The sequence below is a fragment of the Ziziphus jujuba genome, chromosome 3, assembly GCF_031755915.1.
Source record: "Ziziphus jujuba cultivar Dongzao chromosome 3, ASM3175591v1".
Taxonomy (NCBI): domain Eukaryota; kingdom Viridiplantae; phylum Streptophyta; class Magnoliopsida; order Rosales; family Rhamnaceae; genus Ziziphus; species Ziziphus jujuba.
In genome coordinates, this window is record NC_083381.1 from 20,192,094 (window position 1) to 20,336,272 (window position 144,179).

The 144,179-nt window shown below is 35.9% G+C and overlaps 8 protein-coding genes and 1 pseudogene across 10 annotated transcripts; all 9 read right to left on the reverse strand.

The window, feature by feature from the left end:
• Positions 1 to 4,177: 4,177 nt before the first annotated feature.
• LOC132803143 (mitochondrial Rho GTPase 2-like) lies at positions 4,178 to 8,904 on the reverse strand. The gene is made up of 4 exons (XM_060815398.1): positions 8,457 to 8,904; positions 8,018 to 8,406; positions 4,633 to 4,755; positions 4,178 to 4,237 (listed from the first exon to the last, which is right to left on the reverse strand). The coding sequence occupies exons 1-4, from the start codon at positions 8,902 to 8,904 to the stop codon at positions 4,178 to 4,180; spliced, it is 1,020 nt and encodes a 339-aa protein (XP_060671381.1).
• An 11,676-nt stretch (positions 8,905 to 20,580) lies between these two features.
• Positions 20,581 to 21,205, reverse strand: LOC107406111 (uncharacterized). Its single transcript, XM_048476884.2, has 2 exons — positions 20,795 to 21,205; positions 20,581 to 20,634 (listed from the first exon to the last, which is right to left on the reverse strand). Exons 1-2 carry the CDS (start codon positions 21,203 to 21,205, stop codon positions 20,581 to 20,583), a joined length of 465 nt encoding a protein of 154 aa, XP_048332841.2.
• Positions 21,206 to 38,999: 17,794 nt separating this feature from the next.
• On the reverse strand, positions 39,000 to 40,311 carry LOC132803051 (uncharacterized). The gene has a single exon (XM_060815218.1). The coding sequence runs from the start codon at positions 39,922 to 39,924 to the stop codon at positions 39,076 to 39,078; it is 849 nt and encodes a 282-aa protein (XP_060671201.1). The 5' UTR covers positions 39,925 to 40,311; the 3' UTR covers positions 39,000 to 39,075.
• Positions 40,312 to 46,747: 6,436 nt separating this feature from the next.
• On the reverse strand, positions 46,748 to 84,391 carry LOC107422718 (uncharacterized; annotated as a pseudogene).
• Positions 48,164 to 49,688, reverse strand: LOC112492340 (uncharacterized). The gene is made up of 2 exons (XM_048477125.2): positions 48,642 to 49,688; positions 48,164 to 48,466 (listed from the first exon to the last, which is right to left on the reverse strand). The coding sequence occupies exons 1-2, from the start codon at positions 49,389 to 49,391 to the stop codon at positions 48,365 to 48,367; spliced, it is 852 nt and encodes a 283-aa protein (XP_048333082.1). The 5' UTR covers positions 49,392 to 49,688; the 3' UTR covers positions 48,164 to 48,364.
• A 4,440-nt stretch (positions 84,392 to 88,831) lies between the features above and the next one.
• On the reverse strand, positions 88,832 to 91,211 carry LOC125423156 (uncharacterized). The gene is made up of 3 exons (XM_048476759.2): positions 90,315 to 91,211; positions 89,727 to 89,837; positions 88,832 to 89,374 (listed from the first exon to the last, which is right to left on the reverse strand). The coding sequence occupies exons 1-3, from the start codon at positions 90,573 to 90,575 to the stop codon at positions 89,075 to 89,077; spliced, it is 672 nt and encodes a 223-aa protein (XP_048332716.2). The 5' UTR covers positions 90,576 to 91,211; the 3' UTR covers positions 88,832 to 89,074.
• A 4,245-nt stretch (positions 91,212 to 95,456) lies between these two features.
• On the reverse strand, positions 95,457 to 97,329 carry LOC107422719 (uncharacterized). 2 transcript variants are annotated; one of them, XM_048476757.2, is made up of 3 exons: positions 96,706 to 97,327; positions 96,071 to 96,151; positions 95,457 to 95,901 (listed from the first exon to the last, which is right to left on the reverse strand). In XM_048476757.2, the coding sequence occupies exons 1-3, from the start codon at positions 97,162 to 97,164 to the stop codon at positions 95,620 to 95,622; spliced, it is 822 nt and encodes a 273-aa protein (XP_048332714.2). In that variant the 5' UTR covers positions 97,165 to 97,327; the 3' UTR covers positions 95,457 to 95,619. The 2 variants fall into 2 exon arrangements, with proteins under 2 accessions (XP_048332714.2, XP_060671522.1); XM_060815539.1 differs by lacking the exon at positions 96,071 to 96,151 and having other exon boundaries at positions 96,706 to 97,329.
• A 26,997-nt stretch (positions 97,330 to 124,326) lies between these two features.
• Positions 124,327 to 126,581, reverse strand: LOC125423155 (uncharacterized). 2 transcript variants are annotated; one of them, XM_048476758.2, is made up of 3 exons: positions 125,739 to 126,572; positions 125,147 to 125,257; positions 124,328 to 124,802 (listed from the first exon to the last, which is right to left on the reverse strand). In XM_048476758.2, the coding sequence occupies exons 1-3, from the start codon at positions 125,892 to 125,894 to the stop codon at positions 124,503 to 124,505; spliced, it is 567 nt and encodes a 188-aa protein (XP_048332715.2). In that variant the 5' UTR covers positions 125,895 to 126,572; the 3' UTR covers positions 124,328 to 124,502. The 2 variants fall into 2 exon arrangements, with proteins under 2 accessions (XP_060671258.1, XP_048332715.2); XM_060815275.1 differs by lacking the exon at positions 125,147 to 125,257 and having other exon boundaries at positions 124,327 to 124,802; positions 125,739 to 126,581.
• A 4,283-nt stretch (positions 126,582 to 130,864) lies between these two features.
• On the reverse strand, positions 130,865 to 132,812 carry LOC107422722 (uncharacterized). The gene is made up of 3 exons (XM_016032220.4): positions 132,191 to 132,812; positions 131,507 to 131,635; positions 130,865 to 131,337 (listed from the first exon to the last, which is right to left on the reverse strand). Exons 1-3 carry the CDS (start codon positions 132,647 to 132,649, stop codon positions 131,056 to 131,058), a joined length of 870 nt encoding a protein of 289 aa, XP_015887706.2. The 5' UTR covers positions 132,650 to 132,812; the 3' UTR covers positions 130,865 to 131,055.
• Positions 132,813 to 144,179: the final 11,367 nt, after the last annotated feature.

Genomic DNA, 144,179 nt, shown 5'->3' on the forward strand with positions numbered 1-144,179 from the left:
CTAAGGGTAGGACTAAACAAAAATTTCCTGCACTGAAAACACACTTTTATAAACATCCCCTTATTCCTCCCACGTTACTACAATATAATTCCACAAATTTGCAGCACTCCAAATGAATAACAGTAAATCAGTGCATAAATAACAACTAAGTGTCCAATACAGTATACAGAGCATTATAAAAATAAATGTGGAATTTATACAATGTCAGATAAGGAAGCAATACAAGATAGAGAAGAAAAAGGGAAGAAATGTTTCTTGGACTTTCGGCAATGAATTGAGACGTCGGGCTCGCCCCGGACGATCAACGTCTCCCAATCCTTGAACCTAGGGGAACGGAATTTAAAAATATGAGATGCTAATCATTTCAGTGAGTGACCTTATCTACTGTACAAATATATTAGTAATGATATAACAATAAAAGAAACTTAATTAATCAATACCAAACGATTAAATAATTAATAAATAATAATTAGTTGAAAATAATATTTCCTCTAAAAACTCCTACCATTCACTCGGTTGGAAAAGGTCCCCTTTTAAAACATTTTCGCAAACCCGTTATTTCTATTTCCCGAAAAACAAGGAATCAATTAGTCAACTAAATATCCAATAAAATATAATAAATCAAGCATCCAAAATTTATAATGAATAAATTGAAATAAAATAACTTATAATAGTTACTAAATAATTAACCCATGTCATAATAATTAATACCGAAATATTAATAAAACTCACATTAAAACAATTCATGAAATAATTGTTTAATTAAAATGAATTAATTTCTTGAAGAATTAAGTAAAGGAAAAATTAAATCAAATTAAAACCCCCATTTAAATAAATAATAAAAACAGTATTAAATATATTCTTAATTTAAATACAATTTCAAAATATTTATTTTGAAATCCAAGTTCTGAAAATCACTTGATGCACCCACTATATACCAGTGGCGCCAACAGTACCCAGCGTCTCGAGGTACAGCCAGATAGGAGGTTAAAGAGAGAAACCGGCATATGGTCACGTGGCGTCCCACCGCACCGCTGCAAACAGGTGTCCCGGCCATGGAGGGGCAGCCTACCCTCATCCGATTGCAACCACAGGACAACCCCATAAATCATCTGAGCGCTACTCACACCCACCTGCGCGCTAATTACATTCATGTGCGCACTAATCACATCCATATACACAGAACACCAGTACGTATATGATGCATCTAAAAATCATAAAATCAATACATCTCAAAATCTAAAAATTTCCATAAACATTATCGGGTTTATTCCATTCACTTAAACCCGAAAATTTTCCACAATTCCTTTATAATCATCGTCATAAATTCATCGCATAAATGCCATCAATTTCAAATCCACCAGCTTTCAATTCCATCAATTTAAATATTCAAATTTTCCAATGGCATAAATATTTTTGAAACATAATTCTTTAAAACAATATTTTTCTCCAATCCTCAAAAATCAATTTAAATCAGTAATATGGAAACCATATAAATTCCATGTATAATTAATTCATATAATTGTGCACAATAATCGAATAATAACCATAGCAATAATTAAAATAAATCAAAACTACAATTTCTTTAAATTTCCAAATTTATTCTTTTGGCACCAAAACATATATTAAAAACATTATAAATTGGCAATACAATTCTAGATAGAGATTCTCAAAATATCAAATACATAAAACATATTTACCAAATATTTAATTATGAAATATTCCAACAATGAAATTTGATAATAATTTACCAAAATCTCAAATTCCTTAAAAGCAAAATATTTTATAATGCACAAATATTTAATTCCATTCAATTTTTTGGCACCAAAATTCCAAATATAAATTTATTAAATATTCAACACATCAAACATAATTTTCAAACAACCAATTTACACAAAATATATATATCTTAACATCCCAAAATAATTTTGAAGGTGGGTCACTCACCTGGAGCACGCAATTAACCTAAGATCCTACATGGGATCAATTCCACGACGCACACGTGCTCCTAGAACAACAATTCACACATAGTCAAATAAATTAATATTTTATTCGGATAAATAATACCCGGTATCTGGGGGGTTAAACACAAACGTTAACCAAAATTGACGAGTAATATACCGAAATGAAGCTTATGGAACGAGGATCGTATTACCGACCTCCATTGATCCCAATTCTGCCGGTGCTGGTCGGAATTTGCCCAGGAAGTACCGGCCGAACTTGAACTTGAGAGATCTCTCAAATGGTGGGGGTTTTGGGTAATCTAATCACGGAAATGGACTCAGAGGGGTCGAAAATGGTGGGATAAAGGTATGGGTCGATCTGGGTTGGTCGGAAAACACAAGAAAAGAGGAGAAAGAAAATTCCCGGCCGTTGGGCTTCTCCTGCCCGATCTGGGCGCGTCCGGCGATTGGTGGCCGTAAAATTTTGCGGCCGAGCTCGCCTCCGTCCCCGGCTTCTCTCTGGCCGGCGCGTGTAGCAAGGTGGTGGCCGAATTAAAAATACGGCAAGAACCCAAGAGGGAGAAAGGAAGGGAAAGGAAGAAGAAGGAGGAAGAAGAAGAAGAAAGAAGAAGGGGCTGTGGCCCTTTTTTCCCACGTGGGGGAAAAGAAAAAAAGAAAAAAAGAAAGAAAAGGGAAGAAAAGAAAAGAAAATAAAATAATTAAATAATATTAAAAATAATATTATTATATAAAATAACAATAATAAAATAATATGGTATTAAACATGGTTGACATGTGGCATCTCATCATGGTGACACATGGTTACATTTATTAAGTCACACGTGGCACATTGTTACATGTTTAAAAATAATACGGTATTTTAAAACTTTGCAGATCCATAACTTTTTAACCTGATGTCCAAATTAGGCATGCCGCTAGTCTGTGGACTCGTATCGACGAGCACTTTACAACATGTATGAGTCAAAGTTCATTTCCCCATAAATAAAAAGTCAACTCCGGCACCCTTGGACAGTTTGGATCCCAAATCTTGTTTTGCTCATATATTTCAAACCGTAGCTCCGTTTTCAACGTGCTACTAGTCTATGAACTCATGCCAATGTGTACTTCATAAAGGTACCTTAGTCAACCTAGAATTCCATCCAAGTCAAAAAGTCAACTTTTGACCCCTTCGGTCAATGGTCAAAGTCAACGATCAACGGTCAACTTCGGTTAAGTTGGAAAATTTCCGTTGTACTTTAGGACGGGGTGTTACACGCATACATAAAACACTATATATATATATATATTTAGGATAATAAAAAACAAATTTCTCTCACCCTTTCTTCCCGCTCTTTCTACTGGTCCAATATAAACAAACTTGACTTTTCTTCCCCAAAAAATAATAATAATAATAATAATAATAATAATAATAATAACAAAAGGAAAAATAAAATAAGTTAATAAAATAAAATTGGAAGCATCCTGGAAGTTTCAGTGCTGGAAATAAGCGCAGCATCAATCATTTCAACTATTTGAACAACTTCTTTGAAATGTTGATTTCTACATATAAGTGAGTTCGAAGTGTTAGGCACGCTCTCTCATTTCTCACTATTTGATTTTGTGCAGAGAACCTTCTCTGCCTCTTGAGTACTCGCTTCAATATTGCTAGATCTCTTGGCCTCCTCCTTCTTATTAATTACCTCTTCCACATTGCTAGGTGTCTTCGCCTGCTTCTTCTGATTAATTTACCTCTTCCAAACAAATAAATAAATAAAAAAATAAAAATGAAAATAAAGGAAAAAAAAACTTTTATACATCTGTACGGTAAGATCCAAAATGCAAAGAAATTATTCATTACACATGATGTAATGAATTTGGTTCAATTTTTATTGGTAAATTTTGGTTTGTATGTTCAAAGGAGTATCTCAAATGTCCTTATATCTATACACAAGCCATATGCCATATATATATATATATATATATTGATTTAGTTCTTGAAAATGTTAAGGAAAATACACACATGGAACAAGCAAAACAAGTTAAAAAATTGACTGAAAAACTTGCAACTGTAAAATTTGATCAGAGAGTTTCGCATGATCATTGAACTTGCTCAATGTACATGGAAAAATGACTACAAGATCCCATCTTGTTTCAACATTTTCACACCCAAAAGAATGGCCAGCCAGGGTTGTGGTAAATCAAAGAACGCAAAATCTTCCGTTCTAGAATATTCATTAGGAAATCCTTAATCCCAAGCTGCTTAATCCTATCTTCTCAAAGTCCTCCCTATCCAACTAAAATGTCAAGTAAACATTTCAATATATCTTATAAATACCAATTATCGTGCTTGATTAGTGCATAAATACATATATATGGCTTACCTTTTCTGGTAAACAGCTTACAAAATTAAGAATCTTTCTCATTCACTACAAGTATAGCTTCCACAAAACCTCAGCTTTCTCCTTCTTTAACAAAGATTTTTATGAGGAAACCGAAAGTCCAGTCAACATATAATACAAAGTAACTAAACTATACCAAGAAGACTTTTAACAGTCAGAACAGAACTAATATATAGTCGAGAATTTGAAGTTTGTATATTTTTGAATATCAAAACGAAGATAAAAATAATTTTCATGAAAGAAGCTAACAATCTAAAAGCTATAGACTCCATATAATATCAGCAATATACAGAATTTGGATCGCCTGGCTCAGAACCAGAGTCCACAGTCCAGGTGTTGGGGCTAACAGATAGAAGAATCCACCATTGTTGTTGCAAAATATCTAGATTCCAAAATGGGTTTTCCAATCCAGTCTGAATGTTTGAAAACCCCAAAATGATTCTGGAGAAGTGAACGTTCACAGCTTTTATGGTGTCATGTTTCTCATAATTAATCAATAACCAAATCTCCATTAAGGATGAAGCGTGTAAAAGATATTATCTTTGGAGGATATCAGCACACCTGTCAGGACCCGTCCAGAATTCCTCCCTGGAACCCTAGACAAGCCCTGATCCTAGAGAAATACCACCGAACCTTCCAACGGAAAATCCGGCAGCACCTCCCCTAAGGGTAGGACTAACCAAAAATTTCCTGCCCTGAAAGCACACTTCTATATTCATCCCTTTATTCCTCCCACATTACTACAATTTGTATCCACAAATTTACAGCACTTCAAAATAACAGTAAATCAGTGCATAGATAATAAGTATATGTTTAATACAGTATATAGAGCATTATACAAATGAATGTGGAATTAATAAAATGACAGATAAGGAAGCAATACAAGATGGAGAGGAAAAAGGGAAGAAATACTTCTTGGACTTTCGGCAACGAACTGAGACGTCGGGCTCGCACCGGATGATCAACGTCTCCCAACCTGGACCTAGGGGAACGGAATTTAAAAAAAAACTTGAGATGCTAATCATCTCAGTGAGTGACCCTAACTACTAAACACCTTTAATATTAATAATATAACAATTAAAGGGATTTAAGTAATCAATACCGAACAATTAAATAAATAAATAAATAAACATTTGAAGGTAATACTTTCTCTCAAAACCCTCACTATTCACTCTGTTGGAAATGTTCCCCTTTTAAAACATTTTCGCAAAATCCGCTATTCGTACTTCTCGAAAACCAAGGGATCAATTAATTTAATAAACAACAAATAAATAAATAAATACCCCAAATATAAATAAAATGTAATAAATTATAATAAATAATTTTTGTACTTTTTGGGGTTTGAAATTTCTATCCGAAAAATTTGTAATTGACGCACCATACCATATAGCAGTGATGCCCTCCGATACCCAGCGTCCCGAGCACTGACTGGCGGGGAGATTAAAGAGAGAAACTTGCAAACGACACTTCGGCGTCCCGACAGTACCACTGCTGAAACCGTCATCCCGGCCAAGGAAGGGGGGCGGCTGATGCGCAATATATAAGACTTGCCTGCCCTCGGTCCAATGGCAACTCACGGGAGACATAATACTTGCGCGATAAACCACATATACATACACCATGCACCAATACTGTATGAATGCATCTAAAATAAATATTAAATCAACTGTACCGTTTTCCAAAATTACCATGGGAAATATACAAACTTTCACATTTACCATCCCACATATTTTCATTTAACAATCCGGTACGAAAACATCGATAACCAATAAAACAATAATTTTTCTCGTAATACGAGGTTCAACAAATAAAATACCGTGGGCATAATTATAAAAATTAAACCACCACTTTAAACAATATTTTCATAAAATATTTAAACCGATTATGCCCAAAATATAATATCTAAAACCACGCACAATTTATTACTGATAATACCTTGCTCATGCATAATAATTAAAATTAAATCACAATAAAATAATAATTAAATTGTACCACATGAGCATAATTCAAATATCAGTTAAACACCGATTAAACATAATTAATTGCCCCAAAATATTTTTAAAGGTGGGTCACTCACCTGGAGCACGCAATTAATCCAAGATCCACCACAGGATCAATTCCATGACTCACCCGTGCTCCTAGAACACAATTCACACACAGTCAAATAAATTAATATTTTATTCGGGTAAATAATACCCGGTACTTGGGGGGTTAAACACAAACGTTAACCAAAATTGTCGAATAATATACCAAATTGAAGCCTGTGGAACGAGGATCGCATTACTGGTCTCCATTGACCCCAATTCCGCCGGCGGTGGTCGGAATTTGGTCGGAAAGCTTTGGCCGAAATTAAACTTGAGGGATCTCTCAAACGGTGGGGATTTTGGGCAATCAAACCCCGGAAATGGACTCAGAGGGGTCAAAAACGGTGGAATAGAGGAATGGGTCGAGCTGGGTTGGCCGGAAAAGGCGAGAATCGCCGGAAAAACTTAACCTACTGCCGCCGACTTCACCGGCCCGATTTGGGATCGTCCGGCGGCGACTGGCCGGGAAAATTGGAGGTTGGGTTCCCGAGGGACTGGGCTTCACCGGTGGCCGGCACGTGTGGTCGTCCGGCCACTGAAATCCAGCCAAACGGTCGGTCAAAGAGAGAGGGGGAGAGAGAGAGAGAGAGAATTCCTTGCTGGTTTTTTGACGGGCTCGGGGAAGAAGGAGAAGGGAAGGAAAGGAAAAGAAAAGGAGAAAGGTGTTTTCCCACGTGGGGAAAAGAAAGAAAAAAAGAGAAAAAAAGAAAATAAAAAGAAAATAAAAAGAAATAAAGAAATAAATTAAAAATTAATTAAATAATATTAAAAATAATATTATTATATAAAACAACAATAAAATAATATGATATTAAACATGGTTGACATGTGGCATCTCACCATGGTGACACATGGTCACATTTATTAAGTCACACGTGGCACATCGTTACGTGTTTAAAAATAATATTAAAATAATACAATATATGGAAAACTCTACAGGTCCATAACTTCCAATCCACATGTCCAAATCGGACGTGCCGCTAGTCTACGGACTCGTATCGACTAGTACTTTACAACCATGTATGAGTCAAAGCTCAACTTTGCATGAATAAAAAGTCAACTCCAGCACCCCTTGGACAGTTTGGACCTCAATTTGTTTTGCTCATAACTTTCAAACCATAGCTCTATTTTCAACGTGCTACTAGTCTATGAACTCGTGCCAACGTGTACTTCGTAACGGTGCCTCAGTCAACCTAGAATTCCAACCGGAACAAAAAGTCAACTTTTGACCCCTTTGGTCAACGGTCAAAGTCAACAGTCAACCTCCGTCAAAGTTGGAAAATTTCCGTTGTACTTTGGGACGGGGTGTTACAACACCTTTTGGAGATTTTGAATGCATATTGTTATTTTTGAGGATATAATGTGAAATTGGTAATCCAGAGTATAATAATACAATGTATGCATCTAAAGTAAACCAATTTGGATCTCCTAATATCAATATATTATAAAAAACCATTTTTTTCCCTTTCTAATTGATAAATATTCAGGTTAACATATATATATATATATACATGAAAATCTAACAAAACAATATATATAAAATGGACAAAAACATTATTATACAGATTCCGTCTAGTCTAGACAAACAAACTAAGGCCTCTATGATCTCTTGCAAACCCACTCTTGAATCCTCTCTCAAATCCACCCTAAGACTACAGAATGCAGACTTCCGAGCTGTGTTAAGGTATCCCCCAGCTTTTACAATCTCATGGAATACTTCATTCAAATCACCTAGTTCTGTACTAATAGGTAGCAGAGTAGCCTGACTAATTTGTTGCACAACAAATGAAACCGAACAGTTTTTATCTGCAACATATCTGAAAGGTACCTCAACTCCACTATCCTTACAATGTTGAGCAACTTTCTTCCGCAAATTAGTTGCTCCATTCTTCAATGACATATCAGAACCATCATAAACAAAAATTGCTACATCACTGGCAGCCAAATTGTCCTTCTTAGTATTTGGAAGAAGTTTGTCAACTGTATCTTCAGAGAACTTTCTTAACACAAGAAACTTTTAGTTCCTTGACATTGGTTAACAACATTAGCTGCACAACAGCGGTCATCAGAGGTTGGAGCATAAGTATTGTCATGATTCTTTGAACTTTTAAGAAAAGAATCAAGTAATATAGACTTTCCAGACTTCTTTTGGCCAAAAACACAACATTGGAAAACATTTCGTCCTGGTTGTTGTTGCAACTGGCAATTTTTACTACTACTCTTTCTAGTTACACAGATAGCAGGTGTGGGTTCTCCACCACGACCAATGTATAAAAGATTCTTTACGCTAAAAGTAGGGTTTAGAAGTGCCATTAGAGACCATGTGGATAAAATTCCATCGACTGATAGCCCATTTTTCTCAGCGGCATGCTTACAGAGAGACTCAGTAAAAGGACATTGTGGAGCCGTATCAAATAGTTCAATCCATTCATTCTGTGTAAGACTTCCATTGTTATCAAGATCAAACCAATTAAACATCCATCTGAGAAACTTGATGGCTTCGTTTTACAGCTTTGCACGAGTCTCATCATCAGGAGCTAGTCCCACTGTTGAAGATGACATGAGAAAGTTTGAAAGTTGTAAATCATCATTTTATCCAAATTGCCAAAGGACAGTCCACAAAGTATCATAATCATTCTCTTTGCAGCGATTGAAATAAAATATTCGAATCCCTTGAAAGTAACCCCATCTTGAATGCCATGATTTAAGCGTCTTCTGAACATTCTCATGTAACACCGCGCCCCAAATTGCATCGGGATCCATGCACGTTGACCGAGGTTGATCGTTGACCGTTGACCGAGCGGGTCAAAAGTTGACTTTTTGTCCCAGTTGGAATTTCTAGTTGACCAGGGTACCATGGCGAAGTGCATGATGCCCCGAGTTCGTAGACTAGTAGCAAGTCGAAAACGGAGCTACGGTTTGAAAGTTATGGGCAAAACAAGTTGAGGTGCAAACAGTCCAAAAGGTGCCGGGAGTTGACTTTTTTTTTGTGGTGTAATTTTGTGTTGACTCTTGTATAGTTGTAAAGTACTCATCGATATGAGTTCATAGACTAGCGGCATGCTTAAATCGGACATTTGGTTAACAAGTTATGGACGTTTGAAATTCACCGGATACCGTAATATTTTATTATATCTGGCTTAAGTGCATAGTGACGACATGTGTCATCACCTGAATGGTCTATGTGGAATGAACAGTGTCACATGGTGGCTTTTATTTGACAAAAATCTAGGGGAAGAGAGAGAAAGAGAGAGAGAGAGAAAGAGAGGGACCGACCGACCGCCGAAATTTTTAAATTTTCCGGCCGATTCACCTTACACGTGCTGGCCAGACGGAATCCTCTCCCCATTTCCGGTAAAACCCCAAAATTTCATGGCCGTTGGCTGTCGGATGCGCCCGGATCGAGGCGGCGAAGATAGGAGGTGATTTTTCCCTCCACCGCCGATTGACCCCTTTCCGGCCATTTTCAGGCCACATGCGCCAGCCACCCCTCACCACCTCCTCAAGTCCGGCCTACCCACCAAATTTCACGGCCACCGGACCTCCGACGGGCCGGGATCGGAGCTTTTTCCGGCGAGGGGCCGAAATTCTTCAAACCCCGATTTCTCCGCCGTCCGGCCTCCGTTTGCCTCACTGCCGGTCTCGTTGGATTCCTCTCCCCTCGATCTACAAATCTACAAAAAATCTCAACCAACGGCCACCGTACGCGCCACCGCCGGCGACGGTTGCCGGTGACCGCGGCGGCTCGCCGGAAGTTACTGTTCCGGCGAGTACCCAGTCGAAACGCCGGTCCTTGTCCACTGTGTTCGACCTCCTGAACTCGAATCCGGCATCCTTTTCCGCCAATTCGTGACGGTTTGGGAGAATTTAGGCGTCGAAACCTGAAAGCTTTCCGGCAAGATTCCGGCCACCTCGGGTCCGATCACTGGAAAGTAAGACCGAATCCGTGATCCTCATCACTTGAGCTTCGATTCGGTATATAACTCATAACTTTTAGTTGTCGTTGTGTTCGCTCCCCCATTTGGGAATTACCCGAATAAAATATTAATATATTTGGTTGGTATACTGTGGATGTTTTAGGTGCGCGCACGAGTAGTGGAGTTGATCCTGCGGAGGATCTTAGCTGATTTACGCGCTTAAGGTGAGTGACCCACCTTTAAAAAATATTTTTGGCAATTAATTATGTTTAATTGGTATTTAAATTATGCTCATGTGGTACAATTTAATTATGGTTTTATTGTGATTTAATTTATTTATTATGCATGAGTAAAGTATATTTCGGTAATAATCGTACGAAGTTTTAAGTATTGTTCTCGGGCATAATTGGGTTAATTATTTTATGAAAATATTTGTTTAAATTGTATAAATTATGCCCGCGGTATTTTAACTGTTGAGCCTCGTGTTACGAGAAAATTATGATTTATTTGTTATCGATATTTCCGTACCGTTTGTTAAATAAAAATATGTGGGATGGTAATTGAGAAATTTTGGTATATTTCCCACGGTGATTTTGGAAAACGGTATAGTTGGTTTAATAATTATTTTAGACGCATTCATACAGTATTGGTGTTCTGGTATATGTATATGTGGTTCAGCACGCAAGTATTATTATTTCACCCGTGAGTTGCCATTGGACGCTGGGCAGGCAAGTTTGTTATTGGCCACAGCCGCCCCCCTCCTTGGCTGGGATGATGGTTCAGCAGCGGTACTGTCGGGACGCCGAAGTGCCGTTTGCAAGTTTCTCTCTTTAATCTCCCCGCCAGTCGGTGCTCAGGACGCTGGGTATCGGAGGGCATCACTGGTATATGGTGTGATGCGTCAAGTGTAATTTTCAAATAAAGTTTCAAACCCCAAAGGTGTTCAAAAATTATTTATTATAATTTATTGCATTTTAATTATATATTGGGGTATTTATTTATTTACCGTTTCTCAAATGGTTTGATCCCTTGGTTTTCGGGAAGTATGAATATTGGGTTTTGTGAAATTGTTTTAAAAAGGGAACATTTCCAACGGAGTGATTAGTGAGAGTTTTGAGGGAAAAATTATCATTTCCAACTGTTATTATTTAATTATTAATGGTTGGTATTAATTCAATTCCCTTATTGTATTATTATTATTATTATTATCATCATTTAAAAGTGTTCAGTAGTTAGGGTCACTCATTGAGATGATTAGCATCTCACGTTTTTAAGTTCCGTTCCCTTAGGTGCAAGAGGTGGTAGACGTTCTTCCGGAGCGAACCAAATTTTCCGCTGCTATCGTGTTTCGAGAAGTACCTTTGTAGTCATTCATTTCAGTGTATTATTTCTTTCATCTTTGTTGTATTTCTGTTGACTAGCACTTCATAAAGCTCTGTATACTATTTGGACACTTATGTTTTATTTATGCATTGAGCTGCTGTTATTGTTGTGAAGTGCTGTAATTTGTGGAGCAACTTGTAGTTTTGCGGGAGGAATAAGGGGGTGATTATAGAAGTGTGTTTTCAGTGCAGGTAATTTTTGGTAAGTCCTACCCTTAGGGGAGGTGCTGCCGGATTTCCGTTGGAAGGTTCGGTGGTATTTCCCTGGGATCAGGGCTTGTCTAGGGTTTTGAGGAGGAATTCTGGACGGGTCCTGACATCTCAACAGTTGTGTAACCAAAATATTACACCTGAAATTTTTTGAAATCTTTGAATTTGAAGATACCATCTTTATCATAGTCATAAAGTAGGTATATCCATACCATCTTTATCATAGTCATAAAGTAGATATATCCGCTTCAGGGCACCCCTAAGTGTTGGATTGAAAGAATAATCCATCCCATCATATAATGGAATCCTTGGTTCGAGCACAAGTTTTTGTGCATAATTAAAACCTTATGAATCTTATTGAGTGAGAAAGCAGAACATTCAAAGAATTTCACAACGTTCTTAATTTGCTTAAGAAGCCAACACTATGAATATTTAAGTTTGTATCCTCATCTTTTAGATCCATTTTACAGGCAGCTAAGTACAGGAATCCAGATTTTACACAAATTTTATGCAGTGAAACACAATAACATCAACCTGCTTCAACTTTTCAATTTTCTCTTTATCATCAAAGCTGCTGGATGACTTATCAACTGCTATGACAGACGGAGGATAAGAGTCAGGGTGAAAATTTCTCTGGCATGGCTGTAGTTTTCCACCATATCATGCACGTCATCAGCCTCATCATAGGCTTCCATATCATAATCATCCTCTGGTAATTCATCGTCGGAGGCGATTCAGGCTCCTCATGGGCATGGACAACATCTAATTCAGGCTTTTCTACTGCGACATCAGGCTCATCATTGGCATTGACATGATCAGCATCACCATCATGCAGGAGTAGACATAATCAGCATCACCATATCACATGGGAGTACATACCCATGAATATAGGAAATTAAAGTGGATTTTCCAGTACCAAGATCTCCAGCCACCACAACCCAGACCTCACTTTGGCGTAATATTTCTCTGGCTCAATATTTTCATTCTTTCTATGCCTTCCTCTACAGATTTTGGAAGGCATCGAAACCAAAATTGAAATTTACCTCTCTGTTTTGAATCACTGTCTTACCCATATCCACATTCAAACTATTCAGAATATAAATCATTGTTTTGAATCACTGTCTCTGTGAATCCATAAGCTTTTGTTTTCTGCCTCGGCAGCTTTCTTTAATTTTCTTGTTTCTTAGTTTTAGAAGGCAAATTCTAGATTGTTCAGTTACTTGTACCGCAAGCAATTTGTTACTACTAAAACACAAGGTCTATTCGGCTTTGTCTGTCCGGACTCTGGCCACTTCAAGCCCAGTAGTCAAACGTAGAGCATGGGGACCATAGCCTAACAACCATGTTCACTACTTGGATTAAAAAATAAAGAAAAAAATAATAGAGGACAAGAAAACGATTACAAACAAGTAAATACAAAAATAAAATGGTGATTATATGTGTAGTGACTCTCAGAACCTTGGATTTCCAACCCCATTTCAACACTTGAGAATTTGTTTTGGCTTGCTTACCATCCATGGTGGATGGATGGGAATACATGAAAAGGCCAACCGTAGCAGATAGAGCTTGAACCTCCAATCACCAACACAACCAATCAATTTAATGCCCCACTAATTACAAGCCTTTGTTACAAGGCTTAGTGATTGAAGTGTCTAAGATAAACTTATACAAACATTAAGTTTTATTATTATTATTATTATTAATCGATGTGGTAATATTACTTTTAGTGAAGAGATTTGAACTTTTATATATTCTAAAAACAAAGGAAAAAAAATGTTGTAAGAATACCAACTTTTACTTCGAACTTCTTTCTTCCTACTCCTCAAGCATCATTCTTCTCCGGTTATAATTTGATATTTTTTTGGTAATTTTATTTTGCTTGTTATGATTTTCAAGAAAACAAATTATTTTGCAATGATTTTGCTTTATTCTTCATATTTGGCTCATGTTCTTTTTGGTCTAGTTTTACCATCTTTGCCAAATCATGTTCCTCCTCTGCTTCCTTATCATGCTCTGTTTATTTGGTGCTTTGCCTATAGCTTCTTCATATAAATGCATTCATGTTCTTCGATACTTTCTTGGATGTTAAGTACCTTTAACAGGAATTATAGCAACTTCAATGGAAATTAAGATATACAAATGAAAATATAGATATAAATTTTTACCGAATTCTTATTTATTTATTTTTTTGGCGAATTAATAAATTCTTATTATACAATGCAAATAAATACAAAAATTATATAGGAAGAAAAGTACTCTTGAATGAGAGGCTATGGATGGCATTTTTAATATACGGGTAATATATATATATATATATATATATGTGACAGCCCAGACCACCCAGCCCTCATGGGTTTAAAATGCATTTGAATGGTTAGGGGGAATCATCTTCCAACCGCTACCTGCCAGTCCCACTGGCCCGGGCCTTCCAAGCCCAACCGAGATATTGTCCGCTTTGGAAGCTAGGTGGTGAGCCCAATCCTACCCTTCACGGTTTTACTTTCCCTCATGGGAATGCATCTACAAGGGAAAGGTATCCACATGGTTATAAGCCATGCTTCGTTCCCCTTTCCAACCGATGTAGGATCTTACAATCCTCCACCCTTGGGGTCCAACGTCCTCGCTGGCACACCGATTCGGGTCCAGCTCTGATACCATCTATGACAATCCTGACCATCCGCATGTAAATATTGTCCGCTTTGGGCCCGGGAAATCCTCTTACAACCCAGCCCTCATGGGGTTTAAAACGCGTCTCAGTGGTTAGGGGAAATCCTTTTCCAACCCATACTTGCCAATCCCATTGGCCTGGCCCTCCCAGGTTCAATCGAGATATTGTCTGCTTTGGAAGTTAGGTGGTGAGCCGAATCCTACCCCTCACAGTTTTACTTTCCCTCATGGGAACGCGTCTACAAGGGAAATGTATCTACACGCTTATAAATTCGTTCTCCGTTCCAACCAATGTGGGATCTCACATATATATATATATATATTTAAAAGAAAAAAAAAGGTTTTATAATTGTTTTTTTTTTAAAGAAAAGAAAAAAAAATAGAGTTTTTATCCTAGTAGGTTTGATATTTCAATTTTATTAGGAAATTGAAAAATGAAAAGAAAAGAAAAGAAAATGGTATTTACTCTATTTTTGGTTTTATTAAAAGGAAGAAAAAAAATATGTTTTACTTTTATGTTGTTTTCAACTTTGCATCTCTAGGGTATCGGGTAAGTCTTCCTCCTCTATTTCTTCTCTACTTCTAGCCCTAAATGCTATTAGGATTAATATTAAGGGCTTCTGATCTTAATTTAGGATTTTGATATCCATTTAAGATTGTTAGGAATTCAGTATCCTTGAAGATTTCGATTTATGATCCAAGTTTCGAGGCATAGAAAGGAAGATCACAAATCTTTGAAGTTTCTCAAGGTTGGTTTTCTGATATTTTTTCTTTTATATGATATTATTTGAGATGTTTTGGGATTATAGAAGTATTGATTAAGGTTGAATTGAAGAGTTGTTGTTGAAACCCTAATCTGAAATTTATTTGGGATCTGTATAGAGTGACTGTTTGAATTTATTTAAAATATTTAAAGGTTTATTTTGGCACTACAATTTTTATGGATGATAATAGACACGTTTATGAATCAGTAGAAATTTATTTGGGGCGATATGGATCTGTTTTCAATTTATTATGAAATTTTGAATTTATGCATTCTGTCTGGTTTTTCTGTACGATTTCAGTATGCTTCGTAAGTAAAAATTTCAAAACATATCCAAACAAAATTATTTTTATCTGAAAATGTTTATAATTTATTCTCTATATGTATAATATTAGTATAAAAAAATTTAGCTTCAAATTATTTATATGTTGTCCGTGGTTATTTTATGAGTTATCTACATCCATCTGTCTGAATTTATTTTCTGGTCCATTTATTAAAGAATAAAATTCGATTTAAAATAGTTTTTGATCTCTAATTGACCTAATAATTTTTATGTAGCAGTATTACTATATATAGTTAAACAATGTAAAATATTACTGCTTTTTGAATTTTATTTTATTTTTAATGAATTTTTATGTGGACCAGACTCCCTGTAAAATGCTGATTTTTAGTTTCTGTCAATTAGTTACTAAATTTAATTTGACCATGTTTTCGACTTTTGTTTGGCTTTTAAAATTTTACATAAGTATATGCAAGTGTCTAGTTTTAATCTGCAAAATTTCAAATGCATACAAAATTTCATGAAAGAGAAACAAATTGAAGATTAATTGAAGGTTTCTGAAAATCTAATAGTTTCAATATTTCTTTGTTAACTTTTCAATGAGTTTTGAATAGTTTTTTATTATTATTTTATGAAATGGTTTTAAACACAGTTACTTATGCATGTGTACAGTACCCCCATAACTTTTCAGACTTAGATAATATCGTTTGAATAAGGAATTAATTTCTTATTGAGAGACTGTTTATGGATTAATAAGTTTTTATTCGGCTTCTGGTGATTTGATCTAGTTCTAAACTTATGATTTTAAGATTTGGGGCTTAGGCTATGATGATCTTATGGTATCAACTCTTATTCATTTAGCTTGAATTTAAGAGCTTGATTATGGGATTTATACGTAAGATATTTATGGTATATGATGGTTCTATTTTATACTGATGAGAGACTATTGGTATTATTCATAGGTTGTTAATCTTTTGTGGACTTTGCTAATCAAGGTAAGTTACTGTACCTTTTAAAAACTGAAACCATAGCAAATATGTACTTATGTTATTGATTTATTTATGTTTTATGAAATATATATGTATTGTACAAAGATATTATTTGATTATTGATATATGTGTTTTTGCTCTGGTTGTTGGTATTTAGTAGGCATTTATGGATATGTTATGATATGTTTTCAGGTGTTGAGATGAATCATGTAAGGATATTTTCTAGTGATTTATGGTTCTTTACCTTTGGATTTAGACGTATTGTTTCACATGGGAGGATCTACTGATGATTACAGTAGGGGTATGGCTCATACCTTCGGGTGTGAATGTTTATTTTTAAAATTTATGTTTCCCCACTTGTTACATACCTCACACACGAGTTGATTTGGATTTTGGATTATCAACGGTAATATTATGTTATGGAAAGTCCTACTAAGTACTTAACAATTAGAGTTTATATGAAAATCATGTTTATATTGTTAAAGATTGTTTTCGGATATTTATTTGTTATGATTTTAAGTATTTTCTTATTTTATATTTATGAAAAACCTAGTAGCTTGCTGAGTTTTATACTCATTATTTATTGTTATGGTTTTAGATACACCATATTTTCAAGATAGCTAGATTTGGCATAGGATAATAGTGTTTAGTTGTTTTATTTTTATGTCAGTTGGCTTGAAAGACCTTTTAGGTGTTGGGTTATTTTTGTTCATTTTCTTTAGACATATTTTTTAGATATTATTTATTAATGATGTTTGGAGACTTTTTATGTTCTGCATTATAAATTTTATTAAGTGTTATAAATATGACTGTTATCACATTTCGAGTATATAGACTTGGAGTGTGACAGCATTGGTGTGTAGGTCCAAGGAGGGTGAAAACGAAATCGTTTTTCATTTCAGGATATGTGATGGTGCGCATGGTAATCCTCTGGCCCGATCAGGCCATATGTATGTATTGGATTTCAATAAAACTGTACCAGCATTTTTTTTATTATTGTTACTTTTTTGGAAAAAAAGGAATGTATAAATATATGTGTTTTTTCTTATTTAAAAAAAAATTAACAGTAATGCTACATACAGAAAGTTTACCAAATGATTTATTATATAATATGGAAAAGATGATACGACATTACCTTTATTAGCAAACAAATATATATAATTTATACATGAATGAATAAACCTTTTAAAAAAATATACAACTAAATATCTAAATTAATAAAATAACACCACATCATGTAATACATAATTTGATAAATTTTTTAGTGCATCTAATATTATTAAAAAACATACATGTAATTTTTTTTGGACAAGAGCTTTAGAAAAAAGAACTAAATAAAATCATAGCCTTAAATTTTAGCTTAGTCTCAATTCAAAATTTTTGGATAATGAAAAGTTCAAATGCATATTGAAGCTCACTTCCTATAACTTTGCACCAATGCCGTTAAAATTTTTTATGGAGTTTTGATGTGGTTGGGTTTATTTCTCATTATACCTCATTTTTCACATATTTGAGATTTGTTATTTTTCTAATCTTGGTTTTTTTTTTTCCTTAAAGGGCATGAAGATATTTTTGTCAAATAAAGCTCACAAAAAAAAAAAAAGAAGTAGTAAATGCTCATATATACTTGGTCGAAATTTTCCTTCAGACAAAGTTTGAAATATTTAAAAGAAAAAAAAAAAAACAGAAGCTAGAAATATAATTTCGTACTTAATTGGTTAACAAAAGAGGTTTACCACCATTTGGAAACAATCAGTGCAAAGATCGATTTGGAGTCTTGGTGGTCGAAGCAAAGCATTTGGAATTAATATTGGCAAAATAAAAGCATATAATTAGTCCAAATTGCCTCACTTTTCCTTCCATAAATAGGGATTACTTGAAGAAGAGGACACGGCCAAAAAGCCGAAGAAACCCACGTGAAGTTGGGCAGGTAGCATCTTTTGGCAGTGAGAAAGTGAGAGGAAAATGTCAGGACCCGTCCAAAATTCCTCACCGGAACCCTAGACAAGGCCTGATCCCAAGGAAACCCTATCAGATCTTCCAATGGAAAATCCGGCAGAACCTCTCCTAAGGGTTGGACTTACCATAAATTTCCTGCACTGAAAATACACTTCTATATATACTACCTTATTTCTCCCATCTTACTACAATTTGTTTCCGCAAATTTACAGCACTCCAAAATACTAACAGGGAATTAATGCAGTATTTAATAAAATGTGTCCAATACAGTATACAGAGAATTATACAAATAAATATGCAATTAATACAATGTCAGATAAAGAAGCAATACAAGATGAAGAGGAAAAAGGGAGGAAATGCTTCTTAGACTTTCGGCAATGAACTGAGACGTCGGGCTCGCCCTTGACAATCAACTCTCCCAATCCTTGTACCTAGGGGAACGGAATTTAAAAATATGAGATGCTAATCATCTCAGTGAGTAACCCTATCTACTGTACAATTATAAAGCAACGATAATTATAGTACATTTGGTTAATTAAGAATAAATAAGTAAGTAAATAATAATTAATTGAAAATAATATTTTCCCTCAAAACCCTCACCATTCACTCCGTTGGAAAGGTTCCCTTTTAAAACATTTTCACAAAACCCAATCTTTTATGCCCCAAAAATCAAAGAAATAATTAATTTAATAAATAATTAAATAATCCAAATACGAATAAAATGTAATGAAATATAATAAAATAAATTTAGAATACTTGCATGAAAGAAATATAACATAAAGGAAAAATTCGATATGTAATTCATAAAATTTGATTTAATAAATCAAAATAAACAGTATCAAAAATATAATTTAAATAATTACAAACAATCATGTAAAATAAGTGGTAGAAAAATATTATAATATTCATTTTGAAATATTCAACCAATCTATATAATATTTTATGGCAAGATGCATTTTAAAAACATTAATTTAAAATAAGTGATATAAAATATGAATAAATACATTTTAGAAAATACTAATTGGAAATAGGTGATAAAACAAATTAAATACATTTAATTTAAATGCGGCTTTAAAACTTTAGAATTTGAAATTTATATCAAAAAAATAATACTTGACGCACTACAATATATACCAGTGATGTCCTACGATATCTAGCGTCCCGAGCACCGTCCGGTGAGAGGTTAAAGAGAAAAACTTGCATACGATCGCTTCGGCGTCCCGACAGCACCGCTGCTTAAACCGTCATCCCGGCCATGGAGGGGGGCGGCTTATATGCACCATATAGAACTTGCCTGCCCTCAGTCCAATGGTATCTCACGGAAGACATTATAACTTGCACGCTCATCCACATATATAGTACAGAATATCAGTACTATATGAGTGCGTCTAAAACAAATAACCAAGTTTATTATTAAAATACCAAATTTTTCCACAATTCACAGTGGGAATTATACCATTTTTTAAATTCACCATCCCACATTTTTCTTTAATAACACCAGCATAAATCCATCAATAATATATAATTTTTCTCATATCATAAAATCAACTAGGTAATATTTCAAGTGCATAAATATATATTTTGAGAGCATCATAACTTAAATCAATATTTTTCTTGAAATCTTTAAAATCAAATCATAACAAAAATAATATTAAAATCACATGAATTTCATATATAATTTAATTCCACAAATCCTCAATACCATAAAATAATTTCCACAATGCATAAATTTATATAAATGCATTTTTTATTAATCTAAATAAATTCACAAATAAATTCCGTAATAAATCAAATAACAAGAGCACCGTATAGAGTACATGAACTCATTTAACGTTCTACAACATATTGCAGGACATTTACAGCTAATTTACACATCCTGCAATGTGTTGCGGGATGTTAAATACGCACAAAATGGTGTTTTTTTATATTAAAACTATATATATATATATATATATATTGGTGATTCTGCTTTTTAGCCTTTTTAAGTTCAACTCACATTTTCAAAAGCAAAAGGAGGATCTGCAGGTGGAGTCATTACATCCTGCATATAGTAACATACGAACAATTTTAGTTAATATTATATTTAAGTTTGGTGGGCTCAGTTGGTAAGCCCGTCGCGCTACATTTGTAAAGTTCTGGTGTTGAGACACCAAAGGGGAAATGGGAGAATTGTTGTAAATGATAAAAGATTTCTAAGGTACCTCAATATCCCATTTCAAGCTAGACTTCATTGTTTCATTCTCAGCTGTATAATGGGTGACCGAGTACAACCGACGCCATCTACTGCCCCTGAGGAAGCTACTATTGCGCCTCTTGAGCCTATAGTATTCCCCATCGTTGATCGGCTCCCACTCGACCGTAGAGTCATCAGGTGAAGGCGGGGTCTGTAGAACTTTCTGACCAGTACTGGAGGCGGTAAGATACTTGTTGTAGCATCTCTTAAGGCGGATGAAGTAGTCGTCGGAGTCGGTTACAACCTCGACGGTCCATTCAGCTCTCTTGGATGATCCATCACCGTCCTGCCCGACGGACTTTTTATCGTCTTTGGCAACTAGATATTTTTTATACTGGCTGCGGAGTCGAAGCGCCTTGCCATTGAGGAAGAATTCCATTCCGGCAGATATCTGCTTTTGTTTTTTTCTCACAAATTAGCAAATTGACAAGAACTAGGTACTTCTGTTTTTCTATGGAACTATGACTTATTAGCCTTGGAGAGTTTCGGTTGGTGTATTTATAATGCTGAACAATAATAATAATAAATAAATAAACAACTAAATAACAACTTGTCGTTAAAAGTGATAGCTAGTTGACACTTGATAGTAATACGTAAGCATAGAGTATTGGAAATTTCCCATTCCAACATCCCATTCCAAGCCAGACTCTTTTGTGTTTTTTATTTTTATTTTTTTATTTTTATTTATTTTGCTTATTATTATTATAATTATGACTTGGTTAGAGTTTTTCTTTGAAAATTCTAGGAGTCCAAGTCTCTGTATAAAAAGAAGTCAACAAGATTTTAATGCTTAGTTCACATTGACTACTGAGAAGAAAGAAAAATGCAAGAAAGGAAGAGAAAGAGCAAGAAAGTAGATAAAAATGTATGAGAGAAATACTAGAAAGTTTCCCAGAATTTTCTGTTTGATAATTCTGCAGAAGCTTCGCAATGTGAAGGTATAACCTGAGCTAAGCTAGCATTACTCCACAATACACACGTGCTTATAATTCAAATGCTGGGAAGTTACATTGCCTCAAGTCGTGGTCGGCAGAGGCATTGGACAAAAGAAATAACGTTGAAAAAGCTGGCCCCTAGGAAATAGGAGGTGACGCCTAAGAATATTGGAAGGAGAAAATCTGTGTGCGACGGTCTCACAAGCTGACGTTGTGCGACCATCCAATCACATATTGCCCACCTGTCCACTATTTATAAAAAGTTAATTTTTCCTCCTCCCCTTTCTTTTTAAATCTTTCTTTTTCCTCCTCTTCTCCTTTTTATCTTAGTTTGTTAATCTCTCTCTTCTCTCTTTTTCTTGTCTCTTTGATTTTTCATTTGTTTTGTCAAAAGTCTATTCCTATGGACAAAAGCTATTTCTATTTTTCTTCTTTTGTTCTTTGTCTTTAGTTTTCTTCCTTTCCCCATCATCATCCTCTAACAAGTTGATGTCGAATTAGACTCATGAGTATGAAGATAGAGTCGACGTGGAATTAGACTCATGAGTATGAATATGTTACAAGGGTGAAACAAATATGTTGGAATATTATCAGATAACCAAGCCTTCCTAATTCCCTCACATGAGTTGAATAGGGCTTAGATTGGAACAGGACATTGGTATAAAATAAAAAATAAAATAGGATGTGGTTAGAGTACCATAAGGGTAAGAATAGGATAAGGAATAGAAGAGGATGAGATTGAAATAACCTAATGCTTAAAATTAGGAAGTTTCTCCCATTCCACCTTATTAATGTCTAAAATTACTCTTTTTTTTTTTGGGTTTTTTTTTTATGAGATATTATATTAAGCTTTGAAAACTCATGATTTGTTGGATTCATAATCTCTTCAATTTCTCATCTTGCGAATCTTAATTTCTCAATAAACTTCAACCTAAGCCTACTGATGTGTATGGGTCCAACCTTCGAGGTTGAACTTTGCATGGCGAACTTTTTGTTTTCTTTTTTTTTTTTTTTTTTAAATTCTTCAAATGGTTAAAGATAGGCTTGAGGTTAGATTTGCAGAATTGTGTGCAGGCTTGATTCGATGACATCTGGGTCAAAACCCAAACCCCTAAAAGGTATATTCCCACTATCCAACACGGTCTTTACCGCTGTAACTTGCAACTTTGTTTTGCTCTTTTTCCAGTTTTGGGGGAAAAAAGGTCCAATTTCACTCAATGTTCCTTGCATTAATTGAAGATAGAAAATCAATAATTCGGCCGACTTTGTTGAATGAGACATAAACCTCCTGTGGTAATGACGCTGTCCATATTGTATATACCATGTCATCATCATAGATTGATTTTTTTTTTTTTTTTTTGGGCAAAGAATCAATTAATGATAGTCTTAAGAAAACGTATGGACTTGGTCTACCAACCATATGCATTTAGATATATATTACAAAAATATATATTTATTGTAATAAGAGCTTATTTTTTTGTTTCCTTGACAATCATAGATTCCTTAAATACTCTTATATATGTTTGCTGAAGCAAATAGTCTTATATTTTTAATCAAAGAGAAACTGAACATATGATCTCCATGATTTTTCAACATCATATCACTGTCATTCATCAATTAATATATAAAAGAATTATATGATTATTCTGGTTTTAAAGTACTACATTATTTGGTTTTGTCCTCAAATTAGTTATGTTTATCGTGATTTTCTTTTCTTATTTCTTTTTCTTGCTCTTATCAATTTGAATACATATGGAGAGGAGAGAGGTATGCATTTATCATACATGGATGGTAATTTGTTCATAAATCTTATTCATTAATGATATTCCTGTAACTCATGGTTATTATATAATATATATATATATATATAGTTTTGATGTAGTAGGCTACCTAATTCATTTTATAATATATGATATTGTTATAACACAATACTATATTGGATCAACAAAATAAATTTTTTTATTTTTTAAACAAAAAATCTCTTGTTTGTTAGTATTTGATAATTGATAAGTGACTTTTAGCTCACTTATTTAATCTTCTAATGCTTAATTATTTACGGAAAACTCAAGCATTTATGGTTATTTTGATATATTTTTGTGTACTTGTGTAGGTGAACTCTAAAGTAAAATTAAGAGTAATTTTCATAGTTCTTGAAGCTTTGGAGGTCATTTTGGATAGGAAGAAGGCTCACCATACTTCAACCAAGTCAAACATACCATTCATTATTGAAGATTTTCAAAATGTTGACTTTCCATGCATTGATTTTTAATTTTGATTTGATTGACTTTGGTCAAATTAGAGTTTTAATAAGAGCATGTGCAAGAGATGTGCCTTTAGTGTAAAGATTTGCATGTGTAAATTATGTGACTCATTTAAATTAGGCATGTGAAAGCCATGTGCCTATTTAGGACCCTTTGATCTTGATCTAAAGGTTGGATTTAAGGCTAGGTTTTAGAGATGATGTAATAGCCCAGTCCACCCGCATGAGATATTGTCCGCTTTGGGCTTATCTCATTGGGTTTTAAAAGGCCTCTCAAGGAAAAGGTATCCACACCTTCTTATAAGGCATGCTTTGTTCCCCTTTCCAGCCGATGTGGATCTCACAATCCACCTCCCTTGGGGCCCAGCGTCCTCGCTGGCACAGCGATCCAGGTTTGGCTCTAATACCAACTGTAACAATCCAGTCCACTCGCATGAGATATTGTCCGCTTTGGGCCCAGCCTGCATGATTTTAAAATGCCTCTCAAGGGAAATGTATCTATACCCTCTTATAAGACATCCTTCGTTCCCCTTTCCAACTGATGTGGGATCTCATAGATGATTTAAAGGGTTTTATTTTAGGAGGCTTAGTCAGGGTGGAAGGAGGAGGAGGAGCCACCATTGTAGATAGCTAGGAGAAGAGCTAGAAAGCAACACACTCAATTTAGAGAGAGAAAGAGCAAAATCTAGAGAGAGAAATCTTAGGCTTGGAAGAAGATTGAAGATTGAAGAGATTCCTCCTCCTTTAAGTTTTCTCTATCTTTTATCATTCTTTAACTGGTATTTGGATATATATATATATATATATATATATATATATATAGATATATTGTGTTTGACATGGGTTTAATGATAAATATACATTTTATTTTGGATTTGGTTGATATTTTGTATATGGATTGCTAGATTTATTATCTAGGATGTTGATGGAACTTTTATTTGGATCGTAATTGAATGATGGGTTGATTACTATTATGCAATTCTATTTTTTTCTTGTGTATTCCTTAGATTTAATGTTTTAATATACCTAATTAGATTAGAAATCAATTGGGTATTGGGTAGATCCATAATATTTTCCTTGGGAAAGGGTTATTTAATCGATTTGTCACTAGGATTACACAACCCATATTTTAATTAAAGTTGGAAAGCTTAATTAGGAAGGGGGTGACCAAGAAAATGGGAATTAATGCATGGCTTTTTAGGTTAATTTTAGGAAGGGATTTTTGAATTTCCACTAATTATCTATAGATTCTAATTTTCCTAGGGATAGGGAATTTGATGTAATTAGAAACCCTTTGTTTAGAATTGAGGATAGAAATCCAACAGTAATCACCTAAGTTAAGTTCATTTAGAGGAGGAATAAGAGAGAAATCAACATCCTAGAGCTTTAGATAACAATATTTACCATTTCCATTATTAGTATGTAGTGCTATTCTCTTGATTTCTTATACCATTACTTTAGTTTAATTTTAATATTAGTTTTAATTTACAGTTACAATAGTTTTTATTCAAATTGGATGCCTAAATAAAAAGAATTAATCAATAATTTTGGTACTTAGCAAAGTGTCGAACATCAATTCTCGATGGAATGATACTCACTCATCACTTTATTACTTGTGCGACCCGTATATTTACGGAAATAGTGCATCAGCAATTTAATTGATTCCCATTAAAAATGTTCATTTTCTCTTTTAAGGTATTTAGCATTATATTTACGAGAAGGTAAATAAGATCTTTAATATGAGGATTAATGTCAAATTTTTTTTTTTTAGCTCTTGAATCATATCAAAATCTAAGATTTAAAATTTAAATTTCTTAATTATTGCATCTTAACAAGGTTGATTTTGCTTAAATAGAGTTTTAGTGTAACACCCCATCCCGAACCATGTCGGAAATTTTTGCATGTTGACCGAGGTTGACCGTTGACCAAGGGGTCAAAAGTTGACTTTTTGATCCGGTTGGAATTCTAGGTTGACTGAGGTATCGTTACGAAGTACACGTTGGCATGAGTTCGTAGACTGGTAGCACGTTGAAAACGGAGCTACGGTTTGAAAGTTTTGAGCAAAACAAGTTGAGGTCCAAACTGTCCAAGGGGTGCCGGGGTTGACTTTTTATTCATGCAAGGTTGAGCTTTGACTCATGCATGGTTGTGAAGTGCTCGTCGATACGAGTCCGTAGACTAGTGGCACGTCCGATTTGGACATGTGGTTTGAAAGTTATGGACCTGCAGAGTTTTTCAAATACTGTATTATTTTAATATTATTTTTACACGCGTAACGATGTGCCACGTGTGACTTAATGAAGGTGACCATGTGTCACCATGTTGAGAAGCCACATGTCAACCATGTTTAAAATCAAATTATTTTATTATTATTTTAAATAATAATAATATTATTAATATTATTTAATTATTTTAAAATTTATTCTTTTTTATTTTCTTTTCTTTTTCTTTTTCTTTTTCTTTTTTTTCTTTCCCCCACGTGGGAAAACACCTGTTTTTTTTCTTTCTTTCTTTTCCTTTTCTTTTCTTTTTTCCTTCTTCTTTCCCGAGCATCAAAACACACGCGCATAGTTTTTTTTTTCTTCTCTCCCACCGGCCGTCTCTCTCTCTCTCCTTGCTGCACTTTTTCCGGCCACCGGGACCACGCACGCGCCGGCCGACGAGGAAGCCCACAGCTGGGCGACACGGGCAGCCAAATTTCCGGCGAATGGCCAGCTGACGTGCCGGGATCGGCCTCCATAGCCGGCGGCCGGTGTGCCGCTGGTTCGGCCATTTTCCGGCAGCCACCGGTCGTGCAGCCTGTCCTTTCCCACTAATTTGGACCCTCTGAGTCCGATTCTGAGCTCCAATTAACTCAACTCCCGTCGATTTGCAAGATACGAAGGGATAAAAACCGGCTGAAACTTTCCGGCCAAATTCTGGCCACCGCCGGTCGAATTGAAGTCAATGGAGGTCGGTAATGTGATCCTCATCTCACAAGCTTTCCATAGACATATAATTTGTCAATTTTGGTTAACGTTTGTGTTTTGACCCCTCGGGTACCGGATATTATTTACCCGAATAAAATATTAATTTATTTGACTGTCTGTGAATTTTGTTCTAGGAGCACCGGTGAGTCGTAGAATTGATCCCGTGGTGGATCATGGGTTAATTGCGTGCTCCAGGTGAGTGACCCACCTTCAATTTAATTTTGGGAATTTAATTGGTGAATATATTATGTGTGATTTAAATATTTGGAATTTAATTTCTATGTGCCAAATATTTATTTGATTATTCTGGATTTATTGGTGAATTTATTGGATTTAAGAAAATGTGCATTTTACAAATTTATGCCATGTGAAATTATTTTATGGGTTTGAGGATTTTGAAATTCTTGTGGTTTTAATATTAAATCGGGCATGATTTGATTTTCAAATATTTTAAGGAAAATATTTGCTCATGTTGGTGATTTCAATTTTTTTATAAAATATGCCCATGGAATATTATGAGATTTAATTATTATATTTCGAGAATTATTTATGCTTGGGAAAATGTGAATATTTGAAATGGTGGATTTGGAAGTTGGTGGATTTGAAAATCATGGAATTTATGGTGTTGATTATAAAGGAATTGTGGAGAATTTCCCGGTTCAAGCGGATGGACTATGCCCGCTGTGTTTATGCAAAATGTGAAAATTGTTATATAAATTAAATTTGTGAGTTTTATGATTTTTAGATGCACCGTGCACGTACTGGTGTTCTGTTTATATGTGATATGGTTAGTGTGCACACGGTTGTGATTAGCGCGCAGGTGGGTGTGAGTAGCGCGCGGTTGATATTATGAGGTTGTCCTGTGGTTGCCATCGGATAAGGGCAGGCCACCCCCCTTGGCCGGGACACCAGGTTAGCAGCGGCGCAGTGGGACGCCACGCGACCGTATGCCGGTTTCTCTCTATAACCTCCTGTCTGGCGGTACCTTGGGACGCTGGATACTGTTGGCGCCACTGGTATATAGTGGGTGCATCAAATGATTTCAGAACTGTGTTTTAAAAATAAAATGTTTTGAAATTGTATGGGAATTAAAAATATAATTATTACTGTTCTGGTATTTATTTGGTTGGGGATCTTAAATTGGTTTAATTTTCTCTTTACTTAATTATTCAATAAATTAATTTCCTTTAAATTAAACTTGTCGGATGCGTGACTTATTATATTCTATTTGATATTTAGTGAATTAATTGATGTCTTGGTTTTCGGGGAATACGAACAAAGGGTTTTGTGAAAAGGCTTTAAAAGGGGAACTTTTCCAACTGAGAGAATTGTAAGGGTTTTGAGAGAAATTATTATTTCCAAATAATTATTATTTATCTACTTATTACCGTGGTATTGTATTGTATAGTAGATAGGATCACTCACTGAGATGATTAGCATCTCACACTCTTAAATTCCGTTCCCCTAGGTTCAGGTTGGAGACGTTGATTGTCCGGGGCGAGCCCAACGTCTCAGTTCGTTGCCGAAGGTTCAAGAAGTTTTTCTTCCCTTTTTCCTCTCCATCCTATATTGCTTTTTATCTGTCATTTTATAAATTCCACATGTATCTGTATAATGCTCTGTATACTGTATTGGACATGTGGTTGTTATTTATGCACTGGGTTGCTGCTGTTGTTATTTGGAGTGCTGTAATTTGTGGAACCATTTGTAGTTTGTGGGAGGAATAAGGGGATGTTTTGAGAAGTGTGTTTTTAGTGCAGGTAAATTTTTGGTTAGTCCTACCCTTAGGGGAGGTGCTGTCGGATTTTCCGTTGGAAGGTTCGGTGGTATTTCCCTGGGATCAGGGCTTGTCTAGGGTTCCGGGGAAGGAATTCTGGACGGGTCCTGACATTTAGTCTGTCACTAAACTCAAATTTAACTACTTTTTAAATTTTAAATTCTAACATTTAATGTGATTAAATATTAGTAAAGACAAACTTAATGCTAAACCTATTAAATCATCCTGATATGAACTAGATTCATTATATATATATATATAAGGCAATGTTATGGTGCGATCCATCCGCATGCAGATTCATACCACAGACGATGCTTTTAAGAAAAAATGTTGCCTTTGCTGTTACACAAACATAACAAAAACGATGCTTTTTTTAAAAGCATCCCCTTTGGTCTAGGTCCACATATCATAGACATGCCATATATATATATATATATATATATATTTATAAATGTTAAATCAAGGCACATGTGGGTATATAGTCATAGAGAATCATGTACATAATATGTACATGTACATATACATGATGCTTATACATGATACATATACATGATATATATACATATATATATATATATATATATACATATGTATACATATATATGTATATTTGTATATGTATACTACATTTTAAATATGTACAATCATCAAATGGCCAATCACAGCTCAAATCACTACTACAACCAACCAATTTAATGCCTCAAATTTTCTTTTTTTATGTATTTTTCGTTTTCAATCTTGTTTCACAAAATATAGGGTTTATGCTTTTGTTTTTCTCAACTACATATATAGTGCATTTTTAGTGTAGACGTTTGCCTCTTTTTAAAATGCAAACATTGTTTTAGATGACGGCTTTAGAAAAATGTCCTAAATAATAGAACTTGAGATAATGGTTTTTTTAAAAAATCGAACTATCATCTAAAGTGAAAAAAATGTCAACGTTTGCACTAGAGACTCTCTCTCTCTCTCTCTCTCTCCATATATATATATCTATATATATATATATATATGTATGTATATATAATATTTTGCCTGTGTGGACGTCCACATTTTATTAAAATACAAATATGGCTTTAGCACTTTAAATGAGGATTTTTGAAAAAACTGTCACCTAAAGTAACATTTGCATTGGAATATTATCATATATATATATATATAATAATTATTGAATCAGGATATCTTGACTTTATAAAATTAAGATATAGTGTAAAAAAGTCAAATTAAAGTCAAAATTATTGATTTGTCTTGACTAATTTGTATTATATCGTGACTCTATAAAATCAAAATATTTTAAATGGATCAAAATTGTATATATATATATATATAACTACTCATCATTGACAAAGAGGGTTAGCTCTAGTGGTTGAGTACCTCTACTTGTATCCATGAAAGGATGAGTTCGAATCATGGAAAATGAGGAATTTTGGATAGATTGTAATTTAGGTAAATTGTTAAAAAAAAAAAAAAAAAAACTACTCATCATTGACAGCTTCCCCAAAAAGATCATTGAGATGAAAATGGAGGATTAGCGAATCTCGGTGAAAGTTGGCCATGGCACATTATAGGCCAGTACACCTAGCAATGTGAAAGAGGTAATTAATCAGAAGAAGGCCAAGAAATCTAGCAATGTCAAAGAGGTCCTTAATAAGAAGAAACAGGCAGACTTCTAGATATATAAAGTATGGGATGTAGCATTTTTTCTTTTTAAAGAATATCAGGAGAACTTTGAAACACACCTATTATAAGTTCCCTTCTTCTAGATAGTGTATTAATTTGACAGATAGCATTTGGATTGGAATTTTCCCATTTATTACACAAAATAAAAAAAAAACCCAATGATTTTCATTGTTATTGTAGATTGAAACTTAATGCAATAAGGATAATAAGAAAATAATATATACATGACCTTAAATTAGGATAACACAAAAAATATACTTTGTCGTACCCTTTATTCCCTCTCTTTTTATTGGTCCAATATGAACAAACTTGACTTTTCTTCTATTAAAAGAAAAAAATGAAAAAAAAAAGTTAATAAAATAAAATTGGAAGCATTATGGAAGTTTCAATGGTGGAAATAAGCGTAGCATCAGTCTTCATTTCAATATGTGAACAACTTCTTTGAAATGTCTGATTTCGGAGTGTTAGGCGCGCTCTCTCTTTTCTCACTATATGATTTTGTGCAAAGAACCTTCTCTGCCTCTGAGTACTCGTCTGCGCTTCAACAGTGCTGGATGTCTTGGCCTGCTTCTTCTAATTAATTACCTCTTCCACATTGCTTGGTGTTTTCTCCTGCTTCTTCAGATTAATGACCTCTTCCCCCAAAAATGAAAAAAAAAAAAAAAAAAAAAATCCTTTTTTTTTTTTTAAAGCAGAAAAAACGTTTTTACATGTGAACGGTAAGATCGAAAATGCAAAGAAATTATTCATTACACATTATAATGAATTGGAACCAATAAGAAGATGACATGTTATTAAATTTTACATATCATATTAATATATGCAACTTTTATTTGTAGTTTTGATTCAATTGAAAATCCGTTGAGAGTACACATCCAGATCGTGAGTTCGACCAGATCTGATAAATAAAGAAATAAAGAGATTTAACTGTCAGATTTTCTTACGTTCCACAATTTTATCTTCACTATATCTATATATATATACATATATATATATATATATATACTTTTTTCCCCCTTGATTACGATCCAAGACCACTCTAACTGTGTTTTTTTTTTTTTTTGGGTAATTCTCCGTCTGATTTCTGTGACATTTTTAATCTATTTTTACGTTTCTTTCTGTCTTTTTGTTCTTCTTGTCTGTCTTTGTTAGCACAGATACTTAGACATTAGTCTGTACCAGAAACAACTTAAACAAGTGACCAATTAGATACTTTATCACATCTACTTTTTATACACCATCAACTTTCACAAAGGATTTGGAAACTACTTCGAAGGAGATCAAGAATCACTAATAAAAAAAATTTCCATTAAGAAAAACAGAAATTTCTAATGACCACAAAACAGGTACAAGAACAGAACATTTACAATCTCATACATTATTCATGACATGCATTTAAGTCTAGCAAATGTCAAATATATAGCCAGTGTGACATTTAGCCTCCCTGCAAGGCCAAGCCATTACAATGGTAGAATTTAATTTCTCTGTCACATTTGCTTCCTTCATTTGATTGTATGTCTTCGCCTCTTACATGGAAGAGCCCCAAGAGAACACCTTTATCACCATGGACTTTCTTTGTTCAAAGGAGTATTTCAAATGTCCTTTTATCTATATACAAGCCATATGCTCTATATATATATTGATTAATCTGAAATGTCCTTGTATCTATATACAAGCCACATGCTATATATATATATATATTGATTTTTGCAATTCATCTTGAAAATGTTAAGGAAAATACACGTATGGAACAAGCAAAATAAGTTCAAAAAAATGACAGAACTTTGCACCTGTAAAATTTGATTTGAGAGTTTCGCACATCATTGAACTCGATCAATGTACATGGGAAAATGAGCACAAGATCCCATCTTGTTTCAACATTTTCACAGCCAAAAGAATGGCCAACCAAGGTTGTGGTAAATTAAGGAATACAGAATCTTTCATTAGGAAATCCTTCATCACAAGCTTCTTAATCCCATCTTTTCAAAGTCCTCCCTAAACATCTAAAATGTCAAGTAATCATTTCAATATATCTTATAAATACTAATTATCCCAGTCCGTCTATGGTGCGGACAGTCCTCATGCGGACCACAGTATTGGTGATGGTTTTTCATAGTATTAGTGACAATTTTCTAAAAAACCGTCATTAATACTATGAAAAATTGTCACTAATACTGCAGTCCTCATGCGAACCGTCCTTACTATAGAATTTCCACTAATTATCCTACTTGATTAGTGTGTATATATATATATATGGCTTACTTTTTCTGGTAAATAGCTTACAAGTTTAAGGCTCTTTCTCACTCACTACTAGTATAGCTTCCACAAAACCTTAGCTTTTTACTTCTTTAACAAAGATTCTTCCTGAAGAAACTGAAAGTCCTCATAACATTGTAATACAAAGTAACTAAACTATATCAAGAAGACTACCAATAGTCAGCACAAAACTAATGTATAGTCTAGAATTTCAAGTTTGTATATTTTTTAATATCAAAGACGAACATAAACATAATTTTTATGAAAGAAACTAACAATCTAAAAATTGTAGAACTCCATTTAATATCAGCAACATATAGAATATGGGTCCTCTAGCTCTGTAACAGAGTTCACAATCCAGGTGTTGGTAAACCCCAAAATGATTCTGGAAAAGTGAACCTTCACATACTTCAACCGCTGTCATGGTGCCGTGTTTCCCATAATTAATCAATAACCAAATCTCCATTAAGGATGTAGCATGTAAAAGCTATTGTCTTTGGAGGATTATCAGCATACATTTCTGAGATTTTGAATACAGAATGTTATTTTGAGGATATAATTTGAGATTGGCAACACGGAAAATAATAATACAATGTATATATCCTTTTATTTTATTTTTATAAGTATTCATATTAACATATATACATATATACATATATACATGAAAATACTAACATAACAATATATATATATATAATGGACTAAAACATCAATATACGGAACCTATCCGATCTGCCGAAATAGAAGCCTATACGATCTCTTGCAAACCTACTCTTAAATCGTCACTCGAATCCACCCTAAAACTACAAAATGCAGACTTCCAAGCAGTGTTCATGTATCCCCCAGCTTTTGCAATCTCATAGAATACCTCATTTGAATTGCCTAGTTTTGTCTTGATAGGTAGCAGAGTATCCCGACTAGCTTGTTGTATAACAAATGAAAGGGAAAAAAATTTTAGCTGCAACATATCTGAAAGGCACTCCACTATCCTTACAATGTTGAGCAACTTTATTCAGCAAATTAGTTGATCCATTCTTCAATGACACATCAGAAGTATCATAAACAAAAACAGCAACATCACAGGAGACCAAAGCCTTCCCACCACTAAGCAGACGTTTGCCAATTGTATCTTCAGGGAACTCTCTCAGCACAAGAAACTTCTTAGCTCCTGGACTCCAATCAACATCATTAACTGCATAGCACCAATCATCAGAGGTTGGAATATAAGTATCATCATGATTCAATGACCTTATAAGAAAAGATCATCAGAGGTTGGAATATAAGTATCATCATGATTCAATGACCTTATAAGAAAAGAATCAAGTAATGTAGACTTTCCGGACTTCTTTGGGCCAAAGACAAAGCATTGGAAAACATTTCTTCTTGGTTGTTGTTGCAATTGGCAATCTATACTACTACTCTTTCTAGTTACACAAATAGCAGATGTAGGTTCCCCACCATAACCAATGTATGAAAGATTCTTCATGCTAAATGTTGCGTCTAGGAGTGGCATGAGAGACTACAATGATGAAAATTAGTCAAGTCATAGCCCATTTTTCTCAGTAGTATGTGACAGGACCCGCCCCGAGAACCCTCCTAAGACCTCCCGGGTGGTCTCATCTAGTGAAGTCCCACTGGACAATCCTTAGAGAATATTCGATGGGACCTCACCTTAAAACATGGACAATGAATGCAAGAGATAACAATAATACCTCAATATATATATATAAAATAAATCCACAACAGCGTAAAGTCCACAACCAGCCTACTATACCATAGGCATAACTGCACAAATAAGTATCATGGTCTCTACTGAGTCCCATATTTAAAATCAAAGCATTCTAAGAGTGTCAACGAAGTCTAGGAGTATAAATAAGTGATAAATAAGTCCAGGAGATAACAATAGATAATAAAAGGATAAATACGGCTGCTGTCATGGAAAAAAACAAGCAATAAATTGTGCCCAAGGTAGACTGCTACTAGCCGTCTGGGCTTAGAGGAACGAACTTAAAATAAATAAAACGTGAGATAAAGAAATCTCAGTGAGTGGCATAGTATAATTGAAAAATAATAATTTATTTCTGAAAAATCTTTCTCTCAAGACCTCTCGTTCCATCATTTGAAAAGTTTCCTGTTTAAAAAATCATTTCACAAAACCCAAACTTGTATCCCAATTTACTTTATTATTAAACCGATGCTCAAATATAAATGAACGATCATTGTAATATTATAAAATGCCTCAAATCAAGATATAAATATTTGAGCATAAAATATAATAAATACAGTTCCACAAAAAAAATATCAAAATGTAGAAATCACTATAATATTTGTAAATCAACAATATGTTTAAACATACACAATGTACCAAACTATGTACCAATCTGTAAACTGTGGGAGACACCCATGTCACGACCCTTAATATACAAAAGGTATCGTGGAAATATCAATTAACCGTGAGGACATACCCAACCTCACAGTCCGTGGCAATAATAAACCGTTGGATGATACCAACCTCATGGTACCGTCGTAATAATAATAAACCATCGGATAAACCCGACGTCACAGTCCGTGGTAATAATAGATAACGTGTTGGATGAAACCAACCTCATGGCACCGTGGTAATAATAATAATAAATCATTGGATAAACCCAACCTTACAATCCATGGTAATAATAGATAACCGTTGGATGAAACCAATCTCATGGCACCATGGTAAACCTAGCGTGCTGTAATATAATACTGAACCAAACTCTGGTACTATGCTGTACATCAATTTAAAATAACCGATACAGTATCCTACCTATCATAAATCATAATTTAATATTCATGCTCAATCGATTGTCTAAATATTTCAAAAAAACTTCAAATCATTATTTCTTACTGAAATAAGAAAATACTACAGTAAAATATATTCACCATAAAATGATTTTAAGCATCTAAAAATTTATAAAATATTTGAACATGCTTAAAACATATAATTTTCAATATGCCTTCTCAAATCGCTTAATTTACAAAGTGATTTAAAACCTCAATTCAAATACCAAAACATGTAAATATCACAAGTTCATTCATGACTCATTAGAATTGCCAAATGTTTAAAATATTGACAAAAGTCATATAAACTGATAACACATACATGTAAAAGCAGATCCTCATATATCCATAGAATGAACATTCAAATCAAACTATAGGTATAAGTAAAATACTCAAATCACATATATATTATACTATATACCTAAAACATTTTTAAAAATAATAACTACTCACAGTACTATAGATGCTCACGCTTGCTCCTCCACATGATAGCCTTAAGGCTCAACTCGAGTGCCTATAATGTAATAAAATATTCTGCAGGCTCCAAACAACTAAACCAGAGACACTTATATAACCCGAATGTCTCAAAATAATTTACAGTACTACAAAATTGCATAAATTGGACACCGGACAATCCAATTACACAACGTGTCCTTAGGACCTAGTACTCAAAATTGGGGATTTTCACCCAAAATCTAATATTTTGAAATTGAACCACCTAATGGGTCCTAATAATATCCAATTTCAGTAATTCAACTCCAATTTTCACCAATTTGACCAATTTTGTCCAAACACAGTCCCAACTTATTCGAAAATTAACTAATTGACCTAAAAATGGAAAAATTATCAAAAGACCTCCAAAATTCATAAACTTTATATTGAAAGCAAGCCTAAGAGACAAGGAACTCATCAGTATGCTTACCTCAGTCCAAAGTTTCCTCCGATGGCCAGAAAACACTGTTGAAGCATTGGTCGAACTTCCTGTTGTCGAATCTTTCAAATGGTGAGGAATCTGGATAAAATAACCATGGAAATGAGCTTATAGGGGTCAAAAATAGTGGAAAAGGTATATGGGTTGGCCTGAAATGGCCAAAAAATGAGAAAATCTGACGACCCACCTCGTCGGCCACAGCGGCCTTCGCCGGCATGATTTGGGCGCATCTGGTAGCCGATCGCCGTGAAATTTCACGCTTGAGCTCACCTTTAAGTGACCTTTCTACTTGGATGGCACGTGTAAGTGGGGGTTGGCTGAAAATGGGCAAAATGGTGGTGACCCGGTTCGACGGTAAATGGGTCGAAACAACCCAGTTCGGATCCACGGGTCTCAAGGGAGAATTTCTCAGGTTTTGGGGAAAAAATGGTTATTTTAGGCTTTGTTTCCTATTTGAAATGCTTACCTAGGCTTATATAAAGCTTTGGATCACTAACAGATAGAAATTGGGGACTGGCTTGGATACTGATATAAAACTTATGTTTAAAACTTCTCAAAACTATAACATTTTATCCGTAACTCAGAATTTAGTGTGTCACCAGTCTATGAACTCGTATTGACAAGATCTACACAATGGTACCTCAGTCAAATAAAAAATATTGGCTATTGAAAAAGTCAACTTGAACCCACATATTGTTCACTTGGTTAAACTTGGTCAAACTTAGTCGACTTGGTCAAACTTGTTTAGTCATGTATATTTTTGATACGGAGTATTACAGCATGCTTATAGGGAGACTCGAAAAAAGGAGATCGTGGAGCCATATCAAATAATTCACTCATTTCATTAAGCGTAAGAGCACCATTGCTATCAAGATCAAACCAATTAAAGATCCCTCTAAGAAACTTGATGGCTTCGTTTGACAGCTCCGCACAAGTCTCATGATCAGGAGCTAGTCCCACTGTTGAAGGTGAGATGACAAAATATGGAAGTTGTAAATCATCATTGTATCCAAATTGCCTAAGGAAAGCCAACAAAGTAACATAATCATTCTCTTTGTAGAGAATCAAAATAAAATATATGAATATCTCAAAATTAATCCCATCTTTATAAGTTCCTCCATGATATCTTCTTGAAAAGCTTGATTTAAGCATCTTCTAAACATTCTCAACAATTGGGTAAAAAAATATTTCACCTGGAAATTTTAGAAATCTTCGAATTTGACAATACCATCTTTATCATAGTCATAAAATTAAAAATATCTGCTTCAGCGCGCCCCTAAGTTTTGGCCCAAGTATTGGATTCAAATAATAATCCACCCATCAAATAATGGAATCCTTAGTTTAAGCACAAGTTTTTGTGCATAATTGAAAAACTTATGAATTTTATTGAGTGAAAAAGCATAACATTCATAGAATTTTACAACATTCTTAATTTGCTTAAGACACCCAACACTCTAAATCCAAGTTTGTATCCTCATCTTTTAGATCGATTTTACAGGCAGCCACTATAATTGAGCCTCAATCTCTAGCTGATTAAGTAGAGGAATTTAGATTTTTATACAATGAAACAAGAGTGTAAGGCTTATCACATGCAAAAGTAAGCACAATTGCATCAGCCTGCTTCAGCTTTTTAATATTTTCTTCATTATCAAAGCTGTCGGAGGACGTATCAATGGCTATGACAGATAGAGGATAAGAGTCAAAGTGCAAAACCCTCTGGCAGGGCTTTAGTTTCCACCACATCAGGCGTATCATCAGCCTCATCATAGGCACCTGTACCATAATCATCCTCCGGTGGTGACATCAGCCTCCTCATGGGCATGGACATTATCTAATTTAGGCACTTTGGTTGAAATATCAGGCTCATAATAGGCATAGGCATGGACATCATCACCATCATATGGGGTAGATACTAGTGTAACATAGGAAATTAAGGTTGATTTTCCGGTACCAGGATCTTCGGCCACCACAACTCGGACCTCGCTTCCACTGTAATATATCTCTGGCTCAATATTTTTCATTCTTTCTATGCCTTAATAGACTTTGGAAGGCATCGAAACAAATAGAAATTTACCTCTCTGTTTTGTGTCAGTGTCTTGCCTATATCCACATTCTAAACTAAGGGGGCACATAGCCCAATAACATTAAAAAAAAAAAAAAACGATTTCAAACAAATAAATACAAAATTAAAAAGTGATTGCATGTGTGTAATGACTCTCAGACCATAGGTTTGGAAAAAAAAAATTTGTTGTTTTGGCTTGCTAAGAGTCCGTGGATCAAACTAACTTGAATCACCAATCACCAACACAACCAGTCAATTTAATGCCCCGCTTGATTCATAAGCCTTTGTTACAAGGCTCGGGGATTAAGGTGCCTAAGATAAATGTGTATAAACATTAATTTTTTTATTCTTAATCGATGTGGTATTATTACTCTTAATGAAAGAGATTTTAACTTTTATATACTTTAAAAAAAAAAAAAAGGAAAGAACAAATTGTTTAAAAAATTCCAACTTTTACTTCTAACTTCTTTTTTCCAACTCCTCATGTGTCATTCTTCTTCGGTTATAAATTGATATTTGTAACAGCGCCTAATGGCGTACCAAATGCGTTGCTACTTGACGTCCTGCCTCATGTGCCCCCTTGCTTGAGGGGCTGCAACCCCATGGGCCCTCGCTCAACATGCAGCCTCAAGCACTCTTGCTCGACCAGCAGCAGCTTCATGTGCCCTTGCTCGATGCATTGCACCCTCACACACTCCTGCTTGAGGCACTGCAGCCGCTTGACGTGCTGTACTCTCACGCCCTCCTGTTCAACCTGCGGCAGCCTCACATGCCCTTGTTCGACACGCTGCACCCTCACAGGCTCTTGCTCGATGCCTTGCACCCTCACAGGCTCTTTCTCGATGCCTTGCAGCCTCACATGCCCTTGCTTGACGTACTGCAGCCTCATGCGCTCCTGCTCGATGCGCTCCTGTTGAATGCGCTGCAGCCTCATGTGAGGGCGCTCCTGCTTGATGCGCTCCTGCTCAATGCGTTGCAGCCTCATGCACTCCTGCTCGATGTGCTGCAGCCTCACATGAGGGCGCTCTTGCTCGATGCACTCCTGCTCATTGTGCTTCAGCCTCATGCGCTCCTGCTTGATGCGCTGCAGCCTCACGTGAGGGTACTCCCGCTCGATGTGTTGCAGCCTCACATGAGAGCGGCCTTGCTCGTTGCACTCCTGCTCAATGCGCTGCAGCCTCATGCGCTCCTGCTTGATGCGCTGCAGCCTCACATGAGGGTGCTCCTGCTCGATGTGCTGCAGCCTCACACTAGGGTGCTCTTGCTCGATGTGCTCCTGCTTAATGTGCTGCAGCCTCATGCGCTCCTGCTCGATGCGCTGCATCCTCACGTGAGGGTACTCCCGCTCGATGTGTTGCAGTCTCACATGAGGGCACTCCTGCTCGATGCGCTCCTGCTCAATGTGCTGCAGCCTCATGCGCTCCTGCTCGATGCGCTGCAGCCTCACGTGAGGGCGCTCTACCCTCACATGCCCTTGCTGGACACGTTGCAGCCTTACATGCCCCCCTTGATGCACTGCCTCCTGCACGGCTACAACCCCTTGTCTAACCTCATGGTGACCCCTGCTTGACAAGCTGCAGCCTCACGTGCCGCCTTACCTGCATCACCAGCTATTGCTTGATGCGGTGCCCCCTTATGTTGGATTCTGGCTTGGAGGTGAGCAGGTTGTCCTTGGCAGTGCATCGCAATTGGTGGAAAGTTGGGAGTAGATAGAAAGTGATTTCTTTGTTCAAGTGCTTTCTAGTGCTGCGTTTATCTTGGTTCAACTGTATTTTAATATCTAGTGGAAGTTTTTATTTTTTTTAAGTTTTTTTTAATATTATAATTATTGGTTAGAGTTTTTCTTGGTTGTTAAGTAATCCTATTTTGAAAAATTTTTGTTTTTGTGTTTGATTAATAATCCTTTCTAGAAGAAATAAAAGGATAAGCCGTCTAAATCAAACCATTATCCCATCTAAAGGAGTCCGAGTCTCTATATAAAAAGAAGTCGACATGGATTTTAATCTATAGACCCTTTGTTTAAATACATTTTGAATGTTAGGTAGTTCATGTTGAATACGCGCTTACAAATAAAATGCTGGGTAGTCACATTGCTTCATGTCGTCGTCGGCAGAGGCATTGGACAAAAGAAATAACGTTGAAAAACTGGCCCGTAGGAAAAAGGAGGTGACGCCTAAGATTGGAAGGAGAAAATATTTGTGTGGGATGGTCTCACAAGCTCACATTGTGCGACCATCCAATCACATATTGCCACCTGTCCACTTTTTAAATAAAAAATTAATTTTTCCTCTTCTCCTTTCTTTTCAATCTCTCTTTTTCCTCCGTTCATCGCCTACTACTTTTTATCTTTGTTTGTTAATCTCTCTCTTCTTTCTTTTTCTTGTCTGTTTGCTCTTCATTTTTTTTGTCAAAAGTCCATTCCTATGGACAAAAGCTGTTTTTATTTTTCTTCCTTTGTCGTTTATCTTTAGTTTTCTTCCTTTCCCCATCATCATCATCTAACAAGTTGCAATCCAGATCCAGGAAATCTTTATTTATTTTTTATTTTTGTTGATTCGGCAAATCAGTGGGACTCAAGATTTGATAATCTTTCCATATTCCAATGACTTAGGGTGCAAGTAGGATATCTATTCATCTCAGTCACATGAAGATAGAGTTGTTATTGAACAAACCCATGAGGGTGGACTAGACTCATGAGTATGAATAAGTTACAGAGAGGAACAAACAGGTTGGAATGCTATAAAATGACCAAGCCTTCCTAATTCCCTCACATGGGTTGAATAAGGCTTAGATTGGAATAGGAGAATGTTTGGTATAAACTGAAGGTTGAAATAGGATGTGGGTTAGAAGAGGAAGGGTTAGAATAGGATAAGCTTTAAAATAACCTAATGCTTAAATCTATTCATGGACACCATTATTAAGGTTTTAGTCATTCTTATCCAACCACTATACCTAACTCTGGAACGGATCTGCTTGCCGAATGGGAAGGATAGCTGGAATTGAATTCCCTATCAAACGGTTCTCTTGCTCTTTCTTTCGTTAGTGAATATTTCATCCCATACAACCGTACGGTCAATGCAATTACATGTAATTGCTGATTGATTACATGCAGCCACAAATATTGAACCGTGATAAATGCTTGTCTCCAAATCTGTTATGGCATATGTCATCCATTGTAGCATTTCTGTATGTATATATATAAAATATAATATATTGATAATACAATTGTTTTATTAGCTTCCCATAAACTATTCGTCTCTCAATTATTATTTCCTTTATGCTTCAAAAAATAAAAAATAAAAAATTATGAGGGTCATATTATGATACTAGTTCTAATAATATCTAATAAATTATTAATCAAAATGTAAGCATGAATGGGTCAAATTATGTTCCTTCATTGGGAGGTTGATTTATTAATAGATATATACCAAAGTAATCAGCATATAGAATACACGGGAAAAAAGGGAGCACTAATTGGAAAAAAGGAAATTCCGTTCAATTAATACATGTTTAAGGATATTAAATGAAGCCATCAAGATTGAACTTTGTATTATATTCCAAAAAAAGAAAAAAAGAAAAAAAAGGAAACCTTGTCTTTAATCAATGTTTATGTCACCATTACTTTATTTTCCCAGTCAAACCTTTGACGACGTTAGATTTGAACAAATATTTGGAGGCAAGCATAGAAAATTTTTTGGATATACAATGCTAGATTCCCTGTCGGTGCGCACCCAACAAGATAAAGCCATGGATAGCACTAAATCCATGTCATTTCAAATTAAAAAAATCCGGATCGACATCTTTTACAATTATAAATTCCTTCCACTTTCATCCATATATTTTTATTTTCTGTTATTATTATCAGTTTTTCTCTTTTAGTACTTCTATTGTCTCACTTTCACTTCCCGTTTATTTTCATTGTTGAAGAACAAACTCTACCTCATCTCTTAAGATAAAGAGGCTCAAGAAACGTTCCAACAATTTTTCCATCTCTATGAGTAAACAATCGATTTTCTGACAGCATAATCTGCATATTCAACTTATGATAGTAGCTGGTTTTGAGGAGAGTTCTGGTAATAATAATGGAGAAGAGATTTCTTGTTTTTTTCACTTTGGAAAAGGACGCGTGAGGGAAGTGAAAGTGAGAAGAAGATAAAAGAAAACAAAAATAAATACATAAAATATGGATTAAAGAGGAACGCCCTTAAATACTTTAGAGAATGCCTATAATTTAATTTATTATTATTTTTTTAATAAATGATTTGGATTTAGTGCTACACATGGCACTGTTTAATTCACCATGCACACTAATGCGGAATCCGACAGGGCACATATTGTTAATTCTTCAAAAAACTAACGATAGGCCTGAGTTTAGATTTGTGAAATTGTGTGCAGCTTTATTCGATAACATCTCTGTAACACACCGTTTCAAAATAGGCCGAAATTTTCTCACATTGATGAAGGTTGACCAGGTTTGACTGCTGTTGACTGAGAAGGATTAAATTTTAACATTTTGATTTGGTTAGAATTCTACATTGACTAAGGCACCATTGCACAGTATGTATCAGCCCGAGTCCGTGGACTAGTAGTACGTCGAAAATGAAGTTACCGTTTGAAAGTTATAAGCAAAACAAAGTGCGGCCCGAACTGTCTAAGGTGCTGAAGTTGACTTTTTTTTTTGGGTAAATTTGAGCTTTGAATCATATATAGTTGTGAAGTATTCATCGATACAAGTTTATAGACTAGGAGCAGGCTTAATTTGGACATGTAATTTGAAAGTTATAGACCCACCAAACTGTCCTAGATAGCATTTACTGTTCATCAATCACTGTATGTGAACAATATTGCCAAGTGTCATTTGCCGGGCCAACCTGTGAGTGCACAGTGGCATCCACAGGAGGTGTTTTCATTGGCTGAGAAGGGGGTGAGAGGATAGAGAAGGAAGAGAGAGAACGAGAAAGAGGAGAGGGGAGAGAGAGAGAGAGAGAGAGAAAGGAACAGGCCACTGATGGTTGGCTGTGCTCCGGAAAATATATAATTTAACAATTTTTTTTTATTTTTATTTTTTTTTTTGATAAGTATTCATATTAACATATATACATGAAAACACCAACATAACAATCTATATCAAATAGACTAAAACATCAATATACAGATCCCGTCTGGTCTGCCCAAACAAATTGAGGCCTATATGATCTCTTGCAAACCCACTCTCGAATCGTCACTCGAATCCACCCTAAAACTACGAAATGTAGATTTTGCAATCTCATAGAATACTTCATTTGAACTGCCTAGTTCTGTACTGATAGGTAGCAGAGTATCCTGACTAGCTTGTTGTATAACAAATGAAAGGGAAAAAATTTTAGCTGCAACATATCTGAAAGGCACTCCGCTATCCTTACAATGTTGATCAACTTTCTTAAGCAAATTAGTTGATCCATTCTTCAATGACACATCAGAAGTATCATAAACAAAAACTGCAACATCACAGGCGGCCAAAGCCTTCCCACCACTTAACAGAAGTATGCCAACTGTATCTTCAGGGAACTCTCTCAACACAAGAAACTTCTTAGCTCCCCGACACTGATCAACATCATTAACTGCATAGTGGCGATCATCAGAGGTTGGAATATAAGTATCATCACGATTCAATGACCTTATAAGAAAAGATCATCAGAGGTTGGAATATAAGTATCATCATGATTCAATGACCTTATAAGGAAAGAATCAAGTAATGCAGACTTTCCGGACTTCTTTGGGCCAAAGACAAAGCATTGGAAAACATTTCTTCCTGGTTGTTGTTGCAATTGGCAATCTGTACTACTACTCTTTCTAGTTACACAAATAGCAGATGTAGGTTCCCCACCATAACCAATGTATGAAAGATTCTTCATGCTAAAAGTTGGGTCCAGAAGTGTCATGAGAGACTACAGTGATAAAAATCCGTCGAGTCATAGCTCATTTTTCTCAGCATCATGCTTATAGGGAGACTCGGCAAAAGGAGATCGTGGAGCCGTATCAAATAATTCAATCATTTCATTCTGTGTAAGAGCACCATTGCAATCAAGATCAAACCAATTAAAGATCCCTCTAAGAAACTTGATGGCTTCGTCTGACAGCTCTGCACGAGTCTCATGATCAGGAGCTAGTCCCACTGTTGAAGGTGAGATGACAAAATCTGGAAGTTGTAAATCATCATTGTATCCAAATTGCCTAAGGAAAACAAAGTATGATAATCATACTCTTTGTGGAGATTCAAAATAAAATATGTGAATATTTCGAAATTAGTCCCATCTTTATGAGTTCCTCCATGAAAAATATCTTATTCAAAAGCTTTGATTTAAGCATCTTCTGAACATTCTCAACAATTGTGTAACAAAATATTTCACCTGGAATTTTTTGAAATCTTCGAATTTGACAATACTATCTTTATCATAGTCATAAATTAAAAATATCCGCTTCAGGGGAACCCTAAGTTTTGGCCTAAGTATTGGATTCAAATAATAATCCACCCCATCAAGTACTGGAATCCTTGGTTCAAGCACAAGTTTTTGTGATTGTGAATAAATGAAAACCTTTTGAATCTTATTGAGTGAAAAAGCTAAACATTCATAGAATTTCACAACATTCTTAATTTGCTTAAGACACCAAAGCTCTGAATCCAAGTTTGTATTCTCATCTTTCAGATCCATTTTACAGGCTGACACTATAATTGGAGCCTCAATCTCTAGCTGATTTAAGTATAGGAATTCAGATTTTATGCAATGAAACAGGAGTGTAAGGCTTATCACATGCAATAATAAGCACAGTAGCATCAGCCTGCTTCAGCTTTTTAAAATTTTCTTCATCATCAAAGCTGCCGGAGGACGTATCAACGGCTATGATAGATAGAGGATAAGAGTCAGGGTGAAAAACCCTCTGGCAGCACATCAGGCATATCATCAGCCTCATCATAGGCATCTATATCATAATCATCCTCCGATGGCGACGTCAGGCTCCTCATGGGCATGGACATTATCTAACTTAGGCACTTTGGTAGCAGCATCAGGCTCATCATAGGCAGAGGCATGGGCATCATCATCTCCATCACATGGGGTAGATTCCAGTGAACATAGGAAATTAAGGTGGATTTACCGGTACCAGAATCTCCTGCCACCACAACTCGGATCTCACTTCGGCCGTAATATATATCTGGCTCAATATTTTATATTCTTTCTATGTCATGGTAGATTTTGGAAGGCATCGAAACCAATAGAATTTTACCACTCTCTGTTTTGAATCACTGTCTCGTCCATATCCACATTCAAAACTAATGGGGCCCATAGCCCAACAACAATTCAAACATATACATAAAAAATTAAAAAGTGATTGTATGTGTGTAGTGACTCTCACAACCATAGGTTTGGGAAAAAAAAATTGTCATTTTGGCTTGCTAAGAGTCCATGGATCAAACTAACTTGAAGTCTTGAACCACCAATCACCAATAAAACCAATTAATTTAATGCCCCACTTGGTTTACAAGCCTTTGTTACGGGGCTCAGGGATTAAGGTGCCTAAGATAAGTGTGTACAAACATTAATTTTTATTTTTTTATTCTTAATCGAGAAAAAATTTTAACTTTTGTATACTCTAAAAAAGAAAAAAAGAAGAGGAGGGGGGGGGGGGGGGGGGGAACTGTTGAAAAATTTCCAACTTTTACTTCTACCTTCTTTCTTCCTACTCTTCACGTATCTTTCCTCTCCGGTTATAAATTGATACTTCTTTTTGGTAATTTTATTTTGTTGTTATGATTTTTGTGTGGTTCCACAGTTGAAATGATATCTAAAATGTCAAATCTTAATCACTAGAATCAATTGAACAAATTGTTTTTTGCCCATTTAGCTCTATTATTCATATTTAACCCGTATTCTTTTTGGTCTTAGTGTTAGTGCTACTAACAACTTTCCTAATCCAAATCATGTTTTGTTTATTTGGTGCTCTGAATCTAGCTTGTGCATATGAATGCGTTCTTCTGTACTTTCTTGGATTTAATTTAAGTATTTTTGAGATACATTAATTCCTAGTACCAAAAAGAGATGCATAATTCTAACTTTCAATCACATAAGTTTGATGCTTGTAGTGATCTTGTTTTCATTTTTGTGGAATTCAACTTACAATCTGCTGCCTTTAGCTTCACTGCAAGGCCGAGCCATTACCATGGTAGAATTCGAGCTTTTTATTGCATTGCTTCCATCACTTTATCAAGGTTGCCTCTTACATGGAAGAGCACCAAGAGGAACACCCTTATCACCCTGACAGCAGTTATACTTCCCTTCTTGAACTCTGTAAGTGCAAAGGAGGATCTCAAATGTCCTTGTATCTATATACAAGCAGATGTTATATTTATTGATTTAGTTTGCAATCAATCTTTGAAATGTAATGGAAAATAAACATATTGAACAAGCAAAATTAAGTACAAAAATTGACTCAAAACCTTACATGTGATATTTGATTTGAGAGTTTGGCAAGAATGTAGAACTTGCTCGATACACCGGGGGAAATGATCACAAGATCCCATCTTGTTTCAGCATTTTCCTAGCTGAAAGGAATGGCCAGCCAGGGTTGAGGTAGGTGAAGAAACAAAGAAATTAAGTTTTTATGGAGTTTGATGTGGTTTGGTTTATTTCTCATCACTCTTTTTTCACATATTCAACAGACAATATGTGGGCATTTCCCAAGTTCATGTATTAATTTATCATATAATAATAATTTATTTATAGGTTTAATGAACTATGGCTGAAAGACTAAACTAATTAGCAGAGCCTTCCTAAGTTGCTACTTGAATTATGTAAAAGAGTACAATACTTTATAGGAATTATAAGAATAATAACTATTGAAACTATGTAAACGGTAAATGGAACCATATATACATATATATATATATATGTGTGTGTGTGTGTATTTTTTGCAGAAATGAAATTTCTATTTTGGAGAATTTCATCATGACCCTTTCACATTTCATTTTTGTTTCACCTGAGCCGTTTATAAGTTGACTGATGGTTTGACCAGCAATGGGCTAATATGAAACAAAATTTGAATGTGAAGGGTTGCAATGAAAATTTACGAATGTAAGAGATGCAGTTTCGCAAAGCATGCAAAACAGAATCCCAAACTGAAGAACGTTCCCTGTATAAGGTCCCCACCGTACCAATTCACAGAACGTCCTCTCCCATTTTTCATTATCAAGTAAGGGTCATTAAAACTTACCAAAACTTGGAGATACCCTTTTGCACCTTTTTCCAATCCTGTTTCAACTCTCTCCCAAAAGAAACGAGGGTTCTTCATGAAGGCCAAGAACAGCGGGAGGTTTACTCGTTCATTGCCACTTTCAGATGGTTTTTTGGACAAGCTAGAGCTAATGATTGGCACTGGAATCCAAATGAAGCTCTTACTTATATAATATTTATATATGATGGGCATGGCAACAACTATGTCTATGAGTAGGTTTGACTATGACTGGCTTATAGAAAAGTTTGAAACAGAGTCAGGATGCTTCATGACTTTAAATTTTCATGGAGTCTTGGCTCAGATAGGTTTGGTTTTTCATCACACATATATGCGTTCTTTATATATCTCAAATTCATTATGATCGTGTATATAAGCATTTATTAATTTATCATCCATATGCAGATGGTGGAGAGTAATTCAGCAAGGTAAATTGTGTCCTAGGTCATGGACAAAATCAATCCAAGTCAATATCAATAGTAAAAGTAGTTTTCTTATTACTCTCTTACAATAGTTGAACAGATTAAACCTCAAACTAATTGGAATTAAGATCTGAATCACAACAAAATTAACCATTTGTAGCGAAAGTGGATCTACATGATGCAGCAAGCCCATCCGACCGCCAAAGCCGCACCATGCACTATTACATTTCCAGCACCAACAGCCAGCCTCGCATATTGTAAAAAGTTTCTTTCCTGCAGCATATGTACCATAACATTCTCAAGTAATTAATAAAAATGATGATCGATCTCCTAAATTAATCATGAATTTCCAATATAAGTGTACTATTTGTAAATACAAAGACCTGACTAATTGCAATCTATATACACGTTCAATTTGCAATGTTGTTTTAGAGTACTTAAAACTCACTGGTTCATGCCGTCTATGCATACGCGCATGTTCCCAGGGGATTGCCTCTTGACGCCCAGCTTCTCGACGAACTACTTCACGGGCTGCTGCCTCATGTCTGGCAACCGCCTGATTACGTGCTGCTGCTGCTTGGCGTGCTGCCTCACGTGCCTTCGCCTGCCGTTCAACCTCACGGAAACCTGCCTCTTGACGAGCTGCTGCCGGACGTTCAACCCCGCGGCGAGCTGCCTCTTGATGGGCTGCGGCCCGACGTTCAATCTCGCGGCGAGCTGCATCACGGGCAGCCGCCTGACGTTCAAGCTCACGGCGAGCTGCATCACGGGCTGCCGCCTGACGTTCAAGCTCACGGCGAGCTGCATCACGGGCTGCCGCCTGACGTTCAAGCTCACGGCGAGCTGCATCACGGGCTGCAGCCTGACGTTGAAGCTGTCGTTGAGCTGCATCACGGGCTGCTGCCCGGAGCGCTGCCTCTTGAGCCTGTGCTTGACGGGCTGCTTCTTGACGAGCGGCTGCCTGACGTACCATCTCACGGCGAGCTGCATCACGGGCTGCTGCCAGGCGGGCTGCCTCTCGAGCCTGTGCTTGACGGGCTGCTTCTTGACGAGCTGCTGCCTGACGGGCCACCTCACGGTGAGCTGCATCATGGGCTGCTGCTTGACCGGCTGCCATATGAGCTTGATGGCCTGGCAGCCGGTGTACCCCATGCCGGGCTCTGGCTTGAGGATCAGCAGGCGGTCGTTGACGTTGCATTGCGATCGGTGAAAAATCGGAGTAGTTACTGAAATGATTTCATTGTTCAAGTGCTTTCTTGTCCTGCGTTTATCTTGGTTCAATTGTATTTTTAATAGCCAGTGGAAATTTTATTTACTTATTTATTTTTTATTACTATTATAATAATTATAACTTGGTCAGGAGTTTTTTCTTATTTGTTCAAGTAATCCTAATTTTCAAAGTTTCGCATATCATATTTAATTATGATTTCTATTTTCAAACAGAAAGCTAAAAGCAACTCTAAAGAGGATTCTTTATTTGTTTTATGTCAGTTTTGCTCTAGAACGGCTATATCAGTTTTGCTCTAGAACGGCTATATCCATTTTGCAATTAATTATTTTTTTGCTATTAGCAGTTAGCTTGGTAGGGTATAAATTTTTTTAAAATTTTTTTAATTTTTTAAATTTTTGTAGCTAACATTAACTTAAATTAAAAGATTACGGGGTCTACAACCTTCTTTCAACAGCAAGAGAAGGAGATATTTAGGCCAAAAAGTACAAACTTAATCAATATTCATGTAAAATAATCAACCAAATTACTTTTTTGCTATTAGAATTAGGTTGGTAAGGTATAAGGCTTAATTCATAACAAAAATTTTTAAAATGTATTTGAAAAAATTATGAAATTTGAGATAAATTATTAATCCCAATATAAGCATGAGTGGGTCAAATTAGATTCCTTCCTCGGAAAGTTAAGTGATGTATATGTACCAAATTAATCAGCATAAATTATCCGGGAAAAAACAGGAGCATTAATTAACAAAAGGAAATTCCATTCAACTAATACAAGAATATATCTATGGCGAAGATTTTCTGGTGTTTTACTATGGAAAAGAACGCGTGAGGAAAGTGAAAGTGAGAAGAAGATAACATAAAATAAAATAAATAAATAAAATATGAATAAAAGTGGAACCGCGTTAAAACTAAAACATTAGAGGATTCCTGTCTGGATTGTTTTTAAATGATTTGGATTGAGGGCTACACATGGCACTATTCAATTGGCAGTGTATATTACCAAAATATTACCGTAGCATGTCAACATGATCACAGATTTATTATTATTATTTTTTGGCTAAGAAGAGATCAATTGGTGATAGTCTCAGGCAAAACGTGTGGACTTGGTCTGTCAACCATATGCATTTAAATTAATATAGTTTATAATCTTTTATTAAATTAAAATTCATTTTCGATGGTTATTAAATTTTTATTTAAAATATGAGATCTGAATCATCTGATCTATTAATACAATTCGGCCTCATCAATAAGAAATTTTATCTTAATAAAATAAAATAAAATAAATTTTATTTGAAAGTAACGGTTTTATATATATTATTTGCAAGAATATATATTTATTGTAACTAAAAGCATTTTTTTTTTTTCTCATTGACCATAGATTCTTTAAATGGTCTTATATTTTTAATCAAAGAGAAACTGAACATGTGATCTCCATGATTTTTCAACATCATATCAACGTCATTCATCAATTAATATATAAAAGAATTATATGATTTTAATAGTTTAATACTCCATTATTTGGTTTTGTCCTCAATTTTGTTATGTTGATTGTGAATTCCTTTTCTTTTCTTTTCTTTTCTTTATTTTTTTTTTATTTTTTTTTTATTTTTTTTTATTTTTTTTTCCTTCGTCTCTCTTGCTCTAATAAAAAGAAAGATTGTTGAAAATTTCCAACTTTTACTTCCAACTTCTTTCTTCCTCCGATTATAATTTGATATTTCTTTTGGGTAATTTTAGTTTGCTTATTACGATTTTTGTATAGTTCTATAGTTGAATTCAAATCCATATCAAATAATGGAATCCTTGGTTTAAGCACAAGTGTTTGTGCATAATTGAAAACCTTATGAATCTTATTGAGTGACGAAGCAGAACATTCATGGAATTTCACAACATTCTTAATTTGCTTGAAACGCCAACGCTCTGAATCCAAGTTTGTATCCTCATCCTTTAGATCCATTTTACAGGCAGCCACTATAATTGGAGCCTCAATCTCCAGCTGATTAAATATAGGAATTCGGATTTTTATGCAATGAAACAAGAATGTAAGGCTTATCACATGCAAAAGTAAGCACAATAGCATTAGCCTGCTTCAGATTTTTAAAATTTTCTTCATCATCAAAGCTGCCGGAGGACGTATGTTGGATATGACAGATAGAGGATAACAGTCACGGTGAAAAACCCTGTGGCAGGGCTCTAGTTTCCACCACATCAGGCATATCATCAGCCTCATCATAGGCATCTATATCATAATCATCCTCCAGTGGCAACGTCAGGCTCCTCATGAGCATGGACATTATCTAACTTAGGCACTTTAGGCAGAGGCATGGACATCATCACCATCATATGGGGTAGATACCAGTGAACATAGGAAATCAAGATGGATTTTCCGGTACCAGGATCTCCGGCCACCACAACTCGGATCTCACTTCGGCCGTAATAATATATCTGGCTCACTATTTTTTATTCTTTCTATGTCTTGATAGATTTTGGAAGGCATCGAAACCAATAGAAATTTACCTCTCTGTTTTGAAGCACTGTCTCGCCCATATCCACATTCAAAACTAATGGGGCCCATAGCCCAACAACATCCAAAAAACACGATTTCAAACAAATAAATACAAAATCAAAAAGTGATTGTACGTGTGTGGTGACCCGACTTCAAACAAATAAATACAAAATTAAAAAGTGATTTTATGTGTGTGGTGGCTCTCAGAACCAACACAACCAGTCAATTTAATGCCCCACTAGGTTTACAAGCCTTTGTTTCAAGGCTCGGGGACTGACGTATCTAGATAAATGTATATAAAAATCAAATTTTTTTAAATTCTTAATCGATGTGGTAATATTACTTTTTAGTGAAAGAGATTTCAACTTTTATATACTCTAAAAAAATAAAAAAAGGAAAAAACAAATAGTCGAAAATTTCTAACTTTTACTTCTAACTTCTTTCTATCTACTCTTCATGATAAAATTGATATATCTTTTGGGTAATTTTATTTTGCTTGTTGTGATTTTTGTGTTGTTCCACAGTTGAAATGATATCTAAAATGTCAAATCTTAATCACTAGAATCAATAAAACAAATTATTTTGTGCTCATTTAGCTCTATTATTCATACTAGACCCATATTCTTTTTGGTCTTAGTGTTGGTGCTACTAACAACTTTCCGAATCCATATCATGTTCTGTTTATTTAGTGCTATGTGTCACGTTCCGTGCAAAAGAGGTGAAAATCTTGAGATTTAGCCGGAAGGTTCTACATTCTTCATGAAGATTCAAGAGAAGCTTGGAAGATTCTAGAAGATTCAAAAGAAGCCTAGACTAATGTAGATGAGAATCTCTCTAGAAGAATCCTTATAAATATCTAGTAGAATACTCTAAAACCTCATTTAGATGTATGCCATGTGTACATATCTAAAACTTTGTATTTTTGTGATACGTGTCAAGCCCTCTATATAAAGGGTTGGACTCTCATTTATAACATATCTAAGTATTCTACTATCTTTAGCTTCCGCATTGTGTTGGCTTGTGGGCAAGGATTACTTAGCAAAGGAGGTGCTAAGTGCCGCACGGGAGTGTTGAAACAGTTAGGCTCGTAATAGTTGGTATCAAAGCCAATTGCTACTTAAGCATACCGTTGGTGTAACGTGGAAGTAGGCAAGATGGCTAGTTTGGAGGTTACCATCAATGTGGAGGGATCTACCGAAGTGCAAGGTCGTGAAAAGCAACACAACCCCAATGCGGGGAGGCAGAGGCATAAGTCAAAGTCCAAGAACGTGATGACTACCGTAGAGTTACGCCTAGAAGAGCATGCGGCTCGAGTGCATGAATGGTTTGAGGCACTGGAGAGTCGCCTAGATGGACTAGAGTCGGAGGACATCACCATCAATCAAGTTGTGAGAGGGTTACTCAATGGGCTAGACGATGCCTTAAGGAGGGAGCTCCGCTCAACACGCGACCAATGCATGGGGGAGGTAGCAGACCTTTATGCAATGTTGGAGAGAGAATTGGATACTATCCACACACAAATGGAGGAAATGCTGGGTGATTGGGCTCTTTGCAAGAGGACGGTGGCGTCGGGGACAACCACCATACACGAGCAACCACAAATCGATGTGCCAAAGCCCAAGTCCTACTTTGAGGCAAGGAATGCGAGGGAGCTCGAGAATTTCCTTTGGGGCTTGGATCAATACTTTGAAGCAATGGGCATTGTGGACGATGCTTCAAAGATTAGAACTGCCACTCTTTACCTCAATGACACGGCCATGCTATGGTGGAGGAGGAGGCATAGTGACATAGAGCAAGATATGTGCACTTTCCATACCTTTGATAACTTTAAAAAGGACTAAAAAGAAAATTTTATCCGGAGAATGCCAAAGATGAGGCAAGGAGTCGCTTTCGACACTCAAGCAAGTGGGCCATATCTGAGAATATATCAAGGAGTTCACTAACTTGGTGTTGGAGAACCTAGACCTATCGGATAAAGACTCCCTTTTCTACTTCATGGATGGACTACAACCTTGAGCAAAGACGGAGTTAAAGAGGCATGGAGTATAAGATCTAACTAGTGCCATTGCAAATGCCGAAAGCTTTATCGACTACATCATTCAAAGGGACTCCTCGAAGCTGATGGAAAAGAAGACCAACTATGGAAAAGGTGGGGGAGAATCAAGCAAGCTCAAAGAAAGCAAAAGAGAGGAAGGTGCACACAAACCTCAAAGCTCGAAATGGAAGCTGCCTAGAGAAGGTAAGGATGCTTCCAAACCTAAGAACTCTTGTTTCTTGTGTGATGGTCCACATTGGGTTAGAGATTGCCCAAAGAGAAAGGCGTTGATGTAACACCCCGTCCCGAACCATGTCGGAATTTTTGCACGTTGACCGAGGTTGACCGTTGATCGAAGGGGTCAAAAGTTGACTTTTTGATCCCGTTGGAATTCTAGGTTGACTAAGGTACCTTTACGGAGTACACGTTGGCACGAGTTCGTAGACTGGTAGCACGTTGAAAACGGAGCTACGGTTTGAAAGTTATGAGCAAAACAAGTTGAGGTCCAAACTGTCCAAGGGGTGCCGGAGTTGACTTTTTATTCATGCAAGGTTGAGCTTTGACTCATGCATGGTTGTGAAGTGCTCGTCGGTACGAGTCCGTAGACTAGCGGCACGTCCGATTTAGACATGTGGTCTGAAAGTTATGGACCTGTAGAGTTTTTCAAACACTGTATTATTTTAATTTAATTTTGAACGTATAACGATGTGCCACGTGTGACTTACTGAAGGTGACCATGTGTCAGCATGGTGAAATGCCACATGTCAACCATGTTTAAAATCAAATTATTTTTTTATTACTTTAAATAGTAATATTATTATTTAATTATTTTTATATATTTTCTTTTATTTTATTTTCTTTTTCTTTTTCTTTTTCTTTTTCCCCACGTGGGAAAACACCCTTCTTTTTTCCTTTTTTTCTTTTTTTTTCTTCTTTTTTCCTTCTTCTTCCCCGAGCATCAAAACACAAAACACGCACAGTTTTTTTTTTTTTTCCACCGGCCGTCTCTCTCTCTCCCGTGTTTAACTTTTCCGGCCACCCATACAGTACACGCGCCGGCCACCGTCCAAGCCCACCACCTCGCAACCTCAGCCACCAAATCTCCCGGCCAGCCGCCGCCGGACGCGCCCAGATCGGGCCGGCTAAGTCGCGACGGCAAGGTGAAATTTTTCCGGCGATTCTCGCCGTTTTCGACCAACCCAGCCCATCCCATACCTCTATCCCACTATTTTCGACCCCTCTGAGTCCATTTCCGGGGTTAGTTTGCCCAAAATCCCCACCGTTTGAAAGATCCCTCAAGTTTAAATCCGGCCGAAGCTTTCCGGCCAAATTCCAGCCACCTCCGGCGGAATTGGGGTCGATGGAGACCGGATTGGTAATTCTCGTTCCACGAGCTTCAATTAGGTATATTATTCGCCTTTTTTGGATAACGTTTGTGTTTTGACCCCCCGGGTACCGAGTATTATTTACCCGATTAAAATATTAATTTATTTGACTGTGTGTGAATTGTGTCTTAGGAGCACGAGTGAGTCATGAAATTGATCCTATAGTGGATCATGGTTTAATTGCGTGCTTGAGGTGAGTGACCCACCTTCAATTTAATTTTGGGAATTTAATTGGTGAATATATTATGTGTGATTTAAATATTTGGAATTTAATTTTTATGTGTTAAATATTTATGTGATTTATTGTGGATTTATTGGTGAATTTATTGGGTTTAAGAAAAGGTGCATTTTACAAATTTATGCCATGTGAAATTATTTTATGGTTTTGAGAATTTTGAAATTCTTGTGGTTTTAATATTAAATTGGGCATGATTTGATTTTCAAATATTTCAAGGAAAATATTTGGTTATGTTGCTGATTTCAATTTTTATAAAATATGCCCATGGAATATTATGAGATTTGATTATTATATTTTGAGAATTATTTATGCTATTGGGAAAATGTAGATATTTGAATTGGTGGATTTGGGAGTTGGTGGATTTGAAAATCATGGAATTTATGGTATTGATTATAAAGAAATTGTGGAGAATTTCCCGGTTCAAGCGGATGGAATATACCCGCTGTGTTTATGCAAAATGTGAAATTTGTTATATAAATTAAATTTGTGGATTTTATGATTTTTAGATGCACCGTGCACGTACTGGTGTTCTGATTATATGTGATATGGATATTGTGCACACGGATATGATTAGCGCGCAGGTGGGTGTGAGTAGCGCGCAGGTGATATTATGAGGTTGTCCTGTGGTTGCCATCGGATGAGGGTGGCCACCCCTCCATGGCCGGGACACCAGGTTAGCAGCGGCGCAGTGGGACGCCACGTGACCGTATGCCAGTTTCTTTCTATAACCTCCTGTCTGGCGGTACCTCGGGACGCTGGGTACTGTTGGCGCCACTAGTATATAGTGGGTTCATCAAATGATTTTCAGAACTGTGTTTTAAAAAAAATAAATTGTTTTAAAACTGTATTGGAATTAAAATTAATTATTACTGTTTCTGGTATTTATTTGATGTCTTGGTTTTCGGGGAATACGAACAAAGGGTTTTGTGAAAAGGTTTTAAAAGGGGAACTTTTCCAACTGAGAGAATTGTAAGGGTTTTGAGAGAAATTATTATTTCCAATTAATTATTATTTATATACTTATTACTGTGATATTATATTGTATAGTAGATAGGGTCACTCACTGAGATTATTAGCATCTCACAGTCTTAAATTCCGTTCCTCTAGGTACCAGGTTGTCGGTGTTTATTCGGAGCGGACTTGACCTTCCTCGCTGTTTTAGTTCGGCAGTACCCGTTTCTTCTTTTATTGCAGTTGTAATATTTCTTTCACTCTTGCTGTATTCTATACTTTTTAGTACTTCATAAAGCTCTGTATACTGTATGGGACACTTATGTATTTATTTTCGCACTGGATTACTGCATTTATATTGAAGTGCTGAAATTTGTGGAACCAACTTGTAGTACTGTGGGAGGAATAAGGGGACAATTTTAGAAGTGTGTTTTCAGTGTAGGTAATTTTTGGTTAGTCCTACTCTTAGGGGAGGTGCTGCCGAATTTTCCGTTGGAAGGTTCGGTGGTATTTCCCTGGGATCAGGGCTTGTCTAGGGTTCCGGGGAAGGAATTCTGGACGGGTCCTGACAGTTGGTATCAGAGCCCTAGGTTCTAGTATTGCTAAGGGACTGTGCATTGTTGTGTGTCCCATCCGTGTCTAATCTCTCGTTTTACCCGTCTTAAAGTGTTCTTTCCGTTTGTCTCGAAGCAAATTCTTTGCCCGAGTTTGAATAACTCTAATCTTCGAGGGTGTCAACTAGGATCATCTAGCCTAACGGGGAATTCCTATGGCCTAGTCGATGGTCGAGGATGCCTTTTCTTTTTGAGGGTCAAGCTTATCATCGTGAATGGTTTCCATTTCGTTCATGGAGAAGAAGGATGATTGCCTAAGGATGTGTGTCGATCGATTTCAAGGCGTCAAAATATTTTTTCCGATCGATTATCAAAATTAAATACTTTTCAAAGTGGTATTTGAAATTAATGGTGTTTTATTCAAGTATTTATGGTTTGTGTTCGTACATGTATTTGTATGTTATATTGTTTGATATTATACTGCACCATATGGAGGCGGCGAACCAATGTGGTCCATGTAGAGCTAGCCCCATGATCATGTTGCCTACGAGTCCAGGGGATTGGACGGCCAATATAGGCGACCACCCTGGTTTGTATTGGTAGCAGAGTATCGGCGACAGTTGGAATCATGGATTACGTAGCATGTAGAAGGTGTCGTACGTACCTCCATTACAAGCGTGCATATTTTATTTTATGCTATGGATTTTAAGATATGATTTTGTGCACTTATTCATGTTTTTATTATTGTTTCAATGTGGAGTTTTAACAATTGCCTATGCAAGTTAGGTATATTTGAAAAATATATTTTATTATTTGTTTTATGTTATGGTTTTTCCAAGAGCGACTTAAGGGTTAAGTATCGCCAGTCGAGAATCCAAAGCAGGGTATCGTTGAGTTCAAAAAGGAGATCCTAAAGGACGCACGTGATTCAATGTATGCGATACACCCCAAGGGTATAAAGATGTATGGAATGCTCACTAGATGACATTATGGTTTGGCACGATAGAGGAAGTTGTAGGATTCGAATAAAGGTACTTAAGTCACCGACAAGTAAAAGTGGGGAATAGAAACGTTTGAAGTAGTTTCGATCCTTGCCCATTTCCATGTCGGGTGGGGAGATGTAAACATGGATTTCGTGCTTAAATTATCATTCATAAAGAGAAGGTACGACAGCGTTTAAAGAATCAAGCAAGATCCAGATAGCGATTAAAGTTCTACTTGGTTGTTGATGAGGTTAATGAGATGAGGGTGATTCCTTAGGCATGGTTAGATGATTAAGCATGGTTATTTTCATTCTAGAAGCTAAGATCTTGATATCTTATTTCCTTGGAGATTTAAGGTTCGTATAGGTGGTGCTTTATCGATTCAAGGTGGTTGATATTGTTGGTGATAATTTACAATGATAAGGAGTATGATTTTTGGGACGTAGTTAGAATTTAAGAAGTGTGGAATACTTTATTGGGTTAAGGATCTAGTGATTTGTTCATAGTATTGGTGGTGATGCTAGAATTAAGATTTAAATTCCTTATTGCTTGAGGTGTGGATTCATAGAATTTATTTGAAATGGGGGAAACTTAGGGTTTTCAAGAATGGTATTTGGATGTTGAGAAATTTTATTCATGACCTTGATGAATTTAGTTAAAAGAAAGATTGATGTTTGTCGAGGTTAAGACTATTGGTTAATCAATGAGGAGCAAGGGTTTTATAATTGTAAGTACTAGGAGGGTAATCGAAGACAAGTGAATTAATCTCAACCTTAACTTGGTGATACCAGTATTTGAGGAAATTAGACTTAAGTTTTAATCTTACCTTTTGAATTGCTGATCGAGTTACGAGAGTTGGTTGTTGGTTTAAGGATGCATGCTTCAGAAGCACTTTATAGTTAGCGTTCGACTATGACCAAGACTTGCAGATCGTGTTCTCGTGGACTAATTTGAATATCCTTAATTAGTGGGCATGAGAAGGAAAGTTGCACAAGAGGAAAGTTAAAGTCACTATTAGGCGTGATGGTAGTATAGTGATAGTGGATGAGGCCTCTATTATACTTGCTAAGTTACGCTGCCAACAAGTGGAAGCGGGAAAGCAGACATCGGCATGCAGCGTAATTCACGTGTTGTTGCTACAAAAGGACATCGAAGACCTGTCAGAGTCTCATGGTGAATTAACTTAGTCAAGGAAGCGAAGTGGAAGCTCGATGCACAAATCCACGACTGATGTTCTTATGCGTTTCAGCGACGTAAGAAATTTCGAGGACGAAATTTTTGTAAGGGGGGAAGGTTGTAACACCCCGTCCCGAACCATGTCGGAATTTTTGCACGTTGACCGAGGTTGACCGTTGATCGTTGACCGTTGACCGAAGGGTCAAAAGTTGACTTTTTGATCCGGTTGGAATTCTAGGTTGACTGAGGTACCGTTACGGAGTACACGTTGGCACGAGTTCGTAGACTAGTAGCACATTGAAAACGGAGCTACGATTTGAAAGTTATGAGCAAAACAAGTTGAGGTCCAAACTGTCCAAGAGGTGCCGGAGTTGACTTTTTATTCATGCAAGGTTGAGCTTTGACTCATGCATGGTTGTGAAGTGCTCGTCGATACGAGTCCGTAGACTAGCGGCACGTCCGATTTAGACATGTGGTTTGAAAGTTATGGACCTGTAGAGTTTTTCAAACACTGTATTATTTTAATATTAATTTTGAACGTATAACGATGTGCCACGTGTGACTTACTGAAGGTGACCATGTGTCAGCATTTTTGAAATGCCACATGTCAACCATGTTTAAAATCAAATTATTTTTATTATTATTTTAAATAATAATATTATTATTTAATTATTTTTATATATTTTATTTTATTTTCTTTTCTTTTTCTTTTTCTTTTTCTTTTTCCCCACGTGGGAAAACACCCTTCTTTTTTCTTCTTTTTTCCTTCTTCTTCCCCGAGCATCAAAACACAAAACACGCACAGTTTTTTTTTTTTCTCCCACCGGCCGTCTCTCTCTCTCCCGTGTTTAACTTTTCCGGCCACCCATACAGTACACGCGCCAGCCACCGTCCAAGCCCACCACCTCGCGACCTCAGCCACCAACTCTCCCGGCCAGCCACCGCCGGACGCGCCCAGATCGAGCCGGCCAAGTCGCGGCGGCGAGGTGAAATTTTTCCGGTGATTCTCGCCGTTTCCGACCAACCCAGCCCATCCCATACCTCTATCCCACTATTTTTGACCCCTCTGAGTCCATTTCCGGGGTTAGTTTGCCCAAAATCCCCACTGTTTGAAAGCTCCCTCAAGTTTAAATCCGGCCGAAGCTTTCCGGCCAAATTCCGGCCATCTCCGGCGGAATTGGGGTCGATGGAGACCGGATTGGTAATCCTCGTTCCACGAGCTTCGATTCGGTATATTATTCGCCTTTTTTGGATAACGTTTGTGTTTTGACCTCCCGGGTACCGGGTATTATTTACCCGATTAAAATATTAATTTATTTGACTGTGTGTGAATTGTGTCTTAGGAGCACGGGTGAGTCATGAAATTGATCCCATGGTGGATCATGGTTTAATTGCGTGCTTGAGGTGAGTGATCCACCTTCAATTTAATTTTGGGAATTTAATTGGTGAATATATTATGTGTGATTTAAATATTTGGAATTTAATTTTTATGTGCCAAATATTTGTGTGATTTATTGTGGATTTATTGGTGAATTTATTGGGTTTAAGAAAAGGTGCGTTTTACAAATTTATGCCATGTGAAATTATTTTATGGTTTTGAGAATTTTGAAATTCTTGTGGTTTTAATATTAAATTGGGCATGATTTGATTTTCAAATATTTCAAGGAAAATATTTGGTTATGTTGCTGATTTCAATTTTTATAAAATATGCCCATGGAATATTATGAGATTTGATTATTATATTTTGAGAATTATTTATGCTATTGGGAAAATGTGGATATTTGAATTGGTGGATTTGGGAGTTGGTGGATTTGAAAATCATGGAATTTATGGTATTGATTATAAAGAAATTGTGGAGAATTTCCCGGTTCAAGCGGATGGAATATACCCGCTGTGTTTATGCAAAATGTGAAATTTGTTATATAAATTAAATTTGTGGATTTTATGATTTTTAGATGCACCGTGCACGTACTGGTGTTCTGATTATATGTGATATGGATATTGTGCACACGGATATGATTAGCGCACAAGTGGGTGTGAGTAGCGCGCAGGTGATATTATGAGGTTGTCCTGTGGTTGCCATCGGATGAGGGTGGCCACCCCTCCATGGCCGGGACACCAGGTTAGCAGCGGCGCAGTGGGACACCACGCGACCGTATGCCGGTTTCTTTCTATAACCTCCTATCTGGTGGTACTTCGGGACGCTGGGTACTGTTGGCGCCACTGGTATATAGTGGGTGCATCAAATGATTTTCAGAACTGTGTTTTAAAAAAAATAAATTGTTTTAAACTGTATTGGAATTAAAATTAATTATTACTGTTTCTGGTATTTATTTGATGTCTTGGTTTTCGAGGAATACGAACAAAGGGTTTTGTGAAAAGGTTTTAAAAGGGGAACTTTTCCAACTGAGAGAATTGTAAGGATTTTGAGAGAAATTATTATTTCCAATTAATTATTATTTATATACTTATTACTGTGATATTATATTGTATAGTAGATAGGGTCACTCACTGAGATGATTAGCATCTCACATTCTTAAATTCCGTTCCTCTAGGTACCAGGTTGTCGGTGTTTATTCGGAGCGGACTTGACCTTCCTCGTTGTTTTAGTTCGGCAGTACCCGTTTCTTCTTTTATTGCAGTTGTAATATTTCTTTCACTCTTGCTGTATTCTATACTTTGTAGTACTTCATAAAGCTCTGTATACTGTATGGGACACTTATGTATTTATTTTCGCACTGGATTACTGCATTTATATTGAAGTGCTGAAATTTGTGGAACCAACTTGTAGTACTGTGGGAGGAATAAGGGGATAATTTTAGAAGTGTGTTTTCTGTGCAGGTAATTTTTGGTTAGTCCTACCCTTAGGGGAGGTGCTGCCGGATTTTCCGTTGGAAGGTTCGGTGGTATTTCCCTGGGATCAGGGCTTGTCTAGGGTTCCGAGGAAGGAATTTTGCGCGGGTCAATGCCATGACCACTCAATATGAGGGGAGACAAGAGGAAGAAGCTAACATGGGCTCCTTGCAAGTGTTGAATGCCATTAAGGCCGCTCCCAAGGATTCAAAGAAAGGTGGCTTAATGTTTGTAGAAGCAAAAATCAATGGAGTGCTCACCAAAGCATTGAACACAGGTGCTATACACAACTTCCTATCAGTAGAAGAGGCACAACAACTTCGGGTTAAGACCTTGAAAGAGGGTGGATCAATGAAAGCGGTAAACTCGTCTGCAAAGCCCATCCATGGGGTTGCTAGAGGTGTACAAGCCACCATTGAAGAATGGGTGGGCCAACTAAACCTATCAGTGGTACCCATGGATGACTTCAAGGTTGTTCTAGGCATGGAGTTCCTAGACCAAGTGAAGGCCTTCCCACTCCCATTTGCAAACTCTATGTGCATTATGGATGGAGGGCTAACTTGCATGGTACCCATGAAAAGGGCTAGCAAGATGGAGGCCAAAGCTTTGTTAGCCATGCAATTTAAAAATGGCATTAAGAAGAAGGAGCAAAGCTACCTAGCTATTATTCAAGAGCTCAATGGCCATAAGGATGACCCAATATCTTCCAAGGTGCAAGAGGTGCTAAAAGAATTTGAGGACGTGATGCCTAAGAAGCTGCCCAAGAAACTACCATCTATGAGGGAGGTGGATTATAAGATCGAGTTGGAACCGGGGTCCAAGCCACCCGCCATGAGCCCCTATTGTATGGCACCGTCAGAATTGGAAGAGCTTAGGAGACAACTCAAAGACCTTGTCGATGCAGGTTACATAAGACCTTTGAAAGCTCCATATGGTGCGCCGGTGTTGTTCCAATAGAAGAAGGATGGGTCACTACGAATGTGTATCAACTATCAAGCCCTAAACAAGATCACCATCAAGAATAAGTACCCCATCCCTTTCATTGCGGATCTCTTCGATCAACTTGGCAATGTAAAGTACTTCACCAAGCTTGACCTTCACTCCAGGTACTATCAAGTGCACATAGCCGAAGGTGATGAGACCAAGACTACATGCATCATGAGTATGGTTCCTATGAATTTCTAGTGATGCCTTTTGGTTTGACAAATTCTCCTGCAACATTTTGTACTTTGATGAACAAGCTATTCCATCCATATCTTGATCGCTTCATAGTAATATACTTGGATGATATTGTCATATATAGCGACACTATGGAAGAACACTTACAACACCTTAGACAAGTCTTCCAAGTTCTACGAGACAACGAGTTATATATCAAGCTAGAAAAGTGCTCCTTCGCACAAGAAGAAGTTATGTTGTTGGGGCACAAGATCAAGGATGGGAAACTTATGATGGATGAAGCAAAGGTGCAAGATATACAAGAGTGGGAACCACTAACCAAGGTACATGAATTAAGATCTTTCTTAGGCCTTGTAAACTACTACTGACGGTTTATCAAAGGCTACTCGGCGAGGGCTATTCCATTGACCAACATGTTGAAAAAAAAAAAAAAAACAAGCTTGGAGTTGGATGGAGAAGTGCCAAAAAGCCTTTGAAGATCTAAAGAAAGCAATCACGGAGGAATCGGTGTTGTGCTTGCCCGACCACTCTAGGCCATTCGAGGTGCATATGGATGCATCAGATTTTGCCATAGGTGGGGTGCTAATGCAAGATGGGCACCCTATCAGGACCCGTCCAAAACCCCTCACCGAAACCCTAGATAAGCCCTGATCCCAGGGAAATACCACCGAACCTTCCAATAGAAAATCCAACAACATCTTCCCTAAGGGAAGGACTTACCACAAAATTTACCTGCACAAAAATACACTCATATATGGTACTACCTTATCCCTCCCACCTTACTACAATAATTTCCACAGTGGCAGCACTTCGATAACAATTTATATATAAAACACATACGTATATATATATATATGCAATATGAAAAATCAACTAAATAAACAACCAATTATACCTTTAATCATTCACGTCCGCCCACACCACCCACTGATTGCCATACATTTCAAATATTGTGTTACAAAATATACCAATGCATAATATAAAAAGAAAAATAAAACAATCATCACATCAACAACAATAATAATAATATAGCAATCATTTTCATGATAAAAATAGTACTAATATCATCTATCATAATTACTCGAAGGTAATCACTTGTCCAAGAACTATCACATAATCACAGCTGTCCCAAGGACTATCTCACCTGCCCAAAGGCTACCACTTATCCAAAGACTATTATACTCGTCCAATGGCTATCTTTCTTGCCCGTAGGCTGTGATACTTGTCCATATATATCATATGCTAATAATAATAATAGAAATAATAAAAATAAAAATAAATAATGGCAATAATAATAAAAAATAATAATAATAATCATAATGATGATGATAATATTAGTAATAATGAAAATAATTGTAAACATAATTCTGATAAATAATAATTGTAATATTAATAACGAGAATAATAATAATAATAAAAATGACAATAAAAGCAATTAAGTATAATGCTAGAAAATCAGGTTATGAATAGATAGAATAATACGAGGTCAAATAATAATTTAAAATTCAAAAAAAAAATTATCAAATATACACTTGTATCAGGGGTACAAACGATATCCTCCATTTTGTTGCGCAATCCATGATTCCAGCTGTCGCCAGCACAATGCTACCAATACAGTCCGGGATGGTTGCCTAGATTGGCCGTCCAATCCTCTGGACTCATAGGCAACATAGTTACGAGGCTAGCTCTTCATGGACCACATCGGATCGTTGTCCCCGTACGGTGTGATACATACAAATATAATATATATATATATATATATATACAAAAGATACTTGATGCACATACTATATACCAGTGGTGTCCTACAGTGCCCAGTGTCCTAAAGCACCATCTGATGGGGAGGTTAAAAAGAGAAACCGACATACGGTCGCGTGGCATCCCACCGCACCGCTGCTTAAACCATCATCCCGGCCATGGAGGGGGACGGCTATAGCCAATATCAAACTTGTCTGCCCTCGGTCTGATGGCAATTCACGGGAGACATTACAACCTGTGCGCTAATCATATCCACATCCACAACTACAGAACACCGATACGTGTATGGTGCATCGAAAACCAATAAAAATATTTTATAATATTATATTATATTTTACCAATCAAATCATCATCTAGCCAGACTTCCAGCAAATCAACCAAATCAAAGAAGGAGATGCTTGTTCATATCCAAAAATTAATTGAAGAGGTTGATCAACTATCGGACGACTCAGAGACATCTCATGAAGCCTCCAGTCAACCTATAGCAGAATCATCCAAATCAAAAGAACCTTTTGGCACAAGATGGGCCGACTATCAAGACAGTCAAGATCCATATGATTTAGGATCTGACTAAATCATAATCAACAGAAGGAATCTTTGACAGTACAAAGTTACTTTCAAAATTCCACCCACAAAAGCAGATCACGAGACTTTACTGTTCAAATCACTATTCATGAACAGTAAAAGGAGCCGAAAGCAGATCACTGTTCAATCAACTGTTCCTCACTGTTCAATCAACTGTGCCCGACAGCACACTATTCAATCACTGTTTAATTACTGTGCAATCAACTGTTCATGAACAGGAATCGAGTCCTCCTTTGCCTATATAAAGGAGCCCCATTCCTCTTCCAAAATCAAGTTTTTTATTTTAAGTTTATTTTTTCATTTGAAGTTTTATTTTCTTTACTTGGAATAACGGAGCTGTGAGCTAGAGAGTTTAGAGAGTTTCTGGCAGATTTCTCCTCTATTCTTCTTCTCCTCTTCTTCTCCAAGTGTAATCAATTTATTTATTCTGAGTGTTGAGTGTTGAGTGCTTGTAACATTTGGTTCTTCGAATCAAGTAAGCATTTATCATTCATTTATCATTCATCATTTATTTCATTTAAATTATTTATTTATATATTGCTTGGCTGGTTCAACCGCCTTCAATATTATTGTTTTCATTTAATCATTTTATTTTAATTATTTATTTTCATTATACTTGGCTGGCTTTGCCGCCTCTATCTTTTATTTTGTCATTTTCATTTCCTTCCGCTTTCATTATCATACTCTGTTCTTACTACAATATCTTGATGCGGGTTGAGCCTGGGCTAGAAATGCTGGGCTAGAAATGGTATCAGAGCCTAACCCGGATCGGTGTGCCAGGACGGACTCTGGGCCCCAGGAGGGGGAAGGATGGATGTGTAATATCCCAATATTCCACATCGGTTGGAAAGGACAAGGTGCGATGCCTTATTAGTGTGATGCTACCTTTCCCTTCAAGACGCGTTTTGGGTGTGTAATATCCCAAAAAACCTTGAGGCCCGATGGACTGGGCCAAAGAGGACAATATCTTGATGCGGGTTGAGCCTGGGCCCTAGGAGGGGGAAGGATGGGTGTGTAATATCCCAATATTCCACATCGGTTGGAAAGGACAAGGTGCGATGCCTTATTAGTGTGATGCTACCTTTCCCTTCAAGACGCGTTTTGGGTGTGTAATATCCCAAAAAACCTTGAGGCCCGATGGACTGGGCCAAAGAGGACAATATCTTGATGTGGGTTGAGCCTGGGCTAGAAATGGTATCAGAGCCTAACCCGGATCGGTGTGCCAGGATGGACTCTGGGCCCCAGGAGGGGGAAGGATGGGTGTGTAATATCCCAATATTCCACATCGGTTGGAAAGGACAAGGTGCGATGCCTTATTAGTGTGATGCTACCTTTCCCTTCAAGACGCGTTTTGGGTGTGTAATATCCCAAAAAACCTTGAGGCCCGATGGACTAGGCCAAAGAGGACAATATCTTGATGCGGGTTGAGCCTGGGCTAGAAATATTTGGCCCAGTCCATCAGGCCTCAAGGTTTTATACCCAAAACGCGTCTTGAAGGGAAATGTAGCATCACACTAATAAGGCATCGCACCTCGTCCTTTCCAACCGATGTGGGATATTAGGATATTACACACCCATCCTTCCCCCTCCTGGGGCCCAGAGTCCGTCCTGGCACACCGATCCGGGTTAGGCTCTGATACCATTTCTAGCCCAGGCTCAACCCGCATCAAGATATTGTCCTCTTTGGCCCAGTCCATCGGGCCTCAAGGTTTTATACCCAAAACGCGTCTTGAAGGGAAAGGTAGCATCACACTAATAAGGCATCGCACCTCGTCCTTTCCAACCGATGTGGGATATTGGGATATTACACACCCATCCTTCCCCCTCTTGGGGCCCAGAGTCCGTCCTGGCACACCGATCCGGGTTAGGCTCTGATACCATTTCTAGCCCAGGCTATTGGGTGTGATGTTGAGAAAGAGGGATAGATGATCCCTTGGGATTAGGAGGAGGAATCAATGATTCCTTTGGGGTTGATGACCCCTTTTTCTTGGGAGGCATGATAATCCTGCAGAGAGATTTCTTCTCCTGTAAAAATTCTCGGGTTAGGAAATCAGGTATGCAGTTTTGATTTCCTTTAATGTATGCAATGTCAAAGTCAAAAACACTTAAGATAGCTTGCCATCGGGCAAAAATCTGTTTAGATGCAAGATTTTGAACATCTTTTTCTAAGATATATTTGGCACTTTGGCAATCAATGCGAACTAAAAATTTTTGATTAAGTAAATCATCTTGAAATTTGGATATACATAATACTAAAGATAAAATTTCTTTTTTAATAGTACTATAATTGATTTGAGAAGATGTCCATATTCCAGAATGAAACCGGACGATTTGTTCTGGAGAATCAGAGTTGATTTTTTGTAATAGAATCCCTCCATAACCTATGTCGGAGGCATCAGTTTGAACAATTTTGAATGCAGAAGGGGAAGGGATGCCAAGACAAGGAAGAGTCTTAACATAGAGTTTGATTTCTTGAACAAGCTTAGTATGAGTGGAAGACCAAGGTGGAGGTTCTGATTTTAAACGATCAAACAAAGGTTTACATTTGATTCTTAAATTATTATAAAATTCAGCAATATAATTTAAAGATCCTAAAAATCGTTGTAATTGGTTTTTATCTAAAATTTCATCAGGAAATTTGTTAGCAAATTCAATGCCTCTTGTGATAGGAGTGATTTGGGATTGGTAAATATTAAAGCCTAAAAATCTGATTTTGGTTTGGAATAATTTGAGCTTAGAGGCAGAAACAACTAAACCATGTTGTTTGATTATGTTTAAAAATGTTGTTAAATGTTTCCAATGTTGATCTATGGATTGTGAATAAACTAAGACATCATCTATATAAACAATGGTAAAATGACTGTATTGATTAAAGATGTCATTCATCATATGTTGGAATTCACTAGGAGCATTTTTTAAACCAAAGGGCATTACATTCCATTCATATAAGTATAGTTTTGATCACAATAATTCAATATAATCAATTCCGCAGACCTTCAAATTAATTCATACTAAATGTCAATAGAACCACATACAATTCCACAAATAATTAAGCATATAAAGATATATTCTATTAGTTGTCATAACTTTACAGTAACTTCATAGTAAAATTAACAATACTTTAACAGCATTTTAAAACCTACAGCTTTCCAAATTTAAGAAACATTAATTCAACCCATATTTATGCAACTCAACACAATTGGACATCATCAATATAAATAGAAATTATTTAAACATCAAACATACATTTTTCAGATTACCACATTAAAATAATATTATTTTATCCAAAAATGGCATCTTTCAAAATACTCAATCACAATTCACAAATAAGGTGCCAAATGAAAGCTAAGGAGACGATGAGTGTAAAACCAACCTTCGTTTGGCTCGGAACTGTCGGAGTTAGCCGAAAAATGGCTGGGAAGTTTCGGCTGGACTCCCCCTCCACTCATCTCACCAATGGCTTGGAATTTGGGCAAATGGATGTCATTTTTGGAATCAGCGGATTGAAAACTAGGGGGAAGGACCAACCTCGCGACTGATGGCCGCTGGAAAACCAACCACCCACCACCTCGCCAACTGTCAGCTTTGGGCATCGATCCCGGCGCGTCTGCCGACTGGTGACTCAACGTCCGGGCTCATCCAGCCATGGGCTACTACGTCATCCAGCGCGTGTGGCAATGCAACAGCCGGAAGAGGTGCAGCAGAGAGAGAGAGACCGGCGGGAGTGAAAGGGAAGGAAGACAGAAGAAGGAATCGGGGGGGGGGGGGTTGTTTTTTTTCCCACGTGGGGAAGAAGAAAAAAAAAGAAAAAATAAAAAGAAAATAAATAAATAAATATATAAAATAATATTAAAATAATAATAATATAATATAGTAAAACAATAATAATAATAATAAAATAATGTAATATTTAATTGTCTAAAATGTGGCATTTCCTTGTCGTGACACATGGCACCCTTTATAATGCTACATGTGGCATTGCTGTTACGCACACTTACATATCGATGAATAGTAATAACTATCTACAACAAACTTCACAGGTCCGTAACTTTCCAACCATATGTCCAAATCGAGCGTGCCATTAGTTTATGAGCTCGTATCGACGAATATTTCACAACCATACATAAGTCAAAGCTCAGTTTTACAACAATAAAAAGTCAACTCTAGCCCCCTTTGACAGTTCGGATCTCAACTTGTTTTACTCATAACTTTCAAACCGTAGCTCTGTTTTTTACGTGCTACTAGTCTGCGGATTCGGATCAATGCGTACTTCACAATGGTGCCTCAGCCAACCTAGAATTCTTATCGAGTTAAAAAGTCAAAATTTGACCTTTCTCGGTCAACGACGGTCAACTTAAGAAATTTCTGGCGTACTTCGGGACAGCGTGTTACACACCCAATTGCATTCGAAAGTAGAAAGCTCAATGCCATGGAGTGGTGCTCTACGGTGCAAGAGAAGGAGATGACGACGGTCATCCATTGCCTACGCATGTGGAGGCATTACCATTTAGGGTGCTTCACCATCATGACAGATAACATCGCCACTAGTTACTTCCAAACCAAAAAGAAGCTCACCCCCAAGCAAGCTCGATGGCAAAAGTTCTTGGCGGAGTTCCCTTACAAGATGGAGTACAAGCCGAGGAAGAGGAATGTGGTGGTGGACGCACTTAGTAGGAAGGCTGAACTTGCATCCATAAGTCGGTCTGAGTGCACCTTGTTGGATCGCATGAAGGAAGGACTCCCACAAGACCCCATGGCAAAGAACATCATGGCCCTAGTCAACGAAGGAAAGACTAGGTGGTTTTGGGTAAGAGATGACTTGTTCTAGACTATGGGGGATTGCATATACGTGCCAAAGAAGGATAACCTAAGGAAAGAATTAATCAAGGAATGCCACAACACCGAATGGGGTGGCCACCCGGGCACTTGACGCACCTTAGCCTTAATAGGAGCTACATATTATTGGCCCCATATGAGAGATGATGTGGAGGTCTATGTGAAGAAATGTCTTGTGTGCCAACAAGACAAGATAGAGCAAAAGCAACAAGGAGGGTTGCTAGATCCGTTGCCCATTCTGAATGGACCATGGAAGAGTGTTTCAATGGATTTCATCACGTGTTTACCTAAGTCTAAGGGCTATGGTAGCATTACCATCGTGGTGGATCAGTTTAGCAAGTATGCTACCTTTATCCCTTCACCTACGGATTGCACAGCGGAGGAGATGGGCTGACTATTCCTAAGGCATGTGGTGAAGCTATGGGGAGTACCTAGCGACATAGTTAGTGATCGAGACCCTCGATTCACCGGAAGATTTTGGACCGAGCTCTTCAAACTCCTTGGTTTGGATTTGAACTTCTCCACAAGCTTCCACCCGCAAAGTGATGGACAAACAGAGTGCACTAATGCTTTATTGGAGCTTTAGTTGAGGCACTATGTGAGTGCCAATCAAATAGATTAGGCTAAGTTGCTTAATATGGCTCAATTCTCCTACAGCCTACAAAGAAGCGAATCGACTAATAGGAGTCCATTTGAGATCGTGATGAGGAGACAACCTACGACTCCTAATGCCTTAGCCTTGAGCTATGGAGGCAAAAACCCTGCTGCCTACAAGTTTGCCAAGTCTTGGGAGGAACAAGCCGATTTAGCTAGAGCACATTTGGACAAAGCATCTAAGAAGATGAAGAAGTGGGCAGACACCAAGAGAAGGCATGTGGCATTCGAAGAAGGGGATTTGGTCATGGTGAAGCTACTACCCCAACAATTCAAGGCCATATGGAAGGTACATAAAGGGTTGGTACAACGCAAAAAGGGATCATTTCCTATTGTAAGTTTCCTATCAACCACAACTTCCTCCTAAGTTGAAGATTCATCCTGTTTTCCATGTGAGTCTCTTGAAGCTCTATCATCAAGACATGGAAGACCCTAGTCATGAGGAATCATAGAGGGCACCTATGGCGGTTGTGACTTCATTTGACAAGGATGTAGAGGCTATACTTGCAGATTGGGTCATACGACGTAGAAGAGTGCCTAACTATACCGAGTACCTAGTGAAGTGGAAGAACCTACCGGATAGTGAAGCTAGTTGAGAGCATGAAGAGGCTTTATGGCAATTCAAAGATCACATTCGGAGGTTCAAGGAAGAAGACACGATGAGGGCGTCGCGAGATTAGGTGGGGGAAGGTGTCACATTCTGTGCAAAAGAGGTGAAAACCTTGAGGTATAGCCGGAAGGTTCTTGTCAGGACCCGTCCAAAATTCCTCACTGGAACCCTAGACAAGCCCTGATCCTAGGAAAACCCTACCGGACCCTCCAATGGAAAATCCGATAGAACCTCCCCTAAGGGTTGGACTTACCACAAATTTCCTGCACTGAAAATACACTTCTATATACATTCCCTTATTCCTCCCACATTACTACAATATAATTCCACAAATTTGCAGCACTCCAAATGAATAACAGTAAATCAGTGCATAATTAATAACTAAATGTCCAATACAGTATACAGAGCATTATAAAAATAAATGTGGAATTAATACAATGCCAGATAAAGAAGCAATACAAGATGGAGAGGAGAAAGGGAAGAAATGTTTCTTGGACTTTCAGCAATGAATTAAGACGTTAGGCTCTCCCCGGACGATCAACATCTCCCAAACCTTGTACCTAGGGAACGGAATTTAGAAAATATGAGATGCTAATAATCTCAGTGAGTGACCTTATCTACTGTACAATTATAATAGTGATAAAAATTATAGTACACTTGATTAATTAAGAATAAATAAGTAAATAAATAATAATTAATTGGAAATAATATTTCCTCTCAAAATCCTCACCATCCATTATGTTGGAAATGTTCCCCTTTTTAAAACATTTTCGCAAAACCTAATATTTTATGCCCCACAAATCCAATAATAATTAATTTAATAAATAATTAAACAATCCAAATACCAATAAAATGTAATGAAATATAATAAAATAAATTTAGAATACTTGCATGAAAGAAATATAACATAAAAGAAAAATTCAATATATAATTCATATAATTTGATTAAATAAATTAAGATAAACAGTATTAAAAATATAATTTAAATAATTATAAAAAACAAATTAAATGCACTTAATTTAAATACGATTTTAAAACCTTTAGGGTTTGAAATTTTTATCTGAAAATTTATACTTGACGCACCACACCATATACCAGTGATGCCCTCCGATATCCAGCGTCCCGAGCACCGTCCGGCGGGAGGCTAAAGAGAGAAACTTGCATACGGTCGCTTCGGCATCCCGACAGCGCCGTTGCTTAAACAGTCATCCCGGCCATGGAGGGGGGCGGCTTATGTGCACTATATAAAACTTGCCTACCCTCGGTCCAATAGCAACTCACGGGAAACATTATAATTTGCACGCTCATCCACACATACAGTACAGAACACCAGTACTGTATGAGTGCGTTTAAAACAAATAACCAAATTTTATTATAAAAAAGGTACGTAATTTTTCCAAAATTCACCGTGGGAATTATACCACTTTTCAAATTCACCATCCCACATTTTTTCTTTAATATCACCAGCATGAATACTTCAATAATATATATAATTTTCTCATATCACAAAATCCGTCAATACAATTATTTAATTTTCAAACCCATCAACTTTCATTTCCATCAACTCAAATATACAATTTTCCAATGGCATAAATATTTTTGAAACATAATTCTTTAAAACAATATTTTTCCCAAATCCTCAAAATCCATTTAAATCAACAAATCCTTAAAACCACATAAATTTCATATATAATTAATTCATATAATTGTGCACAATAATTGAATAATAACCATAGCAATAATTAAAATAAATCAAACCATAATTTCTTTAAATTCCCAAATATATTCTTTTGACACCAAAACATATATTAAAAACATTATAATTTAGCAATACAATTTATATGGAAATTCTCTTAATAGCAAATACATAAAACATTTTTATCAAATATTTAATTATGAAATATTCCAACAATGAAATTTGATAATAATTACCAAAATCTCAAATTTCTTAAAGCCAAAATATTTTATAATGCACAAATATTTAATTCCATTCAATTTTGGCATCAAAATTCCAAATATAAATTTACTAAATATTCAACACATCAAACATATTTTTCAAACAACCAATTTACACAAAATATATATATCTTAACATCCCAAAATAATTTTGAAGGTGGGTCACTTACCTGGAGCACGCAATTAATCCAAGATCCTCCATGGGATAAATTCCACGACGTACACGTGCTCCTAGAACAACAATATTACACAACTCAAATAAATTAATATTTTATTCGGGTAAATAATACCCGGTACCCAGGGGACTAACACAAACGTTAACCAAAATTGACGAGTAATATACCGAATCGAAGCTTGAGTGACAAGGATTATGAATCTGGTCTTACTTGCCGGAGATCGGACTGGTGGTGGCCGGAATCTCACCAAAAAGCTCTCGGCCTTTAGAGCCTTGATTCTCCCAAACCGTCGTGAATTGGAGGAAAAGAACACCGGATTTGGATTCAAGGAGTTGGAATTAGTGGGAAAAGGTGGGTGGTGCAACCTGGAACTCGCCAGAATAGTGATTTCTTCGGCGAGCCGTGGCGGTCACCGGCAACCGTTGCCGCCGGTGGCGCATGCGGTGGCCATTGATCGTGATTTTTGGCAGGGAGGTAGGTCTCAAGGTGGGTGTTAGAATGGGACCGGCGGTGAGGTAAACGGTGGCCAGAATTGGGAGAAATCTGGGTTTGAAGGTGGCGGCGCCGCCGCCGAAAAAAGCCCCGATCCGGGCGCATCGTCGATCGGTTGGCCGTGAAATTTTGGGGTTTGGCCAGAAATGGAGAGGCGCTCCTGCCTGCCGGTGCATGTGGCAAGATTTGGCCAGAAATGTTTGCAACTCCGGCGGCCGGTGATTCTCTCTCTCTCACTCTCTCTCCCCTCTCTCTCTTTCTCTCTCCTTCCCCCTCTTTTCACACCAATTTAAGGCCACCATGGGTGGCAGTCTTCACCCACGTGGACCTCTAAGATGTCGATACATGGCGTCAATGTTCATGCACTGTGCATAATTCGAAAATAGAATAAAATATTGCGATAATTGGAAAACTTTGCATGTCCATAACTTTCAAACCACATGTCCAAATCGGACGTGCCGCTAGTCTACGGACTTGTATCGATGAGTACTTCACAATCATGCATGAATTAAAACTCAACTTTGCATGAATAAAAAGTCAACTCCAGCACTCCTTGGACAGTTTGGACCTCAACTTGTTTTGCTCATAACTTTCAAACCGTAGCTCCGTTTTCAACGTGCTACTAGTCTACGAATTCTTGCCAATGTGTACTTCATAACAGTACCTCAGTCAATGTGAAATTCCAACAAGAATAAAAAGTCAACATTTGACCCTTTCTTGGTCAATGACAGTCAAACCCGGTCAACCTTGGTCAAATTTGAAAAATTTCCGGTATACTTGGGGACAGGGTGTTACAGTTCTACACTCTCCATGAAGATTCAAGAGAAGCCCAGAATATTTTAGAATATTCAAGAGAAACCTAGACTAATGTAGATGAGAATCTCTTTAGAATAATCCTTGTAAATATCTAGTAGAATACTCTAGAACCTCATTTAGATGTATGCCATGTGTACATATCTAAAACTTTGTATTTTTATGATACGTGCCAAGCCCTCTATATAAAGGGTTGGACTCTCATTTGTAACATATCCAAGTATTCTAGCAATACAAGTATTCTCCACATTCTCTTAAACTCTCCTACTTCCTACTCTACTATCTTTAGCTTTCGCATTGTGTTGGCTTGTGGGCAAGGCTTACTTAACAAAGGAGGTGCTAAGTGCGGCACGGGAGTGTTGGAAAAGTTAGGCTCGTGACATCTGCCTCTAGCTTCTTCATATGAATGCGTTCTTCTGTACTTTCTTGGATGTAATTTAAGTACTTTTGAGATGAATAATTCTAACTTTCAATCACATAACTATCTCCCTAAAGAAAGTAGGGGTTCTTCATGAAGACCAAGAACACCGGGAGGCTTGCTTGATCATTGCCAATTCCATTGATGGTTTTTGGACAAGCGAGAGCTAATGATTAGAACTGGAATGCAAATGAAGCTCTTACTTGTATAATATTTAAATATGATGGGCATGGCAACAACTATGTCTATGTGTAGGTTTGACTGTGATAGGCTTATGTAAAAGTTTAAATAAGAGTCAGGATGGTTCATGACTTTAAAGTTTCAAGGAGTTTTGGCTCAGATAAGTTTGGTTTTTCATCACACCTATATGCATACTTTATATATTTCAAATTCATCATGTTCATGTATATAATCACTTATTAATTTATAATCCATATGCACATGGTGAAAAGCAATTCTGCAAGGCAAATTGTGTCCTAACAGTATGTACAAAATCAATCCAACTTAATATCAATAGTAAAAGTACTTTTCTCATCACTCTCTTACAATAGTTAAACAAATAAAACCACAAACTAATTGGAATTAATACCGGAATCACAATATGATTAACTATTTGTAGTGAGATCGGATCCACATGATGTAGCACGTCCATCCGACCGCCAAAGCTGCAGCGGGCACTATTACATTTCCAGCACCAACAGCCAGCCTCGCATATTGTAAAAAGTTTCTTTCCTGTAGCATATGTACCATAACATTCTCAAGTAATTAATAAAAATGATGATCGATCTCCTAAATTAATCATGAAATACAAAGACCCTAACTAATTGCAATATATATACACATTCCATTTGCAATGTTGTTTTAGAGTACTTAAAACCCCACTTGTTCACATTCAATTTGCATGCGCACATGTTCCCAAAGGATTGCCTCATGTCTAGCAACCGCCTAATCACGTGCTGTTGCTGCTTGGCATGCTGCCTCACGTGCCCTTGCTTGCAGTTCAACCTCATGGAAAGCTTCCTCTTGATGAGCTGCTGCATGATGTTCAAACTCACGTCTAGCTGCCTCTTGACGAGCTGCTGCCTGATGGGCTGCCACAACATGGCAAGCTGCCTCACGAGCCCTTGCTTGACGGGCAGCCGCCTGACATGCCATCTGATGGCGAGCTGCATCATGGGTTGCTGCTTGATGGGCTGCCATATAAGTTTGATGGCCTGGCAGCCCGTGTACCCCATGCCGGACTTTGGCATAGGGGTCAGCAGGCCATCGTTGATGTTGCATTACAATTAGTGAAAAGTCAGAGTAGTTACTAAAATGATTTCTTTGATCAATTGCTTTCTCATCCTACGTTTATCTTCGTTCAATTGCATTTTTAATAGCAAGTGGAAATTTTATTTATTTATTTATTTTTGGTTACTATTATAATAATTATAACTTGGTCAAGAGTTTCTTCTTATTTTTTTTCAAATAATCCTAATTTTCAAAGTTTTGCTTATTGTGTTTAATTATGAATTCTATTTTTAAACAAAAAGATAAAAACAACTCCAAAGAGGATTCTTTATTTATTTCATGTCAATCTTTCATGAAGGTCAGTTTTGCTATAGAATAGATAAATAAAAACAACTCCAAAGAGGATTTTTTATTTATTTCATGTTAATGTTTCATGAAGATCAGTTTTTCTGTAGAATGGTTAGATCCATTTCGTAATAATGTTGTGTGATAGAATAATCACTCTAAAATAAAATTGATTCTCCTAAAATAATGTCAATTTTATTTTTTTATAAAGTAAAGCTATTCTTCTATATAACAAAATTGTATATATATAATTTCAATAAAAAATGAATTAGTCTCATTTTGCATTGTTTTTGTGGAATTAATGAGTGTAAATGAAGAAACACACACATAAATATGCAGGAAGATGTAATAAAATAAGCATCTTGCAAATCATCATGCATATAACTATGCGTATATAAATGTTTTCAAAAAAAAGAAACTATACATATATATATGTGACAGCCCAGACCACCCGCATGAGATATTGTCCACTTTGGGCCTGTGAAATTCTCTTACAACCCAGCCCTCAAGGTTTTAAAAGGCCTCTCTAGGGAAAGGTATTCACACCCACTTATAAATAGTGTTTCGTTCCCATTTCCAACCGATGTGGGACTTCACAATAATACTTGCTCGATGGCCATATTTCTCACCCATTGGTTGTAACACTTGTTCAACGCTACAGTATGAAAATCACGATAATAATAATAAAATAAAAATAAATAATGACAATAATAATAAAATATAATAATCATCATAATGATGATGATAATATTAGTAATAATGAAAAATAATTGTAAATATAATTCTGATATATAATAATTGTAATATTAATAACGAGAATAATATTAATAATAGTAATGACAATAAAACCAATTAAGTATAATGCTAGAAGATCAAATTATGAATAGATAGAATAATACGAGATCAAATAGTAATTTAAAATTCAAAAAATATTATCAAATATACACTCGTATCAGGTGTACAAATGATACCCTCCAACATGTTGCGCAATCCATGATTCCAGCTATCACCAGCACCCTGCTACCAATACAGTCCAGGATGGTTGCTTAGATTGGCCGTCCAATCCACTGGACTCGTAGGCAACATAGTGACGAGATTAGCTCTTCATAGACCACATCGGATCGCTGTCCCTATACAGTGTGATATATACAAATATAACATATACATGTATATATATACAAAAGATACTTAATGCATATACTATATACTAGTGGTGTTCTACGGTGCCCAGCATCCTAAAGCACTGTCTGACGGGGAGGTTAAAGAGATAAACTAGCATACAATCGCGTGGCGTCCCACCGCACTGCTACTTAAACCGTCATCCCAGCCATGGAGGGGGGGGGGGGGCTATAGCCAATATCAAACTTGCTTGCCCTCGGTCCGATGGCAACTCATGGGAGACATTACAACCTACGCGTTAATCACATCCACATCCACCTGCGCGCTAATCATATCCATAACTACAGAACATCGGTACGTGTATGGTGCATCTAAAAACTATAAAATTTTTTTATAGTATTATTAAAATAATAAGTTTCGATAAAATAAGATAAAATCAAATTTATGAATAATTAATTAATTATATTTTTTTGGAAATACTAAATTTTAAATAAATTTTTTTTTTCAAATCAATAAAATCAATTTTCACCAAAACAATATAAAAATTCTTACATAATTTAAATTACATAATATATTTTTGTTATCACGGTAATTTAACACAATTAATTCCTCAATTTTCAGATCAATTCACAACAAATATCATTTAATCCACATATAATTTCACAACTTCACATATAAATAAGTATACAAAAATATATTCTAACAAATACCATAATCTCACAATAACATTAACAATAATTTAATAATAATTTAATAGCACCTTCAAAATTAACAGCTTTCCAATTTCAGAAATATTAATTCAACCCATATTTATGCAATTCAACACAATTTAACATCTTCAATATAAATAACAATTATTTAAATATTAAACAGTACATCTTTCATATTACCATATTAAAATAATAATATTTTATCCAAAAATGGCATTTTTCAAAATACTCAATCATAATTCACAAATAAGATACCTATAAGAACCTAAAGAGACAAGAAATACGTTACTGACTTCCGTTGGGCTCAAATCGACAGGCGGTTACTGAAAAGTTGACGGAAAGATTCGGTCAAAGTTCAACTTTTCATATCTCTCAAACAACAAGGAATTGAGTTGAATGAATCTCAAAATTGAGCTCAGAGGGTCCAAAAATAGTAGAAAAGAGTATCAATTTGGCCGGATGATGGCAGGATCGCCGAAAAACCAATTTGCCATCGCCGACGATGGAGGGCCGATCCTGGTGCATTTGGCGACGTTCGGCCTTGTCCTTCTGGTTACCGGTCGGGTTTTCTACTGGATTTCTATCTGTCCAGCGCGTGTTGTTGTCCGGTGGCTAGAAAAGATACAGCAAGGAGAGACCGATGGGAGGAAGAAGAAGGAAGAAGGAAGAAGGAAGAAGGAAGAAGAAAAGAAGAAAAGAAGAAGAAGAAAAGAAGAAGAAGAAGAGAGAATGAGGGGCCCGTGGTGTTTTCCCACGTGGGGAAAGAAAGAAAACGAATTATAAATAAATAAATAAATAATATTAAAATAATAAAATTTTATCATAATAATATAATATATAAAATAATAGCAAAAATAATATAATATAATATAACATTTACTTGTGGCTGACAATTTGCATTTTCTCATTATGACACATGGCACCATTAACTAAGTTACACGTGGCATATACTGTTTACATGTTTAAAAATAATATTAAAATAATACGATATTTGAAAAACTTTGTAGGTCCATAACTTTAAAACCACATGTCCGAATCGGACGTGCCGTTAGTTTGCAAACTCATATCGATGAGTACATCGCAACCATATATGAGTCAAACCTCAATTTCATAAAAATAAAAAATCAACTCCAGTACCCTCGGACAGTTCGGACATCAATTTATTTTGCTCATAACTTTCAAACCGTAGCTCCGTTTTCGACGTGCTACTAGTCTACAGACTCGTGTCGATACATACTTCATAATGGTGCCTTGATCAACCTAGAATTCGTGCCGAGTCAAAAAGTCAAAGTTTGATTCTTCTCAGTCAACGACGATCAAACCCAGTCAATCTTGGTCAACATGAGAAAATTCCAGCGTACTTCGGGATGGAGTGTTACAATAATAGTCCTTAGGCAAGTGACAGCCATCGGGCGAGTATGACAGCCCTTGGATAGGTGTAGTTATATGATAGCCTTTGGGCATGTGGGATGACTGTTGATAGCCTCGGGTGAGTTATATTAATATCATCATTAGCATTAAATGGTTGGTATTATTATTATTGTTGATATAGCGGTTAATTTATCTTTCTTTCTATACTACACATTGGTATATTTTTAAAACGATGTGAAATGTATTTGAGATTTACAGCACTAAGTGGGTGGTGTGGGCGGTCATGAACCTGTGATGGTATATTTTGGTTGCTTACTTAGTAAATTATTTCAGTTGTATATATTTATTATATCTAATTTGTTATCGAAGTGCTGCCATTTATGGAATTTATTTATAGTAAGGTGGGAAAGATAAGGTAGTAGTATATAGGAGTGCATTTTCATACAGGTAAATTTTAGGCATGTTTTATCCTTAGGGGAGATGCTGTTTGATTTTCCATAGGAGAATTCGGTAGGGTCTCTCTAGGTTCACGATTTATCTAGGATTCCGAAAAAAAATTCTGGACGGGTCCTGACATATATATATATATATATTAAGAGGTTTATGATAAGATTTGGGCACGCGAAGGCAATCCTAAAAAATGAAAGTTACATTCGGATCGTATGCTATCTTTTGACTTTGGTTATATTGTTATCGGATGATGATGGATTGAAACAACTTGCAATTAATTACTGTTTTGCCATTCGCGATTAGGTTGGTAGGGTGTTGCTTTTTTTTTTTTGTTTTTTTTTGGATGATATTGACTTAAATTAAAAGATTACAACACAGGTCTATACAGCAAGAGAAGGAGATATTTAGGCCAAAAAGGACAAGCTGAATCAATGTTCCTGTAAAAGAATCAGCCAAATTACTTTTTGCTATTAGCAATTAGGTTGGTAGGGTATAAGGCTTAATTCATAACAACAATTTAAAAAATGTATTTGAAAACATTATGAAATTTGAGATAAATTATTAATCCCAATATAATCATGAGCAAACAATATCAGCATACAATATACGGGAAAAAACAGGAGCATTAATTTACAAAAGGAAATTTCATCAATTAATACAAGGATATATCGATGGCGAAGATTTTCTGGTGTTTTACTATGGAAAAGAACGAGTGAGGGAAATGAAAGTGAGAAGAAGATAAAATAAAATAAAAATAAATAAATAAAATATGAATAAAAGTGGAACCGCATTAAAACTAAAACATTAGAGGACTCCTGTCTGGATTTTTTTTCAAATGATTTGGATTTAGTGCTACACGGCACTATTCAATTGGCAATGTACATGCCCAAAATATTTCCGTAGCATGTCATCATGATCACTGATGAATGATTTTTATTATTAATTTTTTTTTGGCTAACAACAGATCAGTTGGTGATAGGCTCAGGCAAAACGTGTGGACTAACCATATGCATTTAAATTAATATATTTTTCTTTTATTAAATTAAAACTCATTTTCGATGTTTATTAAATTTTTATTTAAAACATGAGATATGATATTTTAATACAATTCAATCATCATCAATAATAAATTTTATTTTAATAAAATAAAATAAATTTTGTTTGAAAGTAACAGTTTAAATATATATTACCAAGAATACATATTTATTGAAATTAAAAGCATTTTTTTTTTCTCATCGACCATAGATTCCTTAAATAGTCTTATATTTTTAATCAAAGAGAAACTGAACATGTGATCTCCATGATTTTTCAACATCATATCAACGTCATTCATCAATTAATATATAAAAGAATTATATGATTTTAATAGTTTAATACTCCATTATTTGGTTTTGTCCTCAATTTTGTTATGTTGATTGTGAATTCCTTTTCTTTTTTTTTTTTTCTTTTTTTTTTTTTTTTTTTTTTTTTGTTTCCCTTCCCCTTGCCTGATAAAAAGAAAGATTGTTGAAAATTTCAACTTTTACTTCCAACTTCTTCTTCCCCCGATTATAATTTGATATTTCTTTTGGGTAATTTTAGTTTGCTTGTTACGATTTTTGTGTAGTTCTATAGTTTAAATAGTATCTAAAAATGTCAAATCTTAACTACTAGATTCAAGAAAACAAGTTATTTTCTACCCATATAGCTCTGTTCTTCATATTTGACCCATATTCTTTTTAGTCCTAGTGTTACCAACATCTTTTCAATACAAATCGAGCTCTCTGCTTCCTCATCATGCTCTGCCTATTTGATGCTCTGCCTCTAGCATCGTCATATGAATGCAAATAATATTCTTCTGTACTTTCTTGGATCTAATTAATTACTTTTGAGATGCATAATTTTAATTTCAATCACATAACTTTGAGTCTTTGATGCTGGTAATGATATCGATTTCATTTTTGTGAAATTTATCTTAAAAGTATATATATATATATATATATATTTTTTTTTTTTTGGTAAATTGAAATCATCCAATCAAGTTTAGACTTGGCTTACATGCACCCAAAAAATTAAATAAATAAATAAAATTGACTATGATACTATTAATTATGTATACATACTATTCAAAGTAAAACAATTAATTGTGCGAAGAATTTAGAACCTTAAAAGAGATCAGAATCAATAATCAAAAATTTTTTTATGAAGAAATATAGAAATTTCTAATGATCACAAAAGAGGTGCAAGAACAGAATACTTACAATCTCTTAAATTATTCATGACTCATGAGATGCATTTTAAAGTCTTTCAAATGTCAAAATACCAATGTGACATTTAGCTTCACACTGAAAGGCCTAGCCATTACCATGGTAGAGTTCATGTTCTATGCCGCATGCTTCCTTGTCTTCATCGTGGTCACCTCTTACGAAGAGCCCCAAGAATAACACCCTTATCACCCTGCTGACAGCAGTACGACTTCCCCTCTTGAACCTTTCTTATGTTTGATGGAGGTTCTCAAATGTCCTTATATATATATATATATATATATATATACAAGCAGATGTTACATTTATTGATTTGGTTTGCAATCAATCTTTGAAATGTAAAGGAAAATAGACATATTGAACAAGCGAAATTGTAGAATGTGATAAGTCCCACATGATCAAATATGGGAAGAGCTGAATGGTATATAAGAGGTTTGTGCTAAACAAAAGTGGAATCCAAACTTCGCGAGCTGTTTCAACAATTTATTTATTTATTCTTTTTTTTTTTTTTTTCAGCCGCTGAATGAATGAGCAAGTAGGGTTGAGGTAACTCAATGACATAGAACCTGCAATTCCAGAATATTTATCTGGAAATCCTTCACTCTGAATACCTCTACCGCTACCCTAGCCAAGCTGCTTAATCCCATCTTCTCAATATCCTCTCTATGCAAGTAAATGGCTTTAATTTTTCAATACATCTAATCAATATTCGATATCCTACTAGATTAGAGCATATGACTTGATTTCTGTAGCAGATGGCTTACAAAATTAAAGCCCTCTCTCACAGAATTCAGCTTAATTTTTCCTTCTAAACAAATGGTTTTTTCAGAGCCGAAAGCTATATGCACTTTAAGTTTGTTTGTTTCTGAATTAAAAAAAAAAAAAAAACATAAATATAATTTTCATGAAAGAAATTAATAATCGATACATTGTAGAACTTCAGGTTTTTGGTTTTCCTGCTGAAGCTGCTCTAAGTTGAAGGAAGTCAAGTGTATAAACATGTCCTGTGGGAGATACTGCCCTTGCAAGTGAGTTAATTAAAGGCCAACTTCCAGTTCCAGAATCAAGAACCAAACAACCAGGAACAATTTTCCAAGTACATTATCACAAAGCTAATATTAGCGATATACAGAATCTAGATCCTGTGGCTTAGAAACAGAGTCCACAATACTGGACAATCAGCCTTTGTTGTTGCTAAACAACTTTGTTCCAAAGGGGTTTTTCCAATCCAATTTGAATGTTTGAAAAACCCAAATCGATTCTGGAGCTGTAAACATTCACATACTTCAACAGCTTTGATGGAGTCATTCTTCTAATAAATAAATAACCAAAACTCCATTACTAATGAGCAAACATTTTCTGAGATTTTTTGGAAATATGATTGTGCTTATATTTAATATACCTAAAGGAATTAGAGCGCAGGATTTTGAGAACCAGGCATTAACCTCTCGGTCGGATTCTCAGAACCATAGATTAACCCATTGTATGAAGTCCCACATTGGTTGGAAAGGAAAACGAAGTATGCCTTATAAGAGGGTATGGATACTTTTCCCTTGAGATGCATTTTGACAAAACCGTGCGGGTGTGCCCAAAACGGACAATATCTCATACGGATAGTCTGGACTGTTACAGTTGGTATCCGAGATAGGATCGGTGTTCTAGCGAGGACGTTGGGCCCCAAGGGAGGTGGAAGGCGAGGACGTTGGATCCGAAGGGGGATAGAAGTTTCATATCGGTTGGAAATGGGAACGAAGCATCCTTTATGCCTTATAAGAGGATGTGGATACTTTTTCCTTGAAACGCGATTTGACAAAACAGTATGAACGGGATCCAAAACAAACAAAGCGGACAACATCTCATACAGATAGTCTGAACTGTTACAGTTGGTATCATAGCCAGGATCAGTGTTCTAGCGAGGACGTTGGGCCCCAAAAGAGGTGGAAGGCGAGGACGTTGGACCCCAAGGGGGCAGATAGTCTGGGCTGTTACAGTTGGTATCAGAGCCAGGATCGGTGTTCTAGCGAGGACGTTGGGCCCCAAGGGAGGTGGAAGGCGAGGACGTTGGACCCCAAGAGGGATAGAAGTTCCATATCGGTTGGAAATGGGAACGAAGCATGCCTTATGCCTTATAAGAGGGTATGGATACAACGAAGCATACCTTATGCCTTATCAAAGGATATGGATACTTTTTCCTTGAGACGCGGAGTATATCTTAAAAAAGATATATGTATCTTCTTTTTTTTTTTTTTTCTTTTAAACGTGCAAAAAACTTACATTACACAGATCCAATCAAGTTAAGACTTGCTTACACACACCAGAAAAAAGAAAATAAATAAATAAATTGACCATGATACTGTTAACCATGTCTATACACATATATTATACTATACAAAGTAAATAATTAATTGCCAAGCATGGCTTGGCCTAACAGATAAGGCCAAGAATTTAGAACCTTTAAAAGAGATCAAGAATCACTAAACAAAAAATTTTCCATGAAAAAATACAGAAATTTGTGCAAGTACAGAATCACTTACAATCTCCTTGCAACATTATTCTCATGAAGATGGCATCTAAAGCATTGCAAATGCTAAATAACCAGCAAGACCTTTAGCCTCACTGCAAGGTCTAGCCATAATTACCATTGTAGAATTCGAGTTTTCTGTTATCACTCTGATAGCAGTCAGACTTCCCTTCTTGAACTTTCGTTTGTGTGGAGAAGCATCGCAAATGTTCTTATATCTTATACAAGCAGATGTTATATTTATTGACTTAGTTTGAATCAATCTCTAAACTGTAAAGGAAGGTAAACAGGCGGAACAAGCAAAATTAAGTTCAAAAATTGACTCAAAACCTTACCTGTAAAATCTGATTTCAGAGTTTCGCATGAATGTTTGAACTTGCTCGATACTCGAGGAAAATGAGCATGTGATCCCATATCTTGTTTCAACATTTTAACACATTAACAACTAAATAAAATAAACCAGATGAAATAATAATAATAATAATAAAACCAATAATAATTGCTTCTCAAAATGAAATGAAATTCTATCCCTATTCTAAAGAAGAATGGAAATCAAAGATTCCATTGAGAGAAAGAAGGTTAAAAATTTCATTAATTGTTAATGTTGCCAAACTTACATTTAAATTTCAAAAAAAGAAAAATAATGAAGATAGATGCGAAAAAAAGTTTTAGACAAATTAAGGGACATTTTTGTAGTAAATTCTTTTTCTAAAAATGAAATAAAAATGCAGGAGTATTGTTTTATAGAGTTCTATAGAGTTATTCACCAAAAAGAATTCCATAGAGTTAAAGAGAGTTGGCTAAATGTTTGTCTAATCCACAATGCTTTTTCTTTTTCTTTTTCTTTTTTTTTTTATTTTTTATTTTTTATTTTTTTTGGGTTAACATCCAATTCACAGTGATTTGAATATATAATATATATGGATGGATTTTATAAGCATAAGGAATTAAGTTACTTACCGGTTTATGGTGCGCGGAAGATTCATCATAACCATTTCATTACACATGATCACATGATCATAACCATTACAGGAGCTGGGCTTCATATGGTGCTGTTGGCAGCGTAAATTAAATAAGTCAATAATATATGGCATAAATTTTATGTCACCTGGTAGACGACCAATTAAAACTTTACATTTAACTTCTAGTAAGGAGTAGGGATATATATGAAATTAAATTTTGCATAGAGTTCTTCCCACCAAAAAAAAACAAAAAAACAAAAAAAAAAGCATAAAGGAAAAAATATAATTTTAATTATGTTCTTAATTAATAACAATTAATGGTTACTTTTTTATAACCAAAAAAAGAAAAAAAGAAAAAAAGAAAAAAAAACTAATCACGAGTCTTTATTTACTGTCTCAGTATGGACATCCTGATAGTAAGTCCATTATTTTATGAGGCAATTACTTTAAATTTGAATTCCAAAACCCAATATCATTTTTAGCATTAGAATTTAAAAAAAATTTACTAAATAGTTAATATGGTAAATAATATGATAATATTTTTAATTTTATATTTTTATTTAAGTATTCATTTAAAAGTTTATTTATCATGTTATATAGATATGTCAATCAATAATTTATGGAGATATATTAAATATTTTTGCTAAACATTTTAGGGTTTATAGAACTACTATTAAATAAATAAACAAAAGTTACTAAAATATATACCGAATAATATGGTAAATAATGTTACAAAAATTGGCTTGTTTTATTATTTGTTTATATATTTAAAATTTCACTTATCATATTTAAATTATTTGAATTTATCAATTAATAATATATTGATATATGTTAATTGAAAAATATTTTTTTAAATATTTTGTTCTCTGTAATCAAGTAATATTAATTCAATTGATATGCTTTTATCCATAGCACTAACAAGAAAATAATTTGTATAACAATTATATTTGAGTGACTAAATTATTTACTAAATAATGTAGTAATATTTAATTAATAAATTAATTAATTTAAAAATTCACTTATGTATATATAGATTATATAAATATATCATACATTACTCTGCCAAATCAGTAAGTAAAATTTTCTTTTACAGATAATTCGATGAATTATGTTTATACAATTCGTGAGAAACTTGTTCACTCACAATAAATTAAATACATAAATAAAGAAATAAGTAAATAAAAAATAAAAATGGAGCAGTTAAACCCGAGGACAGTACAAAGGCTCTGTTTACAAAGATCTTAGAAATAACGTTGGGCTAAAATTTAGCCCAACAATTCCTCAATATAAAGCCCCATCTGATGTTGACAAAGGACATAGCTCACGGGCCTCAAGGTCTTAATGGGCCTACTCCCCGGGAGTCTACATACTTTAACCAAAAAAAAAAAAAACAATAAACTTAATAATGAAGAAAAATATGAGATCATCCAATGATTATGGATTATATATATATATATATATATATGTATAGAAAATGGAAGATCGCCCAAAGTTCACCCTGGTTTGTTCCCAATACCTTTTTTTTTTTATTACTATTATTTTTTTTATTTATATCATGCACTGGCTTGTTCCCAATATTTGGTGATACACTGATACATATTTATTTTCAGCTGACGGTGGATAAAGAAAATTTCTGTTATTTTTGTCTCTTTTTATAATTAGCTCTAATTTTAAGCTCGAAAGTACTGGGATTGGATATCTCTAGCTTTGTCTTAAAGGTAGCTAGAGAAATTTAATATGAATATTTACGTAAAATATATTTGGTAAATTCAAGGACTTGGTATAATTATAAAAGATAGAACAGAGCCGAAAGGAGTGTTTTAATTGTTTGGAATTACTTATGGAAAAAGACATATTGAATTGATAGTGTGAGTTCGAGTTTGACCCACGAAAATAAATTTTAAAAGCGAGGGTTTGATGCAACAAAAATTAAGATAGCTTGGTTTTATGGATCCTACTTTAGAAATGCAAAACTATGATTGTAATTGTAGTTTATATATACGTCTCTAATTGAAGGAATCTACCTAGCTAGCACAAAAAAATAAAAAATAAAAAATAAAGCAAAAATCATCTGGTCAGCTTTCTTGGGTAGGATTCTCTATTTGCCCCTAAACCAGTAAATTGAACATTGAAATCAAAATTAGAAATAAAAACCTAAATAATCAATTAGAATAAATTTAAAAAAGTACATGGCTGATGTTAATGAATTTATTTGAATGTTTTAGCTAAAAGATAATCAACTCGTAAACTAAAAAATTTGTAAGGAAGATTGGTTTACTGGCAAAGTCCTTTTCATCGGATATCGTGAATTTGAAATATACCTCTTTTAAAAAAAATAGAAATTATTACAACAAAAGTTTTAAAAAAAAAAATAGTAAAATTGCTGATCAATATATGATTTACTATCATTAAATTTTATTTTTCTAATCCAAAACTGGTAAATCATCAAATGAAAAAGAAACTAAGAAATTATTATTATTATTATGATTATCAAGAAAAAAAAAAATTCTTGCTAGTTGAATGTGATCATGAAGCTGTTCTACATGATGTGGCACATAGCGGCTGAGCTGGCAACATCCACCATTAGGCTTACAATATCCACTGCTTCTGCAACTAATTCCACTGTTTCTGCAACTGATTCCACCGTGTCTGAAATTCCGGTAGGGTCTGCAGAACAACTTGTACTGTCCACCACCGTGGTAGCTCCGGTAGGATCTGCAAAACCACTTGCACTGTCTACCGCTGCGTTAGTTGTGTCTCTCTCTGACTCCAGATGGTTAGCTATTTCATTCATCCTCTGAACTGCTTCTCCCAGCTGTGCCCTGTAAGATGCCAAATCCTGCTAACAATAAAATATATGTACATAGTTTTTATTGATATTAGTTTCAATTAGTTAAATTAAATTAAATTATTAATTCATATTTTATTCCAACTTATTTGTATTATTTTTCGATATTCTAATGTGATTATTATTGTATATATATATATATATATATATAATTTTATTCGAACGACGATGTGAAGCAGCTTATAAAAAAATAGGAAGACATCAAATCCTAGCTAACACTTAAAATTCTATATTTCCCAACCATGATATATATATATATATATATATTTATATACACACACATATCTATGTGGGATTTATTCTTTATTTATTTGTTTTTATTAAAAAATATCATGTCGCTTACTTGTCCGGGTCCACCGGGAGCAGGAGTAGAATATTCAATATTGTTCTGTCCATTCGCTTTCTGTCCATTCTGTCCATTCATGTGCTTACCTGGTGCTTGGTTGGCGTCCGCCTAACCCACACCCAAACAGAAAAGTAAATATCGGATATTGTTATTTAGAGTTCCGCTTATTTGCTATCCATGGTAACAACTATTAATATGATGATAATTATTAATTATAATATTTTATTATATATTAATTTTTTATTTTAAAATTTTAATTAAAAAAGTAAATTATTTTTAAATAACTATTTAAATGGTTAAATATAATGTACAAATTTTATTAAAAATAGTTATTAACGATGATAAGTAATTTTTGTTTTTTTTTTGTTACTAAAATCTTGGTTGCAGCTTCTCAAAAGCCTTTTAAGGTTCAAAATTTGTTTCTAAAAGTGTTTCCATAGTAATTTCTAAATAAAATTTGAAAATAATAATAATAATAATAAATAATTTCTTATAAAAGCACTCAGAACTAAAAGCAAAAACTATCCCAAACACAACTTTGGACTTATATACTTTCATCTCCTACATATTTAACTATATACGTACCCCATCGGAATTTGAAACCATGGTGCGGAGCAAAACAAAGCTATCCAAGAAGCGGCTATGGTGGTGGCAAAACCTATGTTCACTATAGCAGCGAATACATACATCAAAAGTTGTTTCCCCGCCTCCACTGTAGCAGTCTACACATGTAAAATACATTCCAAGCAGGTTGGATCTACGACTGCCGCACCATACTTGGCGGGTTGTGAGTAAAGAAGAAGGTGATGAATTCCGAGAAGTCAAGGCTACCATCACCGTCGGCATCTAGTTGGGTGAAGAATTCTGAATCCTTCACCCACTTGTAGAAATCGGCATCCTGGCTACCGTCACTGTTTCCGTTCTCCCCAAGAAAATGGGTAACTTTACAGGGCTGACTCGACCATCGCCGTTTGTGTCTATGGCCTGGAAGGAAGTCCTCGCTAGCTTCCGAACCTCCTCGGAGCAATTGTTGTAGTAAGCTTTAGCAGCCAAGCGAATATCTTCCATATATTCTATATGAATATTTCTCTCAATCTGTGCAGAAACCTGGTTATATAGGATTTTTGAGAGGGACCTTCTAATTGCTTTAATTTGTAATAATTTGGAAGCAGAGATTGATTTCTCGCTGTAATTGTGGCTAGAAATTAATTATATAAGTGTAGTTGCTGGTCCTTCGAATAAAATAAACAAATAAAATATATTTTAGGAAAAAAAGGAAAGAAAACGTTTGTATATGGTGGACAAGAATAAATAACATTATGTTATTCCCCAAGTGGTGTTTACGAAGACAAAATATAGGTCAATGAGAAATTGCGTAGAATGTGCTTAGCCAGGAATATGTCAATTATTATGGCTTTCTGTATCAGCTAGGACTAGTAGAGGAATTTTATAATTATGTGTTAGATACTAAACTTAGTTAAATATCACCATCAATTAATGGAAACTATATAGTGGAAGAAACTAGCCTCTTTCTTCTTCTTCTTCTTCTTCTTCTTCTTCTTCTTTTTTTTTTTTTTTTGTCTTCTTTTGTTTTTGTTTGTCTTTGACTTTTGACTTTTGTCTTTTGTTTTTTCATATAATTTGTTTGGATATTGGAGATGGAGAAACCTTAATGTTGGTTAAATTCAATGACTATTGCAAACCTTGCCACAAGTTGAAGTTGCCTGGTAGACTTTAGAAAGAGCGAGGACTTGGTACACAACGTCAAGAAATAAGCCTAGAGAGAGTTAATTTTTGTTATTTTTATGTCAAAATACATTTTAGTATACTCTATTTTTACATTATTTTTATTTCCGGATTGTGAAAAAAGTTTTGACAAATGCTATCTTCTATTATCAAATCCGTTAAATTTTTACAGATTATGTCAAAAAATTATTAGGTGCTACTCACTTGACTAATACAATACAATTTTCAAATTTTTTCTTCCATTTTTTGTAATTACTTTGAGAGAAAATTAATTATGAAACCCAAAATTGTAAACGCACTATTTAATCAAATACTCTTTGATCCCAAACAATTATCTCACACCACAAAAGAGAAGAAGAAACTGGAAGGAGAAGAGAAAAATAAGTGGAAGGAAAAGCCGACACCACATGACTGCTCTCACCGGCAACGGCTCAAAATGCTTCTCCAACACTTCAATTATGATTCTATTAATCAATGAGATATTGATTAGAGCATACGTACAAGCTTTGCAGTTTTGGTTGGTGATTTTATAATACTCGATAATAAGAAATTACAAACATGTTGTCAATTGTTAATTACGCCATTATGGTAGAAGCTAGTTGATGAGTGTACTAACATGGAAATTTCATTTGAGTCAAGGTCTTAAAAGGTGTCTCCGTACAGAAACGTATCTGTGGGCTTTGCCAACGGACTTTGCTCAACTAATGTCTAGAATATTAGTTGTGTAGATGTTGGCTTGTTCAAATACTAAAATCTTATATAAGAAAATGAAACATCTTATATGTCAATAATTAAATGAAAAAATAATACCCCTAACTATATACATGTGTCATAAAAAAGATTCTCCTCATAAATTGATGGACCCTATAAGTCGAAGTGGAGTTTGAATACTTTGTTCGGTAAATATTAATTATACATTTTGAGAATTTGTTTTGACTTTTCATCCATGGCCGATGGATGGGACACATCGGTCTAAGGCAAACTACCAACCACAGCAGGTTGAGCTTGATCCAACCAAAAAAGTTAATGCCCCACTTAGTTGCAAGGCTCGGCGATTAAGGTCCTTGAATATCCCCAACCGCTACACTAGTGAAGCTGTATGCTTTATCCCATCTTCTCAATACAAGTAATTAACCAGCTTAATTTTCCGATACATCTAAATAGCTTACAAAATTAAAGCATTCTCTCACAGAATTTCAAATTAACTTTTCCTTCTCAACAAAGATTTTTCAGAATGTACTTAAAGTTTCTTTTTGGATAGAAAGAACAAACATAGATATAATTTTCATGAAAGAAATTAAGGATCTATAGGTTGTATAACCTCAGTTTTTTTGGTTTAATTACCTGCTGAAGCTGCTCTAAGTTGAAGGAAATCGAATATATAAACATATATATATATATATATATATTATAAGTTTTCATCATGTTTTTATGATTTTTTTTATTGGATATTGGATAATTTCTAATATTTTCATGTTTTGGAAATTCCGATATTTTGATCAATGTTTACATTTGAACCTTGATTTTGATCAATATCAATATTTTAAACCTTGAAGGAGACCAATTGTGAGATCCCACATAGGTTGGAAAGGGAAACAAAGCATGCCTTCTAAGAGGGTGTGGATACCTTTCCCTTGAGAGGCCTTTTAAAACTGTGCGGGCTGGGCCCAAAGCGGACAATATCTCATGCGGGTGGACTAGACTGTTACAGATGGTATCAGAGCCAGACACTAGACTGTTACAGATGGTATCAGAGCCAGACACGGATCAGTGTGCCAACGAGGACGCTGGGCTCCAAAGGGGATGGTATTAGAGCCGGACACGGATCGGTGTGCCAACGAGGACGCTGGGCCCTAAAGGGGGTGGATTGTGAGATTCCACATCGGTTGGAAAGGGAAACGAAGCATGCCTTATAAGAGGGTGTGGATACCTTTCCCTGGAGGGGCCTTTTAAAACCGTGCGGACTGGACCCAAAGCGGACAATATCTCATGCGGGTGGACTGGGCTACAAAGCATGCCTTATAAGAGGGTGTGGATACCTTTCCCTGGAGAGGCCTTTTAAAACCGTGCGGACTGGACCCAAAGCGGACAATATCTCATGCGGGTGGACTGGGATTTTTATAATTAAGTGTTGAACATTATAATTAGTTAAATGCCAGCTTCAATTAATGGAGACTATATGGTGAAAGGAACTAGCTTGCTCTTTTTTTTTTTTTTTTTTTTTGATAGTGGAGGTGGAGAAATTAAAATTTTACGATTTTTATTAGAAGACAGAGTAGCTTAGCCCTTTCCCGTACAAAGAGAGACTAGTTACTAACCAACTTGTTAATTAGAAATTTCTATGATAGCAAGTTGTTTACCCAACGTGGCGCATGCAGTTGCAGCCAGGCATATGTCATCCATATTGATTTTAATTTCTCTGTATTTTATTTATTTATTGATAAGTCATTAAAAATGAAATTGAGTCCATGAATGATAGGCAACACATAAATACCATAACAAGGAATTCTGACTACATAATTATGTACTGAAAAGACTAAGTTTTGCAAATATAGATGACAATAAAGCAAGGAAGGATAGATTCCACTTTTTGAGCTGCTTGCAATGTGCCCAAATTAATCGCCTCAGAAGATAGGCAGTTTCCAACATAAAACTCCTCAAGTGAGATAAGACGGCTGAGCTTGAGACACCCAGTCACATTTAGAAAATTATCTCATCAAAAGAACATTAGTTAATTGCATTTTAGTTTATTTACTTTGTCAAAATTTCATATTAAACCTTTGAATTTAAAATGTTTCACATCCGGTCATTAATTTGTAATTTATTTTCACATTAGTCTAATTCTCAAATTAACTAACAAAAAGTTTAAATTTTAAAAAAGTTAAATTGATTTTACCTCATTAATCAATTAATTAAGTTTTTTGTTATCTTGTTTGTAAATTCAAAAAATTTGTCAATTTTTTTCAATTTTGAACTTTTTTATTAATTGATTTGAAAATTAAATTAATGTCAAACAAATTACAAATAAGAGTACAATATGAAACATTTTAAATTTGAGAGTTATTAATGTGCAATCTGGTCTAATTATATAAGACTAAAGTGTAATTAACCGAAAAAACAAAATTTATTTCGATGAGATAGTAAAAGTTGCCTTATCATCAAATTTTGCATTAAAGATTCACCTCATACTTTTGCAAAGCCATGGTAGTTCATCTTATAACGCATTTAGATGCAATAATGCTATAGGTATTAAAGTATTCACCAAATTTATTTATCAAATAATACGTGTTAAAATATTATTAGTAGATATATTTTTACAATTTAAATATAGAAATAGAAACTTTTAAATGAATAAGTAAATTAAAAAAATAAACCAATTAAATATTTCTATATCATCTGCTATGTCATTTGGTAAATAAATTTAGTGAACCTTTTAATAAATCTAATATTGTTATTTAGACATAATAACTTGAAGATCAATCCACACAAAATCAGTATTTAAAATTCTTTCTAAACGAATTATAATCACCAAATTAATATACAAACTTCATCCGATTTCAAAGTGCAATCAACTGCATTGTTTCTTTCTCCCTTGCAGCTGCATGCAGGATTCCCTATTTGCTTCTCTTTTTGCCTCTAAACCAGTAAATTGAACACTGAAGCAAACTGAAACTGAAAGCCTAATTTCTCAATTAAAAACACTCCATCTATATGTATATTTATTATCATAATACAACATCCTTATTAATTTATTTGAATATTCTGACTAGAAGATAACAAGAACCATATAGAATTCCAAATATAAGGCAAATTTGCTGAATAAATGATATGAATGATATTAAAAGCACCAAATATATTAGATGTGTATCAAAATATTATGTGCTAATATTTGATTGTTTTGTATTTAATAACTAGATTATATTTATATGTTAACCACAAAAAAAAAAAAAAAAAAAATCAACACAATACATTTAGCACACATTTTGATATATTTATTTAGTATCACTAACGTTGTTATTCATTGATATTCTATTGCTTAAAGAGTACACAAAAACAAATTAAAGCTTTAAAAGAACATAAATTTGCTGAATAACTGCTAATTTATTTCACTATACTACTAAATATGATGAAGCAGCTGGTTTTTTCACATCACGGGACAATTACTTGCCATGTTCACGATATCTCCTGCTAGACCTCCCGCGTCGATACCTCCTGCAGCTGCGGTTGTAACATCAGCAACTCCGGTTGGATCCATAACTCCGGCTGCGTCGGCAACTCCAGTCGCATCTGAAACTCCAGTCGTGTCCGCAACTCCTGTCAGATGTCCGTTCGCATCCGCACCGTCCGGCATAAGATTTACTAAACCAACTCCTAGATTTCCTGCGCTAAGTCCTGCCATCGCATATTGCAAGTAACTAATGCTACCCTGCTTATAATAACACACAATACATTTAACATTAATTTTCAGCAAATTGTCTTGATATATACACTCCAAAATAATTAAAACCTAAATCATGAATATAATTTATATGTGCATGAATCAGTGGTCTTATTGATGTTGTCGATTCTGCTTTAGCGTCTCTAATTCAACTCACTTGTTCAGAAGCTGGAGCCGAAGCATTGCCATTGACATGTACGTGAGGAGGAGGAGGTTGTATGTGAGATGACGTTGTATCCTACATTTAGTAATTACACATATATAAAATATATACACATAAACATTTTCAACAAAACATTTGAAGGATGGATTTTTATAATTTAAATGCATTACTGTTTTATTAAGTTTCAAAAATTGCACAAATATTAAAACTTTGTTAAGACTGTAATCCCTATAAGTTATCAACTTTTGGTAAAAATCATAAAACATGTTTACTTCAATTAACCAAATACACTTTCAAAAAATATATGTATATACATATGCATGCTACTTTAATAATTTCTTTTTTGCGACGTTAATTATAAATGGTGTTACTGTTAATCTTCAAATTAAGTACAAGTTCTCCGGTTACTTAACACAAACAGAAAAAAGAAAAAAAAAAAAAAAAAGGAAGCCAGTCATATTAAATTAAAAATATTATAGTTATTGAAGCAATGCTATTGATTTGAATAATAGAAGGTGAATCTTTTGGATAACCAATTAAATTATATAAGGTCTAGTAATTGACGCCAATAATGTTATCATTGAAATCATTTATTTATTTATTTACTTTTACTAATCTTTTACACTGACCTTATGTATCTCAAGAATTTCAGCATCCCAATCCAAGTCGGAGTTTGGGATACTTCCGTCAGCCGTGAAATGGGTGACAGTGTTCCTCCAAGGTGGCAGCGATCCATTGGCCCTGAGGAAGCTGTGACCAAAGCGGCTCCTGAGTCTCATGTGGTTGCCGCATTTGATTGGCTCCCACTCCACCGGAGAGTCGAGACGTGCAGGCAGCGTCTGGAGGACTTGCCGACCGGTCAATCCAATCAGAAATGGTTGGTTTGAGGCGGTGAGGTACTTGTCATAGCAGCTCCTAAGGCGGATAATGGAGTCGGAGCCGGGTACAAATTCGACGGTCCATCGGGCTTGCCTGGACGATCCATTTCGGTCCTGCTTGACGGACTCTTGATCCTCTTGGGCAATTAGGTATTTTCCATGCCGGGGTCTGTACAATCGAACCACCTTGGCCTTGTGGAAGAATTCCATATTCCAGTTCTGCTTTTGTCGGTTTTTTTAATTTTAAACAAAGAAAAAAGGAAAAAAGAAACACAGAAAAATAGTACACGAACAAATTGATTGAGAACGTTCAATTATGATTCTATTAATCAATGAGATATTGATTCGAGCATATGTATAAGCTTTGCAGTTTTGGTTGGTGATTTTATAATACTCGATAATAATAAATTACAAAAACGTTGTCAATTTTTCATTACGCCATTATGGCAGAAGCTAGTTGATGAGTGTCCTAACATGGAAATTTCGTTTGAGTCAAGGTCTTAAAAGGTGTCTCCGTGTAGATGTTGGCTTGTTCAAATACTAAAATCTTATATAAGAAAAAACCATCTTATATGTCAATAATTAAATTAAAAAATAATACCCCTAACTATATACATCTGTAATAAAAAAGATTCTCCTAATAATTGATGGACCCTATAAGTCGAAGTGGAGTTTGAATACTTTGTTTGGAAAATATTAATTATACAATTTGAGAATTTGTTTTGACTTTTCATCCATGGCCGATGGATGGGACCCATCGGTCTAAGGCAAACTACCAACCACAGCAGATTGAGCTTGAACCAACCAAAAAATTTAATGCCCCACTTAGTTACAAGGCTCGGCGATTAAGGTCCTTGAATATCCCCAACCGCTACACTAGTGAAGCTGTATGCTTAATCCCATCTTCTCAATACAAGTAATTAACCAGCTTAATTTTCCGATACATCTAAATAGCTTACAAAATTAAAGCACTCTCTCACAGAATTTCAAATTAACTTTTCCTTCTCAACAAAGATTTTTCAGAATGTACTTAAAGTTTGTTTCTGGATAGAAAGAACAAACATAAATATAATTTCATGAAAGAAATTAATAATCTATAGGTTGTATAACCTCAGTTTTTTTGGTTTAATTACCTGCTGAAGCTGCTCTACGTTGAAGGAAATCGAATGTATAAACATATATATATATATATATATTTTTATAAGTTTCCATCATGTTTTTATGATTTTTTTTATTGGATATTCGATAATTTCTAATATTTTCATGTTATGGAACTTTTGATATTTTGATCAATGTTTATATTTTGAATCTTGATTTTGATCAATATCAATATTTTGAACCTTGACGGAGACCAATAGAGGATTTTTATAATTAAGTGTTGAACATTATAATTAGTTAAATACCAACTTCAATTAATGGAGACTATATGGTGGAAGGAACTAGCTTGCTTTTTTTTTTTTTTTTTTTTTTGATAGTGGAGGTGGAGAAATTAAAATTTTATGATTTTTATTAGAAGACAGAGTAGCTTAGCCCTTTCCTGTACAAAGAGAGACTAGTTACTAACCAACTTGTTAATTAGAAATTTCTATGATAGCAAGTTTTTTATGTAACACCCCACCCCGAAATATGCTGGAAATTTCTCAAGTTAATCAAAGTTGATCGGGTTTGACCATCGTTGACCAAGAAGGTTCAAACTTTGACTTTTTGACTCGGCAAGAATTCTAGGTTGATCGAGGCATTGTCACGAAGTACGCATCGACCCGAGCTCATAGACTAGTAGCACTTTGAAAATGGAGTTACGGTTTGAAAGCTATGAGCAAAACAACTTGAGGTCCAAATGTCCGAGGGTGTTGGAGTTGACTTTTTATTGTTGTAGAAATGAGCTTTGACTCATGTACGGTTGTGAAGTACTCATTGATACGAGTCCATAGACTAGCAGCACGCCTGATTTGGACATTTCTGTGAAAGGTTATGGATTGCAAAGTTTTCTAGTACATCATTATTTTATTTTATATTATTTTATTAATTTCTTTTCCTTTTCTTTTTTCTTTTTCTTTTTCTTTTTCCTTTATTTTTTCTTTCTTTTTCTTTTCTTTGGGCACGTGAAGAAAAAGGGGGAAAAGGGAATACTATTCATCTTCCCTTCCCTCTCCTTCTCTCTCTCTCTTCCCTCTCTCTCCTTCTCCCTTTCAGGCCTTCCCATTTCTATTTTCTCCGGCCATCGAAATGAGGCACCCGCCAGCTAGCGTGACAGCCCATGGTTGGGCAACTTCGGTGGCAAAGTTTCTGGCCAAATGGCCGGCGGACGTGCCGGGATCAGTGCCCCAAAGCCGCCGGCTGGAAGTTCTCCAGTTGACCATTTTCCGACAGTTCTTGTCCATGAGACCGATCCTTCTCCCTAGATTTCAACCCCCTGAATCCAAAAATAACCTCCATTTTCCCAAATTCTGAGCCGTTTGTGAGATAGAAGAGAAGGAAGTTTGGCTGAAATCTTCCATCCACTTTCCGGCCACCTCCGGTTGAGTTGAGTCCAACGAAGATCAGTAATTAACACCCCATCTCGAAGTACATCGGAATTTCTCAAATTTGAACAAGGTTGACCGGGTTTGACCGTCGTTGACCGAGAGGGGGTCAAATGTTGACTTTTTGCTCCTGATGGAATTTCACATTGACCGAGGTACCGTTACAAAGTACACGTTGTCACGAGTTCATAGACTAGTAGCAGATCGAAAATGGAGCTACGGTTTGAAAGTTATGAGCAAAACAAGTCAAGGTCCAAACTGTTCAAGGGGTACCGGAGTTGACTTTTTGTTCATGCAAAGTTAAGCTTTGACTCATGCATGGTTGTGAAGTACTCGTTGATACGAGTTCATAGATTAGCGGCACACTTAAATTGGACATCTGGTTAAAAAGTTATGGACCTGTAGAGTTTTTCAAATACAATATTATTTTAATATTATTTTTAAATATGTGAACAGTGTGACACGTGTGACTTAATAAAAGATGCCATGTGTCACAACGGTGAGATGCCACATATCAACCATGATTAAATATCATATTATTTTATTATTATTCTATACAATAATATTATTTTAATATTATTTAATTATTTCTTTTATTTTTTTTTCTTTTTATTTTTCTTCCCCCACGTGGGAAAAAAAACAGCCCAGCCCCCCCGAATTCTTTCTTCTTCTTCTTCCTTTCCTTTCCTTTTCCTCCTTTCGGGTCCTTGCCGTTTCTCAAATTTCGACCACCGGACGGCCACACGTGCCGGCCAGGGAAGGAGCCCATTCCCCAGTGACGCCACCCTCCAAATTTTCCGGCCAAATGCCGCCGGACGCTCCCAGATTGGGCCGGTGAAGTCGGCAGCGGTGGGTTGAGTTTTCCGGCGATTCTCGCCGTTTCCGGCCAACCCATTCCGATCTTCCATCCCTTTTCCCCTATTTTGGGTCCTCTGAGTTCAAATATGGTCTCCAATTGTTTAAATTCGAAGTGGTTCGCGAGTTATGAGGAGGTGAAGTTCGGCCGGTACTTCCCAGACAAATTCCGACCACCACCGGCGGAATTGGGGTCAATGGAGGCCGGTAATGTGATCCTCATTCCATAAGCTTCGATTCGGTATATTACTCACAAATTTTGGTTAACGTTTATGTTAAACCCTCCGAATACCGGGTATTATTTATCCGAATAAAATATTAATTTATTTGAGTTGTGTAATGTTATTGTTCTAGGAGCACGTGTGCGTCGTGGAATTGATTCCATGGAGGATCTTGGGTTAATTGCCTGCTCTAGGTGAGTGACCCACCTTCAAAAATTAATTTCAGGTGTCAAATTAATTATATTTCGTTATATTTTGATATTTAGATGTTTATATTATATTAATTATGTGATAAATTGCAAATTAAATTTTGATGTTAATATTTGGACAATTTGAAATGTGTATATGTGTGGGCACCGAAGCATATTTTGATTTCAATAAATTATGGAAATTCATTTTTTGAAAATTGATATTTAAAGAAATTATTATTTTTAATATTATCGATTTATTGTTGAAATTATTATGAGTTTATTTCAAGCAATAAAAATGCATTTATATGGATTTATGAATTTTGGAAATTTTATGGGATTTTAATGAAATTATGCCTATCTTGAATTTTAAGGATTTAAGGATACTATTTTAAAAATTATGCTTACGCATTTGAATATTGTGGATTGGAAAATTGGTGCATTTGAAAGTTGATGGATTTGAAATTGATGGAATTTATGTGATGAATTTATGACGATAATTTATAAAGGAATTGTAGAAAATTTACAGGTTTAATTGGATGGAATAAACCCGATGATATTTATGAAATTTTGAGATAATAAAAATATTGATTTATGATTTACGAGTGTTTAGGTGCACCATACATGTACTGGTGTTCTGTGTATATGGATGTGATTAGTGCACACATGGATATGATTAGCGCGCAGGTGGGTGTGAGTAGCACGCAGGTAATTTATGGGGTTGTCCTGTGGTTGCCATTGGATGAGGGTAGGCCGCCCTTCCATGGCCGGGATGCCTGTTTGCAGCGACACAGTGGAAGGCCACGTGACCGTATGCCGGTTTCTCTCTTTAACCTCCTGTCTGGCGGTGCTCGGGACTCTGGGTACCGTTGGCGCCACTGGTATATAGTGGGTGCATCAAGTGGTTTTTCGGAACATGGATTTCAAAATAAATATTTTGAAATTGTATTTAAATTAAAAATACATTTAATGTTGTTTTTATTATTTATTTCAAATAGAGGTTTTAATTTGATTTAATTTTTCCTTTGCTTAATTATTCACTAAATTGATTTATTTTAATTATTTAATTATTTCATGAATTGTTTTAATGTGAGTTTTATTAATATTTCGGTATTAATTGTTATGACATGAATTAATTATTTAGTAAATGTTATAAGTTATTTTTATTTCAATTTATTTCATTATAAATTTAGATTCTTGAATTATCGTATTGTATTAGAAAACTGTTGACTAATTGTTTTTCCTTGGTTTTCGGAGCATACAAATAGCGGGTTTTGTAAAACATTTTAAAAAGGAAACTTTTCCAACTGAGTGAATCATGAGGGCTTTGAGAGAAAATATTATTTCCCATTAATTATTATTTATATATTTATTTATTCTTAATTAATCAAGTGTACTATAATTATTATTACTATTATAATTGTATATTAGACTGGGTTACTCACTGAGATGATTAGCATCTCATATTTTTTAATTTCGTTCCCTTATGTTCAGATTAGTCAACGTTAATTATCCGGGGGCGAACTCGACGTCTCAGTTTATTGCCAAAGTCCAAGAAGCATTTCTTTCCTTTTTTCCTCTCCATTTTGTATTGCTTCTTTATCTAACATTGTATCAATTCCATATTTATTTGTATAATACTCTGTATACTGCATTGGACATATTTTATTAAATACTGTATTAATTCTCTGTTATTATTTTGGAGTGCTGTAAATCTGTGGAATTAAATTGTAGTAATGTGGGAGGAATAAGGTGGTATTTATAGAAGTGTGTTTTTAGTGCAGGAAATTTATGGTAAGTCCAACCCTTAGGGGAGGTTCTGCCGGATTTTCCATTGGAAGGTCCGGTAGGCTTTCCCGGGGATCAGGACTTGTCTAGGGTTCCATTAGATACATTTTTATTTTAAATACTCTTTAAAAACATTATTATTTGGAAATAATATCAAAAGCTACTTGACGCACCACACTATATACCAGTGATGTCCCACGATACCCAGCGTCTCGAGCACCGTGTAACGGGAGGTTAAGGAGAGAAACTTGCATACGGTCGCTTCAGCGTCCCGACAGCGCCGCTCCTTAAACCATCATCCTGGCCATGGAGGGGGGCGGCTTATGGCCAATATCAAACTTGCCTGCCCTCGGTCTGATGGCAACTCACGGGAGACATTATAACTTGCGCGCTCATCCACATATACAGTACAGAACACTAGTACTGTATAAGTGCGTCTAAAATAAATAACCAAATTTATTATTAAAATACGCAATTTTTTCCAAAATTCACCGTGGGAATTATACCATTTCTCAAACTCACATTCCCACATTTTTCTTTAATCCTCATCATAAATCCATAGATAATAATATACAAATAATTTTTCCCCAAATCATAAAATCAATCAAATAATATTCCAAGGACATAATTATATAATTTGAAACCACCAAACTTAAACTAATATTTCCTTAAAATATTTAAAATCAAATCATACCAAGAACAATATTAAAACCACATGAGTTTCATATATAATTTAATTCCACAAATCCTCAATACCATAAAATAATTTCCACAATGCATAAATTTATATAAATGCATTTTTTATTAATCAAAATAAATTCACAAATAAATTCCATAATAAATCAAATAATATTACTTTTACAATTCCTTCAAATATCAAATTGTCATAAAATCTAGATTTCCATAATTTATCAAAAATCATATATTTCAATTTATTCAAATTGTGCCATCAAAAATTCAAATATAATTTTGCTAAATATTTAACACATAACTATTAAATCCAAGCATTTAATTATCACAAAATAAATATAATTTAACACCCGAAATTAAGTTTGAAAGTGGGTCACTCACCTCGAGCATGCAATTCCACGATGCACACGTGCTCCAAAACGAAGCTTATGGAACGAGGATCGCATTACCAGCCTCCATTGACCCCAATTCCGCCGATGGTGGTCGGAATTTGCCTGGGAAGTATCGTTCGAACTTCACCTTCTCATAACTCGCGAACTACTTCAAATTTAAACAATTGGAGAACATATTTGAACTCAGAGGACCCAAAATAGGGGGAAAAAGGTGGAAAATCGGACTGGGCTGGCAGGAAACGGCGACAATCGCCCGAAAAACAAAATGAGCCGCCGCCGGCTTCAACCGTTAATCTGGGCGCATCGCCGATCGGCCGGCCGCCAGACTTGGCGCCTGAGCTAGTCGATGGCTGGGCTTCACCGGTGGCCGGCGCGTGTGGCCGTCTGGTGACCGGAAAAGGTGCAGCAGGGAGAGGAATATCGACAGGAAGGAGAAAATGAAGAAAGAAGGAGAAGAAGGAAGAAGAAGAAGAAGGTTCGGGGGGGGGGGGTGTTTTTCCCACGTGGGGGAAGGAAAAAAGAAAAAAGAAAAGAAAAATAAAGAAAAATAAAATAAAAGAAAATAATTAAATAATATTAAAATAATATTATTGTATAAAATAATAATAAAATAATATGGTATTTAATCATGGTTGACATGTGGCATCTCCTCATTGTGACACATGGCACCCTTTATTAAGTCACACGTGGCACACACTTTACATATTTAAAAATAATATTAAAATAATACTGTATTTGAAAAACTCTACAGGTCCATAACTTTCAAACCACATGTCCAAATTGGACGTATCGCTAGTCTATGAACTCATATCGACAAGTAATTCACAACCATGCATGAGTCAAAGTTCAACTTTGCGTGAACAAAAAGTCAACTCCAGCACCCCTTGGACAGTTTGGACCTCAACTTGTTTTGTTCATAACTTTCAAACCGTAACTCCGTTTTGGACGTGCTACTAGTCTATGAACTCGTGACAACGTGTACTTCGTAACGGTACCTCGGTCAATGTGAAATTTCATTAGGAGCAAAAAGTCAACATTTGATCCCTTATCGGTCAATGATGGTTAAACCCGGTCAACCTTGGTCAAATTTTAGAAATTCCAATGTACTTTGGGACGGGGTGTTACAATCTTCCCCCCTTATAAAAAGTTCATCCTCGAAATTTTATATGTCATTAAAACGCATAAGAATATTAGTTGCGGATTTATGCCTCGAGCTTCCACGTCACTTTCTCGAGTAGATTAATTCACCACGAGACTTTTGAATGTACTTTGGGACGAGATGTTACAATCTTCCCCCCTTATAAAAATTTCATCCTTGAAATTTTATACGTCATTAAAACGCATAAGAATATTAGTTGCAGATTTATGCCTCGAGCTTCCACGTCACTTTCTCGAGTAGATTAATTCACCACGAGACTTTTGACTTGAGAAATAAGTCTTATTGACCTATACGCATTTTTCATGACTTAAAATCTACACTGGTCGCTTCTACGAAGATAATTTCAAAAAACTGAATCTCGGACTTCGAATTCAAGATCTTTTCCATGCACGTCGGCTTAACTCATTTATCGATCTTGAGCGGTCTTCAAATTTTCCCGGATGACCGTCACCTTATTCATAGTCATCCGAAGGTGTTCGCATCTAGTTCAAGTTGGTCATCGTATGGTGCTTCTCCTCACCCACTTCACTTCAACACTGTGGAGTTCGGCGTTGTCTCTTATATAGAGCTTCGTACGAAGACATTTCAATATCGTTGAGTTCGAAAGGGAGATCCTAAAGGAAGCATGTGATTCGATGTATGTGATATACCCCAAAAGTGTGAGGATGTATCGAACGCTCACTAAGTAATATTGGTGGTTTGGCATGATAAAGGAAGTTGCAGAATTCGAATCAAGGTGCTTATGTAACACCCCGTCCCAAATCGCACCGGAATCCGTGCACGTTGACCGAGGTTGACCGTTGACCGTTGACCGAAGGGGGTCAAAAGTTGACTTTTTGACTCGGTGAGAATTTTGAGTTGACTAGGGTACGGTGGAGAAGTGCATGACGCCCTGAGTTCGTAGACTAGTAGCACGTCGAAAACGGAGCTACGGTTTGAAAGTTATGGGCAAAACAAGTTGAAGTGTAAACTGTCTAAAAGGTGCCGGGAGTTGACTTTTTATTGTGATGTAATTGTGAGTTGACTCTTGTATGGTTGTAAAGTACTCGTCGATACGAGTTCATAGACTAGCGGCACGCTTAAATCGGACATGTGGTTAAAAAGTTATGGACGTTTGAAGTTTACCGGATACCGTATTATTTTAATGTTTTTGGGTCGTGAACAGTGAAATGCCATGTGTCAGTTTCTGATTGGTCCACGTGGCATGAACAGTGTCACGCAGGGTTTTAATTTTGAAAAACTCTCGGGGAAGAGAGAGAAAGAGAGAGAAGAGAGAGAAAGAGAGAGAGGAGAGAGAAAGAGAGAGAGAGGACCCGCCGGCCGCCGGCCATTTTCACGTTTTTCCGGCCTAGTTACTGTACACGCGCCGGCCAGCCAGATTGCCCACCTCATTTCCGGCAAAACCTCCAAATTTCACGGCGAACGGCCGCCGGACGCGCCCGGATCGGACGTCCGATGTTTGGCGGCGATTTTTCCCCTCCACCGCCGGCCACCGCGAATCGGCACTATTCCGGCCGATATACAGTACACGCGCCATACACCCAGCATCCTCTCCTCAAGTCCGGCCTACCCACCAAAAATCACGGCCATCGGACCACCGACGCGCCGGGATCGGAGCGTTTTCCGGCGAGGGTCGAAAATCTTCAAACGGTGATTTCTCCGCCGTCCGACCTCCGTTTTGCTCACCGTCGGTCCCGTTGGATTGCTCTCCTCACGATCTACAAATCTGCAAAATTTCACAGCAAACGGCCACCGTCGGAAATTACTGTTCCGGCGACGGTTGCCGGTGACGTGGCGGCCAGCCGGAAATTACTGTTCCGGCGAGTACCCCAAAAATTCCGGCCAGCTCCAGTCCGCAGTGTTCGACCTCCTGAACCCAAATCCGACTTCCGTTTCCACCAATTCGCGACGTTTTGGGAGAATTGCAGAGCCGAAACCCGAAAAGCTTCCCGATAAAATTCCGACCCCGTCGGGTACGATCATCGGAAATTAAGACCGGATCTGTGATTAGCATCACTCGAGCTTCGATTCGGTATATAATTCGTAAATTTTAGTTATCGTTTGTGTTTTGACCCCCCGGGTACCGGGTATTATTTACCCGAATAAAATATTAATTTATTTGACTGTCTGTGAATTTTGTTCTAGGAGCACCGGTGAGTCGTAGAATTGATCCCGTAGTGGATCATGGGTTAATTGCGTGCTCCAGGTGAGTGACCCACCTTCAAATTAATTTTGGGAATTTAATTGGTGAATATATAATGTGTGATTTAAATATTTGGAATTTAATTTCTATGTGCCAAATATTTATTTGAATTATTGTGGAATTATTTGTGAATTTATCGGATTTAAGAAAATGTGTATTTCACCAATTTATGCCATGTGGAATTATTTTATGGTTTTGAGGATTTTGAAATTGGTGTGGTTTTAATGGTAAATTGGGCACGATTCGATTTTCAAATATTTCAAGGAAAATATTTGGTTATGTTGGTGATTTCAATTTTTATGAAATATGCCCATAAAATATTATGGGATTTGATTATGATATTTCGAGAAATTATTTATGCTTGGAAAAAATGTGGATATTTGAATTGATGGATTTGGGAGTTGGTGGATTTGAAAATCATGGAATTTATGGCATTGATTACAAAGAACTTGTGGGAAAATTCCCGGTTCAAGCGGATGGATTATGCCCGCTATGCTTATGAAAAATGTGAAATTTGTTTTATGATTTAAATTTATGGATTTTATAATTTTTAGATGCACCGTGCACGTACTGGTGTTCTGATTATGTGATATGGTATATGTGATATGGTTAGTGTGCACACGGTTGTGATTAGCGCGCAGGTGGGTGTGAGTAGCGCGCGGTTGATATTATGAGGGTGTCCTGTGCATGCCATCGGAGAGGGCGGCCACCCCCCATGGCCGGGACACCAGGTTAGCAGCGGCGCAGTGGGACGCCACGCGACCGTATGCCGGTTTCTTTCTATAACCTCCTGTCTGGCGGTGCCTTGGGACGCTGGGTACTGTTGGCGCCACTGGTATATAGTGGGTGCATCAAATGATTTTCAGAACTGTGTTTTAAAAATAAAATGTTTGGAAACTGAATTGGAATTAAAAATATAATTGTTACCGCTTCTGGTATTTAATTGATGTCTTGGTTTTCGGGGAATATGGATAAAGGGTTTTGTGAAATTGTTTTAAAAGGGGAACCTTTCCAACTGAGAGAATTGTAAGGGTTTTGAGAGAAAATATTATTTCCAAATAATTATTATTTATACTTATTACTGTGATAATATATGGTATAGTAGTAGGGTCGCTCACTGAGATGATTAGCATCTCACACTCTTAAATTCCGTTCCTCTAGGTACCAGGTTGTCGGTGTTCATTCGGAGCGGACTCGATCTTCATCGCTGTTTTACTTCGTGAAGTACCCTGTTCTTCTTTATTGCAGTTGTACTATTTCTTTCACTCTTGTTGTATTTATCTTGCACTGGATTACTGTATTTTTGTTTTGAAGTGCTGAAATTTGTGGAACCAGTTTGTAGTTTGTGGGAGGAATAAGGGGATATTTTTGAAGTGTGTTTTCAGTGCAGGTAAATTTGTGGTAAGTAAATCCCTTAGGGGAGGTGCTGCCGGATTTTCCGTTGGAAGGTTCGGTGGTATTTCCCTGGGATCAGGGCTGTCTAGGGTTCCGGAGGAGGAATTCTGGACGGGTCCTGACAGTTGGTATCAGAGCTCTAGGTTCTAGTATTCCGAAGGGACTGTGCATTGTTGTGTGTCCCATCCATGTCTAGTCTCTCGTTTTACCCGCGTGAAAGCGTTCTTTCCGTTTGTCTCGAAGTAAATTCGTTGCCCGAGTTTGAATAACTCTAATCTTCGAGGGTGTCAATTAGGATCATCTAGCCTAACGGGGAATTCCTATGGCCTAGTCGATGGTCGAGGATGCCTTTTATTTTTGAAGGTCAAGCTTATCATCGTGAATGGTATCCGTTTCGTTCATGGAGGAGAAAGATGATTGCCTAAGGATGTGTGTCGATCGATCGATTTCAAGGCGTCAAAATATTTTCTCGATCGATTATCAAAATTTAAATGCTTTTCAAGGTGTTTTATTCAAGTATTTTTGGTTTGTGTTCATACATGTATCTGTATGTTATATTGTTTAATATTATACTGCACCATATGGAGGCGGCGAACCAATGTGGTCCATGTAGAGCTAGCCCCATGATCATGTTGCCTACGAGTCCAGGGGATTGGACGGCCAATATAGGCAACCACCCTGGTTTGTATTGGTAGCAGAGTGTCGGCGACAGTTGGAATCATGGATTACGTAACATGTAGAAGGTGTTGTACGTACCTCCATTACAAGCGTGCATATTTTATTTTATGCTATGGATTTTAAGATATGAATTTCAATGTGGAGTTTTAACAATTGCCTATGCAAGTTAGGTATATTTGAAAAATATATTTTATTATTTGTTTATTGTTATGGTTTTTCCAAAAGCGACTTAAGGGTTAAGTATCGCCAGTCGAGAATCCAAAGCAGGGTATCGTTGAGTTCAAAAAGGAGATCTTAAAGGAAGCACGCGATTCAAAGTATGCGATACACCCCAAGGGTACCAAGACGTATGGAATGCTCACTGGATGACATGGTGGTTTGGCACGATAAAGGAAGTTGCAAGATCCGAATAAAGGTACTTAGGTCACCGATAAGTAAAAGTAGGGAGATGTAAATATGGATTTCGTGCTTAAACTATCATTCACAAAGAGAAGGTACGACAGCGTTTAGAGAATCAAGCAAGCTCCGGATAGCGACTAAAGTTCTACTTGGTGGATGATGAGGTTAATGAGATGAGGATGATTCCTTAGGCATGGTTGGATGTTTAAGCATGGTTATTTTTCATTCTAGAAGCTAAGATCTTGATATCTTATTGCCTTGGAGATTTAAGGTTCGTATTGGTGGTGCTTTATCGATTCAAGGTGGTTGATATTGTTGGTGATAATTTACAATGATAAGGAGTATGATTTTTGGGACGGAGTTAGAATTTAAGAAGTGTGGAATACTTTTATGGGTTAAGGATCTAGTGATTTGTTCATAGTATTGGTGGTGATGCTAGAATTAGGATTTAAATTCTTTATTGCTTGAGGTGTGGATTCATGGAATTTATTTGAAATGGGGAAAACTTAGGGTTTTCAAGAATGGTATTTGGATGTTGAGAAATTTTATTCATGACCTTGATTTAGTTAAAAGAAAGATTGATGTTTGTCGAGGTTAAGACTATTGGTTAATCAATGAGGAGCAAGGGTTTTATAATTGTAAGTACTAGGAGGGTAATCAAGGACAAGTGAATTAATCTCAACCTTAACTTGGTGATACCAGTATTTGAGGAAATTAGACTTAAGTTCTAATCTTACCTTTTGAATTGCTGATCGAGTTACGAGAGTTGGTTGTTGGTTTAAGGATGCATGCTTCAGAAGCACTTTATGGTTAGCGTTCGATTATGACCAAGATGACATTATTGGTGGATTGGTATGAAGAGAGAAGTGGCAGACTTCGTATCAAAGTGTTTGCTTTGTCAACAAGTGAAAGCAGAAAGACAGAAGCCTTCGGGATTACTCCAACCTTTACCGATTCCCGTGTGGAAGTGGGAAGAACTCAACATGGACTTCGTATTCAAGCTTCCTTCCACACCTAGAAGGTACGACGGCATTTGGGTAATCATTGATCGTCTCACCAAGTCGGCACACTTCCTACCGGTACGAGAACGTTTTTCGCCCGAGAAGTTAGCCCAGTTGTTCGTGCAACGCATTGTAAGTCTTCATGGAGTACCGTTAGCCATCGTCTCCGATCGAGATCCGCGCTTTACTTCACGACTATGGCGGAAGTTGGCTGATGCACTAGGAGCAAGACTTAACTACAGCACCGCTTTTCACCCACAATCTGATGGACAAGCAGAGCGCACAATCCAGACATTAGAAGACATGCTAAGGTCTTGCATTATGCAGTTTCGTGGTAGCTGGGATGAACAACTGCCATTGATAGAGTTTTGTCCTCCTGCGTACCGTGAGGCGAGAAGGAGAGAGTTCGAGGAACTGCGACAGGGGAACATGACAGTGACCGAGTACGAGAGGAGATTCCGAGAACTATCAGAATTCTGCATGCACCTGATTCCCGACGATCACACGAAGAAGGTGAGGTTCATAGACGGATTGAAAGAGAGCATCGGCTACACCCTTTCTGGGTCAGTACACCCCACCTATCAGTCCGCCAGGGATGCAGCGCTCGAGCTAGAGAGACAAGCGGAGATACACAGACCCTCGAGGCGCAGACCGTTCGAAGGTTCGTATAGCGGAGTACCTCGACAGGGGGCAGCTAAGAAAGGCCATAGCTCAGGCTCAGACAGTGATGGGTTAAGCCCACGAGGCAGATTCCAGAGGAGAGATAGTTATCGCATGCCCCAGCCAGTTCGCCATTCGATCAGTGTGGATGCAAGCTTGTATCAGCAGTCACGCATTAGTTCTCCGCGGATTTGTCCACTTTGTAGGGGGAATCATTCTGGGCAATATCAGATGGATGGGTTCTGCTTTCGGTGTGGGCAGCCAGGTCACATAAGGAGGGATTGCCCTTATGGTAGCAGCAGTGTGCTAGAAGCAGGTCGACGGACACAGCGTACGGGGATATTTCCAGGACAGAGTTCCCAGGGGAGTCAGCCAGTAGGAGTTTCTTCGGGATCAGTCCAGCCGTCTGCAGGATCGAGTCGAGGTAGAGGAAGGAGACCCCAGCAGACAAGTCAAGGCCGGGTGTTTGCTATGACGCAGCAGGGAGCCAGGACTACGCCCGACGATTTCACAGATCAAGTGATGGAAGCAGACCTGATCCTGTTGGATCTATCCGGACTTGAAGTAGTGTTGGGCGTGGATTGGTTGGCAAGGAACTACTTAGTCGAGGAAGCGACATGGGAACCCGAAACACAGATGCGTGAGCAGTACCCGTATCTGTTCCAGTGACGTGCGGAAATTTCGAGGACGAAATTTTTGTAAGGGGGGAAGGCTGTAACACCCCGTCCCAAATCGCACCGGAATCCGTGCACGTTGACCGAGGTTGACCGTTGACCGTTGACCGAAGGGGGTCAAAAGTTGACTTTTTGACTCGGTGAGAATTTTGAGTTGACTAGGGTACGGTGGAGAAGTGCATGACGCCCTGAGTTCGTAGACTAGTAGCACGTCGAAAACGGAGCTACGGTTTGAAAGTTATGGGCAAAACAAGTTGAAGTGTAAACTGTCTAAAAGGTGCCGGGAGTTGACTTTTTCTTGTGATGTAATTGTGAGTTGACTCTTGTATGGTTGTAAAGTACTCGTCGATACGAGTTCATAGACTAGCGGCACGCTTAAATCGGACATGTGGTTAAAAAGTTATGGACGTTTGAAGTTTACCGGATACCGTATTATTTTAATGTTTTTGGGTCGTGAACAGTGAAATGCCATGTGTCAGTTTCTGATTGGTCCACGTGGCATGAACAGTGTCACGCAGGGTTTTAATTTTGAAAAACTCTCGGGGAAGAGAGAGAAAGAGAGAGAAGAGAGAGAAAGAGAGAGAGGAGAGAGAAAGAGAGAGAGAGGACCCGCCGGCCGCCGGCCATTTTCACGTTTTTCCGGCCTAGTTACTGTACACGCGCCGGCCAGCCAGATTGCCCACCTCATTTCCGGCAAAACCTCCAAATTTCACGGCGAACGGCCGCCGGACGCGCCCGGATCGGACGTCCGATGTTTGGCGGCGATTTTTCCCCTCCACCGCCGGCCACCGCGAATCGGCACTATTCCGGCCGATATACAGTACACGCGCCATACACCCAGCATCCTCTCCTCAAGTCCGGCCTACCCACCAAAAATCACGGCCATCGGACCACCGACGCGCCGGGATCGGAGCGTTTTCCGGCGAGGGTCGAAAATCTTCAAACGGTGATTTCTCCGCCGTCCGACCTCCGTTTTGCTCACCGTCGGTCCCGTTGGATTGCTCTCCTCACGATCTACAAATCTGCAAAATTTCACAGCAAACGGCCACCGTCGGAAATTACTGTTCCGGCGACGGTTGCCGGTGACGTGGCGGCCAGCCGGAAATTACTGTTCCGGCGAGTACCCCAAAAATTCCGGCCAGCTCCAGTCCGCAGTGTTCGACCTCCTGAACCCAAATCCGACTTCCGTTTCCACCAATTCGCGACGTTTTGGGAGAATTGCAGAGCCGAAACCCGAAAAGCTTCCCGATAAAATTCCGACCCCGTCGGGTACGATCATCGGAAATTAAGACCGGATCTGTGATTAGCATCACTCGAGCTTCGATTCGGTATATAATTCGTAAATTTTAGTTATCGTTTGTGTTTTGACCCCCCGGGTACCGGGTATTATTTACCCGAATAAAATATTAATTTATTTGACTGTCTGTGAATTTTGTTCTAGGAGCACCGGTGAGTCGTAGAATTGATCCCGTAGTGGATCATGGGTTAATTGCGTGCTCCAGGTGAGTGACCCACCTTCAAATTAATTTTGGGAATTTAATTGGTGAATATATAATGTGTGATTTAAATATTTGGAATTTAATTTCTATGTGCCAAATATTTATTTGAATTATTGTGGAATTATTTGTGAATTTATCGGATTTAAGAAAATGTGTATTTCACCAATTTATGCCATGTGGAATTATTTTATGGTTTTGAGGATTTTGAAATTGGTGTGGTTTTAATGGTAAATTGGGCACGATTCGATTTTCAAATATTTCAAGGAAAATATTTGGTTATGTTGGTGATTTCAATTTTTATGAAATATGCCCATAAAATATTATGGGATTTGATTATGATATTTCGAGAAATTATTTATGCTTGGAAAAAATGTGGATATTTGAATTGATGGATTTGGGAGTTGGTGGATTTGAAAATCATGGAATTTATGGCATTGATTACAAAGAACTTGTGGGAAAATTCCCGGTTCAAGCGGATGGATTATGCCCGCTATGCTTATGAAAAATGTGAAATTTGTTTTATGATTTAAATTTATGGATTTTATAATTTTTAGATGCACCGTGCACGTACTGGTGTTCTGATTATGTGATATGGTATATGTGATATGGTTAGTGTGCACACGGTTGTGATTAGCGCGCAGGTGGGTGTGAGTAGCGCGCGGTTGATATTATGAGGGTGTCCTGTGCATGCCATCGGAGAGGGCGGCCACCCCCCATGGCCGGGACACCAGGTTAGCAGCGGCGCAGTGGGACGCCACGCGACCGTATGCCGGTTTCTTTCTATAACCTCCTGTCTGGCGGTGCCTTGGGACGCTGGGTACTGTTGGCGCCACTGGTATATAGTGGGTGCATCAAATGATTTTCAGAACTGTGTTTTAAAAATAAAATGTTTGGAAACTGAATTGGAATTAAAAATATAATTGTTACCGCTTCTGGTATTTAATTGATGTCTTGGTTTTCGGGGAATATGGATAAAGGGTTTTGTGAAATTGTTTTAAAAGGGGAACCTTTCCAACTGAGAGAATTGTAAGGGTTTTGAGAGAAAATATTATTTCCAAATAATTATTATTTATACTTATTACTGTGATAATATATGGTATAGTAGTAGGGTCGCTCACTGAGATGATTAGCATCTCACACTCTTAAATTCCGTTCCTCTAGGTACCAGGTTGTCGGTGTTCATTCGGAGCGGACTCGATCTTCATCGCTGTTTTACTTCGTGAAGTACCCTGTTCTTCTTTATTGCAGTTGTACTATTTCTTTCACTCTTGTTGTATTTATCTTGCACTGGATTACTGTATTTTTGTTTTGAAGTGCTGAAATTTGTGGAACCAGTTTGTAGTTTGTGGGAGGAATAAGGGGATATTTTTGAAGTGTGTTTTCAGTGCAGGTAAATTTGTGGTAAGTAAATCCCTTAGGGGAGGTGCTGCCGGATTTTCCGTTGGAAGGTTCGGTGGTATTTCCCTGGGATCAGGGCTGTCTAGGGTTCCGGAGGAGGAATTCTGGACGGGTCCTGACAGCTTAAGTGTAAGTTGCCAACAAGTGAAAGTGGGAGGCAGAAACGTTCAAGGTAGCTTCAACCCTTGTCTATCCCCGTGTGTGGAAGTGGGAGCGACTCAACATGGATTCCATATACAAGCTTTTCCCCACAACGAAAAGGTATAACGACATTTGGATAATCATCAACCAACTAAGTTAGAGTACTTCCTATCTATGTGAGAGTGGTTCTCACCAGAGTAAGTTGGCCGAGCTATTCGTAAAACATATTATGAGTCTAAATGAAGTGTTGATGACTATTACGTCTAATTGAGATTAGTGCTTATTTCCAAACTATGGTGAAGGTTAACAAATACACTGAAGCGAGGCTCGACTGCTGCATTGCCTTCCACCACAGGCCAATGGACAAGCAGAGTGCAAAAGTTCGTACTTTGGAAGATATATTAAGACCGTGCATTATGCAATGTTGGAAGAAGCTGGGATGAGCAATTATCGTCGATATAAGTTGTTATAATATTAGTTACCAAGCGAGCATTGAAATGCCTTTGTATGGGGATCTATATGAAAGGCAGTGTCGGACCCTACTAGGTTGGAGTGAAGTGGGTGAGCAGAAGCACCATACGACGACCAAAGTGATTGAATTCGAATACTTACGGATGACTATGGACCAGGTGAAGGTTATGTGAGAAAGTTTGAAGGCTACTTAGGATCGACAAAGGAGTTATGTCGATGTGCGTGGAAAGGATCTTGCATTCGAAAATGGAGATTTGATTTCCTTAAAGTTATCTCCATGGAAAAGAGTAGTATGCTTTGGCCGATGAGAGAAGCAAAGTTCTCGTTACCTTGGTCACTACGAGGTCATTGGAAGAATTGGTTTGTGGCATACAAGTTAGCATTTTCGAAATAGTTAACACGAGTATGCAATGTATTTCATGTATCGTTGCTACGAAAGGACATTGAAGATCTGTCGCATATGTTTTAGACTTCCGACATCGAATTGAGAAAAGACCCATTATACGCGGGGCAACCAGTACAAATCTTAGGTCACAAGGAATGCGTATTGGCCAATGAGGTTATTTCTCGAGCAAAGTCTAGTGGCGGATTCACCTAGTCGAGAAAGCGATGTGGGAGCTCAAGCAGTAGATTCGCGACCATTATTCTTATACGTTTCAATGACGTAGGAAATGTCGAGGATGAAATTTTTGTAAGGGGGGAAGGTTGTAACACCCCGCCCCGAAATATGCCAAAAATTTCTCAAGTTAATCAAAGTTGATCAGGTTTGACCGTCGTTGACCAAGAAGGTTCAAACTTTGACTTTTTGACTCAGTAAGAATTCTAGATTGATCAAGGCACTGTCACAAAGTATGCATTGACCCGAGTTCGTAGACTAGTAGCACGTTGAAAACGGAGTTACGGTTTGAAAGTTATGGGCAAAACAAGTTGAGGTACAAATGTCCGAGGGTGCCGAAGTTGACTTTTTATTGTTGTAGAAATGAGCTTTGACTGATGTACGGTTGTGAAGTACTCGTTGATACGAGTCCATAGACTAGCGGCACGCCTGATTTGGAGACTTCGGTGAAAAGTTATGGATCTGCAAAGTTTTCTAGTACGTCATATTTTATTATTATTTTATTTTACATTATTTTATTAATTTCTTTTCCTTTTCTTTTTTCTTTTTCTTTTTCCTTTATTTTTTCTTTCTTTTTCTTTTCTTTGGGCATGTGACGAAAAAAAGGAAAAAGGGAATACTATTCATCATCCCTTCCCTCTCTCTTCCCTCTCTCTCCTTTTCCCTCTAAGGCCTTCCCGTTTCTATTTTCTCTTGCCATCGAAATGAGGCATGCGCCGACCAGGGTGATAGCCCATGGCTGGGCAACTTCGGCGGCCACGTTTCTGGCCAAATGGCCTGTGGACGCGCTGGGATTGGTGCCCCAAAGCCGTCGGCTGGCGGTTCTCTAGCCGACAATTTTCTGGTGGTTCTTGGCCGTGAGATCAGTCCTTCCCCCTAGATTTCAACCCCCTGAGTCCAAAAAAAACCTCCACTTTCTCGAAGTCTATGCCGTTTGTGAGATAGAAGAGGAGGAACTTTGGCCGAAATCTTCCGTCCACTTTCCGGCCACCTCCGGTCGAGTTGAGTCCAACGGAGATCGGTAACGTATTCCTCGTCCCCTTAGCTTTCCGTTGATACATTATTTGTGAATTTTGGTTACCGTTTGTGTTAGCTTTCCTGGGTACGGGATATTAGTTACCGGAATAAAATATTAATGTATTTGATCCTGTATTATATTATTATTCTGGGAGCACGTGTGAGTCGTAGAATTGATCCTATGGAGGATCTTGGTATAATTGCGTGCTCGAGGTGAGGGATCCACCTTTAAAACTATTTTGGGGACTATTAAAAATAAATATTTTGTGTTATTTGAAATTATGAAAAGTAAATGGGTTTGATATTGAGAGGAATTGATATTTAAAATTTATAATGTAAAATTATGATTGATTAATATATGTAATGTCACCAAACTATATTTTGGGATTGTGAAAAAAAAATTTATATATATATATATATATGGTGCTAATTGAATTTATGAAAAATGTGCTATATATGTTTAATATTTAAGAAATTGTTATTTGAGCTTATGATGATGATTTATGTTGACTTAGTGCATGTATTGCATCAAAAATTATATTTTGGGTTTTTAAATAAATTATGTTTTAAATTGTTATTAAATTCATTTTTGAATTTATGATGCCAAAAGTTTATTGATTTAAGCATATATTGCATGGAATTCATATATTCGGTTTTAAAGAAGTTATGGATTTAAATTATGATTGCTTATTGTTAAATTTATATTATGGAATTAATTGCATATAATAAATGTACTTATGTGGATTTAAGCAAATATGAAACTGTCAGGACCCGTCTAAAATTCCTCACCGGAACCCTAGACAAGCCTTGATCCCAGAGAAACACCATCGAACCTTCCAATGGAAAATCCGGCAGCATCTCCCCTAAGGGTAGGACTTACCACAAATTTTCATGCACTGAAAATACACTTCTATATACACCACCTTATTCCTCCCACATTACTACAATTTAATTTCACAAATTTGCAGCACTCCAAATGAATAATAGGAAATTAATGCAGTATTTAATAAAATGTATCCAATACAGTATACAGAGCATTATACAAATAAATATGAAATTAATACAATGTCGGATAAAGAAGCAATACAAGATGGAGAGGAAAAAGGGAAGAAATGCTTCTTGGACTTTCGACAATGAATTGAGACGTCGAGTTCGCCCCCGGACAATCAACATGAGATGCTAATCATTTCAGTGAGTAACACAATGATCACAAAAGAGGTGCAAGAACAAAATACTTACAATCTCTTAAATTATTCATGACTCATGAGATGCATTTTAAAGTCTTTCAAATGTCAAAATACCAATGTGACGTTTAACTTCACACTGAAAGGCCTAGCCATTACCATGGTAGAGTTCATGTTCTATGCCACATACTTCCTTCTCTTCATCGTGGTCGCCTCTTACGAAGAGCCCCAAGAATAACACCCTTATCACCCTGCTGACAGCAGTACGACTTCCCCTCTTGAACTTTTCTTATGTTTGATGGAGGTTCTCAAATGTCCTTATATATATATATATATATCTATATACAAGCAGATGTTACATTTATTGATTTGGTTTGCAATCAATCTTTGAAATGTAAAGGAAAATAGACATATTGAACAAGCGAAATTGTAGAATGTGATAAGTCCCACATGATCAAATATGGGAAGAGCTGAATGGTATATAAGAGGTTTGTGCTAAACAAAAGTGGAATCCAAACTTCGCGAGCTGTTTCAACAATTTATTTATTTATTCTTTTTTTTTTTCAGCCGCTGAATGAATGACCAAGTAAGGTTGAGGTAACTCAATGACATAGAACCTGCAATTCCAGAATATTTATCTGGAAATCCTTCACTCTGAATACCTCTACCGCTACCCTAGCCAAGCTGCTTAATCCCATCTTCTCAATATCCTCTCTATACAAGTAAATGGCTTTAATTTTTCAATACATCTAATCAATATTCGATATCCTACTAGATTAGATCATATGACTTTGTTTCTGTAGCAGATGGCTTACAAAATTAAAGCCCTCTCTCACAGAATTCAACTTAATTTTTCCTTCTAAACAAATGGTTTTTTCAGAGCCGAAAGCTATATGCACTTTAAGTTTGTTTGTTTTTGAATTAAAAAAAAAACATAAATATAATTTTCATGAAAGAAATTAATAATCGATACATTGTAGAACTTCAAGTTTTTGGTTTTCCTGTTGAAGCTGCTCTAAGTTGAAGGAAGTCAAGTGTATAAACATGTCCTGTGGGAGATACTGCCCTTGCAAGTGAATTAATTAAAGGCCAACTTCCAGTTCCAGAATCAAGAACCAAACAACCAGGAACAATTTTCCAAGTACATTATCACAAAGCTAATATTAGCAATATACAGAATCTAGATCCTGTGGCTTTGAAACAGAGTCCACAATACTGGACAATCAGCCATTGTTGTTGCTAAACACCTTTGGTCCAAAGGGGTTTTTCCAATCCAATTTGAATGTTTGAAAAACCCAAATCGATTCTGGAGCTGTAAACATTCACATACTTCAACAGCTTTGATGGAGTCATTCTTCTAATAAACAATAACCAAAACTCCATTACTAATGAGCAAACATTTTCTGAGATTTTTTGGAAATATGATTGTGCTTATATTTAATATACCTAAAGGAATTAGAGCGCAGGATTTTGAGAACCAGGCATTAACCTCTCGGTCGGATTCTCAGAACCATAGGTTAACCCATTGTGTGAAGTCCCACATTGGTTGGAAAGGAGAATGAAGTATGCCTTGTAAGAGGATGTGTATATTTTTCCCTTGAGATGCATTTTGACAAAACCGTGCGAGTGGGCCCAAAGCGGACAATATCTCATACGGATAGTTTGGGCTGTTACAGTTGGTATCCGAGCTAGGATCGGTGTCCTAGCGAGGACGTTGGCCCCCAAGGGGGTGAAAGGCGAGGACATTGGACCCCAAGAGGGGTGGATGTCCCACATTGGTTGGAAATGAGAACGAAGCATACCTTATGTCTTATAAGAGGGTATGAATATTTTTTCCTTGAGATGCGATTTGACAAAACCGTACGGAGGGGATCCAAAACGGACAATATCGAATGGTTTGAACTGTTACAATTGGATGGCGGATGGATGGGTTAAACCCCTATTCATCAAAGGCAAAGCACAGCAGGTTGAGCTTGAACCAATTACTAACACAACGGACCAATTTAATGCCCACTTGGTTACAAGCCTTTGCCACAAGGCTCGGTGATTGAGGTCCTAAGAGAAGTTTGTATAAATATTATATATATATGTCTATTCTTAACCGATGTGGTATATATTACTTTTAGTAAAGGATTTGAAATTTTACATACTCTAAAAAAACAAAAACAGAAAAAATTTGTTGAAAAAATTGCAACTTTTGCTTCTAACTTCTTAATTTCTTCCTACTCCTCGTGTATCCTTCTTCTTCGATTATAATTTGATATTTCGTTTGGTAATTTTGTTTTGCTTGTTATGATTTTGTGTCGTTCCGCGGTCAAATTAACATCTAAAATGTTAAATCGTAACTACTAGAATCAATAAAACAAATTATTTTATGCCAATTTATTTTTGTTCTTCATGTTTGATACATATCGATTTTGGTCTTAGTGTTAGCGTTACCAACGTCATTCCCAATCCAAATCATGTTCTTCTGCACTTTCTTTGATGTAATTAATTTAAGCACTTTTGGGATGCATAATTTTAACTTTTAATTACATAATTTTGATGCTGGTGATATTGTTTTCAATTTTTTGGAGTATATCTTAAAAAAGATATATGTATCTTCCCTTTTTTTTTTTTTTTTTTGGTTTAAACGGGCAAAAAACTTACATTACACAGATCCAATCAAGTTAAGACTTGCTTACACACACCAGAAAAAAGAAAATAAATAAATAAATTGACCATGATACTGTTAACCATGTCTATACACATATATTATACTATACAAAGTAAACAATTAATTGCCAAGCGTGGCTTGGCCTAACAGATAAGGCCAAGAATTTAGAACCTTTAAAAGAGATCAAGAATCACTAAACAAAAAATTTTCCGTGAAAAAAATACAGAAATTTCTAATGATCAAAACAAAGGTGCAAGTACAGAATCACTTACAATCTCCGTGCAACATTATTCTCATGAGATGGCATCTAAAGCATTGCAAATGCTAAATAACCAGCAAGACCTTTAGCCTCACTGCAAGGTCTAGCCATAATTACCATTGTAGAATTCGAGTTTTCTGTTATCACTCTGATAGGAGTCGGACTTCCCTTCTTGGACTTTCGTTTGTGTGGAGAAGCATCGCAAATGTCCTTATATCTTATACAAGCAGATGTTATATTTATTGACTTAGTTTGAATCAATCTCTAAAATGTAAAGGAAGGTAAACAGGTGGAACAAGCAAAATTAAGTTCAAAAATTGACTCAAAACCTTACCTGTAAAATCTGATTTCAGAGTTTCGCATGAATGTTTGAACTTGCTCGATACTCGAGGAAAATGAGCATGTGATCCCATATCTTGTTTCAACATTTTAACATTAACAACTAAATAAAATAGACCAGATGAAAAAATAATAATAATAATAAAACCAATAATAATTGCTTCTCAAAATGAAATGAAATTCTATCCCTATTCTAAAGAAGAATGGAAATCAAAGATTTCCATTGAGAAAGAAGGTTAAAAATTTCATTAATTGTTAATGTTGCCAAACTTACATTTAAATTTCAAAAAAAGAAAAATAATGAAGATTGATGCGAAAAAAAGTTTTAGACAAATTAAGGGACATTTTTGAGTAAATTCTTTTTCTAAAAATGAAATAAAAATGCAGGAGTATTGTTTTATAGAGTTCTATAGAGTTATTCACCAAAAAGAATTCCATAGAGTTAAAGAGAGTTGGCTAAATGTTTGTCTAATCCACAATGCTTTTTCTTTTTCTTTTTCTTTTTTTTATTTTATTTTTTATTTTTTATTTTTTTTGGGTTAACATCCAATTCACAGTGATTTGAATATATAATATATATGGATGGATTTTATAAGCATAAGGAATTAAGTTACTTACCGGTTTATGGTGCGCGGAAGATTCATCATAACCATTTCAATACACATGATCACATGATCATAACCATTACAGGAGCTGGGCTTCATATGGTGCTGTTGGCAGCGTAAATTAAATAAGTCAATAATATATGGCATAAATTTTATGTCACCTGGTAGACGACCAATTAAAACTTTACATTTAACTTCTAGTAAGGAGTAGGGATATATATGAAATTAAATTTTGCATAGAGTTCTTCCCACCAAAAAAAAAAAAAAAAAAAGCATAAAGGAAAAAATATAATTTTAATTATGTTCTTAATTAATAACAATTAATGGTTACTTTTTTACAACCAAAAAAAGGAAAAAAAAAAAAAAAACTAATCACGTGTCTTTATTTACTGTCTCAGTATGGACATCCTGATAGTAAGTCCATTATTTTATGAGGCAATTACTTTAAATTTGAATTCCAAAACCCAATATCATTTTTAGCATTAGAATTTTAAAAAAATTTACTAAATAGTTAATATGGTAAATAATATGATACTATTTTTAATTTTATATTTTTATTTAAGTATTCATTTAAAAGTTTATTTATCATGTTATATAGATATGTCAATCAATAATTTATGGAGATATATTAAATATTTTTGCTAAACATTTTAGGGTTTATAGAACTACTATTAAATAAATAAACAAAAGTTACTAAAATATATACCGAATAATATGGTAAATAATGTTACAAAAATTGGCTTGTTTTATTATTTGTTTATATATTTAAAATTTCACTTATCATATTTAAATTATATGAATTTATCAATTAATAATATATTGATATATGTTAATTGAAAAATATTTTTTTAAATATTTTGTTCTCTGTAATCAAGTAATATTAATTCAATTGATATGCTTTTATGCATAGCACTAACAAGAAAATAATTTGTATAACAATTATATTTGAGTGACTAAATTATTTACTAAATAATGTAGTAATATTTAATTAATAAATTAATTAATTTAAAAATTCACTTATGTATATATAGATTATATAAATATATCATAAATTACTCTGCCAAATCAGTAAGTAAAATTTTCTTTTACAGATAATTCGCTGAATTATGTTTATACAATTCGTGAGAAACTTGTTCACTCACAATAAATTAAATACATAAATAAAGAAATAAGTAAATAAAAAATAAAAATGGAGCAGTTAAACCCGAGGACAGTACAAAGGCTCTGTTTACAAAGATCTTAGAAATAACGTTGGGCTAAAATTTAGCCCAACAATTCCTCAATATAAAGCCCCATCTGATGTTGACAAAGGACATAGCTCACGGGCCTCAAGGTCTTAATGGGCCTACTCCCCGGGAGTCTACATACTTTAACCAAAAACAAAAAAAAAAAAAAAAACAATAAACTTAATAATGAAGAAAAATATGAGATCATCCAATGATTATGGATTATATATATATATATATATATATGTATAGAAAATGGAAGATCGCCCAAAGTTCACCCTGGTTTGTTCCCAATACCTTTTTTTTTTTATTACTATTATTTTTTTTATTTATATCATGCACTGGCTTGTTCCCAATATTTGGTGATACACTGATACATATTTATTTTCAGCTGACGGTGGATAAAGAAAATTTCTGTTATTTTTGTCTCTTTTTATAATTAGCTCTAATTTTAAGCTCGAAAGTACTGGGATTGGATATCTCTAGCTTTGTCTTAAAGGTAGCTAGAGAAATTTAATATGAATATTTACGTAAAATATATTTGGTAAATTCAAGGACTTAGTATAATTATAAAAGATAGAACAGAGCCGAAAGGAGTGTTTTAATTGTTTGGAATTACTTATGGAAAAAGACATATTGAATTGATAGTGTGAGTTCGAGTTTGACCCACGAAAATAAATTTTAAAAGCGAGGATTTGATGCAACAAAAATTAAGATAGCTTGGTTTTATGGATCCTACTTTAGAAATGCAAAACTATGATTGTAATTGTAGTTTATATATACGTCTCTAATTGAAGGAATCTACCTAGCTAGCACAAAAAAATAAAAAATAAAGCAAAAATCATCTGGTCAGCTTTCTTGGGTAGGATTCTCTATTTGCCCCTAAACCAGTAAATTGAACATTGAAATCAAAATTAGAAATAAAAACCTAAATAATCAATTAGAATAAATTTAAAAAAGTACATGGCTGATGTTAATGAATTTATTTGAATGTTTTAGCTAAAAGATAATCAACTCGTAAACTAAAAAATTTGTAAAGAAGATTGGTTTACTGGCAAAGTCCTTTTCATCGGATATCGTGAATTTGAAATATACCTCTTTTAAAAAAAATAGAAATTATTACAACAAAAGTTAAAAAAAAAAAAATAGTAAAATTGCTGATCAATATATGATTTACTATCATTAAATTTTATTTTTCTAATCCAAAACTGGTAAATCATCAAATGAAAAAGAAACTAAGAAATTATTATTATTATTATGATTATCAAGAAAAAAAAAATTCTTGCTAGTTGAATGTGATCATGAAGCTGTTCTACATGATGTGGCACATAGCGGCTGAGCTGGCAACATCCACCATTAGGCTTACAATATCCACTGCTTCTGCAACTAATTCCACTGTTTCTGCAACTGATTCCACCGTGTCTGAAATTCCGGTAGGGTCTGCAGAACAACTTGTACTGTCCACCACCGTGGTAGCTCCGGTAGGATCTGCAAAACCACTTGCACTGTCTACCGCTGCGTTAGTTGTGTCTCTCTCTGACTCCAGATGGTTAGCTATTTCATTCATCCTCTGAACTGCTTCTCCCAGCTGTGCCCTGTAAGATGCCAAATCCTGCTAACAATAAAATATATGTACATAGTTTTTATTGATATTAGTTTCAATTAGTTAAATTAAATTAAATTATTAATTCATATTTTATTCCAACTTATTTGTATTATTTTTCGATATTCTAATGTGATTATTATTGTATATATATATATATAATTTTATTCGAACGACGATGTGAAGCAGCTTATAAAAAAATAGGAAGACATCAAATCCTAGCTAACACTTGAAATTCTATATTTCCCAACCATGATATATATATATATATATATATTTATATACACACACATATCTATGTGGGATTTATTCTTTATTTATTTGTTTTTATTAAAAAATATCATGTCGCTTACTTGTCCGGGTCCACCGGGAGCAGGAGTAGAATATTCAATATTGTTCTGTCCATTCGCTTTCTGTCCATTCTGTCCATTCATGTGCTTACCTGGTGCTTGGTTGGCGTCCGCCTAACCCACACCCAAACAGAAAAGTAAATATCGGATATTGTTATTTAGAGTTCCGCTTATTTGCTATCCATGGTAACAACTATTAATATGATGATAATTATTAATTATAATATTTTATTATATATTAATTTTTTATTTTAAAATTTTAATTAAAAAAGTAAATTATTTTTAAATAACTATTTAAATGGTTAAATATAATGTACAAATTTTATTAAAAATAGTTATTAACGATGATAAGTAATTTTTGTTTTTTTTTTTGTTACTAAAATCTTGGTTGCAGCTTCTCAAAAGCCTTTTAAGGTTCAAAATTTGTTTCTAAAAGTGTTTCCATAGTAATTTCTAAATAAAATTTGAAAATAATAATAATAATAATAATAAATAATTTCTTATAAAAGCACTCAGAACTAAAAGCAAAAACTATCCCAAACACAACTTTGGACTTATATACTTTCATCTCCTACATATTTAACTATATACGTACCCCATCGGAATTTGAAACCATGGTGCGGAGCAAAACAAAGCTATCCAAGAAGCGGCTATGGTGGTGGCAAAACCTATGTTCACTATAGCAGCGAACACATACATCAAAAGTTGTTTCCCCGCCTCCACTGTAGCAGTCTACACATGTAAAATACATTCCAAGCAGGTTGGATCTACGACTGCCGCACCATACTTGGCGGGTTGTGAGTAAATAGAAGAAGGTGATGAATTCCGAGAAGTCAAGGCTTCCATCACCGTCGGCATCTAGTTGGGTGAAGAATTCTGAATCCTTCACCCACTTGTAGAAATCGGCATCCTGGCTACCGTCACTGTTTCCGTTCTCCCCAAGAAAATGGGTAACTTTACAGGGCTGACTCGACCATCGCCGTTTGTGTCTATGGCCTGGAAGGAAGTCCTCGCTAGCTTCCGAACCTCCTCGGAGCAATTGTTGTAGTAAGCTTTAGCAGCCAAGCGAATATCTTCCATATATTCTATATGAATATTTCTCTCAATCTGTGCAGAAACCTGGTTATATAGGATTTTTGAGAGGGACCTTCTAATTGCTTTAATTAGTAATAATTTGGAAGCAGAGATTGATTTCTCGCTGTAATTGTGGCTAGAAATTAATTATATAAGTGTAGTTGCTGGTTCTTCGAATAAAATAAACAAATAAAATATATTTTAGGAAAAAAAGGAAAGAAAACGTTTGTATATGGTGGACAAGAATAAATAACATTATGTTATTCCCCAAGTGGTGTTTACGAAGACAAAATATAGGTCAATGAGAAATTGCGTAGAATGTGCTTAGCCAGGAATATGTCAATTATTATGGCTTTCTGTATCAGCTAGGACTAGTAGAGGAATTTTATAATTATGTGTTAGATACTAAACTTAGTTAAATATCACCATCAATTAATGGAAACTATATAGTGGAAGAAACTAGCCTCTTTCTTCTTCTTCTTCTTCTTCTTCTTCTTCTTCTTTTTTTTTTTTTTTTTTTTTTTTTTTTTGTCTTCTTTTGTTTTTGTTTGTCTTTGACTTTTGACTTTTGTCTTTTGTTTTTTCATATAATTTGTTTGGATATTGGAGATGGAGAAACCTTAATGTTGGTTAAATTCAATGAATATTGCAAACCTTGCCACAAGTTGAAGTTGCCTGGTAGACTTTAGAAAGAGCGAGGACTTGGTACACAACGTCAAGAAATAAGCCTAGAGAGAGTTAATTTTTGTTATTTTTATGTCAAAATACATTTTAGTATACTCTATTTTTACATTATTTTTATTTCCGGATTGTGAAAAAAGTTTTGACAAATGCTATCTTCTATTATCAAATCCGTTAAATTTTTACAGATTATGTCAAAAAATTATTAGGTGCTACTCACTTGACTAATACAATACAATTTTCAAATTTTTTCTTCCATTTTTTGTAATTACTTTGAGAGAAAATTAATTATGAAACCCAAAATTGTAAACGCACTATTTAATCAAATACTCTTTGATCCCAAACAATTATCTCACACCACAAAAGAGAAGAAGAAACTGGAAGGAGAAGAGAAAAATAAGTGGAAGGAAAAGCCGACACCACATGACGGCTCTCACCGGCAACGGCTCAAAATGCTTCTCCAACACTTCAATTATGATTCTATTAATCAATGAGATATTGATTAGAGCATACGTACAAGCTTTGCAGTTTTGGTTGGTGATTTTATAATACTCGATAATAAGAAATTACAAACATGTTGTCAATTGTTAATTACGCCATTATGGTAGAAGCTAGTTGATGAGTGTACTAACAAGGAAATTTCATTTGAGTCAAGGTCTTAAAAGGTGTCTCCGTACAGAAACGTATCTGTGGGCTTTGCCAACGGACTTTGCTCAACTAATGTCTAGAATATTAGTTGTGTAGATGTTGGCTTGTTCAAATACTAAAATCTTATATAAGAAAATGAACCATCTTATATGTCAATAATTAAATGAAAAAATAATACCCCTAACTATATACATGTCTCATAAAAAAGATTCTCCTCATAAATTGATGGACCCTATAAGTCGAAGTGGAGTTTGAATACTTTGTTCGGTAAATATTAATTATACAATTTGAGAATTTGTTTTGACTTTTCATCCATGGCCGATGGATGGGACCCATCGGTCTAAGGCAAACTACCAACCACAGCAGGTTGAGCTTGATCCAACCAAAAAAGTTAATGCCCCACTTAGTTGCAAGGCTCGGCGATTAAGGTCCCTTGAATATCCCCAACCGCTAAACTAGTGAAGCTGTATGCTTTATCCCATCTTCTCAATACAAGTAATTAACCAGCTTAATTTTCCGATACATCTAAATAGCTTACAAAATTAAAGCACTCTCTCACAGAATTTCAAATTAACTTTTCCTTCTCAACAAAGATTTTTCAGAATGTACTTAAAGTTTGTTTTTGGATAGAAAGAACAAACATAGATATAATTTTCATGAAAGAAATTAAGGATCTATAGGTTGTATAACCTCAATTTTTTTGGTTTAATTACCTGCTGAAGCTGCTCTAAGTTGAAGGAAATCGAATATATAAACATATATATATATATATATATATTATAAGTTTTCATCATGTTTTTATGATTTTTTTATTGGATATTCGATAATTTCTAATATTTTCATGTTTTGGAAATTCCGATATTTTGATCAATGTTTACATTTGAACCTTGATTTTGATCAATATCAATATTTTAAACCTTGAAGGAGACCAATTGTGAGATCCCACATAGGTTGGAAAGGGAAACAAAGCATGCCTTATAAGAGGGTGTGGATACCTTTCCCTTGAAAGGCCTTTTAAAACTGTGCGGGCTAGGCCCAAAACGGACAATATCTCATGCGGGTGGATTAGACTGTTACAGATGGTATCAGAGCCAGACACTAGACTGTTACAGACGGTATCAGAGCTGGACACGGATCGGTGTGCCAACGAGGACGCTGGGCTCCAAAGGGGATGGTATCAGAGCCGGATACGGATCGGTGTGCCAACGAGGACGCTGGGCCTCAAAGAGGGTGGATTGTGAGATTCCACATTGGTTGGAAAGGGAAATGAAGCATGCCTTATAAGAGGGTGTGGATACCTTTCCCTGGAGGGGCCTTTTAAAACCGCGCGGACTGGATCCAAAGCGAACAATATCTCATACGGGTGGACTGGGCTACAAAGCATGCCTTATAAGAGGGTGTGGATACCTTTTCCTGGAGAGGCCTTTTAAAACCGTGCGGACTGGACCCAAAACGGACAATATCTTATGCGGGTGGACTGGGATTTTTATAATTAAGTGTTGAACATTATAATTAGTTAAATGCCAGCTTCAATTAATGGAGACTATATGGTGAAAGGAACTAGCTTGCTCTTTTTTCTTTTTTTTTTTGATAGTGGAGGTGGAGAAATTAAAATTTTACGATTTTTATTAGAAGACAGAGTAGCTTAGCCCTTTCCCGTACAAAGAAAGACTAGTTACTAACCAACTTGTTAATTAGAAATTTCTATGATAGCAAGTTGTTTACCCAACGTGGCGCATGCAGTTGCAGCCAAGCATATGTCATCCATATTGATTTTAATTTCTCTGTATTTTATTTATTTATTGATAAGTCATTAAAAATGAAATTGAGTCCATGAATGATAGGCAACACATAAATACTATAACAAGGAATTCTGACTACATAATTATGTACTGAAAAGACTAAGTTTTGCAAATATAGATGACAATAAAGCAAGGAAGGATAGACTCCACTTTTTGAGCTGCTTGCAATGTGCCCAAATTAATCGCCTCAGAAGATAGGCAGTTTCCAACATAAAACTCCTCAAGTGAGATAAGATGGCTGAGCTTGAGACACCCAGTCACATTTAGAAAATTATCTCATCAAAAGAACATTAGTTAATTGCATTTTAGTTTATTTACTTTGTCAAAATTTCATATTAAACCTTTGAATTTAAAATGTTTCACATCTGGTCATTAATTTGTAATTTATTTTCACATTAGTCTAATTCTCAAATTAACTAACAAAAAGTTTAAATTTTAAAAAAGTTAAATTGATTTTACCTCATTAATCAATTAATTAAGTTTTTTGTTATCTTGTTTGTAAATTCAAAAAATTAGTCAATTTTTTTCAATTTTGAACTTTTTTATTAATTGATTTGAAAATTAAATTAATGTCAAACAAATTACAAATAAGAGCACAATATGAAACATTTTAAATTTGAGAGTTATTAATGCGCAATCTGGTCTAATTATATAAGACTAAAGTGTAATTAACCGAAAAAACAAAATTTATTTCGATGAGATAGTAAAAGTTGCCTTATCATCAAATTTTGCATTAAAGATTCACCTCATACTTTTGCAAAGCCATGGTAGTTCATCTTATAACGCATTTAGATGCAATAATGCTATAGGTATTAAAGTATTCACCAAATTTATTTATCAAATAATACGTGTTAAAATATTATTAGTAGATATATTTTTACAATTTAAATATAGAAATCGAAACTTTTAAATGAATAAGTAAATTAAAAAAATAAACCAATTAAATATTTCTATATCATCTGCTATGTCATTTGGTAAATAAATTTAGTGAACCTTTTAATAAATCTAATATTGTTATTTAGACATAATAACTTGAAGATCAATCCACACAAAATCAGTATTTAAAATTCTTTCTAAACGAATTATAATCACCAAATTAATATACAAACTTCATCCGATTTCAAAGTGCAATCAACTGCATTGTTTCTTTCTCCCTTGCAGCTGCATGCAGGATTCCCTATTTGCTTCTCTTTTTGCCTCTAAACCAGTAAATTGAACACTGAAGCAAACTGAAACTGAAAGCCTAATTTCTCAATTAAAAACACTCCATCTATATGTATATTTATTATCATAATACAACATCCTTATTAATTTATTTGAATATTCTGACTAGAAGATAACAAGAACCATATAGAATTCCAAATATAAGGCAAATTTGCTGAATAAATGATATGAATGATATTAAAAGCACCAAATATATTAGATGTGTATCAAAATATTATGTGCTAATATTTGATTGTTTTGTATTTAATAACTAGATTATATTTATATGTTAACCACAAAAAAAAAAAAAAAAAAATCAACACAATACATTTAGCACACATTTTGATATATTTATTTAGTATCACTAACGTTGTTATTCATTGATATTCTATTGCTTAAAGAGTACATAAAAACAAATTAAAGCTTTAAATAGAACATAAATTTGCTGAATAACTGCTAATTTATTTCACTATACTACTAAATATGATGAAGCAGCTGGTTTTTTCACATCACGGGACAATTACTTGCCATGTTCACGATATCTCCTGCTAGACCTCCCGCGTCGATACCTCCTGCAGCTGCGGTTGTAACATCAGCAACTCCGGTTGGATCCATAACTCCGGCTGCGTCGGCAACTCCAGTCGCATCTGAAACTCCAGTCGTGTCCGCAACTCCTGTCAGATGTCCGTTCGCATCCGCACCGTCCGGCATAAGATTTACTAAACCAACTCCTAGATTTCCTGCGCTAAGTCCTGCCATCGCATATTGGAAGGAACTAATGCTACCCTGCTTATAATAACACACAATACATTTAACATTAATTTTCAGCAAATTGTCTTGATATATACACTCCAAAATAATTAAAACCTAAATCGTGAATATAATTTATATGTGCATGAATCAGTGGTCTTATTGATGTTGTCGATTCTGCTTTAGCGTCTCTAATTCAACTCACTTGTTTAGAAGCTGGAGCCGGAGCACGTGCAGAAGCTGGAGCCGGAGCACGTGCAGAAGCTGGAGCCGAAGCATTGCCATTGACATGTACGTGAGGAGGAGGAGGTTGTATGTGAGATGACGTTGTATCCTACATTTAGTAATTACACATATATAAAATATATACACATAAACATTTTCAACAAAACATTTGAAGGATGGATTTTTATAATTTAAATGCATTACTGTTTTATTAAGTTTCAAAAATTGCACAAATATTAAAACTTTGTTAAGACTGTAATCCCTATAAGTTATCAATTTTTGGTAAAAATCATAAAACATGTTTACTTCAATTAACAAAATAAACTTTCAAAGAATATATGTATATACATATGCATGCTACTTTAATAATTTCTTTTTTGCGACGTTAATTATAAATGGTGTTACTGTTAATCTTCAAATTAAGTACAAGTTCTCCGGTTACTTAACACAAACAGAAAAAAGAAAAAAAAAAAAAAAAAAGGAAGCCAGTCATATTAAATTAAAAATATTATAGTTATTGAAGCAATGCTATTGATTTGAATAATAGAAGGTGAATCTTTTGGATAACCAATTAAATTATATAAGGTCTAGTAATTGACGCCAATAATGTTATCATTGAAATCATTTATTTATTTATTTACTTTTACTAATCTTTTACACTGACCTTATGTATCTCAAGAATTTCAGCATCCCAATCCAAGTCGGAGTTTGGGATACTTCCGTCAGCCGTGAAATGGGTGACAGTGTTCCTCCAAGGTGGCAGCGATCCATTGGCCCTGAGGAAGCTGTGACCAAAGCGGCTCCTGAGTCTCATGTGGTTGCCGCATTTGATTGGCTCCCACTCCACCGGAGAGTCGAGACGTGCAGGCAGCGTCTGGAGGACTTGCCGACCGGTCAATCCAATCAGAAATGGTTGGTTTGAGGCGGTGAGGTACTTGTCATAGCAGCTCCTAAGGCGGATAATGGAGTCGGAGCCGGGTACAAATTCGACGGTCCATCGGGCTTGCCTGGACGATCCATTTCGGTCCTGCTTGACGGACTCTTGATCCTCTTGGGCAATTAGGTATTTTCCATGCCGGGGTCTGTACAATCGAACCACCTTGGCCTTGTGGAAGAATTCCATATTCCAGTTCTGCTTTTGTCGGTTTTTTTAATTTTAAACAAAGAAAAAAGGAAAAAAGAAACACAGAAAAATAGTACACGAACAAATTGATTGAGAACGTTCAATTATGATTCTATTAATCAATGAGATATTGATTCGAGCATATGTATAAGCTTTGCAGTTTTGGTTGGTGATTTTATAATACTCGATAATAATAAATTACAAAAACGTTGTCAATTTTTCATTACGCCATTATGGCAGAAGCTAGTTGATGAGTGTCCTAACATGGAAATTTCGTTTGAGTCAAGGTCTTAAAAGGTGTCTCCGTGTAGATGTTGGCTTGTTCAAATACTAAAATCTTATATAAGAAAAAACCATCTTATATGTCAATAATTAAATTAAAAAATAATACCCCTAACTATATACATCTGTAATAAAAAAGATTCTCCTAATAATTGATGGACCCTATAAGTCGAAGTGGAGTTTGAATACTTTGTTTGGAAAATATTAATTATACAATTTGAGAATTTGTTTTGACTTTTCATCCATGGCCGATGGATGGGACCCATCGGTCTAAGGCAAACTACCAACCACAGCAGATTGAGCTTGAACCAACCAAAAAATTTAATGCCCCACTTAGTTACAAGGCTCGGCGATTAAGGTCCTTGAATATCCCCAACCGCTACACTAGTGAAGCTGTATGCTTAATCCCATCTTCTCAATACAAGTAATTAACCAGCTTAATTTTCCGATACATCTAAATAGCTTACAAAATTAAAGCACTCTCTCACAGAATTTCAAATTAACTTTTCCTTCTCAACAAAGATTTTTCAGAATGTACTTAAAGTTTGTTTCTGGATAGAAAAAACAAACATAAATATAATTTTCATGAAAGAAATTAATAATCTATAGGTTGTATAACCTCAGTTTTTTTGGTTTAATTACCTGCTGAAGCTGCTCTAAGTTGAAGGAAATCGAATGTATAAACATATATATATATAGATATATATTTTTTATAAGTTTCCATCATGTTTTTATGATTTTTTTTATTGGATATTCGATAATTTCTAATATTTTCATGTTATGGAACTTTTGATATTTTGATCAATGTTTATATTTTGAATCTTGATTTTGATCAATATCAATATTTTGAACCTTGACGGAGACCAATAGAGGATTTTTATAATTAAGTGTTGAACATTATAATTAGTTAAATACCAACTTCAATTAATGGAGACTATATGGTGGAAGGAACTAGCTTGCTTTCTTTTTTTTTTTCTTCTTTTTCTTTTTTTTTTTTTTTTTTGATAGTGGAGGTGGAGAAATTAAAATTTTATGATTTTTATTAGAAGACAGAGTAGCTTAGCCCTTTCCTGTACAAAGAGAGACTAGTTACTAACCAACTTGTTAATTAGAAATTTCTATGATAGCAAGTTTTTTATGTAACACCCCACCCCGAAATATGCTGGAAATTTCTCAAGTTAATCAAAATTGATCGGGTTTGACCGTCGTTGACCAAGAAGGTTCAAACTTTGACTTTTTGACTCGGCAAGAATTCTAGGTTGACCGAGGCATTGTCACGAAGTACGCATTGACCCGAGTTCATAGACTAGTAGCACTTTGAAAATGGAGTTACGGTTTGAAAGCTATGAGCAAAACAACTTGAGGTCCAAATGTCCGAGGGTGTTGGAGTTGACTTTTTATTGTTGTAGAAATGAGCTTTGACTCATGTACGGTTGTGAAGTACTCATTGATACGAGTCCATAGACTAGCAGCACGCCTGATTTGGACATTTCTGTGAAAAGTTATGGATTGCAAAGTTTTCTAGTACATCATTATTTTATTAATTTCTTTTCCTTTTCTTTTTCCTTTATTTTTTCTTTCTTTTTCTTTTCTTTGGGCACGTGAAGAAAAAGGGGGAAAAGGGAATACTATTCATCATCCCCTCCCTCTCCCTCTCTCTCTCTTCCCTCTCTCTCCTTATCCCTCTCAGGCCTTCCCGTTTCTATTTTCTCCGGCCATCGAAATGAGGCACGCGCCAGCTAGCGTGATAGCCCATGGCTGGGCAACTTCGGTGCCAAAGTTTCTGGCCAAATGGCCGGCGGATGCGCCGGGATTAGTGCCCCAAAGCCGCCGGCTGGAAGTTCTCCAGTTGACCATTTGCCGACAATTCTTGGCCATGAGACCGATCCTTCTCCCTAGATTTCAACCCCCTGAATCCAAAAATAACCTCCATTTTCCCAAATTCCGAGCCGTTGGTGAGATAGAAGAGAAGGAAGTTTGGCCGAAATCTTCCATCCACTTTCCGGCCACCTCCGGTTGAGTTGAGTCCAACGGAGATTAGTAATTAACACCCCATCCCGAAGTATATCGGAATTTCTCAAATTTGAACAAGGTTGACCGGGTTTGACCGTCGTTGACCGAGAGGGGATCAAATGTTGACTTTTTGCTCCTGATGGAATTTCATATTGACCGAGGTACCGTTACAAAGTACACGTTGTCACGAGTTCATAGACTAGTAGCAGATCAAAAATGGAGCTACGGTTTGAAAGTTATGAGCAAAATAAGTCAAGGTCCAAACTGTTCAAGGGGTACCGGAGTTGACTTTTTGTTCATGCAAAGTTGAGCTTTGACTCAGCATGGTTGTGAAGTACTCGTCGATACGAGTTCATAGACTAGCGGCACACTTAAATTGGACATCTGGTTAAAAAGTTATGGACCTGTAGAGTTTTTCAAATACAATATTATTTTAATATTATTTTTAAATATGTGAACAGTGTGCCACGTGTGACTTAATAAAAGATGCCATGTGTCACAACGGTGAGATGCCACATGTCAACCATGATTAAATACTATATAATTTTATTATTTTATGCCGGCCAGGGAAGGAGCCCATTCCCCGGTGACGCCACCCTCCAAATTTTCCGGCCAAATGCCGCCGGACGCTCCCAGATTGGGCCGGTGAAGTCGACAGCGGTGGGTTGAGTTTTCCGGCGATTCTCGTCATTTCCGGCCAACCCAGTCCGATCTTCCACCCCTTTCCCCCTATTTTAGGTCCTCTGAGTTCAAATATGGTCTCCAATTGTTTAAATTCGAAGTGGTTCACGAGTTATGAGGAGGTGAAGTTCGGCCGGTACTTCCCAGACAAATTCCGACCACCACCGGCGGAATTGGGATCAATGGAGGCCGGTAATGCGATCCTCATTCCATAAACTTCGATTCGGTATATTACTCACAAATTTTGGTTAACGTTTATGTTAAACCCTCCGGGTACCGAGTATTATTTATCCGAATAAAATATTAATTTATTTGAGTTGTGTAATGTTGTTGTTCTAGGAGCACGTGTGCGTCGTGGAATTGATTCCATGGAGGATCTTGGGTTAATTGACTGCTCTAGGTGAGTGACCTACCTTCAAAAATTAATTTCAGGTGTCAATTTAATTATATTTCGTTATATTTTAATATTTAGATGTTTATATTATATTAATTATGTGATAAATTGCAAATTAAATTTTGATGTTAATATTTGGACAATTTGAAATGTGTATATGTGTGGGCACCGAAGCATATTTCGATTTCGATAAATTATGGAAATTCATTTTTTGAAAATTGATATTTAAAGAAATTATTATTTTTAATATTATCGATTTATTGTTGAAATTATTATGAGTTTATTTCAAGCAATAAAAATGCATTTATATGGATTTATGAATTTTGGAAATTTTATGGGATTTTAATGAAATTATGCCTATCTTGAATTTTAAGGATTTAAGGATACTATTTTAAAAATTATGCTTACGCATTTGAATATTGTGGATTGGAAAATTGGTGCATTTGAAAGTTGATGGATTTGAAATTGATGGAATTTATGTGATGAATTTATGACGATGATTTATAAAGGAATTGTAGAAAATTTATAGGTTTAATTGGATGGAATAAACCCGATGATATTTTTGAAATTTTGAGATAATAAAAATATTGATTTATGATTTACGAGTGTTTAGGTGCACCATACATGTACTGGTGTTCTGTGTATATGGATGTGATTAGTGCGCACATGGATATGATTAGCGCGCAGGTGGGTGTGAGTAACACGCAGGTAATTTATGGGGTTGTCCTGTGGTTGCCATTGGATGAGGGTAGGCCGCCCTTCCATGGCCGGGATGCCTGTTTGCAGCGACACAGTGGAAGGCCACGTGACCTTATGCCGGTTTCTCTCTTTAACCTCCTGTCTGGCGGTGCTCGGGACTCTGGGTACCGTTGGCGCCACTGGTATATAATGGGTGCATCAAGTGGTTTTTCGGAACATGGATTTCAAAATAAATATTTTGAAATTGTATTTAAATTAAAAATACATTTAATGTTGTTTTTATTATTTATTTCAAATAGAGGTTTTAATTTGATTTAATTTTTCCTTTGCTTAATTATTCAATAAATTGATTTATTTTAATTATTTAATTATTTCATGAATTGTTTTAATGTGAGTTTTATTAATATTTCGGTATTAATTGTTATGACATGAATTAATTATTTAGTAAATGTTATAAGTTATTTTTATTTCAATTTATTTCATTATAAATTTAGATTCTTGAATTATCGTATTGTATTAGAAAACTATTGACTAATTGTTTTTCCTTGGTTTTCGGAGCATACAAATAGTGGGTTTTGTAAAACGTTTTAAAAAGGAAACTTTTCCAACTGAGTGAATCATGAGGACTTTGAGAGAAAATATTATTTCCCATTAATTATTATTTATATATTTATTTATTCTTAATTAATCAAGTGTACTATAATTATTATTACTATTATAATTGTATATTAGACTGGGTTACTCACTGAGATGATTAGCATCTCATATTTTTGAATTTCGTTCCCTTAGGTCCAGGTTAGTCAACGTTAATTATCCGGGGGCGAACTCGACGTCTCAGTTTATTACCAAAGTCCAAGGAGCATTTCTTTCCTTTTTTCCTCTCCATTTTCTATTGCTTCTTTATCTAACATTGTATCAATTCCATATTTATTTGTATAATGCTCTGTATACTGCATTGGACATATTTTATTAAATACTGTATTAATTCCCTGTTATTATTTTGGAGTGCTGTAAATTTGTGGAATTAAATTGTAGTAATGTGGGAGGAATAAGGTGGTATTTATAGAAGTGTGTTTTCAGTGTAAGAAATTTGTGGTTAGTCCAACCCTTAGGGGAGGTTCTGCCGGATTTTCCATTGGAAGGTCCGGTAGGGTTTCCCGGAGATCAGGGCTTGTCTAGGGTTCCATTAGATACATTTTTATTTTAAATACTCTTTAAAAACATTATTATTTGGAAATAATATCAAAAGCTACTTGACGCACCACACTATATACCAGTGATGTCCCACGATACCCAGCGTCTCGAGCACCGTGTAACGGGAGGTTAAAGAGAGAAACTTGCATACGGTCGCTTCGGCATCCCGACAGCGCCGCTGCTTAAACCATCATCCCGGCTATGGAAGGGGGCGGCTTATGGCCAATATCAAACTTGCCTGCCCTCGGTCTGATGGCAACTCACGGGAGACATTATAACTTGCGCGCTCATCCACATATACAGTACAGAACACCAGTACTGTATGAGTGCGTCTAAAATAAATAACCAAATTTATTATTAAAATACGCAATTTTTTCCAAAATTCACCGTGGGAATTATACCATTTCTCAAACTCACATTCCCACATTTTTCTTTAATCCTCATCATAAATCCATAGATAATAATATACAAATAATTTTTCCCCAAATCATAAAATCAATCAAATAATATTCCAAGGACATAATTATATAATTTGAAACCACCAAACTTAAACTAATATTTCCTTAAAATATTTAAAATCAAATCATACCAAGAACATTATTAAAACCACATGAGTTTCATATATAATTTAATTCCACAAATCCTCAATACCATAAAATAATTTCCACAATGCATAAATTTATATAAATGCATTTTTTATTAATCAAAATAAATTCACAAATAAATTCCATAATAAATCAAATAATATTACCTTTACAATTCCTTCAAATATCAAATTGTCATAAAATCTAGATTTCCATAATTTATCAAAAATCATATATTTCAATTTATTCAAATTGTGCCATCAAAATTTCAAATATAATTTTGCTAAATATTTAACACATAACTATTAAATCCAAGCATTTAATTATCACAAAATAAATATAATTTAACACCCGAAATTAAGTTTGAAAGTGGGTCACTAACCTCGAGCACGCAATTCCACGATGCACACGTGCTCCGAAACGAAACTTATGGAACGAGGATCGCATTACCAGCCTCCATTGACCCCAATTTCGTCGATGGTGGTCGGAATTTGCCTGGGAAGTACCGGCCGAACTTCACCTTCTCATAACTCGCGAACTACTTCAAATTTAAACAATTGGAGAACATATTTGAACTTAGAGGACCCAAAATAGGGGGAAAAAGGTGGAAAATCGGACTGGGCTGGCAGGAAACGGCGACAATCGCCGAAAAAACAAAATGAGCCGCCGCCGGCTTCAACCGTTAATCTGGGCGCATCGCCAATCGGCCGGCCGCCAAACTTGGCGCCTGAGCTAGCCGACAGGCCTGCGCGTGTGGCCGTCTGGTGACCGGAAAAGGTGCAGCAGGGAGAGAGATATCGACAGGAAGGAGAAAATGAAGAAAGAAGGAGAAGAAGGAAGAAGAAAAAGAAGGTTCGGGGGGGGGGGGGTGGGTGGGTGTTTTTCCCAAGTGGGGGAAGGAAAAAAGAAAAAAGAAAAGAAAAAGAAAGAAAAATAAAATAAAAGAAAATAATTAAATAATATTAAAATAATATTATTGTATAAAATAATAATAAAATAATATGGTATTTAATCATGGTTGACATGTGGCATCTCCTCATTGTGACACATGGCACCCTTTATTAAGTCATACGTGGCACACACTTTACAATATTAAAATAATACTGTATTTGAAAAACTCTACAGGTCCATAACTTTCAAACCACATGTCCAAATTGGACGTATCGCTAGTCTATGAACTCATATCGACGAGTAATTCACAACCATGCATGATTCAAAGTTCAACTTTGCGTGAACAAAAAGTCAACTCCGGCACCCCTTGGACAGTTTGGACCTCAACTTGTTTTGCTCATAACTTTCAAACCGTAACTCCGTTTTGGACATGCTACTAGTCTATGAACTCGTGACAATGTGTACTTCGTAACGGTACCTCGGTCAATGTGAAATTTCATTAGGAGCAAAAAGTCAACATTTGACCCCTTATCGGTCAATGATGGTTAAACCCGGTCAACCTTGGTCAAATTTTAGAAATTCCAATGTACTTTGGGACGGGGTGTTACAATCTTCCCCCCTTACAAAAATTTCATCCTCGAAATTTTATACGTCATTAAAACGCATAAGAATATTAGTTGCGGATTTATGCCTCGAGCTTCCACGTCACTTTCTCGAGTAGATTAATTCACCACGAGACTTTTGACTTGAGAAATAAGTCTTATTGACCTATATGCATTTTTCATGACTTAAAATCTACACTGGTCGCTACTACGGAGATAATTTCAAAAAACTCAATCTCGGACTTCGAATTCAAGATCTTTTCCATGCACGTCGGCTTAACTCATTTATCGATCTTGAGTGGTCTTCAAACTTTCCCGGATGACCTTCACCTTATTCATAGTCATTCGAAGGTGCTCGCATCCAGTTCAAGTTGGTCATCGTATGGTGCTTCTCCTCACCCACTTCACTTCAACACTGTGGAGTTCGGCATTGTCTCTTATATAGAGCTTCGTACGAAGACATTTCAATATCGTTGAGTTCGAAAGGGAGATCCTAAAGGAAGCATGTGATTCGATGTATGTGATATACCCAAAAGTGTGAGGATGTATCGAACGCTCACTAAGTAATATTGGTGGTTTGGCATGATAAAGGAAGTTGCAGAATTCGAATAAAGGTGCTTAAGTGTAAGTTGCCAACAAGTGAAAGTGGGAGGCAGAAACGTTCAAGGTAGCTTCAACCCTTGTCTATCCCCGTGTGTGGAAGTGGGAGCGACTCAACATGGATTCTGTATACAAGCTTTTCCCCACAACGAAAAGGTATAACGACATTTGGATAATCATCAACCAACTAAGTTAGAGTACTTCCTATCTATGTGAGAGTGGTTCTCACCAGAGTAAGTTGGCCGAGCTATTCGTAAAACATATTATGAGTCTAAATGAAGTGTTGATGACTATTACGTCTAATTGAGATTAGTGCTTATTTCCAGACTATGGTGAAGGTTAACAAATACACTGGAGCGAGGCTCGACTGCTGCATTGCCTTCCACCAAGGCCAATGGACAAGCAGAGTGCAAAAGTTCATACTTTGGAAGATATATTAAGACCGTGCATTATGCAATGTTGGAAGAAGCTGGGATGAGCAATTATCGTCGATAGAAGTTGTTATAATATTAGTTACCAAGCGAGCATTGAAATGCCTTCGTATGGGGATCTATATGAAAGGCAGTGTCGGACCCTACTAGGTTGGAGTGAAGTGGGTGAGGAGAAGCACCATACGACGACCAAAGTGATTGAATTCGAATACTTACGGATGACTATGGACCAGGTGAAGGTTATGTGAGAAAGTTTGAAGGCTACTTAGGATCGACAAAGGAGTTATGTCGATGTGCGTGGAAAGGATCTTGCATTCGAAAACGGAGATTTGATTTCCTTAAAGTTATCTCCATGGAAAAGAGTAGTATGCTTTGGCCGATGAGAGAAGCAAAGTTCTCATTACCTTGGTCACTACGAGTTCATTGGAAGAATTGGTTTGTGGCATACAAGTTAATTCATATTTTATTATTATTTTATTTTACATTATTTTATTAATTTCTTTTCCTTTTCTTTTTTCTTTTTCTTTTTCCTTTATTTTTTCTTTCTTTTTCTTTTCTTTGGGCATGTGACGAAAAAAAGGAAAAAGGGAATACTATTCATCATCCCTTCCCTCTCTCTTCCCTCTCTCTCCTTTTCCCTCTAAGGCCTTCCCGTTTCTATTTTCTCTTGCCATCGAAATGAGGCATGCGCCGACCAGGGTGATAGCCCATGGCTGGGCAACTTCGGCGGCCACGTTTCTGGCCAAATGGCCTGTGGACGCGCTGGGATTGGTGCCCCAAAGCCGTCGGCTGGCGGTTCTCTAGCCGACAATTTTCTGGTGGTTCTTGGCCGTGAGATCAGTCCTTCCCCCTAGATTTCAACCCCCTGAGTCCAAAAAAAACCTCCACTTTCTCGAAGTCTATGCCGTTTGTGAGATAGAAGAGGAGGAAGTTTGGCCGAAATCTTCCGTCCACTTTCCGGCCACCTCCGGTCGAGTTGAGTCCAACGGAGATCGGTAACGTATTCCTCGTCCCCTTAGCTTTCCGTTGATACATTATTTGTGAATTTTGGTTACCGTTTGTGTTAGCTTTCCTGGGTACGGGATATTAGTTACCGGAATAAAATATTAATGTATTTGATCCTATATTATATTATTATTCTGGGAGCACGTGTGAGTCGTAGAATTGATCCTATGGAGGATCTTGGTATAATTGCGTACTCGAGGTGAGGGACCCACCTTTAAAACTATTTTGGGGACTATTAAAAATAAATATTTTGTGTTATTTGAAATTATGAAAAGTAAATGGGTTTGATATTGAGAGGAATTGATATTTAAAATTTATAATGTAAAATTATGATTGATTAATATATGTAATGTCACCAAACTATATTTTGGGATTGTGAAAAAAAAAAATTATATATATATATATATGGTGCTAATTGAATTTATGAAAAATGTGCTATATATGTTTAATATTTAAGAAATTGTTATTTGAGCTTATGATGATGATTTATGTTGACTTAGTGCATGTATTGCATCAAAAATTATATTTTGGGTTTTTAAATAAATTATGTTTTAAATTGTTATTAAATTCATTTTTGAATTTATGATGCCAAAAGTTTATTGATTTAAGCATATATTGCATGGAATTCATATATTCGGTTTTAAAGAAGTTATGGATTTAAATTATGATTGCTTATTGTTAAATTTATATTATGGAATTAATTGCATATAATAAATGTACTTATGTGGATTTAAGCAAATATGAAACTGTCAGGACCCGTCTAAAATTCCTCACCGGAACCCTAGACAAGCCTTGATCCCAGAGAAACACCATCGAACCTTCGAATGGAAAATCCGGCAGCATCTCCCCTAAGGGTAGGACTTACCACAAATTTTCATGCACTGAAAATACACTTCTATATACACCACCTTATTCCTCCCACATTACTACAATTTAATTCCACAAATTTGCAGCACTCCAAATGAATAATAGGAAATTAATGCAGTATTTAATAAAATGTATCCAATACAGTATACAAAGTATTATACAAATAAATATGAAATTAATACAATGTCGGATAAAGAAGCAATACAAGATGGAGAGGAAAAAGGGAAGAAATGCTTCTTGGACTGAATTGAGACGTCAAGTTCGCCCCCAGACAATCAACATCGACTAACTTGAACCTAAAGGAACGGAATTTAAAAACATGAGATGCTAATCATCTCAGTGAGTAACACAATCTACTATACAATAATACTAATAATAAAATGGTAAATAACTTAGTTAATTGATTAATAAGAAATATGTAAATAAATAATAAGTAGTTAAAAATAATATTTTCCCTCAAAACCCTTAAGATTCACTCAGTTGGAAAAGTCTCATTTTTAAAACATTTTCGCAAAACCCAGCATTTTATGCCCCAAAAATCAAGGAATAATTAAGTTAATAAATAATTAATTAATCCAAATTTGTAATGAAATAAATTGAAATAAAATAACTTATAACAATTATTAAATAATTAATCGATGTCATAATAATTAATACCGAAATATTAATAAAACTCACATTAAAACAATTCATAAAATAATTAAATAATTAAAATAAATCAATTTATTGAAGAATTAAGCAAAGGAAAAATTAAATCAAATTAAAACCTCTATTTGAAATAAATAATAAAAACAACATTAAATATATTCTTAATTTAAATACAATTTCAAAATATTTATTTTGAAACCATGTTCTGAAAACCACTTGATGCACCCACTATATACCAGTGGCGCCAACAGTACCCAGCGTCCTAAGGTATCACCAGACAGAGGTTAAAGAGAGAAACCAGCATATGGTCGCGTGACGTCCCACCGTGCCGCTGCTATTCACAGGACAATCCCATAAATCACCTACCCGCTACTCACACCCACCTGCGCCCTAATCATAGTCATGTGCGCACTAATCACATCCATATACACAGAACACCAGTACGTGTATGGTGCATCTAAAAACTCGTAAATTATAAATCAATATTTTTCAAAATCTCAAAATTTTATAAATATTATCGGGTTTATTTCATCCAATTAAACCCGTAATTTTCAACATTCTCTTTTAAATCATCATTATAAATCCATCGATTTGAATATACAAATTTTTCAATGGCATAAGATCAAGCCATTAATATTT

Coding starts and splice junctions, on each gene's coding strand:
- LOC132803143 (XM_060815398.1), bottom strand. CDS start 8,904: ATGTTTAATTGGTTTGATCTTGATAACAATGGAAGTCTTACACAGAAT. Junction 4,756..8,017: donor AAGAGATCATAGAGGCCTTA/GTTTGTTTGTCT, acceptor TCAAACATTCAG/ACTGGATTGGAAAACCCATT. Junction 4,238..4,632: donor AGCCAGGCGATCCAAATTCT/GTATATTGCTGA, acceptor TTGACATTTTAG/TTGGATAGGGAGGACTTTGA.
- LOC112492340 (XM_048477125.2), bottom strand. CDS start 49,391: ATGCAACGTCAACGACCGCCTGCTGATCCTCAAGCCAGAGCCCGGCAT. Junction 48,467..48,641: donor TGCATAGACGGCATGAACCA/GTGAGTTTTAAG, acceptor CATATGCTGCAG/GAAAGAAACTTTTTACAATA.
- LOC125423155 (XM_048476758.2), bottom strand. CDS start 125,894: ATGTATTTTACATGTGTAGACTGCTACAGTGGAGGCGGGGAAACAACT. Junction 125,258..125,738: donor TGGTTTCAAATTCCGATGGG/GTACGTATATAG, acceptor GGTGTGGGTTAG/GCGGACGCCAACCAAGCACC. Junction 124,803..125,146: donor CTCCCGGTGGACCCGGACAA/GTAAGCGACATG, acceptor TATTGTTAGCAG/GATTTGGCATCTTACAGGGC.
- LOC132803051 (XM_060815218.1), bottom strand. CDS start 39,924: ATGAGGCTGCAGCACATTGAGCAGGAGCGCATCGAGCAGGAGTGCCCT.
- LOC107406111 (XM_048476884.2), bottom strand. CDS start 21,205: ATGGAATTCTTCCTCAATGGCAAGGCGCTTCGACTCCGCAGCCAGTAT. Junction 20,635..20,794: donor GCTTGAAATGGGATATTGAG/GTACCTTAGAAA, acceptor TACTATATGCAG/GATGTAATGACTCCACCTGC.
- LOC107422722 (XM_016032220.4), bottom strand. CDS start 132,649: ATGGAATTCTTCCACAAGGCCAAGGTGGTTCGATTGTACAGACCCCGG. Junction 131,636..132,190: donor AAATTCTTGAGATACATAAG/GTCAGTGTAAAA, acceptor TACTAAATGTAG/GATACAACGTCATCTCACAT. Junction 131,338..131,506: donor CGGCTCCAGCTTCTAAACAA/GTGAGTTGAATT, acceptor TATTATAAGCAG/GGTAGCATTAGTTCCTTCCA.
- LOC107422719 (XM_048476757.2), bottom strand. CDS start 97,164: ATGGAATTCTTCCACAAGGCCAAGGTGGTTCGATTGTACAGACCCCGG. Junction 96,152..96,705: donor AAATTCTTGAGATACATAAG/GTCAGTGTAAAA, acceptor TACTAAATGTAG/GATACAACGTCATCTCACAT. Junction 95,902..96,070: donor CGGCTCCAGCTTCTGAACAA/GTGAGTTGAATT, acceptor TATTATAAGCAG/GGTAGCATTAGTTACTTGCA.
- LOC125423156 (XM_048476759.2), bottom strand. CDS start 90,575: ATGCCGACGGTGATGGTAGCCTTGACTTCTCGGAATTCATCACCTTCT. Junction 89,838..90,314: donor TGGTTTCAAATTCCGATGGG/GTACGTATATAG, acceptor GGTGTGGGTTAG/GCGGACGCCAACCAAGCACC. Junction 89,375..89,726: donor CTCCCGGTGGACCCGGACAA/GTAAGCGACATG, acceptor TATTGTTAGCAG/GATTTGGCATCTTACAGGGC.